The following is a 144179-nucleotide window of genomic DNA, read 5'->3' on the forward strand; positions in this document are numbered from 1 at the left end:
CAAATTGTTTGGGTACAGACCTGGATAGTAGGATAGAACTCTACAGGCTATCTCTGCAGTATATGCATTGTTGAATACTGACCATCTACATTCCCAACATGTGAGAAGACACTTACCAAAAAAAAGTAATTGAGAGTGTTCTGTGGACAGGAGCTTCTGCAGTAGTACATCCACCACACTGATATTCACCCAGTACTATAGGCGAGGAGAGAAAACCAACACAAGCCATCATGATCTGCATAATGGATGCCATTTATTGTCAACAACATACTCTTATTGGTCCATTATACAAACCAGTAATCAGGTACTCACAACCGTTGAGCAATAATACACTAGATCACAGCTCATAGGCTGCGTTTACACAGGCAGCCCAATCCTGATATTTTTTCCCCCACCAATTGGTCTGACCAATCACATCAGATCTTTTCTCATCAGATATTTTTCAGAGCTGATCTGATTGGTCAATATACCAATTAGAGAAAAGAATATCAGAATTTGGCTGCCTGTGTAAATGCAGCCTTACAGTCCGAAATTGGTTAAATAAATTCTCCATGAAAATAAAATGCATTTACACAATGTTCACATCCCTGAAACTCAAAGATCAGTTCATAAAAACCACAGGACTTGATTTTGAAATGCATGAAATGGACACTTGAGTTATTTCAATTAAATAGTAGCTTTGCTTGACCTAGCCATAACAAAAAAATTACAGTAACAGGGTAGAACGCCAACCGTTACTCTAGAAAAATAAAAAAAGAGCAGGGGGGGTTATCACTTCCCACAGGTCATTTTCACTCTACTGTATGTTTAAACTACTACTCACAAAATGTGCTCATTAACTTTTAACTTGGATAAATTAACAAAATGGAATTACCTGAACATAACTAGCTTGATAGAAATGTATTACAGTCAGTGGCCTGTAATCTGCTGATCAGGCCAGTATCACTATTCACCAGCCACGTCTGATGAAGCGGTATTTGCCGAACACCGATAGGTCGACCACTGTTGACCCCAACCGACTCGTCTCCCATTGGTCTGCCATCCACCACCACTGCTAACTGAGGCCACAGATCCTGGAACTCCTGTAGAGAAAAATCCTTGTATAACTACTATTTTGCCAGTCCTTTTAAGTATCAGTGAAAAATGATGCACTGATAAACCTTGGTTAGTTGTAGATGATGTAGTCCCACCTCCCCTCCAGTTCATGGAATAAAAACAGTTCTCACACACACACACGGTGGGTTGTCTCAACATACATGTACAGCCACAGTGCTTGAGTGTGAGCTGATGTTGGCAAGAGGTTTCCCGACACATCTGGCAGAGGCGTCTCATGAAGGCATGGTCCGGGATGCGCACTCCTACTAACTGGAAGTAAAAAGGTAAACACATCATCACCAACAGCCCAATACATGCAATAAATAACGTACTAAATGCCAGTCCAAAATCTAGCATGCAGAAAAGCAACACACATTTTCAAATTGAGTGGTTTATGAATTATAGTATAATTTGTCATCTTTTAGGGGCAGTGAATAGTCCGTGTCTATGGAAGTCTAACCGGAGTGAAGGGATTGAGGTCAGTGTTGAGTACTTGCTCGTTCCAGAACCAGAGTGACAGGGCCAGGCAACAGGTCCCCTATCAGCTCTTTCTTGACTGACACCTTACAGTACTTGCCACATGGGTAAAAAACAACATTTAGGTTAGGCTGCAATATTGCCTGAGTCACATTATAGGGCCGATGCAAACCATACTGTGCTGACACCGAAATTTTCATTTTAATTTTGTCCTTTCCAGCAAGGTAGATTTTTGCAACTACGTTAGATGCGTAACAAGGCCAGGCCAGTCCAGCTCAGCTTGGCCCTTTAGTGTGAGTTAGGCATGTTGCAAGACATTGAGCCACAAGAACAATTATACGAACACCATCAATGCACACTTACTTGTAAATGTCTTTGATTTCTCCAACACAAATAGCCAGTGGTTTCTGACCATTACGTCCTTTGATGTCATACACCTTTTTGATGGCATTGGAATTCGGAGCCAAGCAAGCCAGCCCACTGTTGAATTCAGGACTTTAGCACCATCTACACAACGTGGCTAATGCAAAGCACTTGACAAAAGGCCTTATTTAGTTTGAGACATGTTATTGCAGAATTTTTTTTTTTTTTTTAATGTTACCTTTATTTAACGAGACAAGTAAGTTAAGAACAAATTCTTATTTTAAATGACGGCCTACCACGGCCAAACCCAGACGACACTGGGCCAATTGTGCGCCGCCCTATGGGTCTCCCAATCACGGCCGGGTGTGATTCAGGCTGGATTCGAACCAGAGACTGTAGTGACGCCTCTTGCACTGAGATGTAGTGCCTTAGACTGCTGCGCCACTCGGGGGCCCTAACACGTGCACTTGAAACCATGAGAATGATATATCTAACTAACAACTATTAGCTTCTCATATGGACAATCTGGACCTCTATTCAACTAAGAATTTATTTTAATTATAGAACCTTGCCGTTTGAATGGTGACATATTGGACCTACCTTGCAGTCTTTCATCACACCGGGCAGATGGTCCATTTATGACGGACTGCGGTGACAAGCGCAGCATTTTAGTGTTCAGTTCTTTACACCTAGCTCTTCCGTCTCGGGTCGTTAGAATTATAAACGCGTCTTAATATCATGAAGTAAGAAATAAACTTAAAAAAGGTATTCATAGAAAGTGTTGGTGCTACATGCTGTTTCGGCTCACTGTCTTCCGGGTAACGCCCTCAATACAATTACACATATTTCCTTAAAATGAAAGCACACAGCTTCGCAAAACGTTTATAAAATTCCAGTTAAATTAGTATAAACAAGGTCAAAATGTGCTTTCAATTTGCATAACAAGTGGCTGATATTGATCCAAACTAATAACAAAATAGTACATGCCCATTACATCAAATGAACAAGGATACCTTCAGTTATTCAACTTGTACCATGCCTCCAATCAATTACCAATTAGTAAAACTATATCACATGTGTAACCCACAAGCATACAGACCAGGTGGTTTTCCAGGGAAACAAAAATGGCGTCGGTTCCAGGTAACATTATACTACACAAATGCCCATATAGCTGTTCATTAGTGGTTGTTTAATTGTAATGCCATTTCCATTGGGCACGATATCTAAGGAAGTCTCAAGGTTTTGTTTGCCTGAGATAGTGTGGTCTACAGCTTATCATGAGATACTCTATCTACCTAGAGTTTTCATCTGTATTTTTCGTAGCTGTCTACATAAGTGGCTAATGCAAAGCACTTGACAAAAAGCCTTATTTAGTTTGAGACATGTTATTGCAGAATACATTTTTTTTTTTTGTTACCTTTATTTAACTAGACAAGTAAGTTAAGAACAAATTCTTATTTTAAATGATGGCCTACCACGGCCAAACCCGGACGATGCTGGGTCAATTGTGCGCCGCCCTATGGGACTCCCAATCACAGCCAGGTGTGATTCAGGCTGGATTCGAACCAGAGACTGTAGTGATGCCTCTTGCACTGAGATGTAGTGCCTTAGAGTGCTGCGCCACTCGGGGGCCCTAAGACCGCACTCAATGAGCTGTACACTGCCATAAGCAAACAAGAAAATGCTCATCCAGAGGCGGTGTTCCTAGTGGTGGGGGACTTTAATGTAGGGCAACTTAAATCAGTTTTACCTCATTTCTATCAGCATGTTAAATGTGCAACCAGAGGGAAAAATCTCTAGACCACCTTTACTCCACACACAGAGACGTGTACAAAGCTCTCCCTCGCCCTCCATTTGGCAAATCTGACCATAATTCTATCCTGATTCCTGCTTACAAGCTAAAATTTAAAGCAGGAAGCACCAGTGATCAGATGAAGCAGATGCTAAACTACAGGACTGTTTTGCTAGCACAGACTTGAATATGTTCTGGGATTCTTCCGACGGCATTGAGGAGTACACCACATCAGTCCCTGGCTTCATCAATAAGTGCATCGACGACGTTGTCCCCACAGTGACCGTACATACTAGAGGTCGACCGATTAATCGGAATGGCCGATTAATTAGGGCCGATTTCAAGTTTTCATAACAATGGGAAATCGTTTTTTATTATAAAAAAATATAAAAAAGAAATGTTCACATTTAATTTTTTAGACCTTTTATTTAACTAGGCAAGTCAGTTAAGTACACATTCTTATTTTCAATGATGGCCTAGGAACGGTGGGTTAACTGCCTTGTTCAGGGGCAGAACGACAGATTTTTACCTTGTCAGCTCAGGGATTCAATCTTGCAATCTTACGGTTAACTAGTCCAACGTTCTAACCACCTGCTTTACATTGCACTCCACAAGGTTACGCGAATGCAGCAAGAAGCCAAGGTAAGTTGCTAGCTAGCATTAAACTTATCTTATAAAAAACAATCAACCATAATCACTAGTTAACTACACATGGTTGATGATATTACTAGTTTATCTAGCCTGTCCTGCGTTGCATATAATCGCTTATGTACACGTTGCTCCAACCATAAACATTAATGCCTTTCTTAAAATCAATACACAAGTATATATTTTTAAACCTGCATATTTAGTTAATATATTGCCTGCTAACATGAATTTCTTAACTAGGAAAATTGTCACTTCTCTTGCAACAGAGTCAGGGTATATGCAGCAGTTTGGGCCGCCTAGCTCGTTGCGAACTGTGTGAAGACTATTTCTTCCTAACAAAGACAGCCAACTTCGCCAAACGGGAGATGACTTAACAAAAGCGCATTTGCGAAAAAAGCACAATCGTTGCACGACTGTACCTAACCATAAACATCAATGCCTTTCTTAAAATCAATACACAGAAGTATATATTTTTAAATCTGCATATTTAGCTAAAAGAAATCCAGGTTAGCAGGCAATATTAACCAGGTGAAATTGTCATTTTGCGTTCATTGCACGCAGTCAGGGTATATGCAACAGTTTGGCCCGCCTGGCTCGTTGCGAACTAATTTGCCAGAATTTTACGTAATTATGACATAACACTGAAGGTTGTGCAATGTAACATGAATAACGTTTTGTTTTCGAGATGATAGTTTCCGGATTCGACCATATTAATGACCTAAGGCTTGTGTTTCTGTATGTTATAATTAAGTCTATGATTTGATAGAGCAGTCTGATTGAGCAGTGATAGGCAGCAGCAGGCTCGTAAACCTTCATTCAAAATAGCACTTTCGTGCATTTTGCCAGCAGCCCTTCGCAATGCATTGCGCTGTTTATGACTTCAAGCCTATCAACTCCCAAGATGAGGCTGGTGTAACCGATGTGAAATGGCTAGCTAGTTAGCCGGGTGCGCGCTAATAGCGTTTCAAACGTCACTCGCTCTGAGACTTGGAGTAGTTGTTTCCCCTTGCTCTACATGGGTAACCGCTTCGAGGGTGGCTTTTGTAGATGTGTTCCTGGTTCAAGCCCAGGTAGGAGCGAGGAGAGGGACGGAAGCTATACTGTTACACTGGCAATACTAAAGTGCCTATAAGAACATCCAATAGTCAAAGGTATATGAAATACAAATCGTATAGAGAGAAATGGTTATTATAGGACTAACTTCAAACATCTTACCTGGGAATATTGAAGACTCATGTTAAAAGGAACCACCAGCTTTCATATGTTCTGAGCAAGGAACTTAAACGTTAGCTTTCTTACATGGCACATATTGCACTTTTACTTTCTGCTCCAACACTTTGTTTTTGCATTATTTAAACCAAATTTAACATGTTCCATTATTTATTTGAGGCTAAATTGATTTTATTGATGTATTAAGTTAAAATAAGTGTTCATTCAGTATTGTTGTCATTATTACAAATAAATAAAAAAATTGGGCGCGTAATCAGTATCTGCTTTTTTGGGGTCCTCCAATAATCGGTATCGGTGCTGAAAAATCATAATCGGTCGACCTCTAGTACGTACATACCCCAACCAGAAGCCATGGATTACAGGCAACATCCGCACTGAGCTAAAGGGAAGAGCTGTCGCTTTCAAGGAGCAAGACTCTAACCCGGAAGCTTATAAGAAATCCCGCTATGCCCTCCGACGAACCTTCAATACAGGCAAAGCTTCAATACAGGACTAAGATTGAATTGTACTACACCGGCTCTGACATTTGTCGGATGTGGCAAGGCTTGCAAACTACTACAGACTACAAAAGGAAGCACAGCCGAGAGCTGCCCAATGACACGAGCCAGACGAGCTAAATAACTTCTATGCTCGCTTCGAGGCAAGTAACACTGAAACATGCATAAGCTGTTTCCGGATGACTGTGGGATCACGCTCTCTGCAGGTGATGTAAGACCTTTAACCAGGTCAACATTTACCAGGACATATACTCTGAGCATGCGCTGACCAACTGGCAAGTGTCTTCACTGACATTTTTCAATCTCTCCCTGAGTATGTAATACCAACATATTTCAAGCAGACCACATAGTGTTTTTGGACACGGGGACTAAGGTAACCTGCCTAAATGACTACTGACCCGCAGCACTCACTTCTGTAGCCATGAAGTGCTTTGAAAGGCTGGTCATGGCTCGCATCAATACCATTATCCTAGAAACCCTAGACTCACTCCAATTTGCATACTGCCCCAACAGATCCACAGATGATGCAATCTCTATTGCACTCCACACGGCCCTTTCCCACCTGGACAAAAGGAACACCTATTTGAGAAGGCTATTCATTGACTACAGCTCAGCGTTCAACACCATACTGCCCTCAAAGCTCATCGCTAAGGACACTGGGACTAAACACCTCCCTCTGCAACTGGATCCTGGACTTTCTGATGGGCCGCCCCCAGCTGCTAAGAGTAGGTAACAACACATCCGTCACGCTGATCCTCAACACGGGGGCCCCTCAGGGGTGCGCGCTCAGTCCCCCCTGTACTCCCTGTTCACTCATGCCTGGCCATGCAGTCATAACTCCAACACCATCAAGTTTGCCGGTGACACAGCAGTGGTAGGCCTGATCAATGACGAGACCGCTTGTAGGGAGGAGGTCCAAGACCTGACCGTGTGGTGCAAAGACAACAACCTCTCCCTCAATGTGATCAAGACAAAGGAGATGATTGTGGACTACAGGAAAAGGAGGACCGAGCACGCCCTCATTCTCATCGACAGGGCTGTAGTGGAGCAGGTTGAGAGCTTCAAGTTCCTTGGCGTCCACATCACCAACAAACTAACATGGTCCAAGCACACCAAGACAGTCGTGAAGAGGGTACCAGAGAACCTATTTCCCCCTCAGGAGACTGAAAATATTTGTCATGGGTCCTAAGATCCTCAAGGTTCTACAGTTGCACCATCGAGAGCATCCTGACTGGTTGCATCACTGCCTGGTATGGCAACTACTCGGCCTCCAACCACAAGGCACTACAGAGGTTAGTGTGTACGGCCCAGTACATCACCGGGGCCAAGCTTCCTGCCGTCCAGGAACTCTATACCAGGTGGTGTCAGAGGAAGGCCCTAAAAATTGTCAGACTCCAGCTACCCTAGTCAGACTGTTTTCTCTGCTACCACACGGCAAGCGGTACCGGAGTGCCAAGTCTAGGTCCAAGAGGCTTCTAAACAGCTTCTACCCCCCCAAGCCATAACACTCCTGAACACCTAATCAAATGGCTGCCCGGACTATTTGCACCCCCCCACCTCTTACACTGCTGCTACTCTTATCTATGCATAGTCACTTTTTAATAACTCTACCTACATGTACATATTACCTCGACACTGGTACCCCCTGTATATAGCCTCGTTACTGTTTTACTGCTGCTCTTTCATTTTATTGTATTAGGTATTTTCTTAACTGCATTGTAGGTTAAGGGCTTTTAAGTAAGCATTTCACACCTGTTGTATTTGGCACGTGACATAACATTTGATTTGATTGTAGATATGAAGGCTCCAGCTACCCAAAATGATGGGACAGACTCTTCAAACACACAGGTCAGCAATGGGACTTTAATTTATTCTTCAAAAAGTACCTCTAATTGGAGGTAGTAAACTGAAGGTATCCAAACACTTCATCCAAATAGAATTCATAAATGTCGTTAACCTTATTTATGGTCATATGCTTTACTGAATGAAGAGATTTTAACTTCCATTTGTCTCTGGTTAGTAGGGTGACTTAACTTTTACCAAAAAGTCAACTCATCCTTGTTTTGGTCAGCACAGCTACTTGAAGACCTCCAAGACCAGTTGTTCTCCCTGAAGGAACAGATGGATCTCTGCAACACTGTTCTGAAGGACTTGGTGGACCTGCGGGGTATTTTAAGGGTATGTTTCTCCATGCTTCAAGCTCTGAAAAATGTGAACCACTAAACTGAAGTATCTTCTCTGAACTCCACAGGAGAAGAACCTTGGCGATGGATCATTCCCTGCTCCGACGTGACTGATTTTACTCATGGTGGAAATGTGAATAATTTTGTATGTCAAATAAACTATCATGGATCACGTAACTTCTTCGCTTGGGCAAAAATTGGGAGACCTGTCATAAGATTTATTTAGTATTATATTGCTCTCAATTCAAAAAGTAATTACTTTATTATACAATACTACTTTATACAAAACAAGCATAAGCAAACCAATTTCACATGATACATTCTTTTAAAAATAGAAATCCTTTACAACTTCATTCTTTGGGTGTTGAAGACATTCCTTTGGAAGCATTACGTTTCCCCCTCGTTTTACCCATTGAGTGTTCAAATGAACAGAATTCCAAAATACAAACTGTGCTTTCTTCAAAGTGGCACTTTTTCAAAAACTCCAAAACAACTCCCAGTGTTTTGCACCTATGAACTCACCATTCCAAGCATCTGACCATTGGCTAGAAAAAAGGACAAAAATCCCCATTTGAGCCGTTATTCGCCAGACAATTTAACCTAAAGGTAAGCGGTTAAGTGTATAATAAATTCCATAAAGGCTGAACTTGCCAGAAGACTCAACCCTTGTTTACACAGATCTACTGGGGTCAGAACCATGGTTACATTTAAGTCATTGAGCAGACACTCATATCCAGAGTGACTTACAATAGCAAATAGGGTTAAGTGCCTTGCTCAAGGGCACAGACAGATTTTTCACCTGGCAGGCTTGGGGATTTGATTCAGCGACCTTTCGGTTACTGGCCCGACACCCTTAACCGCTAGGCTACCTGCTGTCCTGGACACCGTGGAGCCGGCGTGAGATATGGGTCAGAAAAGTACCTCTGGGATATTCCACTGTACTCAATTTTACCTTAACACAGATCCATCCCTGAAAACTATAATTTTTGTGCTCTTGCTAGCTAGCAGTATTCACCACAGCCATTTTGGAATGGCAGTGTCAGCCAATCAGCTTCTTTGTTCAATGTGACGTGCCCTTGATCACTAGCTGCCAGACAGAGACCCTGCCATTTCCCTTCTCAAAATGTGATTTTAAACCTAATCACACTGCCTACCTTAAATTTAGAAAAGCTAATTTTTGTTTTCATGAATTCAGTCATAAACCCCACCTATTTCTCTCATGTGATTTTAAACCTAATCTTATGCCTAACCCTTAAATTAAGAACGCTTGTTTTCATGACGTTTTACAATATAGCCAATTTTGACTTTGTGGTTATGGTAACTAGTGGATATCTGTGCCATTCCATAATGGCTGCTGCTAGCTAACATGAGGACGAAAAGGGCAGCTTTTTGGAGTACAGTGGCATATCCCATCCCTGCATTGAAATAACTTCTCCCACCCTTCTCGCTCCAGTGTCTTAATGTAACCATGATTGCGTTTTGAGCTCAGTGTAAACAAGCGTAACAGTAGGGTCAGTATCTTCTAGCAAAGTTAGAACCAGCACTTTCAATTCTAACAATTGGTCTAAGAAATCGGGTCCAAATTTGTATCACCCTTACAGATTAACGTAAAGTTAATTGAGATGACTTGAGTAAAAATAGCACATACAGTATGAGAACACAAGAAAGATGATTGTTTTTCACCCAAAACTTAAAAAAGATGCAACGTACATTTGACCCAAATAATTCTTACAACAGAATCATATTCAAATTTTCCCCCCAAGCAAATCCAGTTAGTGTTTAACCAGGTAACTCACATGAGGGAAAACAGGTAAATGTAAAAAAAAAAACTAATGATTCAATATTCACTGGAAAGCAATGGAAAAAAGACAAACATTTCAATGCCCAGGCTCACAGCCCCACCTCAAACATGATACATCATGTAATAAGTTGGACCTTCACATAAAATGGATGATTATGGTGATGAAAATAGGATGTCAAGTTGGTCATACCGCTAAGTTCAATACTGAAAGATCTTTGAGCAAAAATGGTTACGTATATGGAGTTTCACACATGAGAAAGTTGAGCCTTCAAAGTTTACATTAGCAAACCTGAATATTGATTTAACATAATTACTTGGACCAAGACATTGATGTAGAAGGTTGGTCATGATTTTTTGTTGCATTTTGTACTTTAAGGAATACTGCAGTCAAATCATTGCATAGATATTTTCTTTAAAAAGGTATGCATCGAATTGGTGGTGAACATGTTCAGGGCAGTAAGAGGGTAGTCAGGGTTCATATTTATAATAATTCAAGTTATTGACCAGCATTGTGAGGGGGAATACCTATACTGAACAAAAATATAAACGCAACATATAAAGTGTTGTTCCCATGTTTCATGAAAATAAAAAAGATCCCAGAAATGTTCCATATGTACAAAATGCTTCTCTCAAATTTTGTGCACAAATTTGTTAACATCCTTGTTAGTGAGCATTTCTCCTTTGCCAATATAATCCATACACCGGACAGGTGAGGCATATCAAGAAGCTGACTAAACAGCATGATCATTACACAGGTGCACCTTATGCTGGGCACAATGCCACAGATGTCAAGTTGAGGGAGCGTGCTATTGGCATGCTGACTGCAGAAATGTCCACCAGAGCTGTTGCTATGGTGGACAACAATGTCGTTTTAGAGAATTTGGCGGTATGTCCAAACAGGACCTCAACATCCAACTTCTTCACCTGCGGGATTGTCGGAGACCAGCCACCCAGACAGCTGATGATTATTTCTGTCTGTAATAAAGCCCTTTTGTTGTGGAAAAACTAATTCTGATTGTCTGGGCCTGGCTCCCCAGTGGGTGGGCCTATGCCCTCCCAGTCACACCCATGGCTGCGCCCCTGCCCAGTCATGTGAAATCCATAGATTAGGGCCTAATGAATTTATTTCAATTTTCCAATTTCCTTTTGTGAACTGTAACTCAGTAAAATCTTTCAAATTGTTGCGTTAATATTTTTCTTTAGTATAAATAGCAATAAGAAACAAATTATTTAACATTTGATATTCTAGTGGACCCAATTTTAAGTGCCAACTACATTAATTAATATTGCAGGTTATCGCCAAGTTTTGGTATTGGTTAAATCTCAAAACAGGAAAAGGGCAAAGCCCATGTTAGTTTAAACATTTCCCCTATTCAGGTCTGTCAGACAAATATTTCCTGCATACTATGTTATCCTATGATACATGATGACACCTAGGTTGGATCTCAGTCCCTCTTCCCATGCTAAATAATAAAACATGATAGCTGCTGTCAATCAATGCCTGTGAAGTACCAATTCAAAATGTTGATGTAATTACAATTTCCGACAACAACATTATGTAAAATAAAGTATTAAGTTGTCTACAATACAGTACTACAAAAAAAAAAAGAGAAACAATTTCTGTCTACAGTATATTTCTGCAGTAACATCTTCACATAAAAAAAATGACAATAGAAAAATAATAATTGGGGGATCATTTGATTTGTTGGCACAATATCTGTTAAATCTTCAAAACAAAAAAATGATGTATTTCTTTTTAATGTAATTTTGTCCACTTGTAGACAGCTGCTAAAAGGCATTGAACAAGACAGGCAGCGTGTCCAAATCAAGCCATAGGCAAAGATCGACAAGGCAAGGAGCCAGCTCAGTAAGCCACAGCAAGTGAGATCCTGTAGTAAGGCTAGGTTGCTCTACACATGATATTAGGGCATAACGCCTTCTCTCCAATTTTGTATTTTTTTTGTAATCATTGCATTATGTCCCATGTGAAACAATAACGTCATATACTCTAAGAAAGTTACTTATGCTTGCATTTGAAAATAAATACTATGTTGACTGCACAGAAGCCAATGGCCCTAAAACTAACCATTATAAAGGCTTAATTTTAAACTCTTCTGCATAAGATGTGTGATCATCTGCATGGGCGCAGAATGCAAAGACAAAGGGCAGCGCAGGGGGTATTGTCTTTAGTCTCCAAGGTTCAAGTCTACATATTGAAAATGATATACAAAACAAATACATTCTAAAACAATCTGAAGGAATAAGTGTTCATATTTAAATGTACCGTATTTACACCATCATCAAAACCCTTCAGAAACAAACCACTTCTGACCGCAGTGGTATTCAAATAGTGTCATAGTAATAACGCAGATAACTGGTCATATTAGACAGTGCACAAAGAGGGGAGAGTGCAGCCGAAAAAGGGGGCTACTACAATCGATGGGCATCCGGGCAGTTGACTGCTAAAATGTCTAAATGGGCAATCTCTTATTAAACAAAGGAAATTCGCAAGTTGTATCAATTAGATATGCCATGATGCATCCCTGAGTGGGTTGTAATTCATAGAGAAACACTTGTGAGATAATTTTTTTTCATCCTTGATTCATGATTCCATTGTGAAGAGGTTTTGCAGACCAAAAATACCATTGAGGACCTTTTTTTGACAACCTCGGTGTACAATTAATTGCAATAAGGTGCAGTGTTGAAACGGTTTTCTGAAACTTAGATTGAGCGGGGCTCAATAAAACAAAAATCAGTAACAGGAGGGGGTCTAAAAAAGAAACCTTAGGCGAAAAGTGGAATAAATTAACAATGATGATCAATAAGCTGCGACTTGATGACAGTCTAAGGTCAGAGATTTAGATTTTTTTTCTCCAACAATTAAAAAAAAAAAAAAAAAAGTACAAAATATTAATATTAAGTTAGTAATAAGCCTAATGTATTGACTTCTAAATTATATTTAAAAGTCAAGCAAAATTGTGTCACAGGCTATTTCTTTTTCAATTGGTAAATATACCTGTAAAGAAAGACAAAAACTAACAAACAAAGCAAGACGAAAGACAAAACTAAAATCTGGACTACACTAGCTAATTTATGTAAAACACTGGAAATTACTCTTCACATTATGGCATTAGCAATACATTGCTTTTAAGGGAATGGCAAAACTGCCACAAATTCCTTGTAGGAAATATAGTTGATGAAATTCCAATTCACTTCACATGCAGTGCATTCTGGTCAATCACTTACCAACTAATCGTATTAGTTACAGTTAGGAACTATTGTACAGTACATGGATATAGACAACAATGTTTTGTTTTGCTTCTCTCAGGAATCAGCTTCACGCCATATTAGAAGCAGACAATAGTTCTTAGGGCCTTTCAAGACCTTGTCTTGTTTGATGGAGAGCCAGCCAATTAAGAACACTTTTCTAGACTGGCATGCATTTTGCTGCTTTTCCAAAACAAGCCCCCTCATTAAGTTTCACTTACAATACTTGAAAAGCGGACGTGTAGTGGGTAAATCGGAAAGTGCGGCTGCGTCCTGATTCTACATCCTTCTCCTAAAGTGTGCATTTGCACACTCCCTTTAACTTAACAATGGTAGAAACTCTCTTTGCTCAACGCTTACACCAACTCAATGCTTTTAAATCCATGACTGGGAGTATGCAAGAGAAGGGTGGAGAATAGGGACGAAGCCTGAGTGTCCACTAGGGGTTGATGGTGGTGCTAGCGCCAGCCATAGTGAAGTCGTCACTGCTGGTCACCAGTAGCAGAGCCTCGATGTTGGCCGTGCTCTCGGGGCTCTGCAGGGACAGGAAGTCCGACACGTCCATGGTGGCCAAACCATCCGTGATAGGAGGGGGGTTGGTGGTCGCCGTGGCCACCCCTGTGGAGAACGTCTGTACAGAGGTCGAGGGGCTATCCGGTCCTAGTACTGCACCTGTTTGGGGAAGAGGCGGGGACTCGTTCACTTCCGAGGTGAGCGGTGGGAGGCAGCACAAGGGGAAAGAGGGCACCGGGGGGAGTACGGGGGGAAAGGGCAGTGCCACGGGAGCGGGGGGAGGTGGAGGAGTGGGGGGTACTGCGGGCTGTTGTTGTGGTGCTGCCGAGGCGTTGCTGCTCTTGTTGGAGCTCTTGTCTTTAGCAGAGTCCCTGCAGGCACACTGGCACTGGCAGGACTCCTCCTGTTTGATGATGATGACGGGAAGGCTGAGGCCGATCTGCTGGACAGAGTTGCCTGTAACACATTACAAAACAAGGGTTGTATTTCATTAGGCACGAAACGGAAGAAAATCCAAAACAGAGTGAACTCTCTTTTGCACAACACTTTGAAACACAATGTACCCTAATGAACACAAACCGGAGCTACAGTATGACTACAGACCAAGCCAGCTGTCCAAAAATTACATCCGATCCTTTGTAACTCAAATTCCATTAAAATGCTACTAGGGAACATCAAATTAATTTGTGCCATGTAAATACATTCAACATGGATGAGTTTTCTACATGACTGACTGAGTTTGTGCTTTTTAAATATCCTGATTCATTCAACATTGGTAGGCTACCCCACATGGAAAAAATATTACAGTACTTACTATAGAATGCTGTAGTATACTGTAGAATAATATCCAACACACTCTGCAAATATTAGTCGTGGTATATTGGCCATATATCGCAAACCGTCGAGGTGCCTTATTGCTATTATAAACTGGTTACCAATGTAATTAGAGCAATAAAAATACATGTTTTGTCATACCCATGTCAGCCAATCAGAATTCAGCTCGAACCACCCAGTTTATAATGTAGAATAATATACTACACACTGTAGTATCCCTTGATCATGTACAGTACTTACTATATCATTTTGTAGTATATGGTAAAACACTATAGTAAACACTAAAGTAATGTCCGCAAAAACACTACAGTTTGCAAAAACACGTCTTTAACTATAGCAATACTACTGTATTTCATTTGCATATACTCTGTCCGTTCCCCTTCCCCATATCCAAATTTGTGCCACCCATAAGTGAGAAACCTACAAATATTGTGTTTCCTTCAGATTTTAGAAAAGAGCAGAAGCTCCCCAGTCCTACCTACAGGTTATGGAAAATGTGCTATTTTAGTATTTGTTCAGTAGGTTTCCTCAAGGAAAAAGCTCCCACTTTATGTAAATACTACAATATACTAGTCCACAAAAAAAAATATATACTACAGTGAATACTACAATAAATTCAGCAAAACATTACAGTAAATACTATAGTATGTATACCATATTATAAACTGGGTGGTTCGAGCCCTGAATGCTGATTGTCTGAAAGCCATGTTATATCAGACCGTATACCATGGATATGACAAAACATTTATTTTAGCTGCTCTAATTATGTTGGTAACCAGTTTATAATAGCAATAAGGCACCTTGTGGGTTTCTGATATATGGCCAATATACTACGACTAAGGGCTGTGTCCTAGCACTCCGCGTTGCGTCCTGCTTAAGAACAGCCCTTAGCCGTGGTATATTGGCCATATACCACAACCCCTCGGGCCTTATTGCTTCAGTATACTATATTATTTTTTTCATGTGGGTCAGTGCAGCATTATTGCTGTTAATAATCACACTGGTAAAAGTAGGGGACAAATCTCACCTGAATTTCCTCCCACTGGTATGGCTGTGGTAAAGAAGACCTTCTCCACTTTTGGACCTCCGTGTGGCTGGAAACAAACAACATTGACAGCATTGATGTCCACACAAATTCATCACCACTCAACCAAACTATCAATTCAATGTTAACCGGCATGTCAAACTGGCACTCTTACCGCTTGCTCTGGGTTCTGCTGGTTGTTGGCTGCGGTGTTAAGGATCCACTGCAGGTTCTGGTCGGACATGACGATGCTGGGCTGCAGCAGGCTCTGGGTGTGGCTGTGGCTTGGGGTGAAGGTGGGGACAGAGGCTGGGGGCACCAGGGCAGGGTTGGTGTTGCTGGCCAAAGGCACAGTGTGAGTGTGAGCCACGGCCGGCAGCGGCACAGTCTCTGTGGCGGTGACAACGGCGCCCAGAGCCGCGTTGGCGAGGGCTGGGCCTGACACCATTACTGGCGCAGTAGAGGGCACTATTGGAGCAGTCTGGGCGGGCAGTGCCACGTAGGGGGCAGGCACATCTGGCGTCTGCAGGGCAGTGGGTAAGGGTACAAAGGTGGCGGGGGGCTGGGTGGAGCTGACTGCGGTAATATTACTAATGGGGGCAGGAGGTGCTGGAGTCTGGGAAGAGGGGGTTTGGCTTAGAGGGAGCTGGGAGGAAGCCTCCAGGACAGTGGTGGTGGTGGTGTGGGAGTGAGGGTGAGAGTGGGAGTGGGAACAGGAGGATGAGGAGGAAGGGACGAGGGAGAACGAGAAGGAGATGGGGGTGGATCCATCGCCCATGGTGGACTGGCCAGTCTCCTGGCCAAAGGCTTCAACAAGGCTCTCTGAAAAATATGAAAAACAAAATACAAAGAGCAAAAGTTAGAATGAAAATGCACGGAAATCAACCCAAGTTACAGTTTATAGATTGTGATGGGTACTTGCCGTGAGGATGTGCATCGTCTTGACTAACACTGTTCTCCGGACTCTGGAACATGAGCTCGAAGATCCTCACGGGGGTAACACTGCTCAAGTCCAAGTTCTGAGACTAACACAGATGTGACCAAGCATTAACACAATAGTACATGTCTGTCTTACAATACATCTTGATTCTTTATTGATCCTTTATACAGAAACAAAACAAATATGGTTGTTATTGCTGTCATAGTACCCCACCACAAAATAAATTGTTCATACATGGACAAAAGCAGAAGGACCTATATAGTCAAATAAGGGCTGATGAAATAAAGCGCAAACACACTCACATTGTGGATGTTTTCTCTGAGCTCCGAGTCAGTCGAGATGAGGCTCAAGTCACTGAGGCACAGTGAATGATTTGCATCCTGTAATTAGAGATGAATAGGCCCAAATGACATTTTCCACTGCCTAGAAACATTAACAGAACGAGACACGGGAGAAGCCAAGAAGCCTTCCTTTCTAGAGCAAAAGCCGTCTGAAGTCATAAAGATGCATAAGGATAGAATGTAATACGTTAGATCATAAAAACAATCAAAACAGACTATACTGATAGCGGGAACGATGTTGTAGGTACAAATAAATTAGTTTACCCTTGGGGAAAAAAAAACCCTGACCACCTTAAAATGACTTCACAGGCTAATTAATCCATGTTATTAACATTAACAATACACTCTATTCAGCAACTTCTATCCAACACTGAGTGCATTCTTTTTTAAATTGGTGGCCACAAGGGAATCGAACCCACGTCTATGACGTTGTTAGCGCCACGCTCTTAGCAAAATGAGACACTGTCTGAAATAGTTACTTTGATTTATGTATGGCTCACCTCGGACAAGGGGTGGGTGAGGGTGACACTGAAGGGCTGGCCCCTGGCCCCATGGCCCCTGACGTGACTCTTCAAACTGTACTGGCTGCTGAATGCTTTCTCACAGCCGTCGCTGGGACAGTTGAAAGGCTTCTCCCCTGAGGGAAGGATGGATGGAGGGGGAAGGGGGGGCGAGACAAGGGAGAATGGGAGGAAGGGAGAGGGTCACCTTCACTGTATGCAAAGGGAAATTAGTATTTGGTCTGCATGACAAACATTGTCCAATCGAAAGGTTGTGTCAAATCAAACACGATCATTTCCTAATATAAAATATCAGAAAACGTTAAAATACATTTTTATTAGTCACATACACGTGTTTATCAGATGTTATTGCGCGTGTAGTGAAACACTTGTGTTTCTAGTTCCGACAGTGCAGTAATATCTAACAATTTTACAACATACACCCAATACACACAAATCTAAGTAAAGGAAGTAAGAATATATAAATATGTGGACAAGCAATGTCAGAGCGGCATAGACTAAGATACACACCAGCCAGCTGGTCTGCGCATGCTCCGAGGACGCGGCTAGGGATGCCGTCTGGGCCGGCAGCCTTGCGAGGGTTAACACGCTTAAATGTCTTACTCAGGTCGGCCACGGAGAAAGAAAGCCCACAGTCCTTGGTAGCGGGCCGCGGCAGTGGCACTGTGTCATCCTAAAAGTGGGCGAAGAAGACATTGAGCTTGTCCGGAAGCAAGACATTGGTGTCCACGACGTGGCTGGTTTTCCGTTTGTAGTCCGTGATTGTCTGTAGACCATGACACATAGTCTTGTGTTTGAGCCGTTGAATTGCGACTCCACTTTGTCTCTATATGGATGTTTTGCCGGTTTGATTTCCTTGCGGAGGGAATAACTACACTGTTTGTATTCTGCCATATTCCCAGTCACCTTGCCATGGTTAAATGCGATGGTTCGAGCTTTCAGTTTTGCGCGAATGCTGCCATCTATTCTGATTAGTGTAGGTTTTAATAGTCACAGTGGGTACAACATCTCCTATACACTTCCTGAAACTCATTCACCGTATCAGTGTATTCATCGACATTATTCTCTGAAGCTACCTGGAACATATCCCAGTCCACATGATCAAAACAATCTTGAAGCGTGATTGGTCAGACCAGCGTTGAATAGTCCTTAGCACAGGTACTTCCTGTTTGAGTTTCTGCCTATAGGAGAGGGAGGAGCAAAATGGAGTCATGGTCAGATTTGCAGAAAGGAGGGCGGGGGAGGGCCTTGTAGGCATCGGAGATGTTGGAGTAACAGTGGTCGAGTGTTTTAGCAGCGCGAGTACTACAGTCGATAGAACTTCGGCAGCCTTTTCCTCAAATTGTCTTTGTTCAAATCCCCAGCTACAATAAATGCAGCCTCAGGATATGTGGTTTCCAGTTTGCATAAAGTCCAGTGAAGTTCTTTGAGGGCCGTCGTGGTATTGGCTTGAGGGGGGGGGGATATACACGACCGTGACTATAACCAAAGAAAATTCTCTTGGGAGATAATACGGTCGGCATTTGATTGTGAGGTATTCTAGGTCGAGTGAACAAAAGGACTTGAGTTCCAGTATGTTATCACAATTACACCATGAGTCGTTAATCATGAAACATACACCCCGCCCTTCTTCCCGGAGAGATATTTATTCCTGTCTGCGCGATGAACTGAGAACCCAACTGGCTGTAAATCCCGAGAGAGCCATATTTCCGTGAAACAGAGTATGTTACAATCCTTGAAGTCTCTCTGGAAAGAAGCCCTCGCCCTGAGTTCGTCAACTTTATTATCCAGAGACTGAACATTTGCGAGTAATATACTCGGAAGCGGTGAGTGGTGTGCGCGCGCCTCCTAAGTCGGACTAGAAGACCACTCCGAATACCTCTCCTCCGCAGGCTTTGTTTTGGTTCGGCTTCTGGAATCAGTTCAATTACCATGGGGGGGTGCGAACAAAGGATCCGCTTCGGGAAAGTCGTATTCCTGGTCGTAATGCTGGTAGTGCTGGTGAGTTACCGCCACTCTGATATCCAATAGTTCTTTCCGGCTGTATGTAATAACACAAACAATGTTCTGGGCTAACAATGTAAGAAATAAAACACTATTTAAAAAAAAAAAAAAAAATTTAAACACTGCATAGTTTACCAAGAGCTAGAAGCGAGGTAGCCCTCTCGGTGGCGCCATTATAACAATAAAATTGTCTCTGAGGTGTGGAATATGGATGAATGATTGGTTGACAGTCATTCTGAAATGTATTTTCCAAACAGAAGTAGCCTAAGTAAAGCGTACCTGTGTGTGTCCGTACATGCGTCTTTAGGTGATGGCTGGCAGCAAACGCCTTGCCACAACCATCATGGTCACACCTAGAGGGAAGATCACACAAATGATCTGTCAATGTAAGCCAAACAGCAATAGAGAAAAACATGTGGAGCTTAAGCTGCTGAAGAATAATTTAAAAAAATGAAGATTAGAAAAGCTGGTGCATAGAAATTAGGAAAAATTGGTGCACCACAAAGCAGTGTCATGCCCCTCACTGTTCCCCCTCAATGTGCATTTCTCCCACTCCTTTAGGCTACATTTGTTATATGCATAGAAAAACTCAAACCAAGAAAATGGCATCCAAACATTAGCAGATAATGTCCTATATCCAAGGCAGTGGTCTTCCTCCCCTTGTGAAACATAAACCACAGTGGTGCGTGGCGTCGGAGAACTCACCGGAATGGTTTCTCCCCAGTATGAGTGCGAATGTGCTTCCTCAGGTCACTGAGTGTGGTAAAGTACTTTGTGCATCCCTCCGATTCACAGTTGAACGTCTTCCCCGTGTGCAGTCTCTGGTGTGCTTTCAGTCTGCCGAGAGGAGATAATTACAAGTAATCAACCACGGGGAAGATTTAAAGGAGCTATGTGTAATGTTTGGAGGATAAATTCAATTTCCTTGTTGTTTTTGAAGAATATGGCTTAGAGATAGCTTATTACTACTTTCTAACCATGTCATAATCCCACCAAAAGTTGTATGGATGTGAAGTTCTGTACTATTCTTTGTTTTCAAACTCAGCGAACGAGAGCCAGCCGTGAAGTAGGAAGCAGTGGGCTAGATCGGATAGTTACAGTAGAAGTGTTTGATTTGAAGGGTTAAGCAGTGTTTGAAAAATGATGCACGCCTGTCGGGGAATTTTATTCCTTTACTAGAAATATATATAAAGACATCATTGACATTTAAATGGTAGGCCTAATTCCAAGTGGAAATGTAGCTCTTTTATCAAGAGCAAAAATATTTAGCGTCTGAAAATGTTCTCACCATCTTGAATGAAATAAACATGAGTACACATTAGAACACAGCAGACTGTAATGTGCAAACACTTGGGCCTAGAAGATTAGGTGGCACTCCAAGAGAAAGACACCAAATTGGGAAAGAACCTAATCTTGCTGTAAACTTTAAGGACACAATCCAGGGTCATTTTGATTAGGGCAAGCAATGGAAAACCAACTTTTGCTATTGTTATTGGACAAGTCTATGTAATCCTTCCCCGTTTCAGTCCGTTTTCTTCTGTTTGGTGCCTAATGAACAGGACCCTTGGCCGAGTAGAGATGTAGTGCCACCGTTTCCCTTATAGGAGGGGACAGGGCAGCATGGTTCTGAGAGCAAAGTAATGTGATTAGGGGGAAACAACACATTGGCTTGGCCGTAGTGATAAATGGACCTTGACAGGGGAGTCGATGGTGGCACGCTTCCACCACCACCCGTCTCTGTGGTCTTCGGTTCAATGTCACAACACTGGAGCCACTGGCTGACTAGCCTACCACTGGCCTGGCTGAGGGTCTCCTTTCATAATGCCTTTATTGAGTGCTAAACCAAATAAGCTAAATGCAGCAGATACTACAAAAGCAAGAACAAATTAGAAAACAAATTAGAAAACTAAAATTGGGAGATAAAACAAAGTCCTTACCAATTAGGCTAGAACACCCAACAATGCATAAAAGCACTTCAGTACTTGGGAGAAAAAACAACTAAATACTAATGATATTAGATCACAATGAAATGACAAAACGATTGGGCCTACAGACAGACTGTGCTGTAGATAAGAAAAGCAAGCACATCCTCTTTTTTGATACATCCTTTTTTTATGCAAAGTCAGACTGAATGAAAAAACTAGGCCTAAGGCTGGCACAATTACCATATAACTGCATAATTGATGGTTATGGATGAAGACAGTCCAAAATAAATTAACTGTCATATCTGGGTGGGGGGGGGGTTGTGGAATGAACAGCTGCCTGAAGATGGGAACAGTTTTGCTTTTAGAACTGTTATAAACGTGACCTCAATAAATTTGCTGACCAATAACAGGCTGACCACACCGCTCGCGTAGCAAAACAAATTTAGGAATCTATGTTATTCAATTTTTGCACCCACACTGCTCACGAGCGTCTGCGTTGCCAAGGGCTAAAATAGAAGTCCTTTCAATTTCTGACGCAGATCGCGTTGCAAGTCCTGCCTCTGCCATCTCCTCATTGGTTTATAGAAGCAGGTACCCACGTGCCATCTCCTCATTGGTTATACCCACGTGGGTGATTGAAAGACGAACTGTGCTGCCGGTCGGTGTAGTAATACTATGAAAGTTTAGATGCCAATCACCATGTCAGTTCAAAGATGAAAAAGCCTGGAAGGAGGAGAGATGACTAGAAACGATTCGGTTGACCGTTTTGTGTGTGGATTAACTGTCGGAGTAGAGGACCTTGTGCATTTCAGGTAAAATAACAACTCAATGTTTATATCCCAGGACAAATTAGCTAGCAACAGCAAGCTAGCTAAATAGGACAAATTAGCTAGCAAGTGCAAGCTAACTAGCTAAATTGCAATAAATGTTGAATGCTTTTCAAACTGTCCCCAAATGAATGTCATTGGTTCAGAGTTTGTTTTGATATTTTAACCTGCATGTCGTGATTGCGTTTGGTGTGGGGGGACAAAATAAATGTATCCACGATGGCGCACACGCGCAGCCGGTTTGGGTTCCGTGTAACAGTCAACCAAAAGTCCATGACTGTCACAGCCCTAGGCCTACACATTGTTTGCTAATCTACTATGGAAGAATACCTCTGAATGGATGTAGGGAGGTAGATTTCGGTATTGGCGGGTAAGAATGTCTATTTCACCAACAACATTGGTGGCTGGTCAATTTGCACGGCTCTAGATGGAGTATTACATTCGCGAATAAAAAGTCAAAAAGTCAAGTATGAGCACGTGCTGGTTAGAAAGATGCTGCAGTAGCGTCTTCAAATGATTTGTGCCGTTTTGTTTCATAACTACTAATCGCACAAAGAATTACAAATCCTATATCCCACCTCACGTAGCAACACTGCCTGGCAGGGGAGCTGTGCGCATTTTTGGAGGCGCTGCGCACACACGGTCAGCCTGCTCATTAGGCAGGATTAGGTGTCCGCTTATGACGGCAGATTGATGAGGGCGGCATTTTCTGAGCCAAACTAGCCAAAATGTACCTCCAACAACAACAACAACAACACATAAAACCTAACTTAATTCTGACCAAAAATAATGACAATTTCTCTCAACCAGTGGCATATTGGCTTTTTAGGTGAGAGCTGATGCCGCCCATTGATAAGCAGTGCCCACTTTTTGGAGGCAGAGCGCAAAAAAAAGAAGCGCCGTCTATGCTTGGCTCAGATTTTGTACGGTATAGTCCAGCCTTGATTTGGCCCAAACATAGACGTCGATAAATTACTTATTTTCAACTTTCAATCACAGCCAAAAATTTGCTTGACTTCAACATCCGGAAAATACATTTTCAACATCTAAAATATGTATTTTAAACATACAGAAAATACCTTTTCACCTTTCATTCAGAACCTAATTTGAATGTAACTTCAACGTCTGGAAAATACGCCATTTTGCTTACTGGGACTGGGGGGTAAAAATGTGTCTAATTTAATCTAAAGTCTACAAAGTGAGACTTTGTCCTCGTGTTTATTGGCCATTTACATTGTTTTGTTCACAAGCTCGGTTGTTTTTCAACGTTAGTTGAGTCTGCTGCCTCAACTGATCCCAAATCACAGACACACTTGACACTACTCAAGTAGCCCCATTACCACGGTAACCTCCCGGCCTTAAAGGGGCAGCTATTATGGATAAAGGAATGAAATTGAGCAATATACCACATTACTTCTAATACATTTCTTATTTAAGAAACAAGCATGGTCATCTGCTGTTTTGTGTTCTTTTTTTTAATGGTAAATAACTGAGTGGCTGTGGATGGTGGACCAAAAAGTACATTTTAGGCCCTACGTGTAGGCTAGATGTCACTTGACATTTTTTATATTGTATCTATTTTATATGTAATTTATTACCTGTTATGTTTCATCTATTATCGATCCATCTTCAGTATAGGCCTACATATACAGATAACTGCCAAAATAAAAGGAAACACTTGAGTAAATGAGGGATACAATGTATATTGAAAGCAAGTGCTTCCACACAGGTGTGGTTCCTGAGTTAATTAAGCAATTAACATCCCCATCATGCATGAAAATGCCCAGTTGCCCATTATTTTGGCTACCATGACTACAATACGAGATCTCAGTAACTTTGAAAGAGGGGTCTCAAAAGAGCTTAAAGGGTGTGTGTGTCTCAGTCACACTTATGGGAGATTCTGGAGCGGCGCCTAAGTCAGCGTTTTCCACCACCATTCAACAAAACATCAAATGGTGGAATTTCTTGTGGAAGAATGGTGTTGCATCCCTCCAATAGAGTTCCAAACACTTGTAGAAACTATGCCAAGGTACATTGAAGCTGTTCTGGCTCGTGATGGCCCAACACCCTATTAACCTGTCTGGGCTAGGGGCAGTATTTTCACGGTCGGATGAAAAACATACCCAATTTAACCAGGTTACTACTCTGGCCCAGAAACTAGAATATGCATATTATTAGTAGATTTGGATAGAAAACACTCTGAAGTTTCTAAAACTGTTTGAATGGTGTCTGTGAGTATAACAGAACTCATATGGCAGGCAAAAACCTGAGAAAAAGTCAACCAGCAAGTGGAGGATCTGAGAATAGTAGTTCTTCTTTCTAGTCCCTTTCGAAACTACAGTATCTGTGGGGTTACGTTGCACTTCCTAAAGCTTCCATTGGCTGTCAAAAGCCTTCAGAAAGTGGTTTGAGCATTCTCCTGTCACTGGGCAGAGTATAGGAGCTCAGTTACTGAGTGGTCTGCCTGCCAACAAAGGGATTGGATATGCGCGGTCACACGAGGGCGCCGTTCCTTCTTTTTCTTCTTGACTGAATATGCTATTTTCCGGTTGGAATATTATCTCCATTTTACATTAAAAATACCATAAAGATTGATTTTAAACAGCGTTTGACATGCTTCTAAGTACGGTAATGGAACATTTTGACTTTTCGTCTCTGGTTCCGCGCTCGCGCGTTATGCCTTTGGATAAGTGATCTGTACGCACGAACAAAACAGAGGTATTTGTACATAAATATGGATTATTTCGAACAAAAACAACATTTCTTGTGGAAGTAGCAGTCCTGGGAGTGCATTCTGACGAAGATCAGCAAAGGTAAGAGAATATTTCTAATACTAATTCTGAGTTTAGGTTGCCCCGAACATGGCGGGTGTCTGTATAGCTCTCTGTGATGGCTGAACTATGTACTCAGAATATTGAAAAATGTGCTTTCTCCGTAAAGCTATTTTAAAATCTGACAAAGCGGTTGCATCCAGGAGTAGTCCATCTATAAATCTTTAAATAATTGTTATATATTTTGTCAACGTTTATGATGAGTATTTTTGTAAATTGATGTGCACATTCACCTGAGGTTTTGGTGGGAATACATTTTCTGAACATCACACGTCAATGTAAAATGCTGTTTTTGGATATAAATATGAACTTTATCGAACAAAACATACATGTATTGTGTAACATAACGTCCTAGGAGTGTCATCTGATGAAGATCGTCAAAGGTTAGTGCTTCATTTAGCTGTGTTTTGGGTTTTATTGACACATGTCCTTGCTTGGAAAATGTCTGTGTGATTATTTTTGTCAATGTACTCTCCTAACAATCTAATGTTTTGCTTTCGCTGTAAAGCCTTTTTGAAATCGGACAATGTGGTTACATCAAGGAGAAGTGTATCTTTAAAATGGTGTAAAATAGTTGTATGTTTGAGAAATTGAATTATGACATTTTGTTGTTTTTGAATTTGCCGCCCTGATATTTCACTGGCTGTGTCCCGCAGGTGGGACGCTAGCGTCCACGTAGCCCATAGAAGTTAATACACTTTATGTTTGGTGTTTCCTTTATTTGGCAGTTACCTGTAGATATACAGTCATCTGATTAGTCAGCATGTCTGGGAATATTTCGACATGCAGCTAGTAAGTTTTGTGTTAGTCGAGCCTCACCTGTACAGGGTGTTGAAGGCCTTCTCGCAGCCCTGCACGTCGCACTCAAAGGGCTTCTCCTTGGTGTGAACGCGCACGTGGATCTTCAGGCTGTAGGAGGTGAGGAAGGCCTTGCCGCAGCCTAACTGGTTGCACACAAACGTGTACTCGCCCCGGTGGGTCTTCTGGTGCGTGCGCAGGTTGCCCGCCGTGCTGTAGGTCCGTGTGCAGCCCTCAAACATGCACTGGTACCGCTTCACCTGAGTGACAGACAAGAAGATAATTACTTTTTCTTAATTAATCTTTCCTTGATTCTTTGCGACATCTCTCCTCGCCTATCGAAAGACTTTGGATAATAAGGTCAGAGGGGAGGGACCTCGGACCTTCTCCAATATGGTTGAGAAGGAGGTGAGGCGATAGGATGAGAGCCAGAGTGAGAAACAAATGAGGTATGTTTGCACCGGTAACAATGACACGGCGCATGAGCGTGTAAGTGCACATGACATCAGTAACTCAACCCCCCCCCATCCATTTCCATCTGACTGATTCTGCTGTGCATCGTGTTTCATCTCAGCAGTCTCCGCATTCAGCGGCCGTGGCAGTCAGTCTGTCTTATGGCTCTGTTCTGTTCTCACACAAAAGGCCCCGGGGAGAGAATAAAGCCAGCTCTTTTCCCCTCCTCCGTATTCCCATAGAACACACTAGCCTACATTGTCATAACACAAAGCCTTCCCATCCAAGCTTTATCTCCCACCCCCCTATTTACAGAGCTTGCGTTATACCCCATAACTTAATGCCTTGATCCTCTTGTAGACTGGGGGTAAAAGAAATAACGCTTTGTTAGGCAAATTTCAAGAGAAAGTCAACCAGCCCTGACCTCGTTAAAATGACACTCTTTTCCCTTAATAAATAGTGAACAACAGCTCACATCCCCTTATGTAACTCCTGGATAGCCACATTGCACACAGAGAGGCCCTACTAGACACAATAGTGAGGCAGCCTGTCCAATCCCACATTTTTTTTTTTGTTGAGCTAGCGGTCCTCTATTATTTCTCCAAAAGCATGGATTCCAGCCATGACAACTGGTCCACTAGCAGTCTCCGCATGACACTACAAATTACTGGAACCTAACAGAGACGGCTTAGGCCAACAGTTGTCTATGTTAAAAGAGGAGATAGGAGAACCCCCCCCAGCCGGAGGTCTTATTCATCAGGGACCAAACGGAAGAAATCTGACCGATATACAGAGGGACTACCTGAACTTGTCCGTTGCAAAACGTTTTGCTACAATGTGCACTAATGAATACGACCCAGCATAACCTGTCCCTTGGTGATACTAGGCCTAAATGACTGACTGGTTGTGCTATTCATTCAAGTTTCAATGTCATGTGCACAAGTAACAGCCTTTCTTGCAAGCTCTAAACCCAACAATGCAGAAATCAATATCAATGTAGTACAAATAACACAAGGTAGAGCAAAAACACACGAGAAATAGAAATAAGAACATGAGAATGTAAGAAGCTATAAAACAGGATCCGTTCCAATACCATATTTACAATGTGCAGGGAGTGTAATGGAGTGATAGAGGTAGATATGTATAGGGGTAAGGTGACTAGGCATAAGACAAACAAAGTAGTAGCAGCGTATATGATGAATGTGTACGTGCGTGTAGAGTCAGTATAAATGTGTGTGCATGTTATGTGCGTGTGAGCAAATGAACTGAGTGGGGGGGGGGTGTGTTGGAGTGTCAGTGAGCGTGAGTAGGGTTCTGTGAATGCGCATAAAGATAGAAATGATTTGTATTTTTTGCACTAACACAAGAGAGGAGGAAGGGAAGTAAGTATGAACCCCACACAGTGAGGAGCCTGGCTGCCGGTGCTGCTACAGCGTATCAGCTGTACTGTATTGTTATTCAACCCCCACAACTTCACGACTGACTCTCCCACTTCTGCAGCATCACTTCAAATCAAACAGGTTCACTAGATTGGCATGCCATCACCTCCCACATGCACAGTGGGGAAAGAGCACTCCAGTAGTAGGCTACACAGAGAGTGTCTAATGCAACTAGATGCTGCTAAGTGTACTGAAATGGTATGTAAGAATGCTGCAAAGCCTACTGAAAAGGTATGTAAGAATGCTGCAAGGCCTACTGAAAAGGTATGTAAGAATGCTACAAGGCCTACTGAAAATTTATGTAAGAATGTTGCAAGGCCTACTGAAAAGGTATGTAAGAATGCTGCAGAGCCTACTGAACTGCTATGCTAAGGACTGCTTTGTGTTGCATTGAGACATTTAGAACACCTAGACTAGAGAAACATTGAAATTAACATCTGCAATGTTAGGAATCCACATCTGCAATTATGACAAAACGTCAAAAGGAAATAAGGAGGACACACATTTTGGAAAAGCAACATGAACAGATGCCAAATGAATTTGGAGAGGAACAGTCATTTGGGGTGATTGTATCTTTGGCTCTGAGTCTGTAGATGAGATTTCATAAATCCAATTGTAAGCAAGCAAAATGCATTTTCACTCCCTCAATGACATCATGCAAGTAGCTAGGCTAGGAGGGGGCAGAGTGGACTGGATGGGCTCCAGCAGAGCACTTCAACACAAAGACAGCACAAGTACCCTAGTGGCACTGGCCAAGTCGCCAACATGGTGACAGAGGGGGACCCTGGTAACAAACAGAAACTTGTTGCATTGAGGGTGCAATATTTGGCCGGGAGTCATCATGATTGGTCAGGAGTAGTGTTGAACTGGTGTGACCCTGAGGTAGCCTGTTGTTACGGTGCTGCTTTGCATTCTAGGAAGAAATAGCCTGGAGGTGCAACCCTCCAACAAGCTCCAGTGCTCTTTTGCAGACCAGCGTGCCTTACACAATGATTAAGAGATAGATGTAAAGTCTGCAGCCACTAGACCTGCCATCATAAAGTACAACACAAATAATGACACTGCACAAACTTCAGATGAGTCATTTACTATGTGTGCTGTTCTGTACACAGGGGAGGAGGGGTTGAACATTTATCATATAAAACAATGCAGTGGTGGAAAAAGTACCAATTGTCATACTCAAGTAAAAGTCACCCAGTAAAACCCTACTTGAGTAAAAGTAAGTTTGGTTTTAAATATACTTAAGTATCAAAAGTAAATGTAATTGCTATATTTACTTAAGTATCACACTAAAAAATAAAATAATAATCATAATAATAATAATAATAATAATCACATTCCTTATATTACGCAAACCAGATGGCATGATTTTCTTGTTTTTTTAAATTTACGGATAGCCAGAGGCACACTCCAACACTCAGACATAATTTACAAACAAAGCATGTGTTTAGTGAGTCCGCCAGATCAGATGCAGTAGGGATGACCAGGGATTTTCTCTTTAAGTGCGTGAATTAGACCGTTTTCCTGTCCTGCTAAGGATTCAAAATGTAACGAGTACTTTTGGGTGTCAGGGAAAATATGGAGTAAAAAGTACATTATTTTCTTCAGAAATGTAATGAAGTGAAATTCATCAAAAATATAAATAGTCAAGTAATGTACAGATACCCCCCAAAAACCTACTTAAGTAGTACTTTGAAGTATTTTTACAACACTGAAACCATGTGGAAGCAGAAAGGTCTTGAGGAGAACCTAGCTCGCTAGGCAAATCAAAGCATTTCATTCATCCAGTGAATTTACTCTCCCTGCTCATGCCTCACGTTGCTCCCTTTCAACCTGGGGTCTCTATTATTTTGACTTAACACAACACACTAGGCTAACTGTGTGTTGAGATCAAGTACATCTAAATCAGGGAGCGCAAAATCCACCTTGCATTCCAAATGACTACTCATTATGTGATCAAGATTAGTGATTCTACGCCTTGCCTTGCCCAAACGGATCCCCTCAAATACGCTGTATGACCTCCACACAGCATCACATAATGCATTTCAGTGGTGAGGGGGCACGTAAGCCAACATACCTCCCTTTGCTTGGTTTCTGGACACTCGGAGTGCAGAGTGAGGGTGGCCCCCTCGATGTTGCGTGGCATGGCCATGGACCCCGGGTTGATGATGAACTGGATCTGGTCGGGCGAGATGGTGTGATGCACGTATCCCTGTGACATACCGTCCTGGTCGCCCATGAAGGTCATAGAGCCCTCCTCCTCCTCCTCCTCGTCCAGGTCCCCGTCGACTAGGAAAGTGCCCCCATCGTCGTCCCCCACGCAGTGTCCATGGTCCTCCTCTCCCTCCTCGTCCAGCCGGATGGGGTCCTGCTCGATGAGCACCGTAGTGCGGTCGTAGACGCGGGAGCCCGAGGGTGCCGACATCAGGTCGGCGTCGTCTTTGTCGTCGTCGTAGTGCGCCATCTTGTCTTCATCGTTGTCATCGCACTCGAGGCGGTCCACCTCCAAAAACATGGAGGCCTCCGTGCGAGGGCCACGCTCGCTCATGGTCCCGGCTGGGCTGGCCGCCTCTGGTGGGTGAGTGTGCACAGAGGACGGCGTGCTCACTTGTTCCTGCACAGAGGAGGATAGACAGGAAAGTGTGAGGGTGGTGGCTTTGATGAGTCGTGCTGTGCCACTTCAAAGTCAATGTGTTCATTTAAAATGCAGGGAGGGAAGTGAGTGCTGACCTACCCTTCTCTGAATTTCAAAACCATTCTGTTTTCAGAAACAATCTCTGTGCTTGCTACATCTTGACCCATTGAAGTAAAGAATATAACAAATTATGATTCCTTGCAATTAAGGTAGCTAAAGCCTAGCTTCAGTCAGTGACCTGGGCTAACCCTGTAGCTATTTGGCTAAATGGGGAAGGCCTACGTGGCTCCCAAGCAAATACTGTAAACAGGAAATTTGAGGGAAAAACAAAAATGCTTTTTGACACTTGAGGCTAATATTTCCACCTTCCAAGAGCAGAATATAGATACTTGGAAATATATTTGGTGGAGTATTGCAAAGATAGGTAAGTGGGACAATGCAGAGCAGTTATTTTTAATCCAAAGACAAGCGTGAAACACTTGCTATTGAAGACAACACCTTGCTATATTGAGAATGCAGCTAGAGAAGATAACTGAACAGTTCTCTGGTAGTGCCAGTTAAAAGCCACCAAATCTATAGTCTAAAGTTTGGTTACAAAAGTGGTATAGTGTAGGCTACTCATCATCTTCAAACATGCCATGCATAGCACCATAACCATTTTTTTTTTTTTTTACATTTTAGTCATTTAGCAGACACTCTTATCCAGAGCGACTTACAGTAGTGAATGCAAACATTTCATACATTTTTTTCCCCCCGTATTGGTCCCCCGTGGGAATTGAACCCAAAACCCTGGCGTTGCAAACACCATGCTCTACCAACTGAGCCACATGGGACCATTTGTCTAAGGTGGACAGTTATACCTATTCCCTAACGCTGGAGTGAAATTATAAAACTCATCTATTCTCTACGATGCATTGGAGTAAGGTCTAGATGTAGCTATATATGGATTTAGGCTAATTCATGCAACAAATTCCATGAGTATGACAGTTACATGGGAAGATTTGAGCCATTTCCTTTAAATGGCCAGCTCAACTGCAAAGGCTACTCACATTTTATGGAGAACAATGTGTCAGAGTGGCTTACAAATAGCAAATTAATCCAATAACACCCGAATGGACCTCTATACCAGGAACTCAATACCAGGCAGTGTAAGGAAGGCACTAAAAATTGTCAGACTCCAGCCACCCAAGTCAGACTGTTCTCTCTGCTACCGCATGAGAAGCTGGACCGATGCACAACGCATGTAAGCAACAAGATCCTGAACAGCTTCTACCCCCAATCCATAAGACAGCTAAATACTGTAGTTAGTTAAATAGTTAACCAAATAGCTACCAAGAGTATCTGCATTGACCCTTTTTGCACTAATTTTTTAGACTCATCACATACGCTGCTGATACAGTTTATGATCTAGCCTGTTGCTTAGTCACTTTATCCCTACCTATATGTACATATATATCTACCTTCTATTACCTCGCACATGGACTCGGTACTGGTACCCTGTGTATATAGCCAAGTTATCGTTACTCATTGTTTAGTTATTCCTTGTTATTATTATTTTATTATTTCTGCTCTGCATTGTTGGGAAGGGTCATAAGTAAGTATTTTACCATTAGTCTACCTGTTGTTTACCAAGCATGTGACAAAAAACACATTTGATTTGGTTTCATTTGAATGGTGTAGAATGGTCTATGTTCCTAGGCAGTAACCATCTTGACACCCATGGAGTTCTAGAACTTTCTGATTTCGTTTGACAGCACAGTGGTTTATCGTGGAAAATAAGTATGTTTGAGATCAATTGACACCCTTTACCATGAAGCATTGAGATTTATTTTAAACTGCAAAACCCTTACGCACCACTGCACTTTTATATACCAGGGTTGGCTGGCCTTCTCTAGTCAATCGTAGGCTCAGTCACTGGTATACTTTTATTTACAAAGCCATTTTGGGTTTACTACCATTTTATTCACAGGACTTTATCATACTTACTGTTCCAAATGTCCGAACTGAATTTGGTAAAAATGGCTTTTATGAACTCTGCGCCATCTGCTTGGAACGCCGTACCAAATACTTTTGAACTGGTAGAACTTGTCCCGATTGGTGTTTTTAAATCATTTATATAGTATTTTGAGGCCGATTCCCTGACCTGTCAATGTTTTCAAATTTGTTGTATGAATTCTGTGTTTTATTTTTTTTTACTAGATTACCTGTCGTTTTTCATTCTTTCTGCCTGTAATTGTGTAATGACTTGGTGCTGCCCATCTTGGCCAGGACGCTCTTGAAAAAGAGATTCCAAATCTCAATGAGCCCTTCCAGGTTAAATACATATTTTTTTAAACCTTAGCTAGGATTACACCAAAGCTATATACAAACACTTTCAGGAGACAAGTTAAAGATGTCATGTCACACTCATCTGTGATTTCGCCTTTTGACTAAAGGCTCCATACAGCGCGACCACATAACTAATAGCTAGCTCGTGCATTTGTGAATAGTTGTAATTATTTGGCTAGGTAGCCAACGTTGGGTGGGCAGCTAACTTTAGAGTTGCAAGGACAACCAACTTCCATCCTGGTAATAACTAGGTAACGTTAGTTAAATAAAAAACAGCCAGCTGTCAATAGTTAACTTCGATCGACATGACAGTTCAATTAACTAGCTAGTTAGCTAACATTAATATGCAAACGTAAATGTCTCGCTAGTTGAACACTTTTACATAGCATGTTAACTAAAAGGAAAACATGACAGCTAGTTTTTTTTGACAATGCAACGGTATTTCGAAAGCGTTAGCTTTAACGATAGTGTGGGTTGAAAATAATGTCAAGCTAGCTAACGTTAATCAACAACGTTTCAGACTAACGTTAGCTATAATACTAATGATCAAGTTCATGATAAGCAGCTACCAAGCATGCAGCGTAAAACAACAAGCAGGGTATTTTATGCTTAGATATCTAACGTTACTAGCTAACTAGTTAGGCAACGTTAGTAGTTAACGCTAGCTACAAATCTGTGAACTAACGTAGTGCTAGCTAGCCAGCTAACGTTAGCTTGACTGGCTGTCTGTCGATAAATCTCCCGTCGAAACAGATAAACTGACGAAGTAAAAGTTACAGGGCTCCACTAGAAATATATATACAAGACAGAAAACATTTACCCGTGCAGCGCAAATGCCGACTTGGTTTATGTTTCGGGTCGCTTAACACTTTCTTCCCATCCCCTCCCTAGTGATACCATGATTAAATAGAATCGTCATATTCAGCCTCCCCCTCGTGTTGTATTCTGGGAAATATACCCCTCCCATGTACACTAGTACCCCTATAATGAAATCGAAAGTACTATAATTAAATATACAATTTAGAATAATGCAAAGCTACAAAAGCAATCATTTGATTTGTAATTCCCAATCAGTACCAACAGCCAAAGGACCACATTGGATAAGCCAAAGACAAATGTGACAGTGGGTTTATTATATTCCAAACAAACTTTTTCCATTTGCTTGCTAAATGGTAAAGAAACATGAAATCGCCAAACCACAACTGTTTGAAATACTTTCATATATAAAACGATCCACTGTTTTGCCTTCACAAAACAGCACAATTTTATTTTCTTTAAATAAATTGGTAAATATACATACATTAAAAATGGTCAGTTTACTACAGCTACTCAGTGACAGAATAAAAGCTGTGCATCAACAGCTTACAGGTTAAACATTGCTTGTCAAAACATAGTTGATTTCAAATCAAAAGGAGAGTAGGCCTAAACAATTTGACTGACTGGACATATACAAAAAGCCATCTATATGAATAGGAACTTATTACAATTATTATTACAAATACTGAGCTGTACATTAAACTAAAATAGTGTCTAAAAGACACAGCAGGAGCACCCTCTTCTATTCAGGAGAGGTCCTGGACTAGGAAATGCTGAAAGAACTCTTGGGTCTTCCTCTTCTCTGCAAGGTCCTGCTTTGTGGGTGACCTCAGTAGCAAGGCAGCAAAAATGCTGGCTGTGAAGGATGACACAGGGCACAATGTCAATAACATAATAATTACTAACTGGTACTTGATGTAAGGTTAAACAGGTTCGCTTTTTTATTATGCATCATAAAACCTTTTAATTAAAAGGAGAACACTGAAAAAGGAACCAAATCCAGAATCTGACCCAGCATTATTACAGCCAATATCGTAGCTATAGCTAGTATTGTATTACTAGGCTATATTTTCAACTAAGTAAATAAATGATAACTGATTGCACTAAGGTGAAAAAAGAAAAAACAACATATGCACAGTATCACACCACGGAAAGACTACTATGGCCTTTGGAATATAAAACCCCAACAAGCTTCCATAACCATTTGCATGCAGTGGAATAATCAGGCATTTTATCGCAACAGTCCCTGGTGCTATTGTTTTACTGCTTCATTGCATATTGTGACACATATGGAAACCAACAAATAGGAAAGCTTGTTACGGCTTCCGATCTTAAACTTGCACTGCTCGACTTTGTAAACATTGAACCTCTTGGGTACTGGTCAAGAAGACCATCAAGTTTAATTTGAACCCTTTTAAAAACACATTCAGTCAATTGTTTGTGTGTTTGATAAGAATGCAAAAAGTGTTACACATTTTACCTTACCTAAAATATTGACATCCAGGCTATTGTGTGTAGAATGCTTCAACAACTCGCGGAGAAAAGCCGCTATATAGTTAAACACGTTTTTATGGCACTGAGGTAACAAGGATACAACCTGAGGATGAAGAAAAACATCACTCAATACCATAGACAAGTTAAAACACCCCAACATGAGAACAAGTCACAGCCAATTTCCCACAACTGGGTTGGGTTCACAACAGCACACAACAGAAAACGTAAAAAAAAAAAGAGAAAAAAAAGTACTAAATAATTGTTAGTCCCTCCCTATTTCAGAACATTTCAAGCCTAATGAACAAGACTTAGTACAGTAGACAATCATTACATACAGAATATCCTACTATAGGGGCACTGAGAAAAGTAATGTCTACTTTAATGAGTGAGTTGAATTGGTACTGACCTTTTTACACTGACTGGTGTTGGAGCAGCACTCCAGGCACTGCTGGTACAAGGAGAAGGGGACCACAGGCTCAGGGAGGGCATCAAGGAAGAGGAGCAGTGCTTCTGCCACAGAGTGGTTACTGCCAGCTAGGGGTCAGCACGGGTCAAGGGGCATCAACCACTTAAAAAATACAGAGTAGACACTAAGACTCAATTTATCCAAGGTTGTGTCCATTAAGGCTCAAAATGGAAAACTTGAGCGTCTCTTATTGGACATGCCCTGTTTCAGGCCATTTTCTTCCGTTTAATGCCTAATGAACACAACCCAGGTGTATATCAGTTGTTAAGGATACGGAGCGAGTCTGGCATGCCAGTGTCAAGACAATCCCTTATCTCCACAAATTCACTGCGGAGCCCAGGTTGTTGAAATAGTTCCCCCTAAAAATAGAGGCAAAAGGTTATAGAGTTGTACTGTAAACGCATAACTTCAAAGCACACAGAAAGGTAGCCGGCAAAAGGAGCAGCATTTCAACTGATCAGGGATTAGTAGAACTGTATTCATGTCAATATTGTAGAGTATTATGCATTTCACTTTTTTAATTAAATCAACTAATAAATATATTTATTTAGCCCTTAACATTCAGACAGAGCAAGCTTTTACAAAAAAGCGAACCGGGCATCACAGAGACAAAACCGTTCTGTTGAGTCATTCCAACCTGTTGGTGGTTGCCAGAGACAAATAGAATGTTTCCAAACGTTCCTATTTTCACTCCGCTGGGTTGCTGTGGTGAAAGAGACTAATATGTCTCAGCTGGGAGGACGCCAAAAGCTGCCCAACTCACTTTGAATTCTTTGAGGCTGTGCAACTAACTGCGAAAGGGGAGGTAAGTAGGCAAAAGGTACTAGCCAACATCCTTGAAAACTAGTGTATTGTCAAGAAACTATTGCCTGATTCCGACCCGAGCTGTACTGCAACAACTATTGTGGAGGCATAGTACAGCTCAGGGCCCATTTTCCCAATATTTTATATTTATTTACTTAACTATGCAAGTCAGTTAAGAACAAATTCTTATTTACAATGACGGCCTACATGTAAATCTTCAATCTTACCTTAACATTAGAATTATTCCACAATACTGACAACAGATCAGCTCCTAGAGAGATATCACTTTATGGCTGCAAATATTGAGGCAGCATATTCTAATCCTTACCCTATAATCACAGATTAATTTGGCACATCATTGCGCACCTTACAAATCATGAAATATATTGAGGCAAAATTTACAGAGTGTAGCCTATCAATAGAACAATTGACTTAACATGAAATTGATTTCAATATGTTTGAAATATAAAGGGCTATATAGCCTATAAGTCTACTGTAGGCCTATTTATTATTTAATGCAATCATCTCAGTTTTCATTTGAAGCATCTTTTTAAATTGTAAAGACATTGGCAACTTTGTATTTGTAGTCAACTTCGTTCTGAAGTTATCGGCGGTCACAGAGAGACAGATAAACAGCTTGATTCTATGTTTAGCGGAGATCTTCTGTGTATAAAGTGAGGGGGGGAAAAGAGCATCCAATGACGCACCTAGCTGTTCTAGGTTTGGCTCAGTAGTGCGAAAATGGTAAAAGATTTCGGTGAGTCCTGACCTGTTTAGGAGCATTACGGTATAGGTGGTCCACCATCTGCCATATCTCTTTAGGGATATCCAGGGGCTTATCGATGATTAAGGTTCTGGTCTCATCACCTGACAACGTCTTTAGAAAGAAGACAAAAAAGAAATACGACATTTTAGTGAAATGGGTTTAAATCCTGGACCTAACCTTTCTTGAACAACATGTCCTGAGAGGACAATGTGTTGTAGCTATTTATGCTGCCTGTATTAATAACTAGCAAGCCATAGATCATAAAATAAAAATATAATAAAGGGCGAGACATCTTTGGGCTTCTTTATTCTCAGAATCTATCATCTTTTCAGTTTTAGAATAACACCGATTGAAGATCAAACAAAAAAAGCAGAGGAGAGGGTTGCTCTAGCGTACACGACAGCATGCTGTTTTGCAACACTAATGACCCTGTGGATATTCCCCCTGGCAACAGTGTGTTCTGGGCCAATGGGTGATTTGATTCCCTGTTCGGTAACCCACTTCAGACAAAATCTCCTATTTGGTTCACACAGTGCAAAAACAGTTTCTGTTTTTACAAAAGAAGTAGGCTTCGTAAGACAAAAAAAGAAATGGTGGGTGCTATAGCGAAAAGCTTACGAACAGAATTTCACTTTAGCTTCTGTCTTTAGTGCAAATGTGTCTAGTCTCTTGTCACAATGAATTGGGGGAAGTTTGACTGCAGCTAGTTCAAGATTCACACTTCCGGGTCATTTTTAGATAACTGTGCATTTACATAGAAAACAAAATCATACAAAAACAAATCAGCAGGGCAGAATCCCCACACAGCACTTTCACTTTTAATTGTTTTTATTCTGGGCAAGGCTTTTCATATAAAACAGCCTTGAAGAGGGGGACATTTCCAGGCCACGGTCAGCTGATTCTTCCCCCAACGTGTGCACTTGCACACTCCATATTTCACAATGGTGGAAACTCCCTTCAGCCAATGCTTAGGTTATACCAATATAATACTTTTAAATCCAAGATGGGGAATGTACCAGACCACTGCACACCTTTGGAGAAGTGTGAAGAATGGGAAAGCAGCCTGAGTCAGACTGCACCTGGGTCGTATTCACTCAGAACCATGAATTTGTCCAATAAGAAACACACATTTTTGCTTTCCATTGCAAAATATATATATATATATATATATATACAATAATGAACAGACTCCTTTGCTGGCTATACTGAACTCACCAGCTCCCGGATGGTCTCCAGGGGCATTTCCTGGATGGGGTCCCTCAGTTGGCAAAGGATCTGGATGGACGAGCCGAAGCAGCTGGGCAGATAGTTGCCCGTCACAGAGAGAAAGTAGTCCTTTCCCCGCTCCAGGTGGAGCACCAGGATGTCCTCGATTTGCTGGCGGCCTGCGTTGAGCTCCGTGGCGGTGGAGCGGTTCACAAACACCTCCAGGTCGATGTCCACGTTGCCGCCTTGGTGAACAGTGCATGGACGGGATCAGGTATATAATGATTTATCAATGGAGGAACATTTCAGAAAAGCACCAATTCCTGATGATCAATTCCCTTAGACACAGATGAACAGGGTTGTGTTCATTTGGAATCAAAGAAAACTCCACTGACAAACTGAAGGAGAGACTACTTGGACATGTCCAATAAGAAACAGAAAGTATTCAGTTTCAAAACATTTGAAAATGTTTTCTGTTGCGTGACCTAATGAACATGATCCTGCTCTATGTAAATGTGCTGTGTGGAAACTTGTTGACGAACCACAAGCAAAGATTGTACTGTACACAAAGCATTACTAACTGCACGCGAATGTGTGAAGGGAACCCTATTCATTTATAGCTGCATCACTACATTGACAATTTCAGAACTAAATGAGACAAACTGTAATACACAAACTATCAGCGAGACCCAGAGGCAAAGAACACTGAGGCACATCCACCACTCCTTCCATCCTAAGCCTTGAGATCTCGCCCTTATTTACAAGTCTCTCGTGCTAGACAGATCTGAAATTGCTTCCCTGCCATCAAACACTGAGTTGAGAAAATGCCTCTATCAATTGCAGTCACAGGGGAAAACTCAAATCTATCATTCACTCAGAACAGAGCTATTGTGTGGTCTCTCGCTTCATATGTCATTGAGCTCATGACATTGTGTAACATAGCGGGGAGGCCAGGTGCTTATATAAATTGATATCCATTCCTGAATGTAAGTCTTAGGCCCTGTTCTAATACTTCAGAAATGCCTTCCGACCTTCCTTGAAGTACTCACTGATCTGAATTAGTTAGGTTGAAGAACGTAATGGGGGGTGGCAACCTTGCTTTCACCCAGCCAAACTCTAGATCTGGGGCTGTATGTATCAGATGTTTTGGAGTAGGAGTGTTAATGTAGGATCAGTTTTACATTTGAGATCACAATGAATTGGATTACATGGACGGGGGGGGGGGGGGGGGACGGGGGTAGCGGATCCTAGATGAGCACTTCTACTCTGACACACACCTTGATACATGTGCTTACCTCAAGAAAACACGGAAGAAAGAATAGGGCCATAAAGTCCTGCTATACTCACCCTGAGCGATGAAGCCCTTGGCCGGGTTGGCTGTGAGCCAGGCCTTGCAGTAGGTGGGCTCATCCAGCTTCTGGATGAACTCAAACTGGCACGGGACCTGCCCGTCATTGAAGAGGGTCAGAGTCTCTGCCTGGTGCTGCATGAACTTCACATCTTTGAAGTGGAACTGGGGAGGGAGAGTGATTTGGATGAGATTTCACAGGTAGGGAGTAGGGGTGTGAAAATCACAGCGTTGATTACAGAAATGATTACAGTTGATATGCAGCCATTGTCAATGGTACGGGATGTCGGCTTCAATATCCTAAACGGCATATCTAGAACCAGACTACAAGATGTCATGTCGAAAGACCGTGACGGCCCTGATGGAGAAATTGCACAATAATTGCTCTGCAAGTGCAAGTACAAGTACAAAGCGCAAGCTCTCAAACACCATACGTGGCATTAACAACAGATTGTTGGACGTCTATGAACACGCTGTCATACATCACTGCAACGAGCAGTGGGACATGATCTACGTACTGACAACATGGAGAGGCACACAACATAGAACCTAAAATTACATTAATACCACTGTGAGAGGGGGAAAGCAGTAAGGCAAGTGTCGTCTGGTAGGGTTTCCTCTAGTTAACACAGTCACAATTGGCTATAGCGTAAAAAGTCATGAAAACATAACGTAAGCTTAGGATTAGACTAAGGTTAGCAGTGTGGTTAGGGTTAGGTTTAAAATCACATTTTAAGAAGATCAACTGTAGAAATAGGCGGGCTTTATGACTTTGTGGCTGTGGTAACTAGTGACGACCAGTATGTAGGAATTCTAGGACTGCAGTAGATTGAACTGCATTGACCCCTAGCAGTTATACACAGAACCACATCTGAATTGTGAAATCACGTCATTTGAATTTATTTTTAAAAACGTTTAAAACAATTTTAAAAAGTGCAGTTTAAATGTTAAGAAAAAAAATGTACATTTGTACATGTAGCACAGACGTTTTCCCTGAATTTTACTCCTGTTCGTAAAGAGCAAAGCTCCATTGATAAGCGTTGTTCACAATGTTCTGCTGCTGTCAATGTTCACTGATAAATGTTGTATTGTGCATTATGAGAGACCATAGAAATGTTAAAATTCTTAATCTATAACAATTCACAGTAGAATCACTTAACTCTTGACCACTCACCTCTCGCTTGGACAGCGTTACGGACGGAATGCACTCGTTCTCCATCTTGTCCAGCGAGCGCACAATTTCCTCAAATGTCTTTTTGTAAGACTCTTCGTTCACCAGCTTGATCTGAAGAAACAGCAGAGAAGGGAGGTTAAAACACAGATGAATAGGGGAAACTAGAGGCATATCATTATTTTAACATTTAAAAAAATGCCATGCAACAGAATATCTAGAATTAGAATCCAAATACTTGTCATGAATGGATAAATGAAATGCCAAAAAGCACAATTCTAAAAGTTGTCTGAACTCTAAATATATGGCTCTGGGGGAAACTCAGACCGGTCACAAGGATACATTTTAAACACTTCCACTAGGGAATCCCATATTTGGTCAAGATGAAATTCTTCCCACCACATTGCTTGCTCTGCCCCATAGCGTGGCTAAGATTGTAAAAGGCCCATCTGAACAATCTTGGGTTATGTATAAGAATCTTTGGTTATGACCCCCAGGCTAAACCAACCAAAATCTCATGGTCTCTAAGAGGTCAAAGGACAGATGGCGGAAACTAATTCTCACCCCCATCTCCAGCAGGGAGCTGACTGGCTTGTGGTCGCTGGTCTTCAGGTCCATGTGACTCTGGTAGTGCAGCTGCCGCACATTCTTGCCTCGCCACAGGATCCGATCGCACCACGCCGGCACGCGACACTTTTCACTGAGGGTGTGAAACATGAAACCTTAAGACATTTCGGAGACAGATTCCATGCAATAAGACATTTAAGAGTTTTGGAACACTTTATTCTGCAGCTATAAGGCTTTAAAATGTATTATAAGAACGTATGAGCCTTTGTAATGCATTATAAATCAGGCTTATAATATATTCTGTCTCCCTATGTATAAAATATTCCAACTCAAAACGCCTTATGTCTTATGGTTGTCGCATAATGAGCTTAAGGGGTTCATACATGTTCTTACGATGCATTATAAATGGTATTTTAATGCAATATATCTGCAGGCTTTTAGTAAAGTGTTACTGTTTTATCCATGCCTTTATAGATAATACTAGACATTTAGAGAGGAGAAGTTACCTTGTGTCCCATTGGTCAGAGCCAGTGTCGTATTTGTAAGTGGGCAGGAAGCCGATTTCTCCCTCCACAAAGCCCACAAAAACAGCCTTCTCATCGATCTGCCTCTTCAGCTGAGGACCACAGAGCCACAACAAGACATCGTGACAATTACCACACTCATCAGGGTGTAATGTGACTGGCACTGAACACAGAGATTAGCAGAGTCTTATTCATTAGGGCATAATGTAACAAAACGTTTTGCAATGGAAAATTTGTGTTTCTGATTGGACAATTTCAGGTAGTACCTCCCTGTTTCAGATCAGTTTTCTTCAGTTTGGAGCCTAATAAACATGACCCTGGGAACAATGTTGTGGAACTTTCAGATATTACATAGAACAAACCTGCCTGTCTGACAAGTAGAGTAAGGAATCATGTCAGCTCTATTCATGACATTTCTATCTGTAATGGTTTACAACATTTGCCTACTGAACGCATCCTAGAAGTAGACATTTAAATGCCTTGAAGTTAAGTGGCTTGAGATTACCTACCTGGTCATAACTGTGCAGCGTTTCAAAATCCTTCTTGGCGATTAAGTCCTTCACATTGTCAACGTCAAGGTCACTTAGCCTGTAGTTGAGATCTCCCAGCCATAGGACCACACTGTAAGCAAGGAAAAGATGATGCATTGAGAACATGGAAAATCACAGAAATATAACTACTCTTCTATAATTCTATTTCAATACGGAACACAGTGGCTGTTGCTTTGCATGTGGTTCTAGAACTCATCCCATTCTACAACTGCATCAAAACACTGCATTCATTTCAGATGTTCACCTAAGCCATTATAAAGTTATGTGAAATTGGCAAGGTGCACTGGTCTTGTGATCAAAGGTTTACATAATACATTCGCTATTTTGTGTCCTGTTCATTAGGCACAAAATAACAAACAAAAACAGACTGAAAAGCCAGGGATTATCTGGACTCATCCAATAAGAAACTCATTTTTGTTTTCCTTTGCAAAATATTATCAATGAGCGCCCTAATGAATACGACCCAAAACATATCCAATAAGAAACGCTAATTTAAAATGTTTTGGCCCTAATGAACACAACCCTGAAAAGTAGAAATACTGCTTTGTACTAAAGACTTGTTCATACTTGTGCTTCATGATGGTGAGTGGAGCCAGCGCGGGGTCGTGCTGGCGGAAAAGCAGCCTACTGCAGATGTCCTTGTAGTCCTGGTTGCGCCTTTCGTACTCCTCGACGTGGGCGGCCAGGTGGGAGTTGACCACACAGATGTCAGAGTTGTGGAAGCGGAAGCGGATGGCCACAGCACCTTTGTTTCCCTGAGGAGAGAGGTTTGTAAAACATTTGATATTTTGTGCTCTTAAAGAACAAACCATTTCCCTGCTGCGTCATGAAAAGTAGCACGCGCAATACGGTTTCAGAAAAAGCTTTGTTTATCTAGCAGTGGATACGATCACATGCAACTTCAAATACAACTAGTGCAAGTTATTAACAAACACGGAATCAGACGGTTATTGTCAACAACATTGCAGATGTCAGAGGATTGGTTAGCTAGCAAGCCTGTGAGGCAAGGTAAAATATCACAAATAGAGCTAGATAAAGCCAGAAGAATAATCAACTTGTTGAACATAGCTGTAGCCATCAGTCTTGTGTGTTTTCACTGTCATCACTCACTCACTGTTGAGTTTGACAAGGTCCCGACTTTAGCGTTAGCTATCCTGCTACAGAGCTTGTTGGTACCGGGATGCGCTCGCATCACCCGAACTTGACATCTGTATACAAAAAATAGCTCTATGAACAATAGGAAATCCAATGTGTTTTCCAAACATACCTGGGTTCCAAGTCTGGTGTATTTGAGGCTATAAATGTGAGAAAAACTGGTTTTCTAAATCCTGGTAAAAGCAGAGTTTGTAGGTAGAAGGGGTTGTAGTGCAATATATCTCCTTATCCAACTGTAAAATGGAAGCTAAATGAAAGTGGACGCCAGCCAACCTCCTGCTCTAAACTGCCAAGACTGCTAAGCAATTGATTACAGCCCGCTTAGCGGCCAAGGATATGTACTCCTACTATCCCCTCACACCACCTACCATTCTACCCATGATGCCGGTGCCCACGGTCTCTGCCTCCATCTCAGAGATGTGCTTGGCGTGCTCATTCCTCACGTAAAACAGCAGCATGATGCCCACCAGACGAACCAGTTTCACCTGTAGGGATACACAGGGGTCATAGGTCACAGACAGAACAATACACTGGTCAAGCATTTGCTATTAGCCTGATCCTGGATGTGTTTGTGCTGTTTACGAAACACCTAAGGTTGTTCAGGTAGTTTTAGCGGAAGGGGTAAACAATAGAGATCTGGTCAGGAGGACCGCAGTGAAGTGGCATACAGGACAATGCAATATTGTTCATGCCAATACTGCAGGAGCAAAAATGCTAAATTGCTAACAGTCAGATTGTTCCACATTCAATCCTGTCAAGGATATAAACCGAAGTAGGCTATAACCCAACATTACCATATTAATATTAATGTGAAACCACCCATTTCACAGATTCTTGCCCTATGCTATGTCAATTACGAAGCGACCAAGTGTGCTAAATTCACACCAGTGACAGAGGACTGACAAATGACACGTCATCATACTGGGTGGTTGAGGGACAAAATCTTTACAAGCCTTTTAAAGAGGAAGAAGCAGTTTGGCTTGAGTCGGCAATTTATAAAAAGGGGAAATAGGTCTAGATAAAAAGAAGATCGAAAAAGAGAAGCTCATGTACAAGCTTTCACCAGGTTAACAAAACCACACATAGTATAAAGGGAAGCAAATAAGTCATTACAACATTGTACCACTTTGCTTTGGAAGAATCTGTAGTACAGCGATACTCAATTGTACCAGCTGCTCCTTCCTCACTGACTTGAGGTAATCACTGACATGCATGTGCTCAGATAAGTGAAAGGAAGTTTAGCACCCCACTTCTTTAACCAATCCAACCCTCACAGGACGCGTTTTTGGCGTATTCAAACAGGGCCTTAGTTATAAAAAAGAAACATGCATGTCACCTTCCCCACAGTCACAGTGTGATTTCTCCCCTTCTCTGCTGTCTATCACAGCCTCCTGGTTTCAGCCAATCAGTGTGCCCGAATGGACAAAGCAAAGTGGTATGATGTTGTAATGACTTATTCAAAACTGTAATATCTTATGCTTCACGGAGAAGTGGCTGAACGATGACACTATCAACATACAGCTGGCTGGTTATACGCTGCACCGGCAGGATAGAACAGCGGCGTCTGGTAAAACAAGGGGCGGCGGACTATGTATAATTTGTAAATAACAGCTGGTGCACGATATCTAAGTCTCGAGCTGAGGTAGAGTATCTCATGATAGACCACACTACCTACCTAGAGTGTTTTCATCTGTATTTTTTGTAGCTGTTTACATACCACCACAGTCAGAGGCTGGCACTAAGACAGCATTGAATAAGCTGTATTCCGCCATAAGCAAGAAAACACTCACCCAGAAGTGGCGCTCCTAGTAGCCGGGGACTTTAATGCAAGGAAACTTAAATCTGTTTTACCAAATTTCTACTAGCATGTTAAATGTGCAACCAAAGGGGAAAAAAACAACAACTCTAGACTATCTTTACTCCACACAGAGACACATACAAAGTAGAGGTCGGCCGATTATGATTTTTCAAAGCCGATACCGATTATTGGAGGACCAAAAACGCCGATATCTAAATAAATCGGCCGATTTTAATCGATATATTTGTAATGATGACAATTACAACAATACTGAATGAAAACAATATAATACATAAATAAAAACTATTTAGTCTCAAATAAATAATGAAACACATTCAATTTGGTTTAAATAATGCAAAAACACAGTGCTGGAGAAGAAAGTAAAAGTGCAATATGTGCCATGTAAAAAAGCTAACGTTTAAGTTCCTTGCTCAGAACATGAGAACATATGAAAGCTGGTGGTTCAACATTCCCAGTTCTTCAATATTCCCAGTTAATAAGTTTTAGGTTGTAGTTATTATAGGAATTATGACGCGCCGACTACTTCTCTCTATACCATTTGTATTTCATATACCTTTGACTATTAGATGTTCTTATAGGCACTTTAGGATTGCCAGCCTAATCTCGGGAGTTGACAGGCTTGAAGTCATCAACAGTGCTGTGCCTCAAGCATTGCTAAGAGCCGCTGGCATACGCAGTAAAGCGCTGTTTGAATGAATGCTTATGAGCCTGCTGCTGCCAACCACCGCTCAGTCAGACTGCTCTATCCTATAATCAAATCATAGACTTAATTATAATAAACATATGGTCAAATCCGGAAACTATCATTTGGAAAACAAAACTTTTATTCTTTCAGTGAAATACGGAACTGTTCCGTATTTTATCGAACGGGTGGCAACCCTAAGTCTGAAGGTTGTGCAATGTAACAGCAATATTTCATGTCATAATTATATAAAATTCTGGCAAAATAGTTAACAGTTCGCAACGAGCCAGGTGGCCCAAACTGTTGCATATACCCTGACTCTGCTTGCACTTAACGCAAGAGAAGTGACACAATTTCCCTAGTTAATATTGCCTGCTAACATGAATTTCTTTTAACTAAATATGCAGGTTTAAAAAAATATACTTCTGTGTATTGATTTTAAGAAAGGCATTGATGTTTATTGTGAAATGATTGTGCTTTTTTCGCAAATGCGCCTTTGTTAAATCATCACCCGTTTGGCGAAGTTGAAGTAGGCTGTGAATCGATGATAAATTAACAGGCATTAACATCGATTAAATGCAACACATGACAAGCTAGTTAACTACACATGGTTGATGATATTACTAGGTTAACTAGTGATTACGTGAAGATATCTTATAAAAAAACTAAGTTTAATGCTAGCTAGCAACTTACCTTGGCTCCTTGCAGCCACAAGGTCCTTTTGACACTGCACTCATGTAACTGGTGGTCAGCCTGCCACAGTTTCCTCGTGGATTGCAATGTAATCGTGAGATTACCGATTGTTTTGAAAACGTTTTATATATTAAAATCGGCCCTAATTAATCGGTCGACCTCTAATACAAAGCTCTCCCTCCATTTGGCAAATCTGACCATAATTCTATCCTCCTGATTCCTGCTTACAAGCAAAAATTAAAACAGGAAGCACCAGTGACTAGATCAATAAAAAAGTCGTCAGATGAAGAAGATGCTAAGATCCAAGACTGTTTTGCTAGCACAGACTAGAATTATGTTCCGGAATCGTACTACACCGGCTCCGACGTTCGTCGGATGTGGCAGGGCTTGCAAACATTACAGACTACAAAAGGGAAGAACAGCCGAGAGCTGCCCAGTGACACAAGCCTACCAGATGAGCTAAACTACTTCTATGCTCACTTCGAGGTAAATAACACTGAAACATGCATGAGAGTACCAGCTGTTCTGGAAGACTGTGTGATCCCGCTCTCCGCAGCCGATGTGAGTAAGACCTTTAAACAGGTCAACATTCACAAAGCCGCAGGACCAGACGGATTACCAGGACGTGTACTGCAAGCATGCACTGACCAACTCTCCCTGTCCAAGTCTGTAATACCAACATGTTTTAAGCAGACCACCATAGTGCCTGTGCCCAAGAACACTAAGGTAACCTGCCTAAATGACTACCGACCCGTAGCACTCACGTCTGTAGCCATGAAGTGACTAGAAAGACTGGTCATGGCTCACATCAACACCATTATCCCAAAAACCACAGACCCACGACAATATGCATACCGCCCAAACAGATCCACAGATGATGCAATCTCTATTGCGCTCCACACTGCCCTTTCCCACCTGGACAAAAGGAACACCTATGTGAGAATGATATTCATTGACTACAGCTCAGCGTTCAACACCATAGTGCCCTCAAAGCTCATCAATAAGCTGAGGAACCTGGGACTAAACACCTCCCTCTGCAACTGGATTCTGGACGTCCTGACGGGTCGCCCCCAGGTGGTAAGGGTAGGTAACAACACATCCGCCACGCTGATCCTCAACACAGGGGCCCCTCATGGGTGCGTGCTCAGTCCCCTCCTGTACTCCCTGTTCACTCACGACTGCACGGCCAAGCACGACTCCAACACCATCATTAAGTTTGCCGATGACACAACAGTGGTAGGCCTGATCACCGACAATGACGAGTTCCTTGGTGTCCACACCAACAAACTAACATGGTCCAAGCACACCAAGACAGTCGTGAAGAGGGTATAACAAAACCTATTCCCCCTCAGGAGACTGAAAAGATTTGGCATGGGTCCTCAGATCCTCAAAAAATATTCTACAGCTGCACCACCGAGAGCATCCTGATTAGTTACATCACTGCCTGGTATGGCAACTGCTCGGCCTCCGGCCGCAAGGCACTACGGAGGGTAGTGCGAACGGCCCAGTACATCACTGGGGCCAAGCTTCCTCGCATCCAGGACCTCTATACCAGGCGGTGTCAGAGGAAGGCCCTAACAATTGTCAAAGACTCCAGTCACCCTAGTCATAGACTGTTCTCTCTGCTACCGCACGGCAAGCGGTACCGGATCACCGAGTCTAGGTCCAAGAGGCTTCTACCCCCAAGCCATAAGACTCCTGAACACCTAATCAAATGGCTACCCAGACTATTTGCATTTGCCCCCCACTTACACCGCTGCTACTTTCTGTTATCATCTATGCATAGTCACTTTAATAACTCTACCTTCATGTACATATTACCTCAACTAACCAGTGCCCCCGCACATTGACTCTGTACGGGTAACACCCTGTATAGTCTCGCTATTGTTATTTTACTGCTGCTCTTTAATTACTTTTATTTCTTATACTTATCCGTATTTTTTTTTAAACTGCATTGTAGGTTAGGGGCTCATAAGTAAGCATTTCACTCTAAGGTCTACACCGGTTGTAGTCGGCGCATGTGACTAATAAAATTTGATTTGATTTGACATTTGGACTCTGGCCCCTCCCACTCTAGCTCAGAGTGGTTATCATCTTCAGCCGATGAGGACGCAAAGTTTGGCTGGGGACCAAGTTTTCAGTGTGTTTTCTAGAAGTGTTTGTGCGTGTGCGTGCATCCTCAATGAAAGTTGGAGATGTTTAATGCATGTTACTGAAATCTTGCTAGTGTTGGTTATCTTGTTACATATGTACATTTGTTCTGTAGCCAGCTGGTAGCATTGTTACCTCCTGCATGTTGTCTAATTACAGAACTGCCAGCCACTGTAACTATTGCATGTTTGTAGCTATTAAGTATTAAGTGCATGTTTCAACTACTGCAAGAGAGTATGTTATATTCAAGCTAAAGTTGTGGAAGAGTCTAGAAAGCCTGGTGCACTCGAGCATGTTCACTTGATTTACAGCCTTGGCCTAGTAATTAAGCAAAGGTGCCTCCTAAAATCAGAGAAGAGCTCTAGCTGGTTGGAGACACATGGCCATAAATCCTGACTGTCAGCTAGCCTCATCAGTGATTAGCTCCTCTCTCCACTGATATGTATCCTGTAGTAGGCCTACTGTGTTAGCATTACACACACTATGTACAGACCTGACAATATTACCAGTTGTTAATTTCCTTTCTTTCATAGAACCACAAGATCATTTGTGTGTGGTAGTGAACTAAAGAATACAACTGACCCACTACCGCCTGTAGTGGGTCAGACTAAAGTAGAGTCAGCATTAAGCCACTAGCGGATGAAGGCATCTACATCAAGACGTTTTTACATTAGCATTAGGACACACAACCTTGTGGCAGTAGCAAGACTGGGCATGACAAGTGGCCAGTGGTTAACTGAAGGAGAGGGAGGTTCTTACTAAGGCATACTTGGCGTCTGGATGCAGCCCCTCAGACACAGCCTTCAGCCACTCGGTCTCCTTGGGCGTGTCGTTGAAGAAGAAGGCCTCCTTGCTCAGGTCCAGCTCCTGGAACCTGCAACACAGGGTCATGTTCAGTAGGCACGGAACGGAAGAAAACGGGGAGGTACTATCCGAAGGTAACCAATTGATAATCATTTTGGTTTTCGTTGCTAAACGTTTTGCGACAGTGTGCCCTGATTAACATGATCAAGGAGAGCATAAGTCCTCTTTATTTAACCAGGAAAAGCCCATTGAGACCCAGAGTCTCTTTTTCAAGGGAGACCTGGCCAAGAAGGCAGCAACAATCAATACATTACAGAATTAAAACATACAACATAATCCAGCCTAAAAAAAAGCATTTACATTCCTCCATAACAGTCTCCCATCAATATTTTAAATTCAAATTCACTCTTCCACAGTTGAAAACCTTGTGTTAAAGATCCTAATTCGCAGATTAGATAAATGTTATTTAAATCTGAAACACCAAAAGACTAGTCGTGCACACTGGAAAGGAGACACGATTCATAGAGGTTTGGCTGAATTGGCTCAGTTGCAACTACGACAGTCTTCCCACACCCACTTCGGCGATGTCATCTATAAAATAGCCTCCAACACTCTACTCAACAAATTGGATGCAGTCTATCACAGTGCCATCCGTTTTGTCACCAAAGCCCCATACACTACCCACCACTGCGACCTGTACGCTCTCGTTGGTTGGCCCTCGCTTCATACTCGTCGCCAAACCCAGTGGCTACAGGTTATCTACAAGTCTCTGCTAGGTAAAGCCCCGCCTTATCTCAGCTCACTGGTCACCATAGCAGCACCCACTCGTAGCACGCGCTCCAGCAGGTACAGTGAGGGAAAAAAAGTATTTGATCCCCTGCTGATTTTGTGCATTTGCCCACTGACAAAGAAATGATCAGTCTATAATTTTAATGGTAGGTTTATTTGAACAGTGAGAGACAGAATAAGAAAAAAATCCAGAAAAACACATGTCAAAAATGTTATAAACTGATTTGCATTTTAAATGAGGGAAATAAGTATTTGACCCCCTCTCAACCAGAAAGATTTCTGGCTCCCAGGTGTCTTTTATACAGGTAACGAGCTGAGATTAGGAGCACACTCTTAAAGGGAGTGCTCCTAATCTCAGCTTGTTACATGTATAAAAGACACCTGTCCACAGAAGCAATCAATCAGATTCCAAACTCTCCACCATGGCCAAGACCAAAGAGCTCTCCAAGGATGTCAGGGACAAGATTGTAGACCTACACAAGGCTGGAATGGGCTACAAGACCATTACCAAGCAGCTTGGTGAGATGGTGACAACAGTTGGTGTGATTATTCGCAAATGGAAGAAACACAAAAGAACTGTCAATATCCCTCGGCCTGGGGCTCCATGCAAGATCTCACTTCGTGGAGTTGCAATGATCATGAGAACGGTGAGGAATCAGCCCAGAACTACACGGGAGGATCTTGTTAATGATCGCAAGGAAGCAGGGACCATAGTCACCAAGAAAACAATTGGTAACACACTACGCCGTGAAGGACTGAAATCCTGCAGCACCCGCAAGGTCCCCCTGCTCAAGAAAGCACATATACATGCCCGTCTGAAGTTTGCCAATGAACATCTGAATGATTCAGAGGACAACTGGGTGAAAGTGTTGTGGTCAGATGAGACCAAAATGGAGCTCTTTGGCATCAACTCAACTCGCTGTGTTTGGAGAAGGAGGAATGCTGCCTATGAACCCAAGAACACCATCCCCACTGTCAAACATGGAGGTGGAAACATTATGCTTTGGGGGTGTTTTTCTGCTAAGGGGACAGGACAACTTCACCGCATCAAAGGGACGATGGACGGGGCCATGTACTATCAAATCTTGGGTGAGAACCTCCTTCCCTCAGCCAGGGCATTGAAAATGGGTCGTGGATGGGTATTCCAGCATGACAATGACCCAAAACACACGGCCAAGAAGCAGCACACTAAGGTCCTGGAGTGGCCTAGCCAGTCTTCAGACCTTAATCCCATAGAAAATCTGTGGAGGGAGCTGAAGGTTCGAGTTGCCAAAAGTCAGCCTCGAAACCTTAATTACTTGGAGAAGATCTGCAAAGAGGAGTGGGACAAAATCCTTCCTGAGATGTGTGCAAACCTGGTGGCCAACTACAAGAAACGTCTGACCTCTGTGATTGCCAACAAGGGTTTTGCCAACAAGGGTTTTTCCAACAAGTACTAAGTCATGTTTTGCAGAAGGGTCAAATACTTATTTCCCTCATTAACATTTTACATTTTAGTCATTTAGCAGACGCTCTTATCCAGAGCGACTTACAGTAGTGAGTGCATAAATTTCATGCATTCTTTTTTTTGTACTTGGCCCCCCGTGGGAATCGAACCCACAACCCTGGCGTTGCACACACCATGCTGGCGTTGCAAACATCATGCTCTACCAACTGAGCCACAGGGAAGCCAGGGAAAATGCAAATCATTTTATTACATTTTTGACATGCGTTTTTCTGGATTTTTTTGTTGTTATTCTGTCTCTCACTGTTTAAATAAACCTACCATTAAAATTATAGACTGATCATTTCTTTGTCAGTGGGCAAACGTACAAAATCAGCAGGGTATCAAATATTCTTCCCCCTCACTGTATATCTCACTGGTCACCCCCCAAAGCCAATTCCTCCTTCGGTCGCCTTTCCTTCCAGTTCTCTGCTGCCAATGACTGGAACGAACTGCAAAAATCTCTGAAGCTGGAGACTCATATCTCCCTCACTAGCTTTAAGCACCAGCTGTCAGAGCAGCTCACAGATCACTGCACCTGTAAACAGCCCATCTATCTACCTCATTCCCATACTGTATTTATTTATTTATCTTGCTTCTTTGCACCCCAGTATCTATACTTGCACATTCATCTTCTGCACATCCACCATTCCAGTGTTTAATTACTATATTGTAATTACTTCACCACCATGGCCTATTTATTACATTAACTCCCTTATCTTTCCTCATTTGCACTCACTGTATATATACTTTTTTTCCTACTTTATTATTGACTGTATGTTTTGTTTATTCCATGTGTAACTGTGTTGTATGTGTCAAATTGCTATGCTTTATCTTGGCCAGGTCGCAGTTGCAAATGAGAACTTCTCAACTAGCTTACCTGGTTAAATAAAGGCGAAAAAAACAAAAACAATCTATGACTTAATTCATCCTCTTGTTGTGGGGTCTCAGACACTGACTGTACCGTCTATGTGGGCTATGGATTTAGAGGGGAATTGATTTGTAATGCCTGGGTGGATGGGACTTACCCCACACAGTACATGTCGGGGGGGAGCGGATGTGGAGCCCAGCCAGGGACGGAGGCTTTCTTTGGGGGTTTGGCCGTTCACATTGTATGTGCCTATGAAGAAACTGAGAGATGGGGGGAGTGGGGGGGGGAGTGAGAGAGAGAGGGGAGTGGTAAGTACAAAGTCAGAGAGTGGGAGCAAAGCCTAACACTGCCTAATATAGGCGTAACTTGTGAACTGTGTGGGTGTATGGCAGACATGACCTTAGCAAGCCCCTTCAGATGGTGCAATGGGCAGCAAGAACCTAAACACTTCACAGAGCTGTGTGTTCGTCCACCACCAGAGGGCATTGTAGTATAAATCATTTGTCATCATGACACTGTCCATGTTCTGTACAAACCTCCTGCGTCCTAATAATCTTTTCTTCCTCCTGAAATATGTACTTTTTCACTACCATATACCAATCATTTACTTTCAAGTTCGTAAAGGGAATTGTACAAGTGGGTGGAGAGATTGGGACAGAACCAAAGCTTGTTATCACCAAGACATTTGTAAAACCCTTTTGCTTAAAACCTGCATTAGAATTGAATTACAATGAGTTTGAATAGTAGTAATTCAAGAGCAACAATTTCCTTCACCATTACATGGAAATGGACAATTCGTCAGTTATAGCTATGACATGCTTTTTCACAACTCAACACTGACATCCTGTTTAATGCAAAATGTGTCAACCCTGTAGCTTGCGGTATTGACTGTTGTTCTTGATATTTGTGATGAGTCATCGATGTTAGTTTGCATAGTACAAGTTGGATAGCTACAAATACAAAAACTGGGTGGTTCGAGCCCTGAATGCTGATTGGCTGACAGTCTTGATATCAGACCGTATACCACGGGTATGACAACAAAATATATACATTTACTGCTCTAATTACATTGGTAACTAGTTTTTAATAGCAATAAGGCACCTCAGGGGTTTGTGATATATGGCCAATATACCACAGCGTTGCGTAGTGCTTAAGAACAGCCATTAGCCGTGGTATATTGGACATTTACCACACCCCCTCTGGCCTTATTGCTGAAATATACCCTTTTCACACTATTGTGCCAACCCGGAGCAAATTGTGGTAGCTGGGACATTCATTTTAACATTGTCCTTTCCAGCAACTGGATGTGTAACCAGAACAGCGCAGTACAAGTCGGCTTGGCTTATGAATCAAGCAATATAGTAGTGGGCTAGTCACTGGTCCAGCAATGGTGGATGCCTAACCAGCCCAGCACAGTACAGCTCAGCAACATGAAAAGGATATAAGAATACATGTTCAGTGACGTTGATAGGGACAGAAGCAGGGGGGGTTACCTGAAATTCTCCAGGTAGGTGTAGATGTCCTCGTTCTTGAGCAGCTCACAGCGGATGAGGTTGTCGCGCAGGCCAAACTGCGGCATGGCTAGCATTGTGGCTTTGTTGGACGCTGTGTGGCTGGACTGGCGTACCAGGTCATGCCTGCCCTCGCGCTTCAGCTCATCCCAGCCCTCACGCTTCACTTTCCCTTGGCTGCAGGGCCCACAAGATGGAAGTTTTTACTTGCAATGATTGTGCTATGTGGAGGTTTCAGCTACCTTAATTGAATGCACTGATGGTAGGTCGCTCTAGATAAGAACGTCTTCTAAATGATGATGTGTGTTGTGGGTGTTTTTCTTCTTAACCTGTTGGGGCTAGGGGGCAGCATTTGCACGTCTGGATAAAAAAAATGTACCCGATTTAATCTGGTTACTAATCCTACCCAGTAACTAGAATATGCATATACTTATTATATATGGATAGAAAACACTCTAAAGTTTCTAAAACTGTTTGAATGGTGTCTGTGAGTATAACAGAACTCATTTGGCAGGGAAAACCCTGAGACATTTTCTGACAGGAAGTGGATACCTGATGTGTTGTATTGACTTTAAACCTATCCCATTGAAAAACACAGGGGTTTAGGAATATTTTGGCACTTCCTATTGCTTCCACTAGATGTCACCAGCCTTTACAAAGTGTTTTGAGTCTTCTGGAGGGAGATCTGACCGAACAAGAGCCATGGAACGATGATGTCCCATTAGACACCTGGCGCGCGAGTTCATGTTGGGTACCCTCGTTCCAATACGTTATAAAAGAGTATGCATTCGTCCACCTTGAATATTATTCATGTTCTGGTTAAAAAAGGCCCTAATGATTTATGCTATACAACGTTTGACATGTTTGAACGAACTGAAATATATTTTTTCCCCTCGTTCATGACGAGAAGTCCGGCTGGCTTACATCATGTGCTAACGAGACGGAGATTTTTGGACATAAATGATGAGCTTTTTTGAACAAAACTACATTCGTTATGGACCTGTGATACCTGGTAGTGACATCTGATGAAGAGAATCAAAGGTAATGGATTATTTACATGACGTCTAGTCTGTATCGCAACGCGTATTTTTCTGGGCGCAGTGCTCAGATTATTGCAAAGTGTGATTTCCCAGTAAGGTTATTTTTAAATCTGGCAAGTTGATTGCGTTCAAGAGATGTAAATCTATAATTCTTTAAATGACAATATAATATTTTACCAATGTTTTCTAATTTTAATTATTTAATTTGTGACGCTGACTTGACTGCCGGTTATTGGAGGGAAACGATTTCCTCAACATCAATGCCATAGTAAAACGCTGTTTTTGGATATAAATATGAACTTGATAGAACTAAAAATGCATGCATTGTCTAACATAATGTCCTAGGAGTGTAATCTGATGGAGATTGTAAAAGGTTAGTGCATCATTTTAGCTGGTTTTATGGTTTTGGTGACCCTGTCTTTGACTTGACAAAACATTACACACAACTCTTGTAAATGTACTGTCCTAACATACTCTAAATTTATGCTTTCGCCGTAAAACCTTTTTGAAATCGTAAAACGTGGTTAGATTAAGGAGATGTTTATCTTTCAAATGGTGTAAAATAGTTGTATTTTTGAAAAATTTGAATTTTGACATTTATTTGGATTCAAATTTGCCGCTCTTGAAATGCACCTGCTGTTGATGGAGTGCACCACGGGTGGCACGCTAGCGTCCCACCTAGCCCCAAGAGGGTAAGTCATGATGTTCATTAGCCTGGCTGGAAGCTAATGTCGTGAGAGACATTATATAGTGATTTCATAATAGGGTCAAGGGGGGCCTAATGTACCCACAACACAAACATCTCAATGTCGTCATCAATACAGGACAGGGGTTAGAGGGTGAGATGAGAAATCCAATATGGCACACTGGTCCTTTTATCCTTCTTCAAGCACCAAGCCATTTGCCTACCACTGTCAGAGGAGAGTGGTGTTCAGTACTTACCTATCTGGGCCGGACTCCACTCTGGGGTGATCCGCTCCACTGTTCACCCTCTTGTTCCCTTCTACTGGGGATCTGCTTACTGCGTTCAATGAGTTCCCTGTTGAGTGAGTGACAAAGCAAGAAAGAGAGAGTGGGAGGGAGGGAGTTGAAAGAGAAAAAGACAACAAAAGAGAGTGAGCCAAAAGGAGTTGTAAACCAAGTCATTCTAATCAGGTAAATACATTGCCATGTGCCAGCACTAATCCTATAAGGCCCCTGGAGCTAGCAATGCAAATGCTTCGCCTGTGAAGAATCAATCAGCTCATGCCTGAAATAGACAAGTCGATAGTGAAGTCGATTTGGTCCTTGCCTACTCGGAAGTACGGAAAATGGACTGAGGCGGTTTTCAAAAGCATTGCATTAGATATAGTATTTTATTATATTCTATAGTGAACAAAAATAAACACAACATGTAAAGTGTTTGTCCCATGTTTCATGAGCTGAAATAAAAGATCCCTGAAACGTTCCAAATGCACAAAAAGCTTATTTTCTCACAAATGTGTACAAACTTGTTTACATCCCTGTTAGTGAGGACTTCTTCTTTGCAAGGATAATCCAACCACCTGACAGTTTGACACATCAAGAAGCTGATTAAACAGCATGATCATTACACAGGTGCACCTCATGCTGGGGACAATATAAGGCCACTAAAATGTGCAGGTGTCACAACACCATGCCACAGATGTCTCAAGTTGAGGGAACATGCAATTGGCATGCTGACTGCAGGAATGTCCACCAGAGCATTGAATGTTCATTTCTCTACCATAAGCCACCTCCAAACATTGTTTTAGAGAATTTGGCAGTACGTCCAACCGGCCTTACAAGCGCAGACCACGTGTAACCTCGCCAGCCCAGGACCTCCACATCTGGCTTCTTCACCTGCGGGATCTTCTGAGACCAGCCACTCGGACAGATGATGAAACTGTAGGTTTGCACAAGCAAAGAATTTCTGCACAAACTGTCAGAAACCGTCTCAGGGAAGCTCATCTGCATGCTCGTCATCCTCACCAGGGTCTTGACCGGACTACAGTTCGGCGTCGTAACCGACTTCAGCGGGCGAATGCTTACCTTTGATGGCCACTGGTACACTGGAGAAGTGTGCACTTTACGGATAAATGCCGGTTTCAATTGTACCAGACAGATGGCAGACAGCGTGTATGGTGTTGTGTGGGCGAGCGGTTTGCTGATGTCAACGTGTGAACAGAGTGCCCAATGGTGGCGGTGGGGTTATGGTATGGGCAGGCATAAGCTACAGAAAACAAACAATGGCATTTTGTCAATGGCAACTTAAACGCACAGAGCTACCACTACAAGGCTCTGAGGCCCATTGTCGAGCCATTCATCCGCCGCCATCACCTCATGTTTCAGCATGATAATGCATGGCCCCATGTCGCAAGGATCTGTACACAATTCCTGGAAGCTGAAAATGTCCCAGTTCTTCCATGGCCTGCATACTCAAACATGTCACCCACTGAGCATGTGGAACACGCTGTAGGACAGTTTGTTCCAGTTCCCGCCAATATCCACCAACTTCGCACAGCCATTCAAGAGGGGTGGGACAACATTCCACAGGCCACAATCAACAGCCTGATCAACTCTATGCGAAGGAGATGTAGCGCTGCATGAGGCAAATGGTTGTCACACCAGATACTGTTTTTATTTTTTTAAGGTATATGTGGCCAACAGATGCATATCTGTATTACTAGTCATGTGAAATCCATAGATTAGGGCCTAATGAATACATTTCAATTGACTGATTTCCTTATATGAACTGTAACTCAGTAAAATCTTTGAAATTGTTGCATGTATATTGTTGTTCAGGCATAACCTTTATTTATCCAGGTTAATCTCATTGACGTCAACTCTCTATTGCAAGATACCCTAGACAATACATTGCATTTTAAGTTGGTCAAAATCAATGGAAGAGTCAAAGCCTGAGTCTAAGACAATATGGCCACTGTCTCCTACTACTTGGCAGAACAAACTTTACGAACATGGCAAGTGTAATAATGAGGAAATTGCTTTAGAGGGTGTATTGTTTTTTTGTTTTTTTTAACCACCATACTGTAGCAGTATCTGATTGCGAGTTCATTGTATTCTGTTTTAGAGAATCAACTCAATAAAAGCAGTTGTGCAAGAAATTAGCCAACAGGTTTTCATGCAATAGGCCTAGGCCTACAAGCTTTTGAGATTTGTTGTCCAGTATGAGGACAAGACAGCAAAAACCGATCTGGGACCAGGGGTGTATTCACTAGGAATGAAACTGAAGCAAACGGAATGAAAACGGGGAGACATAACTGAATTTATCCAATAGAAACTCTTGTTGTTGATAAATGTTTTCCATTTGCAACTGTTTGCTACGGTTTGGACTAATGATTACACCCCAGGCTCAGCACAAGATGTATTGAGTTGCTTCGTGAACTAGGCATGGATAACTTCAGGAACCAATAGCTTACTGCAATTGGACAGGACTTGGGAGAAAAACAGTTGGACGTTAACATAGGCTAATACAACGTAAACATAGGCTCATCCTTTAGCAAAGCCTACCACGGAACCCAAACCGCCTGCGCACCATTGTGCAAACATTTATTTTGTCCCCCCACACCAAATGCAGGTTAAAATATCAAAACAAACTCTGAATCAATTACATTAATTTGGGGACAGGTCGAAAAGCATTAAACATGTATGGCAATTTAGCTAGCTAGCTAGCTAGCTAGCACATACTAGCTAATTTGTCCTATTTAGCTAGCTTGCTGTTGCTAGCTAATTTGTCCTGGGATGTAAACATTGAGTTGTTATTTTACCTGAAATGCACAAGGTCCTCTACTCTGACAATTAATCCACACATAAAACAGTCAACCGAATCGTTTCTAGTCATCTCTCCTCCTTCTAGGCTTTTTCATCTTTGAACTTATATGGTGATTGGCATCTAAACTTTCATAGTATTACCACGACGACCGGCAACACAGTTCGTCTTTCAATCACCCACGTGGGTATAACCAATGAGGAGATGGCACGTGGGTACCTGCTTCTATAAACCAATGAGGAGATGGCAGAGGCAGGACTTGCAGCGTGATCTGCGTCAGAAATAGGAATGACTTCTATTTTAGCCCTTGGCAACGCAGACGCTCGTTGAAACGCACGAGCAGTGTGGGTGCAAAAATTGAATAACATGGATTTCTGAATTTATTTTGCAACGCTCGCACACGCGACGTGTCCGGTCAGCAAGTACTTCTAATCACATCACACACAAGTTCTTACCATCTCGGGGTAATTCCTTGCATACTATACACTCTCACAAGACAGTCAAGGAAAATGTTAGCTTTATCTATTGTTTATGGAAAGTGATTGCAAAACAATACCAGAGGAAGAACTCAAATTTCTGTAGTACAATGGAATCGCTTATAATCAGAGGCTACAGCTACCCAAAATAAATAGTCTAATAGTTCACCACAGATACGATTCCTGATAAAGACTGCATTAAGAAGAAGAATGAAATATACTGTTTTAAAGGCTAACCACGAGGGAGAAGGTAAAGTCTAGGCTATTGAATGCTGTCTTTAGGCATACTGGTGTACAAAACAGGGGCATTGGAGAACCAGAGTGCTATTTTGAGTAAACAAAAATCACAGTATCAATTACAGTGTAGTGAGGCTGTGGTGCAAATGTCCATTTGTACTGTGTGTCTGTGTGTATGTGCGCACGTGCTATTGGAACACAGGAAATGGAAACAAACTGCGCCCTGTGAGATCAGATGGAAACTCCCAGAGAGCTGTGAGAGGCCAATAGGAGGAGGAGTAAGCCCCAACACACAAGATCCCTTGTTCCAAACGCCCTAGAGAGCTTCCCAGTCCCCAAGCCAGGCTCATGTTGAAAGTCAACATCTAGACCTAGGACTACATTGGATCTCAGCTATTTCCGAAGGATGACTTACTGCATTTCACCTAAGTCCTAAATAACACACCACAAGACCTCAACGGCGCTTCCCAGTCCCTGACCTAACCTAATATTGAAAGTAAACATCTAAAATAGAAACATGAAAGGCTGCCCTGTCTTGGTTCAATAAAGAAAAGTGTGAGTCAACCACTTAGCTGTAGCATACTAGTGTGGGTGCACAAAAGTCAGTGCTCATCACAAAGTTCAGCATTGCATAAAATAACCATTTGTATCTAGGAGTAATAAAATGGGCAGAGACATATGTTCTTATCTGCAGTCTACTAATATGGACACTTTCCAAGATACAATAATAAAGAGAACCCAAGACAATCAAACTAGTGTCCATCCATTTCCAATGGAAATGAGTGGCTACGAATTGCCTGTCTGGCTTTACATTTACATGACATTTTAGTCATTTAGCAAACGCTCTTATCCAGAGCGACTTACAGTACTACTTTACACCTTCAGTAGACAGATACTGAGTCTGAGATAGCTAAAACAGTGAAAATCCCAAAGCTGCTGAACGTCAGGTTTGCATGGTGCATTACCAAACCCAAATCAGGACATAATGACTGATTAAATGTCGCAAACCTACACAATATGGCCTAGCTTAGTTATCTCACAAATATATATGGCGAACCTTTACAAACCATAATATTGACATGATATATGTGGAGAGCTAGCTAATTAACGTTACCTAACTAGCGCGCTCATTCCAAACCATAACTCTGCTTAAAACATCCAATAAAGAAAGACACATAGTTAACTAGAGTATATAGTTACTTCAACTAATAAGCTGGCTAGCTACATATCATTTTGTCAACGTTTTTAGCTTGAATCAAGGAAGGACAAATAACGTTAATCGGTGCATATTTAGCTAGCAAGCAGAAAGTAGAGCTAGCAAAAAAAGCTAGCAGAAGTTATACTCTTAGCAAAGCTAGCTAATGTGAACAAGCACTGCTGCATAGAAAAAAGTTATTTACGTTTCAGACTACGCTAGCAAATAGACAATTTAAATACAACAGAAAATCATAAACATTTCCCCATACCAGTGTCTTTAATCACTCTAGACATATCCAAGTAGTGCTTCCACGCATGATGTGCAGTGCAATGTCCAAGGACCTGTTCGTGCAAGGAATGTTGGGAATACATTTTTTTTCACGCGCACTTGCGCAAGTGACGACGGTGTCACAGACCAAACTAATCAACCAAGAAAACACTGGGCGGTCTCTGGAAAGTGGCAAATTAAAAAAAAACTTCAGTACAAAAGTTTACACAACTTTGAAGCGTTTATGTCGGCCAAATGCAGTCTTACACTTATTTCCATGTCAACCAATTTTTTAACTAATGTGAAATTATATGCATTGTACATGCATAAAGAAATTGTATGAAATAATGAAGAAAAAAAAAGTTCAGTGGAGGGAGAAAATCTAAGATACAACAACAACAACAACAACAACAACAACAAATCAACATTGCAAATAGCATCTAGATGTACAGGTTTGGGCACTTTGCTTATCAAAGGGAGTACCAGAGCAAATAGCTTCCTTTGACAGTGGCTGACACTGACAGGCACACATGTGTGATAGTTTGCTCACAGTGTGAAGATAGTTTTTCTAGAGTTAAATCCCATATGGAAGATAATGTTGTCACTCTCCCCAAAGTTTAACAAGACCAACTAACATCAACAAGAGACATGTCACAAAAGCATAAGGAATGACATAGCTTTGTGAAGTCACTTTGGAGGGCACCTCCTAGGCTTTGGATCAGATACAGTTATCATGATCCAAGAATCATGGTTAATTATCAGTCGTGTGCTTTCTTAGTGTAGGCCTGTAATTTACTTCAGCTGTCAGCTACACATACTTTCTAGATATTACCACACAATGGGCTCTGTGTGATAAGGGTAGAAGTTCAGGGAGGGTACTGACTGAGAGGGACATGAAGAGGGTTGTTGGCTTACCTGTTTTCTTATGCTGGCTGATCTTGGTGTGTGTCGTTCCCAAAGGTGCAAGGGTCTGTTTGACGCCACCTTGGCCTTTGGAGGCTTTGTGGTACTTGTGGAGCCACTCAAACTTTGGTGCTTCCTTGGGAGACTTGCAAACATCTGAAGGAGGAACAAGAGAAGCATAAAAAAGGTACTTACACAAATCCCAAAATATGCCATTTCGATTGTAGGCTATAAACACACAATTGTAGGCTATAAACACAATTGTAGGCTATGTGTTATTCAAATGGTTTATATTTGTTGCTCCAATGCTCCACGGAAGTGGAAAAGCTGGAGGAGCATCAATGACAAGGAAACAATTCCAAGAGATCCTCAGCAGTGATTCATAGAACACACAATGAGGATAATCATCAGTAATACAGTGAACTGAAAATGACCCACAGCATTTGCTTCATTCAAATAGGTACTCAAAGTAGAAAGTGATTCAGGGGCAGGTTACTTCACATTCTCACAAGCTAGTTGCCTCGCACGTTGAATCAAAATCTTTTGTTACTGTGTGGCTGAAAAAGGTATTCAGTTATGTTCCCTCTTTCACGTGGTTCACACACACAAACACACACAAACACACACTTCCTATTACACGTACATTTGCGCTACCTTGAGAATATTACCACACCAAAATCACTCATGCTGCTATTTTACTTTCAATAAGACCACAAGCTCGTTCAAAGATGTCACTTTTCTGCTTACCTTGTGAGTTTCTCACATTCTTCCTGTTCACAACAAAACCTGCCAGGTTACCAAACCTTTCCATCACTGTTTCCTCTCACAGAGTAAAAGTGATTGTGGCCCTTTTTAAAAAATAACTTTAGTCCTCCATCTTAAATTTAAGAGCTCCATTGTGTAAAGTAGTGAGCTAATGCCAATAATGACACAATGAAACAAAGTAAACTCTGTGTCTCAACGAATCCAGTGGCTCATCCGATTGAGATAAACAGGAAAAAAAACACGTAAAAGCCAAATTCAAATATATCATTCAGATGGAAGGAAATATTATATTTATCCTACACTTACATAGTTGCAAATGCTTAATTGAGCAACAGACATAAACTACTCAGGAAGAGCACACAGCACTAAAACTCTGCGCCTCCCCAGTCTCTTTTCCTTCTCTCACTCTCTCTCTTTCTCTGATGCCATCTCTCTCTCTTTCTCTCTCTATCGCTATCTCTCAAGTGTGTATCATATTTGGATGTTGTCTTATAAGTGACAACTGGTTCCCCTCTTTTTAGAGTTTTGTGTAACTTGTGGTGAGTAGCTACTGTGTCTTTGCTCATCTATTACATCACTTGTACTTTTACCAACTTGAATTAAGCCTATTGTTGTCAACTGAACATTTTCTGAACCATCTGCCATTTTTCTGAGTAGCAACAAGTACATACAGAACACAATAGACTTATGGTTCAAAAATATGTGAATGTCAGGGTTGGGTAGGTTACTTTCTAAATTTAATCCGTTACAGTTAGTTACCTGTCCAAAATTGTAATCAGTAACGTAATCTGATTACATTCCGTTACTTTTAGATTAGTTTCTCCTTAAGAGGCATTAGAAGACAAAAATGTATGTTACCAATTGAACGACATCTATCGCAGGATAAATCAATGTAAAGTTTACATAGCTGTCAAGGGCTCTCTATGGTCAGGGCGTGACTCCTCGCTACCACCTCTTTCCGGTATCTTTCCTTGAATTCCTTCACCGACTCCCAAACGGGCTCTGGCACTCCCCGCTGCTCAGTCGACCACCCCATGTGCCCCCCCCCCAAAAAAAAAAAAATCTTGGGGTTTCTGTGGCCGCAGTCCCCGGCGTCGTCGTTGTCCTTCCTGATCTTGCTGCGATTCTCTCCAAGGTAGGGTCTCGCATCCTCCCCGGATTTCCTCCCAAGTCCAACTCACTTTATCCTCCCGAGCACGCTGCTTGGTCCTTGAATGGTGGGATAATCTGTCACGGTCGTGATAATGGACGGACCAAGGCGCAGCATATTTTGAGTTCCACATCTTATTTAAAAGTGAAACTTCTCAACAAAAACAATAAACAAGCAACGAAACGTGAAGTAACGTAGTGCAACAAGCATATAGACAAACAATATCCCACAAAAGCAGGTGGGAACAGGGACACCTTAAGTATGATCCCCAATTAGAGACAACAATAATCAGCTGCCTCTAATTGGGAACCATACTCAATCCCAATCATAGAAATAAATCAACTAGAACACCCCCTAGTCACGCCCTGACCAACAACACCATAGAAAATCAAGGGCTCTCTATGTTCAGGGCGTGACACGTGTTCATCAGGCCCCCACCGGAAGAAAACACTTAAACCGGGAGGAACTACCTGGGCTTGTCCAATAAGCATATTTTTGTTTTTTTCAATTCAAATTATTTTGTAATGGTGTGCATGACCCTATACTTGGTTATGTCCCAATTTTTTATCCTTCCTTCTAAAGTGTCCACTTGTTCACTTCCCCTCACTGATTTGAAAGGAAATTACTGGTTTAAGAAATATGGTGGACACCCCCTCTTGCCCATGCCTCCACCGATCCAATGCTTATAGATTTGTGGTAAGTAGCGACCAGGTGTACACTTCAGGAGAAATTATTTGGATGCAACACTTGTGATCATTTTATGGAAAAGTAGGCCATGTCTTACCGCTCCAGGCTTTGTTGACCTCACTGAGGAAAAGGCGAGAGTGGGAGCCAAAGGGGAGCCTCACCTCCAGATCCCCATCCTGGAAGTTCAGCCTCACTCTAGTGTCTGCACCTATAGAAATATCATGTAATAGACATTTAATAACTTGGCCCTATGAACATACCCGGGGGAAATTGACCCAGGGAAAAAAGAAAACTCACCCACAAAAGAAAGTTCATCTGCCGAGGACACTGAGGAAAGAATAACATGTTATTACAATGCATTATAAGGCCCATGCCTCAACCTCCATTGTGCAAATTATAATAATCAAGTTAAAACCAATACATTAACTATTGCATACCTTCCACAACTGCAAAGTCATTAGAGATGGGAAAAATGTCATACAATGTGACATCTTCACCAGTTATCGCCATTCTTCTATGGGTAAAAACAAACAGCCTATAGGAAACAAAGGTAGAACATTACTATGGGCAGGTGTAATGCATTTTTTCAGAGCATTTATATTTCATAAGTCTGGTGGAATAGCACCAATTTCAACTCACGCATGTTCCTTGGTGCGCTCCACCAAACCCAATAGCCTGCTTTCAGTGACATTGTCCACCAAGACAAGACATTGAACAGCATGTTTACAACAATCTAGTTAAGGGAATTGCAAAGATGTTTGCACAATGTTACATTTGAAAATAGGCCTACACAATTGTTGATATAAAAATGAAATGCTTTTTTTATATTGGGAAAAACATTATGCATCAAGTATCTTCAAAGAGCAGAGGCCTAGTCATTGCTATAAAAACATCAAATGTCCTTGAAATGTTTAGACCTACAGTAGGCTATTGTTAGGGGCTTGTATTCACGGTAAGGTCTACTACACCTGTTGTATTGGCCGCATGTGACAAATACAATTTGATTTGAGTAGCTTGTATAAGATTGCCACCCAGTGGAGGACCTATCATATTGCAAAAATTGGACAGTAGCCTCTACATGTCACACCTATATCCATACAGGATTTACACCAGTGTTTTACCCAAAATTTCCATCTACGCAGCCCCGGCACCCGTGTCTCGTTGGCCATGGCTTCAGCGGACCTGCTCTCACTTGGGGCCAAAGCCAGGCCACTGGTACTTTTCAGTTCACATTTACATAACACTGGCGAACTGTGAACTTTCACACCTTCTTATGCAGAGGTTGTTGATTCTGCTCTCCACACATCTTCACTGTTAGCCTTAGCTATTTAAACACAATGTCCATAGTATATATAACATAAGGTCGTATACTAGTGTAACACTGGTGTTACGGTCGAAAAGCAGAACCAATGTCCTCATTGAGCAACTTGCATTCTGCTTCTTTACACTCAAAGCCTATTAAATCCAAATAATTGTACTATTGAATGAAATATATAAAATATCAATACATTCAGATACACACACGTATAGCCTATTAGGCCTTGACAAACAAACTACAAACTCGCTTTAGGTGAACTGCCCGTAGGCTACGTCGGAATGAAACATTGTGTTCTTCTTCCAAAGGAAGTCAAACATCAGCCTTTAGATTACGCACTCGTAACATCCGAGTGATACAAAAAACATTTAGTGCATGCTATAAAGGATACTATGACGCAATTTTCGTCTTCTGCCAAAATCTCTTGAATTGCGAAGGATTGATCCATTACTTAAAACCGTTACTTCGTGCGAACTCTTGGGGCCCTCAAAATACAGATTGAAGCGAGAGTAGACACAGGCCAATCGTTTCTCTCTTACGAAGTTGGGCTAGACTACCTACTTATCGAGAAGACAAAACAACAAAACCGACTACATTTTTGCTTTCACAATGCGTAAAAGTGTATTGCCATGTTCCCGACATGATTCCGTATTCTTCTAGATGTCCTTATTCCTTTTCCCTTAGATACTTGTGGACCTGCCACGCAGAGATTTCAGCGACTAAGAGTGACGTCATGTTTTGGCTGTCGTTCGAGGAAATATTAATCGGATTACTCACTGTTTCAATCAATCAAATGTACTTATAAAGCCCTTTTTACAACAGCCGATGTCACAAAGTGCTATACAGAAACCCAGCCTAAAACACCAAACAGCAAGCAATACAGATGTAGAAGCACCGTGGCTAGGAAAACTCCCTAGAAAGGCAGGAATCTAGGAAGAAAACTAGAGAGGAACCAGCCTCTGGGGATTGGCCAATCCTTTTCTGGTTTTGCCCGTGGAGATTATAACAGGACATGGCCAAGATGTTCAAACGTTCATAGAGGACCAGCAGGGTCAAATAATAATAATCGCAGTGGTTGTAGAGGGTGCAACAGGTCAGCACCTCAGGAGTAAATGTCAATTGGCTTTTCATAGCTGAGCATTCAGAGTTAGAGACTTCAGGTGCGGTAGAGAGAGAAAGTCCTGAGGCATGGTCCCAGGGCTCAGGTCCTCCGGGAGGAGAGGGAGAGAGAGATAATTAGAGGGAGCATACTTAAATTCACACAGGACACCGGATAATACAGGAGAAATACTCCAAATATAACAGACTGACCCTAGCCCCTGACACATAAACTATTGCAGCATAAATAAATACTGTTTAATCGGACAGATGCAGGTGTAATACTAAATTGTAGATGTGCTATCTACTTCATACACACCAGGATTGGATAGGTTACTTTCTAACTACTAGTTACCTGTCCAAAATTGCAATTAGTAATGTCATTTTAGGATTACCCAAATTCACTAATGTCATGTCATTACTTTTAGTTCTGTTGGATTACTTTCATTTAAGAGGCATTAGAAGAAGACAAAAAGGATGATCGAACGCATTTGCTGTGTCATCGTAGTAGTGGTCTCTGACTTGATGTCAGATTGGCTAAGGTGGAACAAACTCAAACTTGCACCTTTCTTCAACCCTAAATTGAATGTCATTGAGAAAACACAAAGGTGTTATAATGTATTTGTTCGCAAACATCCTTTCTGAATTTAAAAGTACTAATCATCTAGTTTTTCAAAAGTGTCTCTAATATGATTGCAATACTATTTGCTGTTAACGTAATTGATTACAGGTTTAAAAAAAAAATGTAATTAGATTAAATGTAACTGGATTACATGAAATTAGTTACTCCCCAATCCTGATACACACACATATCAAACCGTTATTCATCAGGCAAAAGAAAGTTACATTATTATATTATTTGGACAGTATTGTGTAGCCATGTCTAGCCATCAATACTTTTTGTAGTTTAATAGGAAAAAGCATAGGCCCTGGACCTTTTTATTAAGATAATACTGCATTGGATTGAAGTGTTGTAGTTATTGTATTGGATGGCATTTCTCAGGAAGAAATCTAAGGAACAAAATGTCACAATATTTTATTATGAATGTCTTGTTGTACTGTGACACAGCTCTATTCTGGCGCCTATTTTGTGTTCTATTAATGTGCCTCATGGCCCCATGAGAGCCAATTGGAGATTAATTCCTGGCTCTCTTGCTGGCAGGGCAGTCCTCTGCGACGCACCCAAGGCAGTGGCACCTCTTCCTATTGTTGGACTGAGACTCAACCCTCAGTCTCTTGTAGGAATACAAGATCTCAACTGGATCTCAACTGGAGAGGCAAAGCCCACCTGAAGTCCTGGGATGAGGATCAAGAGGGACAAAGTGTTAGATGATGAAAACAAAGAAAATGAAGCAGTATACAAATAAGGATCTGTAAACAATAATACCCTTTAAACCCATTTGGTTTGGACTCACATAGGGGAATCATTATCACTTAAATTGCCTAAATTTCTCAAAAGCACATATGAGCTTTTGAGAATGGACAGTATGCGGCCTATTGTGTGCATATATGATTTGATTTTCTACTGCAGAGTCTTATAAGCATATGTGGGCTGGGCATCCTGAAGATGCAAGACACTATAATAATAAACTAAATCATTCTACACTACACCCTAAGACCCCTTACGTGTATCTGAGATCCACATATTCCATAGTTCCTCCTTAGTAATAGTAGAGCATGCGTTTGAGGTGGCTGTCTCAGAGTGCTTGCTGTGGGTGGAGCCAGAGTATGGGGAAATATCCTGGGCGTCTAGGACGGATCTGGTGGTTGTTGTAATGTACATCACCTCTTCATCGTCAACATGAGTTGCAGAGCGGCAGGGAATGTCCCGGGACTCCAGGAAGGACCTGGTGGTTGTTCACATGTACACCACATCATCCTCAGGAGTTAAAAAGCAACGTAGACTGCCTGGGGAGTCCAAACCCTCTGGTTAAGAGATAAGAGACTCCCATGGGCTGTTTGGCTGATTCAGGGCTCCTTGCTCCGCTGGAGTCAGGAGTCCAGACACAGGATGGCTTTGTGGATCAACACGGACAATGTGGCAGATGGTAAAGAGAGTGGAACAATACTCAAACAAACCAATCCAATGCAAAATCAAGCAAATTAGACAAATTAGGCAAACTAGCACACGAGCGCCTACCGGAAGATGTTTCAACCTTTATAATTGGAATGATATTTCAACAATATTGCTTTAACCATAGACAATATACCATTAGTGTTCTATATCTATGGTTTTAGCCACAGCTACAAAAAATGTATTATTTGTATGTGGTTTTAACAGCCATCTCCACGGTAATCAAATTCTAATGCATGGTGCATAGAGGCACGGAATACATAGTAATGTTTTGTCATAATTTAAATGTTTTAATCAGTACTTTTAATCTATGTATGAATTCTGAATGGCCAATACTTTATAAGGTACAATTACTAAATATGAACAAGTCTACAAGGACCTGGCCTGTCCTCTTCTAGATAATCCTTTGTGTTTTTGTTGATGCAGTATTTGTTATATAAGTCTAGTTGATTCAAATAGTTAAATTCCTCTCATCACAGGTGAGGTCTGCAGACAATTTCAAAGAAAATATTCACATTTTGCTTTGGTCAAACATTTATTTCATTTATATTTATATGACTTTAAAAGCAGTTGTTACAGTTTGTACAATATACACAATGTAGAAAGTATTCAACATGACACATTTCTTTTAGTAACTTTTCTCCAAGTATTAGATATGACATATCAGGTCTTGTATGTCAACTTTCCATGAAACTACTGCAAAAATAAACACTTTGACATTTTTATAATCCAATTTTTATAAATCAATTTCCATATTGTTATGATGGTGAATTATAAATGAGAATACAGCTACATAATAAAAGGAGTAAAACACACATTACAGTTATACAGTGTATGACTACATTCACAGATATGAATTACACCTCAATGTGTCAGCACAAATATTTCAAACACCATCTATAGCCCAATATATATGTTTTTTAAAAATGTTTATAAGTGCATAAATTGTCAATCTGTCCTTCACAATATGCTATCTAGGACTAGGTAATAACTGAGTTATTATGCAATATCTGTAAAGAACAGATGTTTGCTTTTGTATTGGAGAAAGTCTTTAGCCTGAGTGCCAGTCTGTTTGTGCTATCATGCCAACTCCTTGTCCTGGGCATGTTTGGTTTGTCAATGAGCAATTGAGTGAGCAAGAGCACAACCAGATCTGAGACCAGGCTGGAAGGTCTTTGCAAGTGCAAAATCAAAGAAAACATGCAAGTCATCATGCAAACCACTGGCGAAAGAAAATAACAGTGTGCCTAAAAAAAGAGGACATTTATGAAAATGTCATAATTGTAAACTTCAACTTACACAAATCTCAATAAGTATCAAAAAGCAGATAATGAATTATCATACCATACATTAAGTCAGTCATCTATGATCATAAATAGCTATCATCTTCAGTGGATTATGTTTTACGCATTACTGATTTATAAAATGGGTATGATGGTATGGTCGAATAGCTTTCTGTAGCCATATTAATCGTCATATTCTTCAATAATACCCTTTAAACCCATTTGGTTTGGACTCACATAGGGGAATCATTATCACTTAAATTGCCTAAATTTCTCAAAAGCACATATGAGCCTTCATATACAGTATCTCAATACATCTCATATACAAGCAAACAAACAAACAAACAAAAAAAGAGTAGGCTAGACCTACAACCAGTATAGTATTCATGTGGAATGGAACCAGGTTTTGCTGTGCTAACTACTACCGCTCGCTGTATATTATTCAAGCAATGGCTCAGTAGGTCGACACATCAGGGTTGTGTTCATTAAGTCACACGACAGGCAACGTTTTAAACCATTTTGCAACGGACAAGTCAAGGTATTTCCTCCCTCTTTCAATAATTTTTTCCCCCGCTTGGTACCTACTGAACACGACCCAGTTTAAGCCAGAGAACCAATGCTGAGCAGACAAACCAGCAGAGCAGCAGTGAACATTGCTAAAGGGAAGTGCAGACCCCTAGTGGCAGAAGAAGGAACGTTCAGAGTACCATCCAGCTTGAGGCAGGAGGTCATGGAGGTGTTGCAGCACTCTTGGTGGCATGTATCTGTTGTGGTCGTACACCAGGTGTTTATTGTGCAGTTGGCATTGCAGCCTCCCATCCAGGTTGTTGATGAACCAGTTGTTATCTTTTTCAGCTGAAAAGAGAAACGTGGATTGAGAATGCATGGAGTTTGATGAGTTTAAGTATGTACGAGATTGGCAAAAGGAAATTCTCTCTTGTCTTAGTGATGTTATTGAGATCATAACAGATAATCATTCTTGTCGTGGCCAAATGTATTTTCCTTCTTTCGTTAGAAAATAGTTAAAGTGTACATTTGTATCCTACAGCATTTACAGTTCAATGAAGGATGTCTAGTTTGTCTACTATGGGTATAGAATGATGAATAGGGTAGAGTGGGGGTGCACTTTTAAGCCTACCTCACAGTAGGGCTGGTTGAGGGGACAAGGCATTGGGTCTTTGGTTATCCAAGTCTTGTAACAGTCCTGCTCTGTGCACTGAAACATCTGGCACTTCTTAAGTTTCTGCAAATAGATGGATGATGTAAAATAAAGACTGTTAAATTCACAGACATTGAGTCATTTGCACACACACACACACACACACACACACTAGGGATGGACAATTACCGTATAATCGAGTAACTGATGATTATGGATGAAGACAGTCATGAAAATAAAATATCCTTTATAACCGTTTTAAAAAACAAAGTATCACACCCCTTGACCTTTTCCACATTTTGTTGCATTACAAAGTGGGATAAAAATGTATGTAATTGTCATTTTTTTGTCAACGATCAACACAAAATACTCTGTAATGTCAGAGTGAAAGAAAAATTTGAACAAGACCAAAGAATTTACAAAAAATAAAACACTAATGTACAGTATCTTGATAAGATAAGTATTCAACCCCCATAACATGATGCAGCCACCACTATGCTTGAAAATATGGAGAGTGGTACTCAGTAATGTGTTGTATTGAATTTGCCCCAAACATAACACTTTGTATTCAGGACACTAAAGTATTACTTTAGATGCTGTGTTGCAAACAAGATGCATGTTTTGGAATATTTTTACAGGCTTCCTTCTTTTCACTCTGTCAATTAAGTAAATATTGTGGAGTAACTACAATTAAACTCATGGTGAAATCCCTGAATGGTTTCATTCCTCTCCGGCAACTGAGTTCAGAAGGATGCCTATATCTTTGTAGTGATTGATTGTATTGATACACCATAATTAATAACTTCACCATGCTCATAGGGATATTCAATGCCAGATACATTTTTTTTACCTATCTACAAACAGATGATCTTCTTTGCGAAACATTGTAAAACCTCTCTGGTCTTTGTGGTTGAATCTGTGTTTGAAAATCACTGATTGATTAAGGAACCTATGTGTGGGGTACAGAGATGAGGTAGTTATTCAAAAATCATGTTAAACACTGTTATTGCACACATAGTCCATGAAACTTATGTGACTTGTTAAGCACATTTTTACTCCTGAACTTAGTCAGGCTTGCCAAAACAAAGGGGTTGAATACTTATTGATTCTTGACAATTTTTTTATGAATTTGTAAAAATGACAAAAAAAGGCCAGTGACAAAAAAATCAGGCTGTAACACAACAATATGTGGAAAAAGTCAAGGGTTGTGAATAATTTCTGATATACATGTATATACAGTACCAGTCAAAAGTTCGGACACACCTACTCATTCAAGGGTTTTTCTTTATTTGAACTATTTTCTACCTTGTAGAATCATAGTGAAGACATCAAAATATTGAAATAACACATATATAATCATGTAGTAACCAAAAAAGTGTTAAATAAAAAAATATTTTAGACTTTAGTTTCTTCAAAGTAGCCACCCTTTGCCTTGACAACAGCTTTGCACACTCTTGGCATTCTCTCAACCAGCTTCACCTGGAATGCTTTTCCAACAATCTTGAAGGAGTTCCCAAATATTCTGAGCACTTGTTGGTTGCTTTTCCTTCACTCTGCGGTCCAACTCATCCCAAACCATCTCAATTGGGTTGAGGTCGGGTGATTGTTGAGGCCAGGTCATCTGATGCAGCACTTCATCACTCTCCTTCTTGGTCAAATAGCCCTTACACAGCCTGGAGGAGGTAAAGGCTGAGGCTGGTAAAGGCTGGTAAATCTAATGAACTTATCCTCGGCATTAGAGGTAACTCTGGGTCTTCCTTTCCTGTGGCGGTCCTCATGAGAGACAGTTTCATCATGGCACTTGATGTTTTTTGCGGCTGCACTTGAAGAAACGTTCAAAGTTCTTGAAATGTTCCGCATTGACTGACATTCATGTCTTAAAACTTGTTATGGATAGGGGGCAGTATTTTCACGGCCGGATAAAAAACGTACCCGATTTAATCTGGTTATTACTCCTGCCCAGAAACTAGAATATGCATATAATTAGTAGCTTTGGATAGAAAACACTCCAACGTTTCTAAAACTGTTTGAATGGTGTCTGTGAGTATAACAGAACTCAAATGGCAGGCCAAAACCTGAGAAGATTCTGTACAGGAAGTACCCTGTCTGACCATTTCTTGGCCTTCTTTGTCATCTCTATCCAAAACAGAGGATCTCTGCTGTAACGTGACACTTTCTAAGGCTCCCATAGGCTCTCAGAAGGCGCCAGAATGTTGAATGATGACTCTGCAGTTACTGTCTGAAAAACAGTAGCGCATTTGGTAAGTGGTCGATCTGAGAACAATGAGACGGGCGCACGCGTGCACGTGAAGAGTCCATTTTACTTTTTCAGTCTTTGAACGAAAACAACGACTCCCGGTCGGAATATTATCGCTATTTTACGAGAAAAATCGCATAAAAATTGATTTTAAACAGCGTTTGACATGCTTCGAAGTACGGCAATGGAATATTTTGAAATTTTTTGTCACGATATGCGCCGGCGCGTCACCCTTCGTTACCCTTCGGATAGTGTCTTGAACGCACGAACAAAACGCTGCTATTTGGATATAACTATGGATTATTTGGAACCAAACCAACATTTGTTGTTGAAGTAGAAGTCCTGGGAGTGCCTTCTGACGAAGAACAGCAAAGGTAATCCAATTTTTCTTATAGTAAATCTGAGTTTTGTGAGTACCAAACTTGGTGGGTGTCAAAATAGCTAGCCTGTGATGGCCGGGCTATCTACTCAGAATATTGCAAAATGTGCTTTCACCGAAAAGCTATTTTAAAATCGGACACCGCGATTGCATAAAGGAGTTCTGTATCTATAATTCTTAAAATTATTGTTATGTTTTTTGTGAACGTTTATCGTGAGTAATTTAGTAAATTCACCGGAAGTGTTCGGTGGGAATGCTAGTTCTGAACGTCACATGTTAATGTAAAACGCTGGTTTTTGATATAAATATGAACTTGATTGAACAAAACATGCATGTATTGTATAACATAATGTCCTAGGGTTGTCATCTGATGAAGATCATCAAAGGTTAGTGCTGCATTTAGCTGTGGTTTGGGTTTTTGTGACATTATATGCTAGCTTGAAAAATGGGTGTCTGATTATTTCTGGCTGGGTACTCTCCTGACATAATCTAATGTTTTGCTTTCGTTGTAAAGTATTTTTGAAATCGGACAGTGTGGTTAGATAAAGGAGAGTCTTGTCTTTAAAATGGTGTAAAATAGTCATATGTTTGAAAAATGGAAGTTTTCGGATTTTCGAGGAGTTTGTATTTCGCACCACGCGTATCATTGGATATTGGAGCAGGTGTTCCGCTAGCGGAACGTCTAGATGTAAGAGGTTAGTAATGATGGACTTATTTATTTACCATTAATTTATATTGGGCATATAATGATCTGAAACACAACCAAAACGAACAGCAAATGCATCCAACAAGTTCGTAGAGTCACAAGCTTTATGTAATCACTGCGTACTAGGAATATGGGACCAAATACTAAACTTTTGACTACTTTATTTATAAAAATCTTTGGTAACACTTTACCACCCAATGTCATAACATGTTATGATACGGTCATAACCATGCCATAATATGTCATAACAGCTGACATAACTTGTCATAACCTGTTGTAATACTGTCATGACACATATATTTAGACCTGCTGTGACATATATTACGTTATTTTAAGGCTGGTTACGACACCTACATAAGAGTGTAAAAACCCACAAAACCTACTTATTTTATGACGGGTAATGACATTTACTTAATAGTGTAAAAACCCACAAAACCTACCACACAAGGCAAAACATTCCATTACAGCATAGCCTACATGTCAACAGTATGTTTATGTTGTAAATTGACCATATTGAATTACCATTATCAGTGCTCATACATTGATGTCAGACAAGCACCTACCCCAATGCTCTGTTGCTGATGACTGGGATGAATGTAGTAGCAGATTTCAGGAACAGGACAAGACACTCTTTTTTACTGATGACTGATATAAGGGCATGTACGTGATAGGCCTATCTGGCTTATATTATTATGATGGTCATAATGCTTCTTGACAGTGTCATAAGGTGTATTTTCTACAAGTTATTTAAAATATGATGAAAAAAACATGACTGTAAAGAATTAATCACAACAACAACAACGGATTTAAGAAACAAACTTTCAAATGAAGGGAAACTTCTTGGCAGCGAATAAAACAATTTGAATAAATGTGGGTTTTGACACTTTTATGTAGGTGTCATATCCAGCCATAAAATAACACAATATATGTCACAACAGGTGTAAATGTATGGGTCATGATGATGGTATGACCATATTATGACAGGATATGACAAGTTATGTCAGCTGTTAGGACATGTTATGACATGATTATGTGGTATGACACTGGGTGTGAAGGAAAGTGTTATCGAATCGGTAAAGGTGTCAATAATTTTGACCCAGACAGTTTTTGGAAAAATAATATTACCTGGTAAAACAAATCTCTTTCTCTGAGCAATTTCATTTTTTTAAGCATACACTATAGCTCAGTATTTGAATTATTTATTTTATACAATCATTATTGCTCATCTTTATCAAGTGTGTGAATAATTTCGTACCCCACTGTATACAGTGTCTTCAGAAAGTATTCATATCCCTTGACTTTTTCCACATTTTGCAACGTTACAGACCTATAAAATGGATTGCAATTTTTAAATTCCTCAGCAATCTACACACAACACCCTATAATGACAAAGCAAAAATATAAGTATTCAGACTCTTTGCTATGAGCCTCGAAATTTAGCTCAGGTGCATACCATTTCCATTGATCATCCTTGTGATGTTTCTACAACTTGATTGGAATCCACCTGTGGTAAGTTCAATTGATTGGACATTATTTGGAAAGGCACACTCCTGTCTCTATAAGGTCCCACAGTTGACAGTGCATAAGAGTAAAAGAGTAAAAACCAAGCCATGCGGACGAAGGAACCGCCGTAGAGCTCTAAGACAGGATTGTGTCAAGGCACAGATCTGGGGAAGGGTACCCAACAATTTCTGCAGCATTGAAAGATCCCCAAGAACATAGTGGCCTCCATCATTCTTAAATGGAAGAAGTTTGGAACCACCAAGACTCTTCCTAGAGCTGGCCGCCCGGCCAAACATGGAATCGGGGGAGAAGGGCCTTGGTCAGGGAGGTGACCAAGAAAGCAATGATCACTCTGACAGAGCTTCAGAGTAGTAATGGGAATTCCGGCTCTTTTCAGTGAGCCGGCTCAGCTCACCAAACGGCTCTTTAAAAAATATATGTTTTGTATTTTTTCAAGTCAAACAGTTTCTGATAGTTTGACTATGATTGGTGTATGTCACGGTTGTCATAAGGAGAAGCGGACCAAAGTGCAGCGTGTGTCGTTCCACATTTTATTTACACTGTGGAACTACGCAATACATATACAATAAACTAAACGAACAAAAACAACAAACCGTGACGCAGAGTTGAAACATACACTACTCAAAAACAATCTCCCACAAACCCAGGTGGAAAAAAACCCTACTTAAGTATGATCTCCAATTAGAGACAACGAGGACCAGCTGCCTCTAATTGGAGATCATCCCAAACAAAACCCCAACATAGAAATACAAAACTAGACCCTGACAACATAGAAATAGAAAACATAGAGAAAAAAACCCTGTCACGCCCTGACCTACTCTACCATAGAAAATAACATCTTTCTATGGTCAGGACATGACAGTATTTGCGTTCGGAGTCTCCAAAGGTGCGGACACCGAACGCACCGAAAAAAAGGGAGAGTTAGGGAGGGTGCAAATGTCTATGGCGGCTCTGGTGCAGTAAGCAGAACCTTCTCATCCTGGGGATCCTCCAACAGAGGAGGCGGCTCCGGTTCAGGGCGTTACCCCCACTCTGCCCGCTGATCCCTCCGTTTTTGTGTCACCGGACTGTGGATCATCACCGGAGGTTCTGGACTGCGGGCCGCCGCTGGAGACTCTGGACTGCGGGCCATCGCTGAAGACCTTCGCTGGAGGGTCCGGACTGCGGGTCGTCGCTGGAGACTCTGGACTGTGGGCCATCGCTGAAGACCTTCGCTGGAGGGTCCGGACTGCGGGCCGTCGCTGGAGGGTCCGGAATGCGGGCCGTCGCTGGAGGTTCCGGACTGGGGGCCGTCTCAGGAGGTTCCGGACTGGGGGCCGTCTCAGGAGGTTCCAGACTGGGGGCCGTCTCAGGAGGTTCCGGACTGGGGGCCGTCTCAGGAGGTTCTGGACTGGGGGCCGTCTCAGGAGGTTCTGGACTGTGGGCCGTCTCAGGAGGTTCCGGACTGTGGGCCGTCTCAGGAGGTTCCGGACTGTGGGCCGTCTCAGGAGGTTCCGGACTGTGGGCCGTCTCAGGAGGTTCAGGACTGTGGGCCGTCTCAGGAGGTTCCGGACTGTGGGCCGTCTCAGGAGGTTCCGGACTGTGGGCCGTCTCAGGAGGTTCCGGACTGTGGGCCGTCTCAGGAGGTTTCCGAACTGTGGGCCGTCTCAGGAGGTTCCGGACTGTAAAGCGTCGCCGGAAGCTCTGGACTGGGAACTGTCGCCGGAAGCTCTGGACTGGGAACTGTCGCCGGAAGCTCTGGACTGGGAATGCACACTGGAGGCCTGATGCGTGGGGCTGGCACAGGTGGCGCCAGACTAGTAACACGCACCTCAGGGCGAGTGCGAGGAGCAGGGACAGGACACCCCGGACTGGGCAGGTGCACTGGAGGCCTGATGCGTGGGGCTGGCACAGGTGGCACCAGACTGGTAACACACACCTCAGGGCAAGTGCGAGGAGCAGGCACAGGGCGTACCAGGCTGAATAGACTCACTGGAGGCCGGGTACGTGGGGCAGGCACAGGATATACTGGGCCGTGGAGGCGCACTGGAGATCTCGAGCGTAGAGCTGGCACAACCCGCCCTGGCTGGATGCTTGACAAATGCGGGGTGCGGGAACAGATCGCACCGGCCTGTGAATGCACCCTGTCGACACAAGTTATATATATCACACCGCATAACACGGTGCTTGCTTCATCACTCGCTCCCCACGGTAAGCACGGGGAGTTGGCTCAGGTCTCCAACCTGACTCTGCCAATCTCCCCCCCAAAATTTGGGGCTGCCTCTTGTACTTGCCTCGTGGCTGGTATAGTGCCTCGTAATATCGCCGCTCCGCTTTAGCTGCCTCAATTTCCTCTTTCGGACGGCGATACTCCCCAGCCTGACTCCAGGGTCCTTTCCCGTCCAGAATTTCCTCCCAAGTCCATTCTTGTTTCTCCTGGGCACGCTGCTTGGTCCTTTGGTGGTGGGAGATTCTGTCACGGTTGTTGTAAGGAGAAGCCGACCAAAGTGCAGCGTGTGTGTCATTCCACATTTTATTTACACTGTGAAACTATGCAATACATATACAATAAACTAAACGAACAAAAACAACAAACCGTGACGCAGAGTTGAAACATACACTACTCAAAAACAATCTCCCACAAACCCAGGTGGAAAAAAAACCCTACTTAAGTATGATCTACAATTAGAGACAACGAGGACCAGCTGCCTCTAATTGGAGATCATCCCAAACAAAACCCCAACATAGAAATACAAAACTAGACCCTGACAACATAGAAATACAAAACATAGAAGAAGAAAAAACCTGTCACGCCCTGACCTACTCTCCCATAGAAAATAACATCTTTCTATGGTCAGGACGTGACAGTGTAAAACAATTCTAATTCAATTATGAAATGAAATCATACTATTAACCAGAATGTATTTAAAAATGCATTGGAATACCTAGGATAGGATAAAGTAATCCTTCTAACCCCCCCCTAAAGATTTAGATGCACTATTGTAAAGTGGTTGTTCCACTGGATATCATAAGGTGAATCCACCAATTTGTAAGTCGCTCTGGATAAGAGCATCTGCTAAATGACTTAAATGTAAATGTAATGTGATGAAAAATAATGCTATTAAAAATGTGCATTTAAAGTATAACTTTTTAATGTATATAAACAAAGTGCATATAAATCTAACCATTCAAAACGAATACAATCTGAACAGCATAATAGATCATTGCACCATATCAAAGAAAAATAAATAACAATTTGCAAAACTGCAGCATCCCACAAATTGAAATAAATGTAAAAAAGAAAGATGCTATTACACATGTGCATTTAAAGTATAACTTGTTTAATGTATATAAACAAAGTGCATATAAATGTAACAATTCAAAACGAATACAATCTGAACAACATAATAATAGAATATTGCACCATATCAAAGAAAAATAAATAATGTGCAAAACTGCAGCATCCCACTTAAAACGTTAAACTGGTCCCTCTTTTCTCATTCTCCTTTATTGCCATGCTATAACCAGCAGCACACAGCAATGCTGACCATATTTAGCTTTTATGAGAGATTTGCATTCAGAAATGCAAGCTGCCTCACTTTCGAGGGGCTGATGTGGTTTCTTCTCTCGGAAACTATTTGCCTCGTTTTCGAGAAGACCCTGTCAGAGGGAACGGATGTGGCCACTATGCAGAGTCTCTCTGTCATGACTTTAGTAAGCCTTGGGTAGACAGAGGCCTTGTTCTTCCAGCAGCACATAGGATCTGCAGATCTTTCAAGGAGGGGCTCCTCCAAATAGGATCAGACCTCCTTTATGGCATCTGCTGAGGGATTCCTTCGTGCTGCATCCCCAGTTGCTCTCTCGTCAAACAACATCCAAACAGCAGACGTTTGTGGCACTACTGCTGGTGCTTCTGCTCCATCTGATCCCTCTTCTTCCTGTTGCCCTGGTGCCTGAGCCAGCTGACTGCTGGGGCTGTCCCTCCCTGCTGCTGAGGTTATTCTTTAAAGAGCCTCATCAATCGCTCAGTGAAGGCTAACTTCTTAAACCTGGGGTCAAGTGCAGCGGTTTCTGATTGCACATGATTATATTCCATTCTGTGGAACTTTCTGTTCATTGATGAACATTGGGTGTCAATCAACTATGTCACATGTCCTGTGGTTACATTTGCTTCTCTCTGGCGGCTGGTTGTGATTCGCTGCAGACCCTTACACAGGACTAAGCTGAAAAGAGAGAACAGTAACTTATTAGTTCAGGTTCATGTTTTGTCTACTGATACTACATTCTCATCTACTGCCCACATGCATATATAATACTGGATTAAATAATGATGTAGTAATAACTGCTTACTGTACCTCTCTCCACTGATCTCCACAGTGACCTGCTCAAAGGGTTCCAGGACTCTGCACACCTCCCTCCACCACCTCCCATTCCTCTTGGGTCAGAGCATCAACAGGTGCATTGACAATGGCCAGGGTAGAGATTATGGTATCCTTTGACTCAAGAAACCGCTTCAACATATAAAATGTTGAATTCTACCTTGTAGTGCAGTCTTGTTTAGGCCTCAGCTCAGGCTATGGGTCGCGGAGTAGGCCTACTTAACTGAGTGGATACATCTCCACGTATGGAGGTGCTGGCTCCACCACTATCACTGGCAGGCCCGCTAGTTTCTTGAAGCTCCGCTACAGCTAGCTTCACAGTTCGCATATGCCGGTGTAGGTTGTGCGTAGAACCGGCTTAATATGAGATTTTGTTTTGGCAAATTCTACACTGTGCTCTAACATTGTCTACATTATTAAAATGCATCCAAATGCTACTGTGCTTCCGACTCATTTTCCAGCTGTTGTTTTCACAGCTGTCCTTCCTCTCTCTCCTCGGCTTTGGTTCATTGGTTGACACTGCGTGTCTGATTGACAGGAACAACAGGTGAGGCTGTTAGTCTGAGCAGACAGTCAGAACGAATGTGTGTGCGCTTGAGCATTTAGACCTATATTATTTTTTTTATTTTTTTGTTCTTTGAATTAGTTAATTCTATTCATTTAAATCTTTTGATTATTCATATCTTAATTTTTGTTATATTTTTATAAATAGATTCGGCTCTTCTGATATGCGAGCCGGCTCCCAGCGTTCTCCTACAAGAGCCGGTTCTTAGAGCCGACGACAAACAGCTAGCTCAATGAAGACGGGACTACCGGGCATTCATGCAGTTGAGCCCGTTTACGTGCTAACATGGACTCAGTGATTAAACACTGTTGCTCTTTTCTGAAACAAGCAAGGTGTCTTTGGTTGTCTAGACAACTCCCCCTCCCTGCAACAGCAGCACGGAAGCGGAGGAGAGGAGAAAATGTGTCTTTAAAACTATTATAATGGTGACTGCGGTCACTTGCCTGAAAAAATAACTGTCATCCAAAATTCCATGACCATCACAGCTCTAACACACACACGCACACACACACTCCCAGATTGCCCCTTTACTGTGTATATAAATGTACCCTAACATATTGGGAAATGTACTGTTGTGGGCCTACATCAACCTGAGAACGTCAAGTTGCTGCCCAAAAGCTAGTTCTTACATTGGTTGGTTCAGCAGTTGTAGTGGTGGCTGCTGCTGTTGTTGTGGTGGTGGTGGTCATCATCACTGTAGTCACTGGAGGAACAAAGAAAATAAGTATCTTTGAGATGACTCATGTCTCAATTCTGCACTGTACATAGTGCATTGTACTTTCATGCTCATATAATGCAATTCAGATTTAATCAAAATAAATTACATGTTTTACAGATGTGTTGAAATGAAAGGAATAGTGATAAGATACTATGCATTGTCAGAAAACTAATAGTTCAACAGACCAACAGACATAGCTCAGCCCCATACAGTAACAGTCTCCCAATTGATGTGGTGGTGATACATGTAAACATGAATCCCTCACAGTAAAAGACAGGGTTTTTACAGGCTCACCAATTCTAACACTTAGGACACCATAGTACGGTTTGATTTTGACTTTATTGAGTCTTGCACACAATTTACAAGGAAACTGAAGAATTGCAGAATAGCATAGAAAACAATCATAATACAGGGCACTTAGATATCCAATTTCTTTTTATGGAGTGGGCTAGTCCCTTAGGTATTTTTTGTGTTTATTAGACAGGATGGCTAGAGAAGAAAGTAAGGAGGAGAGAGGGTGCTTGAGCAGTGGGACAGATTTGAACCCATGCTCTCAGAGGTACACAGTGCATGTGATACAGAGGCAGTGGTTTAAACCAGTGGACCATCGTAGGCCACAGGACATTGGTCTTCTTATTATTCTTATTGTACATTTTTTGGGGGGGAAAACTAAAAACGGTTTACCTGTTGTAGTGTTTGTGCCAAAAATGGAGGCCAGGGTAGAGCTAAGACAGCCAGTGGAGTTGCAGCATCCCATGGTACAGTTGGTCTGAGTGTCGTTGACACAGGCATTACTGCAGGAGGAACTGCAGCCACCGGTGTAAGTCATGTCTTCCTGTCTCTTCAGCTGAGAAAGTATCACACACATTTTGTTAGCACACTCTTAAAAACAAATACATGTAAATGTTTTGTTATTGTTAAACAAGGGAATAAAAGATGAAGTTAGAACCACATTCCGGTATAGTTGTTGCAAATGCAACTGACTTAAAAAAATGGTGTGAAACTTTTAGTAGTAGGGCCAGGAAGATCGTATCTAAAATAGGTGTGGCATGAATTAATGACAGCAGATGCAATATGAACTATAGCATGCAAAAGTTGTGTAAGAAATGTAAGTAAATTTGTATTATTCAAATTCTAAAATTCTGCAATCCACGCATCGCGTATACTGTACCTCACAGAAGGTGATATTAGCGTTGCATGAAACAGAAGTCATATTCATGTACACATTGTAGCAGTCTGAGTAGTTACAGGAGAACTGTCGACAGGATATCTTTGAGAGAGAGAGAGCGAGAGAGAGAGAAGGAGAGAGAGAGAGAGACGATCGGATACTGAGCACCGCATCTATCTATGCTTTCTCTAAACAATCAAACAACAGTAATATAGGTCCGACTTTGAATGAAGTACAACTTAGAAAGTCTATACAGCATACATAAAGTCTGCACTACACAGATCAACTGTACTTTTATGTCATACTCCATAATAAAGGGTGCATAAAGGATGACATAACCAACGTAGAGGGCATTACTAAAGGTGACATAACTGGCTAATTCCCTGAAAAACGGTGCTTTATAAAGGGTGACATCGTGCATGCTAATTGATGTGAAATTGCTTGTCTTGAGGAAAGCTCCCAGATAAGGCATTAAAAGGGATGGTAAAGCGGACTACATGTATCATGAAATAATCTCTCCCACCAAGTTACTTCATTCCTCGGTGCCAACATGCACAGACACAAACATGGGCCCAGTCACCATCCCCTCAACCCCCTCACTCACACTCACACTCACACCCACACCCACCAACACACACGCACTGTGGTTATGTACACAGTGGTAGAACTGAAAAAAACTGTCTGTATTCACTTACAGTTTTTTTCAATCACTTTGGCACATTTTCAGATGTAAGGGGGTGTATTTTCAAAACACTGAGTAATACCCATTATCTTATGTTCAGAACCTTTCATTGTGCATTCATTGGAGTTGAATACATATTTAACCTCTGAGTCATACATGCAAAAGTTTTTCATGAAATACCATAAGAACATTTCCTTTAGTCACCTATACATCAGATAATGACAGACTCACCGTTAAGTCATTTTAACTAACATTTAATCCAACAGCAAAAAATACTAGATACAATTTTCAAAGCTGTTCTTTTTAGTAGATGGTAGACGGTAAATAATGGTAAGTACCATTTTCCATAGAGTGTTTAGCTATAACTTGACGGCAAAGTTTATGGGAAACCAATTTTTTTATCAGTTGCAGTATCCTTATACTGTACATAAGTAAAATAAATAATCAGATATCAGGGTAGAACGTATTGTAAAACAGCAGCCTACAGTAAAAAGGTATTTGTGTAGCACTGTGTGTGAATGCCCATTTCTGCCCCATGCAACATTGTACAAGATCACCTTTTCTATGTGACTTGTCAACTGATACAGTATGACCTGTTTCTCTGCTGGAGAAAATGAATCAGGTTACAGTGTATCAATGAAATTTAGATAATGAGTGGGATACATTGTTAGACAGTATATGAAGGCTATATTGTTTCATTGGTTCATTTAATCTTGCAGGCTATACATTTGCAGCTAAAAGCTGAATTGCAGAATAGGTCAACAGATAAAAAGGAAAAATGTAAATTGACATAACAATTAGGTAGATTAATAAAACAAAGAAATTGATGTTGATGGTGATGAAGCCAGCTCTGAGAGTTCCGTCACAACAGAGTGTACCCGCTTATGACAGAGACTGGGGCTTCTGACAAACCACTGGAGTTAGGCTAGATGATTTGATGATGGTGATGCCAGATGATCAATGCCAGATGATGCAGTTGGCTTGCTGGCCCTGATGTCGTCCTCAGCTCAACATCTCTGTAGCCTGGACTTAGTCCTCCTCCACAACTAACGAGTAGCACCCACTTGGGTGATGCCTCTGAAGCTGCTACAGCGCAAAGAAAATTCACCACACATCAGTCCACATCAGTCATCCCCATTTCCAAAATGCAGTCCGGTCTCGTTCGTCAAGAAACGGGTGCTTAGTGAGATCTTCTAATTGCAAACATTAGCTAGCTAGGTATAGCCAAACCACACAAGTAGACTTGCCATCAGTCCTTCAACTCCATGGGTGAAAACAACCAAATATACCCAATAAACACTAAATGACTTAGCCAAAACAAAAAACACTTAAAATCATCAAAAATATGTACAAAATATAAAGAGCTCTTTGTTTAAGCTGCCTTACGGTGCAAAAGAGGCGCATATCAGCAAATTCAACTGAATTATTTTCTTAGACAATTTGCAATAATTCCAAGGAATTTTTACTTAGTGGCCTCATGAATGATGTTGAGTAAAAAATCTGTAATAAAGGTTGCTATGAATGATACTGCAATATTCACAAAGGTGTCATGATTGGTTTCATAAAGGTGATATAGATGCATTATGTATACCCCTTCAAATAAAGTGTTAACATAATATATCATATATTAAATCTACTAGACTACTAAACTACTAGACTCACCATGGTCATGCCACTGGTGCCCCATGAAGTGGTATTGTCCGTGCTTGTGGTTCCACTACCTGTGTTAGCAAGGACAACATGTAGTGTGAGACCAAAGTGGCAAAATAATATATCTACCAAATATCCTGAATGTAAACTCATAAAACAATCAGCATTTTGTATTACCCGCCATTGTATTCCCTAAATTGTCAATGGTTACACTTCTTGAAGTGGAGGTCATGGCTGTTGTCATTGAACAAATACAGTGGCTTACAAAAGTATTCACCCCCTTGGCATTTTCCCTATTTTGTTGCCTTACAACCTGGAATTAAAATAGATTTTTGGGGGGTTTGTATCATTTGATTTACACAATGTAAAATATTGTTTATTGTGAAACAAACAAGAAATAAGACAAAGAAATGAAAACTTGAGCGTGCATAACTATTCACCCCCCCAAAGTCAATACTTTTTAGAGACACCTTTTGCAGCAAATACAGCTGCAAGTCTCTTGGGGTATGTCTCTATAAGCTTGGCACATCTAGCCACTGGGAGTTTTGCCCATTCTTCAAGGCAAAACTGCTCCAGCTCCTTCACGTTGGATAGGTTCCGTTGGTGTACAGCAATCTTTAAGTCATACCACAGATTCTCAAATGGATTGAGGTCTGTGCTTTGACTAGGCCATTCCAAGACATTTAAATGTTTCCCTTTAATCCACTCGAGTGTTGCTTTAGCAGTATGCTTAGGGTCATTGTCCTGCTGGAAGGTGAACCTCCGTCCCAGTCTCAAATCTCTGGAAGACTGAAACAGGTTTCCCTCAAGAATTTCCCTGTATTTAGCGCCATCCATCGTTCCTTCTATTCTGACCAGTTTCCCAGTCCCTGCCGATGAAAAACATCCCCACAGCATGATGCTGCCACCACCATGCTTCACTGTGGGGATGGTGTTCTCGGGTTGATGGGAGGTGTTGGGTTTGCTCCAGACACAGCGTTTTCCTTGATGGGCAAAAAGCAACATTTTAGTCTCATCTGACCAGAGTACCTTCTTCTGTATGTTTGGGGAGTCTCCCACATGCCTATTGGCGAACACCAAACGTGTTTGCCTATTATTTTCTTTAAGCAATGGCTTTATTCTGGCCACTCTTTTGTAAAGCCCAACTCTGTGGAGTGTACGGCTTAAAGTGGTTCCATATTCTTTCTTTAATAATGGATTTAATGGTGCTCTGTGGGATGTTCAAAGTTTCAGATATTTTTTTATAACCCAACCCTGATCTGTACTTCTCCACAACTTTGTCCCTGACCTGTTTGGAGAGCTCCTTGGTCTTCATGGTGCCACTTGCTTGGCGGTGCCCCTTGCTTAGTGGTGTTGCAGACTCTGGGGCCTTTCAGAACAGGTGTATATATACTGAGATCACGTGACAGATCATGTGACACTTAGATTGCACACAGGTGGATTTTATTTAACAAATTATGTGACTTCTGAAGGTAATTGGTTACACCAGATCTTCTTTACGGGCTTCATAGCAAAGGGGGTGAATATATATGCACACACAACTTTTCAGTTGTATTTATAAAAAAAAAAATTGAAACAAGTACATTTATTTAATTTAATTTCACCAATTTTAGATGAAATCCAAATAAAAATCCATTTAAATTACAGGTTGTAATGCAAAAAAATCTGAAAAACGGAAAGGGGGATGAATAATTTTGCAAGGCACTGTATTGGATGAATTAGAGGTAGATGCCCTATTAGTAGCATGTTGCACCGTGGTAGCTGCCATCATAGTTGCTGAGTCCGATGCCATTGTAGTACTCATAGAAGAAATGCCAGACAACCAGGGATGGGGAGTAACGGATTACATGTAATCCGTTATATGTAAGGGATTACAAAAAAAAAATAATTGGTAACTGTAATCCGTTACGTTACCAACAAAAATATTGGACACATGCTCAAACTCGTACACTTTTGATAGACTTAAAGGGGCAATATGTAGTTGCTACATACATTTTCGGACTTATAAATTATAATTATAATAGTTGAAGTCGGAAGTTTACATACACTTAGGTTGGAGTCATTAAAATTTGTTTTTCAACCACTCCACAAATGTCTTGTTAACAAACTATAGTTTTGCCAAGTCGGTTAGGACATCTACTTTGTGCATGACACAAGTAATTTTTCTAACAATTGTTTACAGACAGATTATTTCACTTATAATTCACTGTATCACAATTCCAGTGGGTCAGAAGTTTACATACACTAAGTTGACTGTGCCTTTAAACAGCTTGGAAAATTCCAGAAAATTATGTCATGGCTTTAGAAGCTTCTGATAGGCTAATTGACATCATTTGAGTCAATTGGAGGTGTACCTGTGGATGTATTTCAAGGCCTACCTTCAAACTCAGTGCCTCTTTGCTTGACATCATGGGAAAATCAAAAGAAATCAGCCAAGACCAATTTCCAAACACCTGAAAGTACCACGTTCATCTGTACAAGCAATAGTACGCAAGTATAAACACCACGGGACCATGCAGCCATCGTACCGCTCAGGAAGGAGACGCGTTCTGTCTCCTAGAGATTAACGTACTTTGGTGCGAAAAGTGCAAATCAATCCCAGAACAACAGCAAAAGGACCTTGTGAAGATGCTAGAGGAAACAGGTACAAAAGTATCTATATCCACAGTAAAACGAGTCCTATATCGACATAACCTGAAAGGCCACTCAGCAAGGAAGAAGCCACTGCTCCAAAACTGCCATAAAAAAGACAGACTACGGTTTGCAACTGCACATGGGGACAAAGATCATACTTTTAGAGAAATGTCCTCTGGTCTGATAAAACAAAAATAGAACTGTTTGGCAATATTGACCATCATTATGTTTGGAGGAAAAAGGGGGAGGCTTGCAAGCCGAAGAACCCCATCCCAAATGTGAATCACGGGGGTGGCAGCATTATGTTGTGGGGGTGCTTTGCTGCAGGAGGGACTGGTGCACTTCACAAAACAGATGACATCATGAGGATGGAAATGATGTGGATATATTGAAGCAGCATCTCAAAACATTAGTCAGGAAGTTAAAGCTTGGTCGCAAATGGGTCTTCCAAATGGACAATGACCCCAAGCATACTTCCAAAGTTGTGGCAAAATGGCTCAAGGACAACAAAGTCAAGGTATTGGAGTGGCCATTACAAAGCCCTGACCTCAATCCTGTAGAAAATTTGTGGGCAGAACTGAAAAGGCGTGTGCGAGCAAGGAGGCCTACAAACCTGACTCAGTTACACCAGCTCTGTCAGGAGGAATGGGCCAAAATTCACCCAACTTATTGTGGGAAGCTTGTGGAAGGCTACCCGAAACTTTTGACCCAAGTTAAACAATTTAAAGCCAATGCTACCAAATACTAATTGAGTGTATGAAAACTTCTGACCCACTGGGAATGTGATGAAAGAAATAAAAGCTGAAATAAATCATTCTCACTACTATTATTCTGACATTTCACATTCTTAAAATAAAGTGGTGATCCTAACTGACCTACGACAAGGAATTTTTACTAGGATTAAAGGTCAGGAATTGTGAAAAACTGAGTTTAAATGTTTTTGGCTAAGGTGTATGTAAACTTCCGACTTCAACTATATATATACAGTACCAGTCAAAAGTTTGGACACACCTACTCATTCCAGAGTTTCTTTATTTTCACAATTTTCTACATTGTAAAAGAATATTGAATACATCAGAACTGTGAAATAACACATATATAATCATGTAGTAACCAAAAAAGTGTTAAACAAATCAAAATAGATTTTATATTTGACATTCTTCAAAGTAGCCACCCTTATCCTTGATGACATCTTCATGTGGTAGTCACCTGGAATGCTTTTCAATTAACAGGTGTGCCTTCTTAAAAGTTCATTTGTGGAATTTCTTTCCTTTTGAGCCAATCAGTTGTGTTGTGACTAGGTAGGGGTGTTATACAGAAGATAGCCCTATTTGGTAAATGTCCATATTATGGCAAGAACAGCTCAAATAAGCAAAAAGAAATAACAGTCCATCATCACTTTAAGACACGAAGGTCAGTCAATGCGGAACATTTAAAGAACTGAAAGTTTCTTCAAGTGCGGTCGCAAAAACCATTAAGCGCGATGTTGAGACTGGCTCTCATGAGGACCACCACAGGAAAGGAAGACCCAGAGGTACCTCTGCTGCAGAGGATATAAGGCACATTTAAGGCACTGGTGTAGAGAGGAGTAGGCAGTAGGTTTAAAACTACTGAATTTATTTAGTTCAAAGCGGGACGAAACCCAAACGCTGTTGTGCTCAATATATATCTTCATAAACAAAAAGGCACAGGGCGAACTCAAAGTGCAAAATATAAAGTACTCAGGAAATAGTAGGAGAGATTCCTCTCAGGAAAACAAGCAACATTTACAATGACCGACAAATGGCAGAGGGAGTATATACACAGTGATAGAGTGAGGATTGTACCCAGGTGTGTGTAATGATGACGTGTAACGTGTGCCCTGGGAGTCGGGAAGCAAGTTCAGGGAGTGCATCATTTAATAAACAAAACAAGAAACACGAACATCGCACAGACAGGAAACTGAAACAGAAACAATGACGCCTGGGGAAGGAACCAAAGAGAGTGACATATATAGGGCAGGTAATCAAGGAGGTGATGGAGTCCAGGTGATTCTGATGACGCGAAGGTGCGCGTAATGATGGTGACAGGTGTGCGCCATAATGAGCAGCCTGGTGACCTAGAGGCCAGAGAGGGAGCACACGTGACATAACAAGTCAAGTCCGGTATTGATGACGGGAAGAGCGTTTGCCAGCAGTAGGTTCGGCAGCAGCTAGAAGGCCGGCGACGCCAAATTCCTGAGCTGGACAGAAGGGGGAGCCAAAGCGAAGGCTGGTGTGACAGCATGGCTACCACAGCATTCTGCAGCGATACGCCATCCCATCTGGTTTGCTCTTAGTGGGACTATCATTTGTTTTTCAACAGGACAATGACCCAACACACCTCCAGGCTGTGTAAGGGCTATTTGACCAAGAAGGAGAATGATGGAGTGCTACATCAGATGAGCTGGCCTCCACAATCACCTGACCTCAACCCAAATGAGATGGTTTGGGATAAGTTGGACCGCAGAGTGAAGGAAAAGCAGCCAAGAAGTGCTCAGCATATGTGGGAACTCCTTCAAGACTGTTGGAAAAGCATTCCAGGTGAAGCTGGTTGAGAGAATGCCAAGAGTGTGCAAGGCTGTCATCAAGGCAAAGGGTGGCTACTTTGAAGAATCTGTTTAACACTTTTTTGCTTACTACATGATTCCATATGTGTTGTTTCATAGTTTTGTTGTCTTCACTATTATTCTACAATGTAGAAAATAGTAAAAATAAAGAAAAACCCTTAAATGAGTAGGTGTGTCCAAACTTTGGGGTCACTTAGAAATGTCCTTGTTTTTTAAAGAAAAGCACAAACACAAGTCCTCAACTGGCAGCTTCATTAAAATAGTACCCGCAAAACACAGTCTCAACGTCAACAATGAAGAAGCGACTCCGGGACGCTGACCTTCTAGGCAGAGTTGAAAAGAAAAAGCCATATCTCTGTCCAGTGTCTGTGTTATTTTGCCCATCTTAATCTTTTCTTTTTATTGGCCAGTCTGAGATATGGCTTTTTCTTTGTAACTCTGCCTAGAGTCACCTCTTCACTGTTGACGTTGAGACTGGTGTTTTGACTGGAATTCTGGTAGACCTTGATTTTCAATGTAAAGATATAATTTAATCATATTATTATATGCAGTAGAAAGCAATGGGTTAGAAGAAGCCTTCATATCCAACCCATAAAGTAAAATGTAACATCCATATATGGCCAGCTATGTGAACTTTAACATTGATTTATCCGGCAACATATTTCGTTCAATTGGTAACGTACGTTTTTGTCTTCTTCTAATGGCTCTTAAGGGGAAAGTAATCTAAAAGTAACTGAAGGTAATCAGATTACATTCCTGAATTTGGGTAACCCAAAAGTTATTTACTGATTACAATTTTGGATAGGTAACTAGTAACTGTAATGGATTACATTCAGAAAGGAACCTACCCAACCCTGCAGAAGACATTGTAGTATTCGTAGAAGAAATGGCAGACGACATTGTAGTTTGAGCTGTGGTAGCTGTCACGATAGTTGCTGCAGAGTCAGTACTCATGCCAGTTGACATCACAGTTGATGAAGCATTGGTCGTTGAATTGGAACTTGAGTTTGTGTTTTGTCCTGAAACAAATGACGATGGCTGCAGTCCCAGTAGTAAGAAGAGCAGGAGGCCTGTTCATAGAGGAGAGGCATACAGCTATCATCATTTAGCAGGTCCTGTCTATTAAACATAACAAGCTTTTAACCATGCGTTGTCATATGTGGGCAGTAAGCATCTGTTTTGTTCGGTTATATGAGTCATTCCCTTACAAAAAAAGATTGCATTCAGAGTGCAATATAACTGCAGTATGCTGGAAATACTGCGTCCAACATAACACTTTTTTTTTTTTTTACGTCAGTCATTTTGCAGTTTAACTGCAGTTGCAGGTACAGTCTAGAATCTTAAAGATACAATCTGGGATTTGAAAATCTGTCCATTTCAATTATTGATATTTACCCATAGTTTCTTCAATAGTATAACTTATATAACTTTGATTAATGTTATATAAGTTATATTCTTCAAGAATCAATGGGTAACTTATATAATTTTGATTAAAGTTATATAAGTTATGTTATTCAAGAATTGGTTATATTATTCAAGAATGTGTCTATGCACATTTTTTTTAGGCAATGGGCATTTTTAGAAAGTAAACATACCTGTGTCTTTAAAAAAAGCAGTTGAGGCCATAGTCTTCTGGAGGGAGTAGGAGCCCTTAGTCCAGTCTAGAAAGGGAAAGAGAAGTCATGAAGACTTAATTTTGACCCAGTATAAGTTTTAACATGATATTAATTCTCTCCAGCTCCACACCAGTATCTACAGTACATACAGTATGTGACTATGGTGTTTTTGTACAAACGATAAGAAGAAAAGTTCCTAAGAAAATGACCCCCTATAATCTTAAAACAATATAAATAACGATTGTGTCCCTTTAACGATTAACACTGCTACAGTAGGACTTAGGCACAGAAGATCTTACATTTAGAAATAAACTGAGAAACAGTGAAATGTGACACCCTGAATATTGTGATATAAAGGTTCCTTATTGTCCTGTAGCATCGTGGTTACCTGACTATTGATTAATGCTACCTGGAGCATGAAGAGGACAAAAGTAATACCACAAACCACATAAGTAAAGACCCAAATCCATAGGTCTATTATGCCTTTTTCCGTTGACACACAACCTACGTTAGATTCAGTAGAGCAATCAGACTGTTTACACATGTCCATTCATTATGTCCCACCTGGACTTATCCTTTGATCTTATGCCATCATCTATCCGAGGGCTCATTTGCAAACAATTCCCTAATTGTTCTATGGGGAAACTGATCTGATGATGGTTTGCAGTGGCCGCAGCGCCTGATTTGTAAGTTACATTTTGTTAAGGGTAGGAAAGAGAGGTAGAAAAGAGAGTTAGGAATAGAAAATAGATGTTGAACTGTAAAACAACCATCCACTCACAACCACATTGTGGCTGGTAAATTACAATATTGAGAAAATAATAATTGCTAAAACAATCAGACACATGCGTGTGTCATCAAAGGATATGATTTTGTTAGGTAGTGTCGGTTGGCAGCCGTTCAGCCATGAGCACAATTAAAATGTGTTTGTTCCTCGTGATGTCCCCGGGGCAATATATCTAAGCACGGCATGTTTTCATCCCTCCCTAGGAACCAACCACACAGTCTCCTTTGGGCTCACCACCCTGGATACTGAGGGTCAAACAGTGGCTAATAGTGTCACGTTGTATAAATGATTAGAGACAGGCGCAGGAATACGTAATAGGGGTTTTTAATACTCCACCCAAAAATACAACATGCCATGAAAAGCACGGGGAAGAAGCCCAAAACAAACACGTTTGCAAAAACACAGGGATGTAACCCAAACAAAAGAGCGAGGTAAAACCTGTAATAAATACACAGGACGAGACCGGCAATACACTACACGGGTTGAGACCTGTAATAACAAATGCACAACAATACACGAGACCCGTAATAACAAGTGCACAATACACGCAGCAAGAAAGCCGAAATAACAAATCACAGGTATCACAGACCAACGGACATGGGAACAATAACTGACAAGACATTGACGAACAGGGGGCACATATATACAATTACTAATCAACGGGAATTGGAATCATGTGTGCGTAATGAGATAGTTCAGTGATGCCTAGAGGCCGGTGACGTAGACCTCCGGAACTGGTGCACGGAATGAGCAGCAGTAACGGGGAATCCGTGACAAATAGCCCACTTTAAAAAAAGTAGGTCTAGTTATAGGTGTTTGTGTAAAGGAAAACTGTTATATTGCTTAAAGTATATGAAATATAATATATTAAAATATAATATATAAATATACAGTGCATTCGGAAAGTATTCAGACGTCTTAACTTTTTCCACATTTTGTTACGTTACAGCCTTAATCGAAAATGTATGAAATAAAAAATACCTCATATTGACAAAGTGCAAACAGGATTTATTAACAATTAAATACAGAAATACCTTATCTACATATGTATTCAGACTCTTTTCTATGAGACTCGAAATTGAGCTCAGGTGCATCCTGTTTCCATTGATCATCCTTGAGATGTTTCTACAACTTGATTGGAGTCCACCTGTGGTAAATTCAATTGTTTGGACATGATTTGGAAAGGCACACACTTGTCTGTAAAAGGCACATGACAGCCCGTTTGGAGTTTGCCAAAAGGCACCTAAAGACCCTCAGACTATGAGAAACAAGATTCTCTAGTCTGATGAAACCAAGATTGAACTCTTAGCTTGAATGCCAAGTGTCACGTCTGGAGGAAACCTGGCACCATCCCTACGGTGAAGCATGGAAGTGGCAGAATCATGCTGTGGGGATGTTTTTCAGTGGCAGGGACTGGGAGACTAGTCAGGCTCGAGGGAAAGATGAATGGAGAAAAGTACAGAGAGATCCTTGATGAAAACCTGCTCCAGAGCTTTCATGACCTCAGACTGGGGTGAAGGTTCACCTTCCAACAGGACAACAACCCTAAGCACACAGCCAAGACAACGCAGGAGTGGCTTTGGGACAAGTCTCTGAATTTCCTTGAGTGGCCCAGCCAGAGCCCGGACTAACCCTAACCCTAACCCTAACCCCATCCAACCTGACAGAGCTTGAGAGGATCTACAGAAAATAATGGGATAAACTCCCCAAAGACAGGTTTGCCAAGCTTGTAGCTGCCAAAGGTGCTTCAACAAATACTAAGTAAAGGATGAATACCTATGGAAATGTATATTTCAGTTTAAAAAAATATATATATTAGCATTTTTAGCATTTTAAATAAACAGTTTTTGCTTTGTCATTATGGGGTATTGTGTGTAGATTGATGAGGGAAAAAAACTATTTAATCCGTTATAGAATAAGGCTGTAACCTAACAAAATGTGGAAAAAGTCAAGGGGTCTGAATACTTTCCAAAGGCATTGAATTGTGTATTCAAGGTTGTGTAGTCAGGTGCCACATCCTTGTGCAGTAACTCACACGGCTAACTATCAGATTGAGTCAGCATTACCTGCTGACTTGGAGGATGCCATGTAAGTCACTACACTATACTGTAAGTGTAGGAAACTGTCAAGAAGTATATTAAATCACTGCATATTTGAATGCCACTGGTTTCTAGATATTGTATGTCTGTACAAAAGCATATATTTAGAAAAAATATGATTTTAACCTACACACAGTCCAATTAAAATAACAAATCATGTAGTGAGGGTTTTAGATAAAACCACGGTCAAATGTTATATTAATTGTGACACAAGCATACTATAGATACACAGTGCCTTCAGAAAGTATTCACACTGCTTCACCTTTTAAAAAACATTTTGTTGTTTTACAAAGTGGGAATAAAATGGATTTAATTGTAATTCTTTGTCAATGATCTATACTCTGGAATGTCAAAGTGAAAGAAAAATTCTAAAATTGTTTAAATACAAAAAACAAAAAAAACACACTAATATACAGTATCTTAATTAGATAAGTATTCAACCCCATGAGTCAAAACATGTTAGAATCACCTTTGGCACCTTTACAAGCTCTGTCAAGTTGGTTGTTGTTCATTGTTATACAGCCATGTTCATCTCTTGCCATAGATTTTCAATCCAATTGAAGACAAAACTGTAACTAGGCCACTCAGGAACTTTCTGCTGAAAGGTGAATTTGTTTCCCAGTATCTGTTGCAAAGCAGGCTGAACTAGGTTTTCCTCTAGGATTTTGCCTGTGCTTAGCTCTATTCCGTTTCTTTTTATCCTAAAAAACTCCCTTTTCCTTGCCGATGACAAACATACCCATAACATGATGGGGCCACCACCATGCTTGAAAATATGAAGAGTGGTACTCAGCAGAGGTGGGACCAAGTCACTATTATTTGAGTCACAAGCAAGTCTCAAGTCACAAGGTCCGAGTCGCAAGTGGAGTCCCACGTAGAATGGCTCGAGTCTCGAGTCAAGTCCAACTTGTGCATTCTAAGAGCAAGTCAAGTCGAGTAGTCACAAGTTTTTTCAAGTCAAGTCTCAAGTCAAGTTAAACAAATCTATACATGCAATGACTTGTTCAACTACAAATATTTGCCTATTTATTGAGTCTACCAGGCACCCTTTTTCATTATTTTGTCTACAACACATTTGAATTTTGTAATTGTAAAATAGGGACCGTGTAGCAGTCTTAAGGGTATGAAATCAGCAGAAGGCAAGGCAGGTTGACGTGCTCAAAGTGTAGATTTATTTACAGGTCCTAGTGATCCAATAGGGAAAGTGCCTTATCATACAAAATATACAATCAGATTGACCAAACATACACAGGCAATAGCCCAAAAGACCATAGGACCATACAATTAACCAATTGGCAATTACAACCCATAAACTGGGTTCTACGATGTAAAAGGCAATTTCCACATCCATTGTTACATAGGTACATTCGTGTTAATGAGACTTAATGATTATTGATTATATATTCATCTAAATGTGTGAAAGCAACAGCAAACATTTCAACAAGAGAACAAAGTGCTTTCCACTGGTGGGAGTTTGTAGAGCACAAGTGGAAAGATGCGCCTATGGTGCAATACAAGCTTCATAAGTAAATGATCAATTTCAAGCAATTTTGACTTCCCGAAAGACCAGTAGGAGAAAACTGAGGATGGATAAACAATATTGTAGTTACTCCACCATACTAACCTAATTGACAGAGTGAAAAGAAGGAAACTTGTACAGAATAAAAATATTCTAAAACATGAATACTGTTTGCAATAAGGCACTAAAGTAAAACTTAATGCTCAATTACTGGTGAGCTTGCAAAGTAAACTGTTAATATTCTTGATCACCAAACATTTTTTGCACCTGCATATTTATTTATTTTGGCAATCCTTTCTCCCTACAATTTGATGTTTGCGCTGCACCTGATCATATGGCTGTACAGCAAATCAGCAATCTGTTCGCTAGCTCACCCGACCTGTGTCAATTGACAGTTCGCTGGTCCAATCAGAAGACAGAGTGTGCATTTCACTAGCCAATCTGTTGCATGTTTTTTTGCAAGGGAGATGCTGCGGCTACTGTCTCTGGCTGTGTGGACATTACAAAACCTGGCCAGATCATTTCAAGTCATCAGTCTCAAGTCAAAGTCGAATATTGAGTCTTAAAGCTCCAAGTCCAAGTCAAGCCTCAAGTTATTTAATTTTCTGTCAAGTCAAGTCTCAAGTGATCAAATGTGTGATTCAAGTCAGACTTCTGTCCAAGTCATGTGACTCGAGTCCACAACTCTGCTACTCGGTGATGTGTTGGACTTTCCCCAATCACAAGGCTTTGTATTCAATACATAAAGTTAATTTCTTTGCCACATTTGTTGCAGTTTTACTTTAGTGCCTTATTGCAAACAGGATGCATGTTTTGGAATATTTGTATCTGTACAAGCATCCTTCTTTTCACTCTGTCAATTAGGTTAGTATTGTGGAGCAACTACAATGTTGTTGATCCATCCTCGGTTTTCTCCTATCATAGCCATTAAACTCTGTAACTTTTAAAGTCACCATGTTGAAATCCCTGAACGGTTTCCTTCCTCTCCGGCAACTGAGTTAGGAAGGACGCCTATATCTTTGGAGTGACTGGTTGTATTGATTCACCATCCAAAGTGTAATTAAAACCATGCTCAAAGGGATATTCACCATGCTCAAAGGGATATTCCAAGTCTGCTTTTTTTACCCATCTTCCTATAGGTGCCCTTCTTTGTGAGGCATTGGAAATCCTTCCTGGTCTTTGTGGTTGAATCTGTGTTCGAAATTCACTGTTCGACAGAGTCCATCCAATTTACTTTGTGACTTGTTAAGCACATTTTTACTCCTGAACTTATTTAGGCTTGCCATAACAAAAGAGTTGAATACTTATTGATTAAAGACATTTTTGCTTTTCATTTTATATTAACTTGTAAAATTGTCAAAAAACATAATTCCACTTTGACATCATGGGGTATTGCGTGTAGGCCAGGGACAAAAACATCTCAGTTTAATACTTTCAGAAGGCACTGTACTATGTGAAAATATGGAAGCATTCAATGCCAGTAACATAACCTGATATTTATTGTTGTGAAGTAAACCTAAGCAACATTATTCTCTACACTATCATCTTTAAGCAACCATGGCAACCCTCCTTGTTGAACTTAATCAGCCTGAGATAAGCAGGTAATGGAAACAAAATAACGCAAACAAATGTTTAACTAAATGTTTTCAGAAAAAACAACCACAAGCGCTTACCCGTGTGTAGCGTTGAGCAAAAGTCTGAGGATGAAACTGTCTGTATCAGCTGCGGATGATGTGTAGAGCCTCTCTCTCTCTCCGTCTCTCCGCTCTCCTTTTCTCCCAGTGTCACTACCCTCTGTTCTTCCTAGTGACAGCACAGGAGAGGCAACCTATTAAGTGGAAACTCTCACCTGCACACCCACTCAATTACTAGTCACAACTAGCAGAGAGGAGGAGACTACAGGCAGAGAGCTGGGTGGGTGGGTTAAAACTACCATACAAGGTAGTTCAAATTAGGGGAAACTTCTGGCCCGCTAACTTAATCCACACCTATAATCTCAGGAACCAGGACTAAATCTTGAGTGCGCTGGCCAGTTGACAGATGGTCATGTGAGACTAATTAATACAATTATGTAATCAGACACATTTATGAAAAAATGTCACTGGAGCAAAGTGAGACAACAGGTAATAGTCATATCATTAACATCTGCAACCTCCTCTCTTTATTTACCTATCACCTCATTTTCCTTTTCTTTTCCAAACAAAATGGTCCTACAGTCTTCTACAACTTAACAGAAACCTCCAATTACATAACACAGTGTTAACTTCAAATCACCAGCTCATATTACAGTACCTACCCAAGGAGTGTTAAGGCCTTTCAAAAGTCCTTCAAAGCACTCATCTACTGTATACAGTGGAACTACATTTAAAGATGTTTGTCGGAGAAGAAAAGCAACAGGATTGTAGTGAAGCCATTGCTGCCTCATGGGTTTCTTGTGAGATAATTCCCATACTGGTGAGGTGATTTTGGGGAACATTCTGGTTTCTGTTCAACACAATGTGAAATCACCCCATCTAATAAACCTGAACGTTTTATGAGAAGAACCCCTAAAAGAAAAGACACACATAGGCTGGTATAGCTTTTAGTTCTCTTGTGGAATTGTACACACAACAACCAAATATAATTCTTTGCACAAATCCATTCCATGTTAGTTTTCATGGTCAAAGCTATAGTTGGCACAAAGACATTACTCATGAAAGTGTCTATCGTAGAGAAATTGTAAGAATTTAAAATATTAAGTTACCTACTGTATTTGTATTTCAAATACATTATTTCATATTAGTTTAAACTTATTTTGTAATTGAAAAACAGTACGAAAAATCCCACCACCAACCTACCGAAACTACAAGATATGTGATATAAACATACTTTCCCATCGATTTCATCATACCCGATGGGTTGTTTCCTTTACATTTGTTATATGTATGTTATATATGTTTCCTTTACATTTGTTATATGTATGTTTTATATGTTTCCTTTACATTTGTTATATGTATGTTATATATGTTTCCTTTACATTTGTTATAAGTTTGTTTTATATGTTTCCTTTACATTTGTTATATGCTTGTTTTATATGTTTCCTTTACATTTGTTATATGCTTGTTTTATATGTTTCCTTTACATTTGTTATACGTTTGTTATATATGTTTACTTTACATTTGTTATATGTTTGTTTTATATGTTTCCTTTACATTTGTTATATGTTCGTTATATATGTTTCCTTTACATTTGTTATATGTATGTTATATATGTTTCCTTTACATTTGTTATAAGTTTGTTTTATATGTTTCCTTTACATTTGTTATATGTTCGTTATATATGTTTCCTTTACATTTGTTATATCTTTGTTTTATATGTTTCCTGTACATTTTGTCCCAGCCGGCATTTTCATCTGTTATCACCAAGTATCATCATGCAAAATGTTGCCTCGGTGTAAAAAACAACAAAAATAAGAGCTTTACCAACAAGCCAATAGCCAGATGTGGTAGGCATACACTGTGTTGTGCTTCAGCACATCCTCCCATTTGTCCAGCTATTGACAGAAAAGGACATGCCTTGGAAAATAGTAGTTGAGTGTTCTTTTTAATTTGTCATTTTATTTCACCTTTATTTAACCAGGTAGGCCAGGTGAGGACAACTGGCCTAACTTCCTTGCAGTTACTGTATATGACCTGCATACATTATATCTTAGTGGTGAGTGTGTGAGGGTTACAAACAAAACAGTCACCCTGCCAGATAATACCTACAGGCTCACATTTAATTTGAATGCTGTGTTCTACTTTGAAACCAGACAATTCTTCTCCACAATGGAGAGAAGAACAGGAAACCAGGAGAAAATAATGCAGTCACGCCCGATGCCCCAAAAGTATGACGAGTGATGAAAGTTGATATGGGCTGAATTACAGGCCATTTGTAAATAAATCTCTTGTTCCAAGTAATGAAAGCATGATTTACTTATTTCAGTGGGGATTTGTTGTAAGTAATGTACAGGTAATGAATGCGTATGAAACAGGTAGAACCAGTCACCACTCGGAAAGCAGTGTTATCCGTCACTAAATAATATTTCTCCACAACAACAACCCAGCAATAATTTGGCTACACCATTAGTAACGGTAATGACCTGTGACCTATCTCTTTTTCCAGGCGAGACCTGTTCAATGCAAAACCAGTTTGAGCTATTCAAGGGAGACAAGTTTACATGTTTGTGTTTACTGGCTTTCCTTGCAGTCATTGATAACGGAAGCAAAGTGAAACAATAAAGTATGATGGTCAGTGTCAATATGTTTGTCGGACAAAATGTGCATCATTTCTAATGCAGATGGGTGAAATTAGTATACAGTATATTTTATTATCTAATGCTTTTCTAATGTTACACAGTAGCCATTCAAATCAGGAGTGTATACAGTATCCGGTGACTATCAAATGTACTGTATTGTAAATATGTGTAAGTGGTGTTGTACATACAGAGAAAGTGTAAAAACTTTCAAAAGATCACACATGTAGATAGCAGGGTTGAAGAACATTACATCAGAATTCCTATCACTTTAATTTCTCCTTGACGGATAGAAAATGTGACCGTCGAACTGAGATTGAATCATATTGCAATGTCAAGTGAAAATGGGAATGTTGCCGAAACTATAAAGTGTGTATTGTAATATTTTTGATTATGATTGGGTATTATCGCTCATGTAAAAGTGCCACAGTATGACATTCACTCTTCAGATGTAAACAAATTAGGATGGAAAACAGATATATCCTGCACAAGGTAAGCAAAATGCCAAGATTTTGAATCAAAGAAAACAACTCGTTTTGCATGGCCATTCAGAGCCATGACCATTCATTTATTTATTGCATAAACAAAGACCATCAATGCAAAATGATATGCAAACAAAAGGCTGTGTTTGAGAGTGACAGGATGTCTGTGCTTAGAGCAGACACATGCCGTTGACCTTTGGCTCATTATTTTGTACGGTGTCCATATCAGGACAACCTAAGCATGTCTTGGCTGTCTGAATATTGATAACATAAATATGATATAACCCTATATAATACAGTGCGTTGTGCCTGACTATCAAATATTACAGAAAATATCAGCCAGTAGATACAATTCAGGACTGTCTACTCGAATATGCCATTGAAAGGAAGACACTTCATTTTCGTCCGGCTCATCAAGATAGGCCTACAGTAGAGGCTTGGGAGGCAGAATTAAGCTGCTGTCTGGAAGAACATGGCCCCGGACACAGCATGACTAAGAAGATTAGATAAGATTTACTCGTGAGCAACACTGCTCTCACAGCACTGGACATAGCAACAGGTCAGTGAGTACTGTATGGTGTTCTAGCATTCACCATGGAGTGTGACGGCGTTGACCTGAAAAGAGCAGAGCTATTTTCATTTTGACATTCTGACTTTCATTCTCTTCACCTTCTGGCTGAATGGAACGGTCTGTATTTAGCCGCATATCTGTCTGTATAAAATGTAGTGCTATTACATGTTTGCTAGTGCTATTACATGTTTGTTAGTGCTATTACATGTTTGCTAGTGCTATTATATGTTTGTTAGTGCTATTACATGTTTGTTAGTGCTATTACATGTTTGTTAGTGCTATTACATGTTTGTTAGTGCTATTACGTGTTTGTTAGTGCTATTACGTGTTTGTTAGTGCTATTACATGTTTGTTAGTGCTATTACATGTTTGCTAGTGCTATTACATGTTTGTTAGTGCTATTACATGTTTGTTAGTGCTATTACATGTTTGCTAGTGCTATTACATGTTTGTTAGTGCTATTACATGTTTGCTAGTGCTATTACATGTTTGTTAGTGCTATTACATGATTGTTAGTGCTATTACGTGTTTGTTAGTGCTATTACATGTTTGTTAGTGCTATTACATGTTTGCTAGTGCTATTACATGTTTGTTAGTGCTATTACATGTTTGTTAGTGCTATTACATGTTTGCTAGTGCTATTACATGTTTGTTAGTGCTATTACATGTTTGCTAGTGCTATTACATGTTTGTTAGTGCTATTACATGATTGTTAGTGCTATTACACGTTTGTTTGCAATGGTTTGTTGAAGCTCTCAGTGAATGAATCTCCAGAACTAGCTGTATTACAGAGACATAATCCGAATGGAGGTGGTAAAATTGTGGATGCAGTGTCGATATCATATAGCCTGGTCCCAGATCTGTTTGTGCTGTCTCGTCAATTTATATTGTCATTACACCAAAAAAATGACAGTAGGAGTTGGTAAGACAGCACAAACAGATCAGGGACCAGGCTTGATTTTACATTTCATGGAATTATGAACACACCTTACACATGTCACCAACAACTTAATAGAGAACTTATATTATTGAATAGCACTGCTGTATTATAAGTCTCAGAGCCTCACATTCTAAACGCTGGTGTTGAAATCTCAAACATGAACCTTTAAATAATCAAACTGGTGTCAATGGGGACAACACTGTCCACTCTATAGCACCAGTCAGTATATTAACATTTATGTACTTACGGAACACACAATAGAGATAGAGATACACAAAAATGTTTGAGTTACACAGTATAAGAATGTCCTATGGGCACACCTCAACAACAGCTTTCTTTTCTCAGGTAGGATAGGACAATGAGAGGTGATACTACAACAGCATGGTGACGCATATCCTGTGGTGTGTGTTTGCATGGACATTCAAGGGTCTGTTATGTACCTGCAGATTCTTCTGGGTGAGTGTGTGTCCTATAGCCTGGTCGCAGATCTGTTTGTGCAACTCTTTGCCAAGAATGACAATGACCATAGGAGTTAACTACACAGCACAAACTGATCTAGGACCATGGGCTATGTGTCCTATCTGACAATTATAGCTTAGACAACCCTCTTGCTCTGGAAATACTGTTTGACTGTCATTGATTTTTGATGCAGGTGAGCCCATACTACTCAATCAAATACAAGCCCAATGAACCTCACAGAACAGGAAAGGATCACAACCATCAAGTGAAACAAAAAACAGGTAACGATGAGGGTTGTCCTCATGGTAGCAGTGCCATGCAGAGGAGACTGTTCACAGCTGAGAGGGAGATCCAGGCCCTCAAGACCCAGATCACCTTTGAGAGGGCAACATGGGACAGGAAGTTTGTGGAAATGCAGAGGAAACAGCAGGACCTCCGTCATCAGGTGTGTGTGTGTGTGTGTGTGTGTGTGTGTGTGTGTGTGTGTGTGTGTGTGTGTGTGTGTGTGTGTGTGTGTGTGTGTGTGTGTGTGTGTGTGTGTGTGTGTGTGTGTGTACCCAGCTTGAGAAAGATGCAGAAAGGGACGAGTTCTGAGGCTCTATCGCTGAAAGACTGAGGGAGACTGAGCCTCTTCTGAGCGCAGAGGACCCAGGGACCAGAAGTGGCCATCTATTAGTTCAGTGCTCTATCAGGCAGCGGCCCACTCCATTGGCTACAGAGGTAGGAAACATCAGGACTGGTTCGGTGCGAACTCTGAGACCACAACCTTACTGGACATTATGCACAAAGCGCACAGGGCTACTCTCACCAGCCCCACATCTGCTACCCTCCGCCAGCAATGGCGTGCATCACTCAAGGAAGTGCAAACAACCTTGCATGCTCTGCAGAATGAATGGTAGATGAATAAGGCACAGGAAATCCAAATTTATGCCGACAAAAACGACATGCACAATTTCTCAGCTAAAGCTATCTATGTCCCTAGAAGTCGCTCCATCACCCCCCTGAAAACAACTGATGGTCTGACTCTCTTCAAGGACCAAAACCAGATCCTGATGATCTCCTACAGACCACTCCATCCTGGAAGATCTGCCTGTCCGTCCACCCATTCAAGACATCAACCATTCACCAACCATCCAAGAGGTGTTATCAGCTCTCCGTTCCCTCAAGAACTAAAGGCTCCTGTCACTGACAGCATCCCGGCAGAGCTACTTAAGAAGGGAGGTTACTTATGCTCCACCAGTACATCACCGAGGTTGGGACCGGGAGATTGTCCCCCAACAGTGGTGGGATGCAAACATTGTCACCATCTATAAGAACAAGGGTGACAAGTTCATCTGCGGCAACAGCCGAGGGATATCCCTTCTGGCTGTTGCCGGCAAGGTCCTGGCCAAGGTGATGCTGCACAGACTGATGAACAACATCACAGAGGAACTGTTGCCAGAATCACAATGCGGCTTCAGAAAGAACAGGAGTACGGTCGACATGATATTCACGGCACGGCAACTCCAGAAGTAGTGCCGTGAATAACATCAGGACCTTTTCATGGTCTTTGTCGACCTCTCCAAGGCCTTCGACACTGTGAGCAGGGAACTACTATGGGGCAATCTACTCAAAGTCCAGACAAATTTGTCAACATCCTTTGCCGGTTCCATGATAGGATGATGGCTCGGGTGGCCATAGGAGTGCAGGAGTCAGTGCCCTTTGGAGTAAGCATCGGTGTGAGGCAGGGGTGTGTGCTGGCACTTGTACTCTTTAACATCTTCCTGATATGTGTCACCCAGCTTCTCCACAAGGAGCTTGAGGATAGCAGCGGGGTTGCGGTGGACTTCAGGCTGGATGGAAACCTATTGAACATCAGGAGGCTCCAAGCAACCACCAAGGTTTTGACGGAGCGGGTTCTTAAGCTGCAGTATGCTAATGATGTGCTCTTGTGGCCCACACTCCAGAAGACCTTCAGTCCGTCCTTGTAGCGGCTGTGAGGGTATATAGCAGGATGGGACTGTCTATCAACACCACCAAGACAGAGGTGGTCTTCCATTGAACACAAATCACTGGGAATAGTCGCGTCCTTCAAATACCTGGGCAGCATCCTCTCAGAGGACTGCATCATCAACCTCGAAATTCAAAATAGGATCAAGCAAGCATCATCTGGCTTCGGGAAACTCAGACGCAGGGTCTTCCAAAACAGGTATCTCCACCTCCACATCAAAGTCTTTACAGCTGTGAATCCTTGGTTACTTACAGTTGCCACAACAAGCAGCTCGAGCGATGCAGCGCATCCTGAGAATCACCTGGTGTGACCGTGTGCCCCATACAGAAATACTTGCTAAGACCAACTGCAAGAGTATGGAGGCCATGGTCACCCAACTCCAACTGCGCTGGCTTGGGCATGTTATTAGAATGTCTCAGGATCGCTTGCAGCAGAAGATCCTGTATGGCCAGCTACATCTTGGCCGGCGGTCTGCGGTGGGGGGGCAGATGAAGCCCTACAAGGACCAGCTGAAAATGTTGCAGAACAAGTGCAACATCAAACCCACAGACCAGGAAGATGCTGCTGCTGACGGTTCCACCTGGCGGCAGCTCTGCCAAAGCGGTGTACAGAGGTGGGAAGAGAAGAGCACAGAGAGACAGCAAAAACAGTTCAGGAGACATACAATAATTCCTGCATATGCCAAACATAGGCCAAACATATGCCAAAGAGACTGCATATGCCCCACCTGCAATAACGTTTGTGGATCTCAGATTGGACTCTACAGTCACCAAAGAATTCACCGTTAACTCAGAAGTGGAAGTCATCATCGGATACGATGGACTAACGTAACGTAACGTGTGTCTGAGTGTGTGTGTGTTTGTATGATTATGTGTGTGTGTGTGTGTGTTTCATCATTTAGTCATAATAATAATTTGATGCCAACTTTTTTTTATTTTGATCAGCTGATCTCTGAGACTGTAGCCAGGCCTGGAAGTTTACTTCAGGTGGGCAGCTTCGAGGACCTTGGCGATTCAGAGGTGAAGAACAGACATCCTTACGATGAAAAGGACCAGGACAGCTCAAGTAAATCACATGATCAACAGTACTTGATTTGCTATAATCATCATATGGGATTTAAAGGGACATTGCACTCCAACATAAAAGTTGGTCAGATGTTTCCATACCTCAAAAGTAGACTAATGTTCAGATAGGTCCACGTCACAGGCCATTTTTTGCGTAGATCAAGCTATATGCTTTAATCCCAAATGAATGGAAAAGATAAACGTTTTCCTCTTTCCAGATTTTATTTGGTGCTTATCTTTTCCATTAATTTGTGGTTAAGGCATATACCTAGATCTACACACTCAAAGTCTTGGAACATGTATTCATCTTACCATTGGACTAGTTTTGAGGTCTGAAAACATTGGACAAATGTTTATTCTGAAGTGTAATCTCCCTTTAATATCTGTGTTTTGAATAGGAAATAATAATCTTATCCATGACTTAAAATAACAGGCAGCTTGAGCCATTCCAACCAAAGCAGAGGGTCTGAGACGATGTCATCAACAGGCGACACATGCCAAAGCAGCTTGTCTGGTAGCCAGGTCTCATTGAACTCAGCATTTAGCTCCAGACCCATTTCTGCTCTGTCTACAGCCACCAGGTAGAGCCATTTCTCTTCACCTGCTCCCAGCTGTGTCAAAAGGCCATTACACTTAAAAATGTTTGCCACTTGTTTTCAGATCTTAAAATTGGTCCATGGAATGCAGCATGTACTTTCCAGATTTGCAGTGCTTATCTTTTCCATTAATTTGGAGTTGAGGCATATAGCTGTATCCACACAAACAATGACTACTTTTGAGGTCTGTAAGGCTGTGTCTACACAGGCAGCCCAATTCTGATATTTTTTCCACTAATTGGTATTTTGACCAATCACATGAGATCTTTTTCAGAACTGATCTGATTGGTAAAAAGACCAATTAGTGAAACAAAGATCAGAATTGGGCTGCCTGTGTAAACATAGCCAAACAGACCTCGGTTAAAATACATGCGTAGTTAAGTATTTGTAATTTAAATATTTATTTTATTTATTTGAGTATTTTAAAAGAATGTGTCTAAAATCAACCACTTTGAAGTATTTGAAAGTATTATTTTTGAAATAATCCTATAAATAGCCTACGATTTGAAACTATTTTCTAATATTTGTTTCCAAATACATCATTTCAAACACCCCTAGGACCAAACAGACTTGGGTTCAAATGCATGGAGTATTTAAATATTTGTATTTGAAAATACACTGCCTGTATATAATTCAAAAGAAAAATATCAAATCCTTACTTCAAAATGTCTTTGAAAGTAATTGAAAAAAACATAAATAGTATTTGAAACCAGGTCTGATCTGAAAACTTTGATTTTAGAGTGTAATGTCCCTTGAAATCCTATTCGTTTTAAGTCATCTAAAAAGAGCAAACCTTCAGTCCCCCCAGTGGGAGCTCCTGGAGGACCTCCATCGGTCCACACCGGGTCTTTGTGCCTCACTCCCCCCTAGACCTGCAGATGGGACACCGGGTTCGAGTCCTGCTGCCCTCGGGACGGATTAGCACAGGCACAGTTCGTTACCTGGGCCACCTGGACGGGGAGCCAGACTTCCATATGGGAGTAGAGCTGGAATCAATTGAACACGGGCAGCAAGATGGCACACACAGAGGACAGTGCTACTTTGAATGGTAACGGCTCTCTTTATTTACCAATAATTTGTAGTCTTAAATCAGTTATTCTGTGAATAAGGGATGTTTCATCCTTGCATTTTTACGTTGGTAGAATTGCTAGAGATCTACTGTGGAGTATAAATAGATCTCTATTTTTAGAGGTGACAGGAAAAGGTTCAACAGTGCTTTTAGTTATAACTGAAGGGTTTATTTACTTTAAATACATTTTCCACTGAATCCTGTTGTTTACAGTAGTAGGGCCTCCAGGCCCCTCACACATACAAGTAACAATTATAAACTTGAAACAATTGTTTATTGAAAAATATGTTTATTTTCAAAATGACATTGTGGACGTGGAAAGATGGAAAGTTATTTGATTTTAGAACAGTGTTTAGAGCCTATGTGGATGTTTGTACAAATCATATGTATGTTCAATTGCTGTCTGCTATATCCCCCACATGTAAAGCTAAGATGAAGAAAGTAAAGCATAATTTAACTGTATGTCATCTTACTATAAAAAACAAAAAATGGACACAAAAATCTAAAATCAACTCACTTTGAATTTCCATCACCTATCTGCAATTCCATACAAATTTCAAAGGTATTGGGAAGATGTCTTTGACAACCCAATACCATGGAAGCAAGTCCTCAATGTCACATACAAAACACCAATAGATACTCAAGAGCCTTTCAGTTAGGGATTCTCTGGTACTTTTGGATTATTTTTTGCCAGTAGTTCTGAAAGTAGTGCCCACAAGCAAAAAGTGGTCCCCAAAAATTGTGTACAACATCACATATGTGCAGATATTCTCTCTCTCGCTCTGGTGTGTGTGATTCTTTTTAGCTGTCAACAAAGAAAATGCTGTCCATTTGGTGTATTGAGCAAGACTCTAAATGAAGGTTCTGTAATGAAGAGGAGGAGGACATAATGCATCTGTTTTAGTACTGTCAGACAGTGAGCTTGTTTTGGCTACAGGTTCAAGGCTGGCTTTCCCATCACTCCATCAAACTACATATTAACCCCCAACTCATCATCTTGGGTGACCTCAATGTCCATATCCCCTCAATTAATGACACAATACTTCTGCTAGGTAAAATATTAATATTCAAAACACAAAGTTCTACATCTCTAACACCCAACCTGTTTAAACAATGAATTAGCAATTCCCGGGGCCACCCACACATAAAATGAATGCACACATGTCTGTAAGTTGCTTTAGATAAAAGTGTCTGCAATATTATATTATCTGGGTACCCAGGCATATTCATTTGAGAAAGTCCACAACATTGTTAATGAACAATATAAATTTAAATTAACATATGCTACCATAAGGGTAAAATGATCCATAGGCAATAGAGTGTAAGCAAACAACATTTTTCCTTGTTTATTTTTGTATTAGGCTACTACACTATGGCATTGCTGATCTGTCTTGTCCAAATGTGTTGTATGATGTGTGTTTGTCGGTTTGGGTATCGTCATGTATTGTACATCGTCCTCCGTTTTTATGGTTGTCTTGTCACTGTCATTATCGATTTGTTTGTATTTTGTTATAAAAAAAGAATATAGCAAATATGGTTCCATGCTCAAGACACACTTCAACTTGTGCTGCTGACATTGTCATTGGTTGACTTAACATGCAAATATCAACCTGAAAGCAAACGTGAGTAGCCCGTGTTTGTCAAAAGAGGAGAACAAAATGATATGAAATGTTATTTACAGTAGTATATACTGTACATGTATACAATGGTATATGTGGGATGAGCACTAACACTGTTTTCTTTGTGTTCTGAAATACAATAACAGTCTTGTAGCATCAAATAGTAATGGCTTATTATGCATTTCGATAAAAGTACACTATATATACAAACGTATGTGGACAGCCCTTCACAATAGTAGATTCAGCAATTTTAGCCACTGAGAGGAAAATAAAATCGAGCACACAGCAATGCAATCTCCATAGACAAACATTGGCAGTGGAATGGCCTTACTGAAGAGCTTAGTGACTTTCAACGTGGTAATGTCACAGGATGCCACTTTTCCAGCAAGACAGTTGCTAAAGCTTCCCTGGTGGAAACGTCTAGGAGCAACAACGGCACAGCCGCCAAGTGGTAGCCCACACAAGCTCACAGAACGGGACCGCCGAGTGCTGAAGCACGTAGCGTCTAAAAATCGTCTGTCCTCGGATGCAATACTCACTACCGAGTTCCAAACTGCCATTGGAAGCAACTGTTCATCGGGAACTGCGCAATGCCAAGCGTCGGCTGGAGTGGTGTAAAGCTCGCTGCCATTGGACTCTGGAGCAGTGGAAATGCATTCTCTGGAGTGATTGATCACACTGGATTTGGTGGATTCCAGGAGAACGCTACCTGCCGCAATGCATAGTGCCAAATGTAAAGTTTGGTGGAGGAGGAATAATAGTCTGGGGCTGTTTTTCATGGTTCGGGCTAGGCCCTTTAGTTCCAGTGAAGGGAAAACGTAACGCTACATCATTCAATGACATTCTAAACGATTCTGTAGTTTGTGGCAACAGTTTGGGGAAGGCCCTTTCCTGTTTCAGCATGACAATGTCCCTGTGCAAAAATCGAGATCCATACATAAATGGTTTGTTGAGATCTGTGTGGAAGAACTTGACTGGCCTGCACAGAGCCCTGACCTCAACCCCATCGAACACCTTTGAGATGAATTGGAATGCCGACTGCGAGCCAGGCCTAATCACCCAACATCAGTGCCCAACCTCACTAATGCTCTTGTGACTGAATGGAAGCAAGTCCCCGCAGCAATGTTCCAACATGAAAAGTGAAAAGCCTTCCCAGAAGAGTGGAGGCTGTTATATCAGCACATGGGGGACCAACTCCATATTAATGCCCATGATTTAGGAATGAGATGTTCAACGAGCAGGTGTCCACATACTTTTGGTCATGTAGTGGATGTCTTTTCTTTATCCGGAAAGTGATATTTTGTAGGGATATTTTTATAACACTGTGTTGTATTACCCAATGGTCTGCCTAGTTTTTACTCTAAGGTACTGAAATCTAACTGCTATGTGGTGACTGTCTGTTTCCCTTCCCTTGCAGCAAGGCTGGCCATGGTGCCTTTGTGCCATTCACCAAGCTGTTGATGGCCTGGGAGTGATGACATCACAGTCTCTATGGTGGAGGGTCACATATGGATGAATCATTTGGACTCTTTGGCATCAATCACGAATGGTCTCTGAAAGCAAACTTACACTACCGATTAAAAGTTTTAGGACACCTACTCATTCAAGGGTTTTTATTTATTTGTACTATTTTCTACATTGTAGAATGATAGTGAAGACATCAAACTATGAAATAACATAATGAACTTGACTCTAATGAACTTATCCTCTGCAGCAGAGGTAACTCTGGGTCTTCCATTCCTGTGGCAGTCCTCCTGAGAGCCAGTTTCATCATAGCGCTTGATGGTTTTTGCGACTGCAGTTGAAGAAACTTTCAAAGTTCTTGAAATTTTACTGTATTGACTAACCTTCATGTCTTAAAGTAATGATGGACTGTCATTTCTCTTTGCTTAATTTAGCTGTTCTTGCCATAATATGGACTGGGTCTTTTACCAAATAGGGCTTTCTTCTGTCTACCCCTCCTACCTTGTCACAACACAACTGATTGGCTCAAACGCATTAAGAAGGAAAGAAATTCCACAAATTAACTTTTAACAAGGCACACCGTTAATTGAAATGCATTCCAGGTGACTACCTCATGAAACTGTCTGAGATAATGCCTAGAGTGCGCAAAGCTGTCATATATTTTGAGTTGTTTAACACTTTTTTGGTTACTACATGATATGTGTAATTTCATAGTTTTGATGCCTTCACTATCATTCTACAATGTAGATAATAGTAAAAATAAAGAAAAACCCTTGAATGAGTAGGTGTTCTAAAACTTTTGACCGGTAGTGTATATGCAGAAGTTTACTGGGCATATGGCACCCGTGACGTAGCTACTGTACAACCAACATGTTTCAATGATCATAGAATTGTCAATATCGGCCCTGTATTAAAGACCAACATTGGCTAAAGAAAAAGAGAACAAAATTATAAGAAATACTATATACAGTAGTATATACTGTGCATGTATACAGTGGTATATGTGAGATCAGCACTAACACTGTTTTCTTTGTGTTCAGAAATAAAATAACAGTCTTGTAGCCTCGAATAGAAATAGCTTATTATGCATTTTGATTAAAGTACACTATACAGTACAGTATATCTTGTTCATCAAATCAAATCAAATGTATTTATATAGCCCTTCTTACATCAGCTGATATATCAAAGTGCTGTACAGAAACCCAGCCTAAAATCCCAAACAGCAAGCAATGCAGGTGTAGAAGCACGGTGGCTAGGAAAAACTCCCTAGAAGGCCAAAACTTAGGAAGAAACCTAGAGAGGAACCAGGCTATGAGGGGTGGCCAGTCCTCTTCTGGCTGTGCCGGGTGGAGATTATAACAGAACATGGCCAAGATGTTCAAATGTTCATAAATGACCAGCATGGTCAAATAATAATAATCATAGTAGTTGTCAAGGGTGCAACAAGTTATCACCTCAAGAGTAAATGTCAGTTGGCTTTTCATAGCCGATCATTGAGAGTATCTCTACCGCTCCTGCTGTCTCTAGAGAGTTGAAAACAGTAGGTCTGGGACAGGTAGCACGTCCGGTGAACAGGTCAGGGTTCCATAGCCGCAGGCAGAACAGTTAAAACTGGAGCAGCATCACGGCCAGGTGGACTGGGGACAGCAAGGAGTCATCATGCCAGGTAGTCCTGAGACATGGTCCCAGGGCTCAGGTCCTCCGAGAGAGTGAAAGAAAGAAAGAAAGAAAGAAAGAAAGAAAGAAAGAAAGAAAGAAAGAAAGAAAGAAAGAAAGAAAGAAAGAAAGAAAGAAAGAAAGAAAGAAAGAAAGAAAGAAAGAAAGAAAGAAAGAGAAAAAAGAGAGAATTAGAGAGAGCATACTTAAATTCACACAGGACACCGGATAAGACAGGAGAAATACTCCAGATATAACAGACAGAGTATAGCCCACAAAGATCTCCGCCAGGGCACAACCCAAGGGGGGGCGCCAACCCAGACAGGAAGACCACGTCAGTGACTCAACCCACTCAAGTGAGGTCCCGTGTGGCTCAGTTGGTAGAGCATGGTGGTTGCAACGCCAGGGTTGTGGGTTCGATTCCCACGGGGGACCAGTACAGAAAAAAATAAATAAATCAAATGTATGAAATGTATACATTCACTACTGTAAGTTGCTCTGGATAAGAGTGTCTGCTAAATGACTCAAATGTAAAGTAATGTAAATGATGCACCCCTCCTAGGGACGGCATGGAAGAGCGCCAGTGACTCAGCCCCTGTAATAGGATTAGAGGCAGAGAATGCCAGCGGAGAGAGGGGAACTGGCCAGGCAGAGACAGATGAGTCTTCAGTAAAGACTTCAAGGTTCATGACATGGCCGATAGAAACATTTGGTATTATGGATGTGCAATGCACATTTAGAGTCTCTCAATGACTTCTAGAACATACAGTGGTGTGAAAAAGTCTTTGCCCCCTTTCTGATTTGATCTGTTTTTGCATATTTTTGATACTGAATATTATCAGATCTTCAACCAAACGCTAAGATAGATAAAGGGAACCTGAGTTTACAAATAACAGAACAAATGTATACTTATTTTATTAATTTAATTAACAAATTTATGGAACACCCAATTCCCCTGTGTGAAAAAGTAATTTCACTCAATAACTGGTTGTGCCACCTCTAACTTCAATGACTGCAACCAAATGCTTCCTGTAGTTGTTGATCAGTCTCGCATATCACTGTGGAGGAATTTTGGCCCACTCTTGCAATCAGAACTGTCTCTAACTCTGCAACATTTGTGAGTTTTCAAGCATGAACTGCTCATGTCAAGTCCTGTCACATCTCAATTGGGATTAGGTCTGGACTTTGACTAGACCAAAACTTCAAATGTGTTGCTTTTTAGCCATTTTCATGTTGACTTGATTGTGTGTTTTGGATCATTGTCTTGCTGCATGACCCAGCTGCGCTTCAGCTTCAGCTCACAGACGGATGGCCTGAATTTTACCTGTAGAATTCTTTGATACAGAGCAGCATTCATGGTTCCTTCTATTAAGGCAAGTCGTCCAGGTCCTGAGGCAGCAAAGCATCCCCAAACCATCACACTACCACCACCATGCTTGACCGTTGGTATAAGGTTCTTACTGTGGAATGCAGTGTTCGGTTTTTGCTAGACATAATGGGACCCATGTCATCATAGAAGTTATACTTTTGACTCATCTGTCCATATATCCTTCTTCCAAGAGACTTGATGATCATCCAGGTGCATCCAGGCAAACTTGAGTCAACTTTTTGTATAAGATGGGTCCCATTATATCTGGCGAAAACCAAACACTGCATTCCACAGTAAGAACCTCATACCAACAGTCAAGGATGGTGGTGGTAGTTTGATGGTTTGGGGTTGCTTTGCTGCCTCAGGACCTGTACGAGTTGCCTTAATAGAAAGAGCCAGTTCTGCATGCAAGAGTGGGCCAAAATTCCTCCACAGCGATGTGAGAGACTGATCAACAACTACAGGAAGCATTTGGTTGCAGTCATTGCAGCTAAAAGTGGCACAACCAGTTTATGAGTGTAAGGGGGCAGTTACTTATTCACACAGGGGAATTAGGTGTTGCATAACTTTGTTAATAAAATAAATAAAACAAGTATACATTTTTGTTATTTGTAAACTCAGGTTCCCGTTATCTAATATTATGCTGTTAGTTGATATCAGTTGACCGGTGAATGCTGTACACTGAGAGATTTATACTCATATATTAAAAATCATGATTTATGATCATGTCAAAACTGCAGTATCATGTGATTCGCATTTCTAATTCAGGATTCCAAAATAAAAGCTCACACTCATGAGGTGTCATAACATACATCAATTCTGGAGAAATCCAAGCACTCTCCTTAAAGGGATAATTAACTTTTTTGTTGAAGTTTTCGTTTATTTTTGTGAACTATCCCTTTATCTATCACTTTAATGCTTATGTCAATGTGAGGACTTATTGAATGACCAAGATGAGTTTCATCAAGCTGTTGTTATTACTGGATTACTGGTTATTGTACTGTGCATTGTGCAAATGTTTGATAATAGGGATCGCCAAACAGAGTTCATGTGAAGTGTTTACACATGGAACTACAGGTGCAGTACTATAAAGAATGGTCTCAGAACTAAGTTATGTGGTATGCTATGCATCATGCTCCATCTAGTCATACCCAGCTTCCAATTAACTCATTCAACCCTTCTTCCCTGCAACTCTTCCCCAGGTTGTTGCTGTAAACGAGAATCTGGTCAAATAAGGGTAGAAAATATATATTTTTTTTAAATGTGCATAATGTGTACAAATGACTTTGTATTTGGATGAATGATCGATCACTGCGAAATAAATCCTACCCATTTCCTCAATCCTACCCATTTCCTCATTTCCTTATGAAAAATAGTTATCCTCATTTCCTGTAAGGTTGTGCAACTATTTATGAACTCGCTTTATGAGTCACACCGTACCTTATCAGTACTTATCTGGGCCCGGTTTCCCAAAAGCATCTTATGGCCAAGTTCATCTTTAGAACCTTCGTTGGAGCATCGTTAAATCTACGAGCTGTTTCCCAAAACCATCATTTCTAAACCTGCTCTTAAAAACAATTGTTATTTAATGATTGCCTCAGACAGCACTTAGCTGTTCTTAGTGCATCTTCAAGGGCTTTTTTGCCCTTCTGCGTCACTGTATTCACAGATCTATGCTAAACACAAAATCCAGATGTTTATCCGTCTTTCTGTGACCGCCGATAACTTCAAAACGAATGTGATTCCTACAATTAAGAGTTTCTAATTTCTTTGCAATCGTTACAAACAAGCGAAGAATATAACGATGCTTCAAATGAGATGACTGTATTAAAAGATAAATACAGTAAAGGCTTTCAAGTTATTTAATGTTCATTTAATCAAGTTTTATTTCGCTATTTGTATGCTACTGCCTGTTATTTTTTGCCACAATTTATTTCTTGATATGTAACCCTAACCCAAGATCCCAACTCTAACCATAACACTAATTCTAACCTTAACCCTTAACCTCCTACAAATAGCATTTGACCTTGAGGGGACCAACAAAATGTCCCCAGTTGGTCACATTTTTGATTGTTTACTATTCTTGTGGGGACTTCTGCTCCCCACAAGTAAAGTTAAACACGTCCCCCCCCACACACACACGTCCACACACACACACACACACACACACACACACACACACACACACACACACACACACACACACACACACACACACACACACACGTCCCACACACACACACACACACACACACACACACACACACACACACACACACACACACACACACACACACACACACACACACACACACACACACACACACAAAATAGCTGTCCAGGGCTCCGATAGTTCCCCAGCTGATCTGAAGGCTCAGTAACGTAGGCTGACATTGATCCCAGACAAGTGAACACGTTCAGTGGAGAGCTGTTCAGGTGGATAACATTAATCCTCACATAAATGACGAGTCATAATGATTGTATTAATAATGCAGGAGTGAGACAGTAGAAGGACAATAGCACACATAACATCGAGATAATATGAAATATGCCATTTAACAGACACTTTTATCCAAAGGGACTTACAGCTGTGCTTGCATACATTTTCACATGGATGGCCCCAGCGGGAATCGAACCCACAATCCTGGCATGTTGCCTGCAAGGAAGTGAGCCACATAGGAACCCCATTTTTATATTTCACATTCTATTCATTGTGGCAAAGAAGGGGGTCGAGTGATAAATGGCAGATATGTGGGGGCAGAACTAATAAACGGCTCTGCCCGATCACTAAAATGGCCACCCCGATCAGAACTACAGATCACAAAATGGCCGACTGCCAAAACTACAATTCCCAGAAGCAAGGGGAACCCTCAGAAGGTGGAGCCGACCCACAGATAAAAGGTCAAGAAAAACCAGGAAGAGAGAGAGAGGGCGGGAAGGATCTATGAACCATAGAGAAAGAGACAATCTACATTGGCTGGATTTACCGTGTACGAGCTGGACTGTTTTGGACTTATCTGTTGGCGTTTAGATCTGGACCTACCGAGAACCAGATTTGTGTACCGAACCCTGCTATCCTTGACCTTACCTGCGGCCTGGGTGGACCAGGACAGCGAAACAAACACACAGGTACTGTCATGTTCGAAATAACTTTCATTCTGGGCTGACTTTGGTGACAGTTTCCCACTTAATTTCTGACAAACGCTCCTAACTTTGAAGAGGTTTGCCACATCATGTACAGTTGATGTCGGAGGTTTACATACAACTTAGCCAAAGACATTTAAACTCAGTTAGGATCACCACTTTATTTTAAAAATGTGAAATGTCAGAATAATCAGTCAGGAAGAGAAGAGTTGAGAGAATGATTTATTTCAGCTTTTATTTCTTTCATCACATCCCCAGTGGGTCAGAAGTTTACATACACTCAATTAGTATTTGGTAGCATTGCCTTTAAAATGTTTAACTTGGGTCAAATGTTTTGGGTAGCCTTCCACACGCTTCACACAATAAGTTGGGTGAATTTTGGCCCATTCCTCCTGACAGAGCTGGTGTAACTGAGTCAGGTTTGTAGGCCTCCTTGCTCGCAAAACTTTTTCAGTTCTGCCCACAAATGTTCTATAGGTTTGAGGTCAGGGCTTTGTGATGGCCACTCCAACACATTGACTTTGTTGTCCTTAAGCCATTTTGTCACAAATTTGGAAGTATGCTTGGGGTCATTGTCCATTTGGAAGACCCATTTGCGACCAAGCTTTAACTTCCTGACTGATGTCTTGAGATGTTGCTTCATTATATCCACATAATTTTTATACCTCATGACGACATCTATTTTGTGAAGTGCACCAGTCTCTCCTACAGCAAAGCACCCCCACAACATGATGCTGCCACCCCCGTGCTTCACGGTTGGGATGCTGTTCTTCGGCTTGCAAGCCTCCCCCTTTTCCTCCAAACATAACGATGGTCATTATGGCCAAACAATTATATTTTTGTTTCATCAAACCAGAGGACATTTCTCCAAAAAGTACAATCTTTGTCCCCATGTGTAGTTGCAAACCGTAGTCTGTCTTTTTCATGCTGGTTTTGGAGCAGTGGCTTCTTCCTTGCTGAGCAGCCTTTCATGTTATGTCGATATAGGACTCGTTTTACTGCGGCTATAGATACTTTTGTACCTGTTTCCTCCAGCATCTTCACAAGGTCCTTTGCTGTTGTTCTGGGATTGATTTGCACTTTTCGCACCAAATTACGTTCATCTCTAGAAGACAGGACGCGTCTCCTTCCTGAGCGGTATGACGGCTGCGTGGTCCCATGGTGTTTATACTTGCGTACTATTGTTTGTTCAGATGAACGTGGTACCTTCAGGCATTTGGAAATTGCTCCCAAGGATGAACCAGACTTGTGGAGGTACTGAGTTTGAAGGTAGGCCTTGAAATACATCCACAGGTACACCTCCAATTGACTCAAATGATGTCAATTAGCCTATAAGAAGCTTCTAAAGCCATGATATTATTTTCTGGAATTTTTCAATCTGTTTAAAGGCACAGTCAACTTAGTGTATGTAAACTTCTGACCCACTGGAATTGTGATACAATTCAGAGTCAGACTATAAGTGAAATAATCTGTCTGTAAACAATTGTTGTGTCATGCACAAAGTAGATGTCCTAACCGACTTGCCAAAACTATAGTTTGTTAACAAGACATTTGTGGAGTGGTTGATAAACAAGTTTTAATGACTCTGTATGTAAACTTCTGACTTCAACTGTACAGTCAGAAATATGACATCTGTTTGTTTCAACAAAGCCTTCACAGTCTGACAATAAAGCAGCCCATTGCCCTGAGACATGGCTGCTTGCCCCAACACATGGCTGACTTCAGTAAGGTGTCAGTCATGTCTCAGGGCAAGTAGCCTTGTGTCACTTAGGGCAGCCCCCATCTTGGTATCTCTAACTCAGTGAACTCAGAATATGACATGAAAATGCACTACAGGCACATACCTGTACAGATCTGACAGGGGAATATTAGTGGGAGGTTTTCAAGTACCTGCAATAACATTCCTTAAAATACAGGGCAAAGGGAAACTCATAGGTCTTGGGAGTTGGGTCTGCACACACAAGATCTGAGGCTGTATGTCACCAGCTTAAAACATCAGAGAAAACTGTCTGGAATTCAGCTTGTGTGTTTTGATAAAGCTTGCAATGTGAGTCATAGTCGCACAAAGGTCAGATTTGAAAACCTATGCTAGATTTTCAAAGAATATAGGGGGTGTGTATGAGAGAGTGAGGAGGCTGATGTGCGGAAGAGCATGAGCATGATACATGTTAACTTGGCATATTCAATAACTAGCTTCATCAAATCTGGCTTGAGTCTAAGCCTTAAAGGCCCAATCTTGCTACATCCATTTTTGGATTTATAAGTTAATGATATATATACACCTATTGATTCTTGAATAATATAATTTATTAATGCCTCATGAGTTCAACTGTAGTACCCCATCAGAACCCAAAATAAAATATTATTTTACTCTAATGTTTGTAAACAAAGTCAATGTAAAGAAACACTATATACCCTCAAAACATGGTTGAAGCTATCATTTTGAAATCATGGATGGTCAGTCCTTGCATCCATAGCTCTTTCTCTGAAATTGAGTGGGGTTAAATTTCTCCAGCCCCATCCCTCAGCTTTTTATCGAAACAGGGGCTGGGAGCACGCTTTGTTATTGTTTCAACTGCTGATTGCCCCTTCAAAAAGACACTTAAGGCTCTATTCAATCAGATCTGCATAGCGGTTGTTTTGGCGGTGTCAAAGGTGGAACTGTGTTAGAGCTGTAAAATCCACAAGCGGCTCCTTGCATTATACCTAAAGCGGACATTGCCATTGGTTGCACTGAGTCGCATTAAGAGAAATCCCATGCAGCCTTGTTTACAAGTTCGAACACTGGAATGTGATATGTAATCGACACCTCGATTAGGCTGATAGATTATCATTAAACTAAATAATGAGGATTTCTATTTGAGTGTCATTATTTCTATTTAGCCTACACTTTCTCATTCTGAACTTCTAACACAAGTGGAACATGTGGCTTCCTGACAATGATCAAGAGCAGCTGCTCACTGATTTGACAGCTCCAATGCAGTTACACCTCCGACACCGCCAAAATATCAGCTATGCGGATGTCGGCTATTGTCGGTTAATGCTTGATCTGATTGAATCTAGGTCTCACACCACATTTTAACCTCCTGTTCAGCACCATAATGAACATGAGGTTAATAAAAAAAATAGTGGAATTACACTTTAAGTTAACTGTATGACATTAAATATAAGATTCTTTGTTACACTGTGGGCCCATTTACAGAATGACAGGGACAGAATGTTCTTCTAATATGCCATCACAACAATGTCGAAAATATCTACATGGCATATTTACATTTTATTTAGCTAACCTATCGTAGCAGGCGTAAAATACACGTCTGAGCGGGACACCCCACATTTGGGTCATGACGAGAAAAAAAAAACTGCTGGGAGAGGTTCTATTCTGCACTGTTCAACCAATCCAGTAAATGTGGAGGAGGAGTTAAGATAGTCTCGCCTTGTTAATATTTTGGATGGAAACAACTTCAAAGAGCAAGCTAGCTAGCAAACATGCCGTAGCTAGCTGCTAGACAGATATTAGCTAGTGTTGTCTAGCGATAATGGAATATCTGGGAAAGTTGACACTAACAAAATTGGTATGTGGTTTCTGTCGACTTTGTGGCAAGAATTTCATCTCGCTGAAACCTACATGAGGGTGGCTCTCCAGGAACAGGGTTGGAAAGCCCTGAGCTATGGTCATCATGGAGCATATGACTGTCTACGCTCTGAGGCACTAAAACAATGAAAGTGCCATATCATAGTACAGTAGCTTGAGACAAAATACAGAGACATGACATTAGAAATTACAGACACAGGTATATTTCAAACCTTTCATTTTAGTGTAATATGATTTCCCAACATTCAAAAGGCAGTGTTTAAGTGCTATATAAATTAATATAAAATGAGTGAGTAACCCTTTATTACAGTCGGGTAAGTACTAGGTACTGGTAAATACTTGGCAACAAATTGTACTATTTGGTATAGTAGCTATTTGTAGTCCGAAGAAACAAAGTAGCCTACTCTGAAAATACATAAAAATGGCTGAGAAATAAAATGCCTAATGTTCCCTGCTAATTATTTCAAGTACCATGAGGTCATGACTGCATTAACCTGATATGAAGCTGGTAATACTATATGATAGCATAATAACAACATTCTAACTTTAAATACCTAGCTAGTACTTACCGTGCTGTTAAATAAAGTTACCAAAATGGGTTTAAAATAAAAAAAGTTAAACAATTTGTTTAGACCTAGAACTCTACTCCAAATGTCCATGATAATTGAACTATACATTTTACATGTTTAGGCACTTAACTACAAAGTGTTGTCTTTCTTTTTTATCAGCATACAGACAACTATCATAGAAACATTGTTGAAGTAATTGTCCAGTGAAAATCTCACTTTTAAAAAGTTAATATTCTGTTAACTCATACCCAAATAAATGCTGTTGACTCATATTATACTCATATGTGGTCAAAGCATAAAATTGGAGAAAACACTTAAAAAAAATAAACAACCCTTAAACTCAAACAGACATATAGAGCTTGAGCTGGCCAATCAGCAGTCTATTCACATGAATATTTTTTTTTATACCGGTATACACTCACACCATTCTGTTGTTGGGGTACACCCACACCATTCCAGCACAGAAAAGCTGCTTTTTAACATACTTAAAAACATTTTGGGAGGAAATCTAAAATCACTCATACTGTATTGTAATTAATTATAGGTCATATTTCATAGAAATCGGGAAACACAGTTACTTTAAAATATCTATTGGATTTACCCAGTCTTTGGTGATACAAGAGACCCTCACAGGACATACTGTACATATTACATTATACATTTGTATACATTATCTTGCTGGGAACATCACATTCTGGTCTATGGGGGAATTACAATATTTGGGTCAATGACAAGGAGCATTTCCAACATTAATTCAGTTTCTTTGGCAGCTTCTTCCACAGATACTCTTGCTTAGAAGGATACTGTATAGTGTTTGGGGCTCTTTGGGCGTAGCTTTATACACGGAAAAAAGGTATACCATTGTATTCCACACTGCAGAAAGAGATGGAATACCGAATATATTGGTCTATGAGACAGGAAATACATTATGGCCATCAGAACCACAATATATATAAAAAAAAAAAACATAATAGTAAAATGTGCAATTTGAGACAATTATTTCTTATTGCATGAGAGCTGAATTTCAGACAAACGAGAGATCACATACTGTATATCCCAAATGATGATACAATATGCATCAACAGTCAAACACTCTAGATTCACTTTTGCCGTGGTACTGAGTCAAGAGGCAAGATTTGACAACACTGTTATAAATGTATACAACTTTCAATAAATCAAAATCTCAAATAATCCAGTTAAACACGACAGGGGATTCATCCCAATTCTCCACACTTCTCCCAAACTGTGCACACACACAACCTGTCATGGATTTAACATAAGCTATGCAAGCACATGACTGCTAAGGAAGGACAACATCAACAATAAAACGTTGCCCTTTCAATCAGTTACAGTAAAATACAAAGGGAAAGAACAAGAGAATAATTACCCAAGGCACATTTTCACACAAGTATCCCATTGAAATCAATTAATGATTTATGTGGAAGTTAAAGTTGTGCAAGCTTCTCAAACCTGAATTAACCCCTTAGACAAGATGCTTAGAGGCATCAGAAGGCCCCTCCTTCAGATTTGAAATTGAGGATCTCTGCAGCCAGCTTCTGGGCGTCCATCAGGTGAGGGAACATCCCCATGACCGTATCCACTTGGTGGGGGTTGAAGATGGCCTGCAGTTTCTTACGGAGCTCCTCTCTGTCTGTGTCAAAGGCAAAAGGTGGAGGTGACTGGGCCCAGGAGTTAAGTTCCTGCTGATTCCTGTAAGAGAAGCATGAGTGGGGGGCCCCGTGTGGGGTAGGGGGGTGATGGAGGTGGGGGCTCGGGGTGAGGCTACACGACGCCCTAGCCTGGGGGACCCCGCCATGGAAGGGGTCTGACCAGTACTTCTGGGGGTGCTGATGGGGTTGGAAATTATGTGCCCCCACCCCACCTTGCTGGAAGTTGCAGGGGAGGCTGTAGTGGTGCATGTTGGGTGGGAACAGAGGAGGCGAGTAGGTGTCATACCTTGGCTGGGATTGGGACTCGAGGTGTGGGTTGCTGTGGTGCTGCTGCTGGGGACCTGTGAAGGGAGCCAAATGGAAACAACACCTGCAGGGCTGGAAGCTGTCCTGGGCCAGCCTCTCTGGATGCATGCCTGGATGTCTGGAACCAGAGGGGAAGCCCTGCTGTTGTGGCTGCTGCCTGGGACTGAAGGCCTTGCTGTGGCCTTGGGACACATCTGAGTACTGGCTCTCATAGGTGCCAAAACCAGAGTCCAGGCGCTCATGGGAGATGCTGGCATAGGGGAGGTCAGTAGTAGCGGGGGGGGAGAGCATACTGGGCATATTGGGCCAGTCCATTTGTCCTTGGCCTACTCCTATGGGGCTGCGGGCCTGCTGGTTCATACTGGAGTGTGGCCCATCCCAGTACAGCAACATGTTCTCAGTTAACTGGCAATTGGGACCCTCACTCAGGGAACCGCGGTGCTCCAACGTCAGCCTGTGCTCCAGGTCATTCTCCAGAGAATAGGAGGGAAAGGGGCTCGGGTCGGACTGGGGGCCCCTCAGGTGTGACATCATGTGATTCCGGTCCTCTTTTACTGAGGAGAGCCTTGCCTTCTCCCTGAGCTCATCAGCCAATGAGCAGTGGGATTGGTGAGTGCGCTCAGGGTGGTAGAACTTACACTTTACGCCGTACGTGCACTTTTTACCTGAAATAGAAAACATAAATGAGAGTTACTAAACATGACAGTTACAGTATTTCTACCGAAATCTAAAATAATACAATTCTACAGAAGAAAGTATCTTGACTCTTCACAGAGTCTCAGATTAGAATTGCTGATATAAAATCAGTTATGCCTAATGGAGACCTGATCCTAGATTAGTACTTTGTGTTTCTCTTCTGCTTCAACAAGACAGGTTTTAAACTAAGCGTCAGTGTTCGGACAATATAATTAGGACCCTATGGTATCTCAAACATATATCTCTATGGTTGAGATCTTACCATAAGGACAGAGTTGGCGTTTGTGTTCTGGTAGTAGCGGCTTCTTCCTCAGGAAGTTCTCCAGACTGGGACCATGACGACCAAGCGGGTCATCTGGGGGCATGAATCTGGGCCGGAAATGGGTAATATTGATCAGAAAACCATACAGGCAGAGAAGTGATAGAGGATCGAATCTAATCGATTAGAACAATAAAACACGGTGCAGGCAGAAGGAATGTTTTCTTTTCATATCGGAAATAGTTACATTAATACAGGTCTCATGAATCATCCTCTTACCATAGAGGAGTGGTCACCAACCTTTGAGTCAAGATCACTTTGAGTCAAAATGCAAGCGGAGCTCTACCACAGATTTGTTTTAGAAGACTACATAAAAAAAATGTAGGCCTATGCAACATTAACCTATTAAAAACAGTACTGTAACAATTAGGTTTATGCAGTAGGCTATAGGCCCAATACCTAATCACCGCATATTGGCTTTGCTTGAAATTGTCCTGCAAATGTATTGTTGTTCGCACCATTTTTATACATTTTAGGTAGGCTATACGATCACACCGGTAATAGATCAGATGTTGTATTACTTGTGAGGCACAGCTGAGTGAGCTACATTTAAATAATCATTTATTTTACTGGGCTGATGGTGCCTGTATCTGATGGTCAGTCTCAGTGGAGGGAGCGAGCAGCAGACTGAAGGTTCGCCTCTTAACGTCCCTACGGCTTTCCATTTTCACCGCTGACCAAAAAGGGACACGTCTTCCAGCTGATGGCAAAACTCTAGTCGCACCACGTTATTTCTGCCTCTGGACAAATACATGTTGTTACTCCTTTTATGGTGATTTTTCAGTAGCATATTGTGAAATATTAATGTAATAAAATAGAATCTTTAAAAGCTTTAAAGGAACCTGTAACCACACCTGTATAGCATAAGAAAAGCCAATATACAAAATAAATAGACACACATTGTAATCTAGATGCATGTCTGGATAAGAAGTGTCAGAATCAATATAATGAATGTACTTATGACTAGCCTGGAGGGTGCTGATATAATCTACTTGTGACTGCAGCCTGGTAGGGGCCCCTATTACTTTTAAACCAAACTGTCACAGTTGCGCAACCAATATAAATCAGTTCAGTGATTTGTAGAGTGTTAAATGATTTGTAGAGGTGGGAAAAAGTCTGCCTCAAAGAAAGAACTTAGGGTGGGAAACAATTGTGGCGCAAAGCCAAAAAGACTTCATAATTTACAGTCACTCCTCTCTATGTATGTAATGTAAGGATGAAACTGTTTAAAAGGAGTGTGCTAAGGCTGGGAAAAACAGTTGATCCATGGACCAGCTCGGCTTTTTATTTGTAATAAAGTCTACATTGAATTCACAAGTTCTGGTATCTGAGAAATATTATTGGACCAATATTTCTACGACACTTTCAACGGAGAAAGTGAAATATTCCTCTATATTAAAAAAAAAGACCCAAGCCGCTAATAATAACCACGCAAGCCTATCGATACACCTTCATTACATTACAGCTGCAGTGCTGGTTGTAGCGCGAGTGGAAGTAGGATGAACGTGCATTTTATGGCTTATAAAAAAGTGTTGAATAAAAAAGTGTTGACAGTGCTGAGTAAGAACTTAAACATGAACACGCTCATAAAAACACCAGCTCTTTGCTGTATTTGTTGAGTCATGGTTTTAAAAGTTCTTAAATATCAACTTTGCTGTAGCTTTCTTTTATGCTTGCTACGTTACTACAGACATGATAATCTGAGCCATCCGATTGGTAGGCCTATAGTGCACTGGATTTACTCTCTGGGCCTGCCGGGAAGGTAGAATTTGTACCTTCAGACACATGAAATGGTTTTTAAAAAATGGAACACTTCACCTACCTGGCACGCAGGGCAGCTGAATCGGGTGCACCTGCCGCCAACAGCGCGAGACTAATAAAATAAAAATAGCCTTGCGTTCCTTTGTCGTTGAGTTTTTTACAGAAATGTTTGGCAATCGTCTAGGAATGCCTTGGAGATCAACCAGTTGGTGACTATGACATTACAGTATATTACACTACTACAGTATCTGCTCTAAAAGGTGAAATCTGCTTTTCAGAACCAAGTTGCTCGCTATTTCTGGGCTGAATCCTGACTAGAGAACTATACACTGCGTGCACAATTATTAGGCAAGTGAGTATTCTGATCTTATCATTATTTCTTTTCACATTTTCGAACTCCAAACCATATAAACTTGAATGCTTATTGGATTTAATCATTTTCAGGTGATATGTATTTGTGTAATGAGGGAGGGTGTGGCGAAAGTGAATAACACCTTATATCAAGGTGTGCATAATTATTAGGCAGCCTCATTACCTCAGGTAAAATGGGCCAAAAAAGAAATTTAACTGACACTGACAAGCCAAAAATGTAAAATGCCTTTCAGACGGATGCGACACTCTTTAAATAGCTAAACTATTGAGGTGTGACCACCGGATATTCAAACGTTTTGTTGCGAATAGTCAACTGGGGCGCAAAAAACACATGGGGAAGAAAAGGTGCAAATTAACTGCAAAAGACTGGTGAAGAATTAAACGTCAAACTACCAGGAACCCATTATCCTCCAGTGCCACCGTATTCCAGAACTGCAATCTACCTGGAGTGTTCAGAAGTACAAGGAGTCAAGTGCTCAGAGACATGGTCAAGAAGACTGAAACAAGACCACCACTGAATAAGATTCACAAGTTGAAGCGTCAAGATTGGGCAAAGAAATACCTGAAGACAGATTTTTATGGACAGATTAAATGAAAGTGACTCTTGATGGACCAAATGGATGGGCCCGTGGCTGGATCAGTAGTGGACACAGGACACCACTTTGAGTCAGGTGCCAGCAAGGTGAAGGAGGGGTACTGGTATGGGCTGCTATCATTGAGGATGAGGTAGTTGGACCTTTTCGGGTTGAAGATGGACTGAAACTCAACTCCCAAACCTACTGCCAGTTTCTGGAAGATTCTTTCGTCAAACAGTGGTACAGGAAGAAGTCCTCAGCATTCTAGAAGGCCATGATCTTTATGCAGGACAATGCTCCAACACATGCATCCAAGTACTCCACTGCTTGGCTAGTCAGCAAGGGCCTCAAAGATGCCTGAATAATGACCTGGCCCCCTTCCTCACCTAACTTAAATCCTATTGAGAACTTGTGGGCCCTTCTCAAACGTGAGACTTACAGTGATGGAAGACAATACACCTTTTTGAACAGCATTTGGGAGGCTGTGGTTGCTGCTTCAGCGAAAACTGATCGTGAACAGATCAAGAAACTGACAGACTCTATGGATGGAAGGCTCATGGCAGTTATTGAAAATAAGGGTGGCTATATTGGTCACTGAATATTTGTGAAAGGCCAAAAATGTTATATAAATTGTCATTTTGTGTTACTTATCTGTTACACTTACTCTAAAAATTGAGAATAAACAAGTGGGTTGAGAGAAATTATTTTTGTAATTTAGTTGCCTAATAATTGTGCACACCAATAGTTGCCTAATAATTGTGCACACTTAATTATTTCCCTGAGAAAGACAAAACTCACTTTTCCTTTGTTAAACATTCAGGTTTGAGGTTCAATAACATTTTGGATTGACTGAGAGCATTGTGTTTGTTCAACAATAAAATTAATCCTGAGGAATACAATTTGCCTGTCACGACATCGACGGGCCCGGGTGGCGCTCGGCGGTCGTCGTCGCCGGCCTACTAGCTGCCACCGATCCTCTGTTTCACTTTCTGTTGGTTAGGTCTAGGTTAGGCACGCATCTGTTTTGTATTAGTTGTTTAGTGGGGGGGGTATTTAGTCTTGCTATGTAGGCTTGTTGTTTGTGCGTGATTATTTTACGCCAGGACGATTTCCGTCAAAGGAAGAGGTGTTTCCCTCTGCCTGTGGTTTTGCAGAGTTTGAGGGCTGCGTCCCTACATTGTGTGTGTGGGCTGGTATTTTGGGCTTTTGTATTAGTCGCCCTGCCTTACCTAGTTTGGACAGAGTGGATACCTATTAAACGTGTGTTCACGGACTAGTGTCACCTGCGCTTGACTTCACCCCTCCTGCTTCATTGAGCCGCCTTAACATTGCCTAATAATTGTGCACGCAGCGTATATATGATTCAAATTGTTCTACATATCTACCCTTGACATCAATGCATGATTTATACCTATTTTTTTAAAGCGTTAAAACCTGTTTTTAATACATCTCTCATGTTTCTGTCCAAAATCAGTATTTATGAAAGATGTTACCTGCTGAAACCCCCCATACCACATGTATGGTTCCCCTGCGTGGGATTGATTTCCGGCCCCACTGGCCTCTTCACCATTGTATCTTCTCTATCAATCTCCCCTTAATGCATGCCTGCCACTGTCTCTCCCCCCCCCCCCCCCCCAATTTTAAAGATAAATCAATCCAGCACTCACTTGTCATTGACGAAAGAGTACATAAGCAGCCTCTCCTCGATACAGCGCTTCCACTCCGGACGCTCTCCCTGGAGGTCCCTATAGGTGTCGTTAGACACGATCACGCCGCCCGACTCATAGGCCAGCTTCACAATAAAACGGTCGTCGTAGCAGACCACCCGTTTACCACCGACACGTCTCGAGGGAGTGAAGACAACTATCTTCTTCTTCTCTAGCTCCATTAGAATGTGTTGGTCTGGAAATAAACGTGCAGATGTTTCACCAAGTGTTTTATTATGTCCCAGTCAAGGGCCTTTATTCATAAAGCTTCTCAGAGTAGGAGTGCTGATTTAGGATCAGTTTTGCCGTATAGATAATAATTAATAAGATTACATGGACAGCTGTTGCTGGCGATATAAGAAGTAGAGATGGTTCACTTTATGTTTGGTCTTTCATCATATTGGAATTCTGTTTTACACAAATTATTCCACTGCCTTACCTTGTCTTCTTAGTACACATTAACATGAGTAATATTTCAAAACAACATATTCTATACCTTTGCATGATGAACAAGCCAGGTGACACTATGATAAAGGGTTGCATAACATTGCTTCAATCAAATATGGTATAGTGTACCAAATCAAACAGGGGACGGGAAAAAAATCCCTGAGACGAAACACACAGAGCACAAAACCATCAATCATTTAAAACAAATATTACATGACTGTTTAATTATTACATAAGCTGTTCAAACTTCACAACCCACATCCCCAATATCATATAACATGGAAACCTCCCAGCAGACTAAATTAAAGCATTGACAAATACATCCAAAATGAATGTTGAATAAATGCACCTGTGTGCACAGTGTGAAAAAGGACAATGGAAATTGTTTAAATAAATAAAATGGACAAGCTAAAGGCAACAATGTTCAGAAAGGCAACTTTGGACAGATCTGGGGCCATATTCATATGTTGTCTCAAAGTAGGAGTAGTGATCGAGGATCTGGTCCCTCCTGTCCATGTAATCTTATTCAATATGACCTAAAAGTAATGTATTTTTTCCTAGACCAGCGCTTCTAATGATACACTTGAATATGGACCCTGACTTAAATAAGTGTGAGACAGAGCTCCATATTGAACAATTTTCTTGAGGTTTTTAGAGACTACTATTGACTAAAGCCTGAAATGCACTCACAAATGTCAAATGTCAGCGTCAAAAACACTTTGATTGTTCAGGTAACAACAATCACTTGACATGTAAACCTTAACCCTCTGCTTGATTAGAAACAGTTAAAGACACAGTTTCAGACAGTAACCTGAGTGTGTGAGAAAAACAGTTGCACTTCCTGGTGGGGATTTCCCAATTCCCAGGTAGGACTGACTGTTGCGGTTATATTTTTACTTCCTGGTTACTGGGACTGAAAATAAAGCTTTTGGCTTGCTTGCTCCACCTCAGACAAAGCCACTGAACCATGCAAGCAGTGGGCACCAGGTGATGATGCGTCAGCTTCAAATAGTGGTCCGCCCTACTGCACACTGGCTTTGTTAGTGGTTACGCTAGGTTAACACAAACACCTCCTAACAGATAGCCTTCAGGTACATACATGGACAAGAGTCACTGCTGTGTTCGACAACATGATGTGGGTTGAAGCAATCAAAATTGGGAACATTTATTTAGATTTTTTTTCAGAAAGCCTAGAGTATGACGTCAGGCAGTATTTCTTGATTTCAGCATTTCAACATTTATCCAATATACCCTCTGGTGGAGTTTCCCAATGCCTTTTGCCTCAGTCTCATATTACAGACACATCATATGACTGGAAACGTACTCTAGGTGCAGTGAGTGTACTTACCAAAACCCCTGCATATAAACAAGATAAGGGAATGTATTGCATTATTTAAAAGAAACAGTCACAATGAATACTGTATTGTACTTTATTCTATTGTGTTGATTTTCTGTGTGTAGTATTTTTTTTGTACGGCTGACCTCACAAAATTAATGTCCATAGACAAACCTAGTCCTGGACTAAAAAGAGAGATTAATCTCCGTCCCGGAAACTGTCCGTAAAAGCATTGTTTCATGTTGTATATGAACATAGTTTGTGTTTTTAAAATCCCCTGGTATTAAAGTATTAATATTTAGAAACAGAGACTAGTCTAATTCGAACTACAGTGCATTCGGAAAGTATTCAGGCCCCTTGACTTTTTCCACATGTTTTACATTACAGCCTTTCCTAAAGTGAAAAAAAATAAAAATAAAAATCTTCTCATTAATCTACACACAATACAACATAATGAAAAAGAAAAAACAAGTTGAGAAATTTTGGCAAATGTATACATTTTTAAATAAGTATTCAGACCCTTTACTCAGTACTTTATTGAAGTATCTTTGGCAGCGATTACAGTCTCGAGTCTTCTTGGGTATGACGCTACAAGCTTGGCACACCAGTATTTGGGGAGTTTCTCCTATTCTTCTCTGCAGATCCTCTCAAGCTCTGTCAAGTTGGATGGGGAGCGTTGCTGCACAGCTATTTTCAGCTCTCTCCAGAGATGCTTGATCAAGTTAAAGTCCTGGCTCTGGCTGGATAACTCAAGGACATTAGGGAGACGTGTCCCGAAGCCACTCCTGTGTTGTCTTGGCTGTGTGCTTAGGGTCGTTGTCCTGTTGGAAGGTGAACTGTCGCCCCAGTCGAAGGTCCTGAACACTCTGGAGCAGGTTTTCATCAAGGATCTCTCTGTACTAGTCTCCCAGTCCCTGCCGCTGAAAAACATCCTCACAGCATGATACTACCACCACGCCTCACCGTAGGGATGGTGCCAGGTTTCCTTCAGACGTGATGCTTGGCATTCAGGCCAAAGCGTTGAATCTTGGTTTCATCAGACCAGAGAATCTTGTTTGGGTTCCTTTTGGCAAACTCTAAGCGGGCTATCATGGGCCTTTAACTGAGGAGTGGCTTCAGTCTGGCCACTCTGGCATAAAGGCCTGATTGGTGGAGTGTTGCACAGATGATTGTCCTTCTGGAAGGTTCTCCCATCTTCACAGAGGAACTCTGAAGCTCTGTCAGAGTTATCATTGGGTTTTTGGTCACCTCCCTGACCAAGGCCCTTCACCTCCGATTGCTCAGTTTGGCCGGGTTGCCAGCTCTAGGAAGAGTCTTGGTGGTTCCAAACTTCTTCCACTAAGAATGATGGAGGCCCCGGTGTTCTTGGGGGACCTTCAATGCTGCAGAAATGTGTTGGTACCCTTCCCCAGGTCTGTGCCTCAACACAATCCTGTCTCGGAGCTCTACGGACAATTCCTTTGACCTCATGGCTTGCTTTTTGCTCTGACATGCACTGTCAACTGTGGGACCTTATATAGACAAGTGTGTGCCTTTCCAAATCATGTCCAATCAATTGAATTTACCACAACTTGACTCCAATCAAGTTGTAGAAACATCTCAAGGTTGATCAATGGAAACAGGATGCACCTGAGCTCAATTTCGTGTCTCATAGCAAAGGGCCTGAATACTTATGTAAATAAGGTATTTCTGTTTTTTATTTTTAATACATTTGCAAAAAAATGGGTTATTGTGTAAATTGATGAGGATTTTTATTTAATCCATTTTAGAATAAGGCTGTAATGTAACAAAATATGGAAAAGTCAAGGGGTCTTAATACTCTCTGAATGCACTGTATTTGTGAATCTCACCTGTGATGGGGACATCAGGCCTGGGCTGCTCCTTGCGCCAGGAGGGCACAAACACAATGACGGTTGAGTGACCTCTTTCCAGGAAAAAGATCACTGCCAACTCAATTCCCCTACAGGAGAACACTTCCTTGTTACCATGACTGGAAGGGATACAAGAGAGCAGGAAATGGGATAAATAAATATGTCATTACTTTCTATGAATCAACAAACACTTCTAGTGAAGAGGGCAGATTTAAAAGGAAGGAGAGAGGTGAAGGTGCAGTTATGTCGATCTCTGATTGTTTCATTGTTAAAAAGGTAGAGCAAAGTTAATCTGACCCAATAATTTATCCTCTGTCTACAATGCATTCGCTTCAGTGGCAATGCAAGTGAATGACAAGATTTTCATAGTTTAAAAAAATACAGGAACACAGGCATGCAGCTCAAACAGTACTCTTTCTGAGGAGTAAAGTAGCACAACATGATTAAAGTAAAGTAGCTGTTATAAGATAATAACATATGAAAGAATGACAACTATATACTATGCATCAAGGTCCTATTTTGCGTACATTACCGTTCAAAAGTTCGGGGTCACTGTCACGCCCTGGCCATAGAGGGTTTTATTCTCTATTTTGGTTAGGCCAGGGTGTGACTAGGGTGGGCATTCTATGTCCTTTTTTCTATGTTTTTGTATTTCTTTGTTTTGGCCTGGTATGGTTCTCAATCAGACAGCTGTACATCGTTGTCGCTGATTGGGAGCCATACTTAGGTAGCCTGTTTTCCTTTGGGTTTTGTGGGTGGTTATTTTCTGTTTCGTGAGTATTACCTGACAGAACTGTTTGGCTGTCGTTTTTTGCTATTTTGTTTAAGTGTTCACCAGAAATAAATACATGATGAGCACTATCCACGCTATCAGACGGCCATTACAGTCACATAGAAATGTCCTTGTTTTTGAAAGAAAATCAATTTTTTTGTCCATTAAAATAACATCAAATTGATCTGAAATACAGTGCTAATGTTGTAAATGACTATTGTAGCTGGACACAGCTGATTTTTAATGGAATATCTACATAGGCATATAGAGACCCATTATCAGCAACCGTCACTCCTGTGTTCCAATGGCACGTTGTGTTAGCTAATCCAAGTTTGTCATTTTAAAAGGCTAATTAATCATTAGAAAACAATTTGGGGATTATGTTAGCACAGCTGAAAACTGTTGTCCTGATTAAAGGAGCAATAAAACTGGCCTTCTTTAGACTAGTTGAGTATCTGGAGCATCAGCATTTGTGGGTTCGATTACAGGCTCAAAATGGCCAGAAACAAAGAGCTTTCTTCTGAAACTCGTCAGTCGGATCTTGTTCTGAGAAATGAAGGCTATTCCATGTGCGAATGCCAAGAAACTGAAGATCTCGTACAACGCTGTGTTCTACTCCCTTCACAGAACAGCGCAAACTGGGCCTAACCAGAATAGAAAGAGCAGTGGGAGGCCCCGGTGCACAACTGAGCAAGAGGACAAGTACATTAGTGTGTAGTTTGAGAAACAGACGCCTCACAAGTCCTCAACTGGCAGCTTCATTAAATAGTACCCACAAAACACCAGTTTCAAAGTCAACAGTGAAGAGGCGACTCCGGGATGCTGACGATCCATTGGAACGTGCCATTCGAACACAGGAGTGATGGTTTCTGATAATGGGCCTCTGTACGACTATGTAGGTAATCCATAAATAAATAAAAATTGCCGTTCCCAGCTACAATAGTCATTTACAACATTAACAATGTCTACACTGTATTTCTGATCAATTTGATGTTATTTTAAGGGCAGAAATGCGCTTTTCTTTCAAAAACAAGGACATTTCCATGTGACCCCGGTAGTGTATATCAGTGCTAAATAACACTTGCAAAGAGACCTTTGAACAATAAATATAAAATACAGATAAAACAATAAAACACTTCGGCAAAACATAAAAACGTTACATGGTAGGGTGAGTGGGTGAAAACGAGCTTTGGTGATAATTTCACTTCCTTATGTTATAAAATTATTTTTACCAAGACAAATATGATTCTTCATGTTCTAAACCATTCAGTTGGGTTTTTCTCTCACATATCATTAACATTATATCCAAAAGTATGATTTCGTATCCTAATATATCCAATAATAAGCACTGAGCTCTTTTGACAGAGCGTTGATGCTCCTTGCTGCAACTTTTTGGGATTTTACATGTAGTGTTCTTCTGCAAAGTTGTTTCTGTGAGTCGCAAAAAGCTAAATTAGCATGACACGAGTTGAATTAAAATGTAAAAGGCTTTGAAAATAAAAAAGCTTGCAGTAGGCCTAGTGCTGTTGACATTTCACAAAAAAAGCATTTTTTTGGTGAAATTTTCGAAAGGAACAGGAATTTCGCATTAATATGAAAAGTGTAAACTAAAATACAACATGTCATGTCTCAAAATTGATATCTATCTTACCTCTACAGTTTCATGTCCTCCGGATTCGAGAAGAAAGATGAGTTCAACGTTTTCGCACAGCAATTATCGCACAGCATCCAGCCTAGCTGATGCAATGCTATTTTCCAGATTTTTGAACCACCTTTTTAAAAGAATTATATAAAAAAAATATCTGGCTTCCATTAATTTAGTTACCCTAATCTTGGCCATCCTACAAGGGTAATAAACTGAACGGATTATTAGAGATAACCAATGGTCCAAACCCCATGTTTCTTGGAGTGTCTACACAATTAACATATTATTTTACCATTCGTAAAAAATATATTTTTGATTGGACACCCTAGATTTAGCAGACGCTCTTATCCAGATAAATTAGGGTCAAGTGCCTTGCTCAAGGGTACTACATCAACAGATTTTTCACCCAGTCGGCTTGGGGATTTGAACCAGCTATCTTTTGTTTACTGGCCCAATGGTTTTAACTGCTAGGCTACCTGCTGCCACTTGTGAATCTGACATACCTTTGAACATTCACGTGGATTGTGTTTCCTTAATGGTTTATGAATTGAATCGAGTCCAAACATACACTGTATACTCAAATAGTTAGGTAATCAAACTGTAATAATGGAAGTTCTAAAATGTTCGCTTGGCTCCATCCATGTAATAAGGAGACAACTGTTAAAAATGGTTGTAATTGCAAACACTTGAACTAAGAAGACGTAATAAGACTGAGTGACAATGTCATCTGGCCTGTTCAATATGAACTCTATCATGACAATATTAACACCGCCTTGACACAAAGCTATCACTGGGAGCCAGTGCGAGGCAGAGACATGCGTAGGAGATTTGCATATAGTGCAGCACTAACCTTAGCAAAGGCATGCACAGGCATGGATAACTACCTCTTCAAACCCAGCTGACAAAATTATTAAGGTGTATGAGAAGAGCTCGTGGTTCTTGTGTTGCAGGGTCATAGTTCAACAGCTGATAATGAGTAGTTGTACACCTGTAGTTTACAGGTATTTTTTGCACAGCTGGCTGTCATTATCATTGTGATGTACAACCAACCACATGAGGAGAACATAATACAGTACATCCGCTTCATCTCATTTCTCAACCACAATAACACCTTAACCCTTACAGGGCATGACTGTCATGAGCATGACATACAGGCGCGCATGCACACAGCTGAACTCATTGAAACACTTCAATTGAATGCTAGCTCTTACAAACATAACAAGAATAATCCCTTCCTCTCTTCTTGACTCGCTCACCTCATGGCCACATTGCTGCCGTCAATGACGATAGGTTTCAGTCCACTGTCTGTGTCCCTCCTGTCTTCCAGTAATGAGACTGGTCTGTCTCCTTGGGAGCCATGGGTCCTAAAGGAGGCCATGCTGGAGCCTATGTTGCTTTTGGGGCCAGTAGCATCTTCACCACTCTCAGGAATGGTGGAGTTAGAAGTACCAGTGCTGGCTCCGCTGCGAACCAGCTCCCCCAGTACAGAGTTGGTGTCTGTACTCAGGCCTAGCTTCAGCAGGGCAGCCCGAACCTCCAAGGGGGAGTAGCCCAACTTTCTGAAGAAGTCCACCCTGAGTTGAAGCTCAGTGGCTGGGGTCTGGAGACTGGGAAAGGCCTGGTCCATCCTCTACTACTGTCAGTCTGGGCTTTCCTGTACAGCTTGTGAGGGTTATGGCCTATTTTTCATGTTGATACAGTTGCCTGGATTGAACAGAGAGAGAGTTAAATTTAAGACAATGTTATGCAAATATACTGAACAAAAATAGTCCAAAGAACATTCTTTTTGATGCTCATCCAGGTGCTTTTCGGCAAACCTGAGGCAACTTTATAGATAGCAGTTCTCCCATTATGCCTGGCGAAAACCAAACACTGCATTCCACAGTAAGAACCTCATACCAACGGTCAAGCATGGTGGTGGTAGTGTGATGGTTTGGGGATGCTTTGCTGCCCAAGGACCTGGACGACTTGCCTTAATAGAAGGAAAAATGAATTCTGCTCGGCATCAGAGAATTCTACAAGAGAATGTCAGGTCATTCGTCTGTGAGCTGAAGTTGAAGCGCAGCAAGACAATGATCCAAAATACACAATCAGGTCTACATGAAAATAGTTAAAAAGCAACAAATTTAAAGTTTTGAAATGGCCTAGTCAAAGTCCAGACCTAATCCCAATTGCGATGTTGTGGCTGGAATTGAAATGAGCACTTCATGCTTGAAAACCCTCAAATGTCGCGGAGTTAAAACAGTTCTGCAGGCAAGAGTGGGCCAAAATTCCTCCACAGCGATGTGAGGGACTGATCAACAACTACAGGAAGCATTTGGTTGCAGTCATTGCAGCTAAAGGTGGCACAACCAGTTATTAAATGTTAGGGGGCAGTTACTTATTCACACAACGGAATTGGGTGTTGCTTAACTTTGTTATTTAAAAAAAAAAAAAAAGTATCCATATATTTTGTTATTTGTAAACTCAGGTTCCCTTTATCTAATATTAGGTTTTGCATCAAAAATAGAGAAAATCAGAAAGGGGGCAAATACTTTTTCACGGCACTGTATAAAATGCGACAATTTCTAATATCTTACCGAGTTAGTTCACATAAGGAAATCAGTCAATTGAAATAAATTAATTAGGCCCTAATCTATGGATTTCACAAGACTGGGAATACAGATATGCATCTGCTGGTCACAACCCCCCCCCTAAGAAATGTAGACATGTTAAGCCGAAAACCAGTCAGTATCTGGTGTGACCACCATTCGCCGCATGCTACGCGACAGATCTCCTTCGCATAGAGTTGATCGGGGAGTTGATTGTGGCCTGTGGAATGTTGTCCCACTCCTCTTCAATTGGCTGTGCGAAGTTGCTGGATATTGGCGGGAACTGGAGCACGCTGTTGTACACGTTGATCCAGAGCATTCCAAACATGTTCAATGGGCGACATGTCTGGTGAGTATGCAGGCCATTGAAGAACTGGGACAATTTCAGCTTCCGGGAATTGTGTACAGATCCTTGCAACATGGGGCAGTGCATTATCATGCTGAAACATGAGGTGATGGTGGCGTATGAATAACACGACGATGGGCATCAGGATCTCATCACTGTATATCAGTGCATTCAAATTGCCATCAATAAAATGCAATTGTATTTGTTGTCTGTAGCTTATGCCTGCCCATACCATAACCCCACCGGCACCATGGGGCACTATGTTCAAAACGTTGACATCAGCAAAGTGCTCGCCCACACGTCTGCCATCTACCCGGTACAGTTGAAACTGGGATCCATCCGTGAAGAGCACACTTCTCCAGCGTGCCAGCGGCAATCGAAGGTGAGAATTTGCCCACTGAAGTCGGTTACGATGCTGAACTGCAGTCAGGTCAAGACCCTGTTGAGGATGACGAGCATGCAGATGAGCTTCCCTGAGACGATTTCTGACAGTTTGTGCAGAAATTCTATGGTTGTGCAAACCCAGTTTCATCAGCTGGCTAGTCTCAGACGATCCTGCAGGTGAAGAAACCAGATGTGGAGGTCATTGGCTGGTGTGGTCACACGTGGTCTGCGGTTGTAAGGCCGGTTGGAAGTACTGCCATATTCTGTAAAACGACATTGTAGTAGGGAAATGAACATTCAATTCAGCTCTGATGGACATTCCTGCTGTCATGCCATATTGCACACTGCCTCAAAACTTGAGACATCTGTGGCATTGTGTTGCACATTTTAGTGTCCTTTTATTGTCCCCAGCACAAAGTGCACCTGTGTAATGTTCATGCTGCTTAATCAGCTTCTTGATATGCCACACTTGTCAGGTGGATGGATTATCTTGGCAAAGGAGAAATGCTCACTCACATTTTTACATACAATATTATGGTTAAGCGCCCTGCTCAAGGCACAACGACAAACTTTTCACCTAGTAGGCACAGGGATTTGAACCAGCAACTCTTAACCGCTAGGCTACCTGCAGCCCACTAACAGGGAAGTAAACAAATGTGTCCACAATATTTGAGAGAAATAAGCTTTTAGAGCATATGAAACATTTCTTGGATCTTAAATTTCAGCTCATGAAACCAAAACTTTATATTTTTGTTCAGTGTAGTTTGGCTGACATACTGTATTATGTTAGAGTAATATGCAAATAATTCAGTTGACAACTTGACATATTGACTGTACTGCATTACATTTGTATTACACTGCAGGCCTAATATCTTTGTATTCACAGTAGGCTAAAGTGTCATAGGTCTACAGCAATTGCAAACCGTTTTTAGTTTATTGCAATGTATCACAGAAACGACACAATTAAACTGGTAAACCTATTGTAAACTTTCCAAATGTTATTCAACATTACCATAGCCTGAAGCACCCTGGACGAATCATGAAAGAAAATAACAAGATTAATCCCAAACCAATATAAAAGTATTTACCCATGTAAATAATAAAATAGCATATACAAAAACTGCGTTACATTACAAAGGCCGACAATGCAGAGGCAGACAACGGATTAGTGTATTCGTTTGTACAGGAGAGCCTGGCGCCGTGTTTTTCTCACGACAGTGGAATACAAGTACAGGTGACACGTAAATCAGAGTCATATGACGTTTGAGTGAAACTAATATAGTAAATCATTAGCTTTGTACAAATACACAACGTTGACAATGGCGTTTAGAATTTACCTTAACTTTCAAGTAGTGGTGCTCCATTTTCACCTCGACCATACATTTTGCATTTCTGATGTACGCTATGGTTATGACATCGCAACCGCAGCACCTCCCTCTCTCGTGCTCAAAAGTGTCCTTCCTTTATTCCTGTGTGGCCACGGCCCCACCTTCATAAAGTCTTCCCAAATTGCAGCCTACGCTACTGTAGAGCTACATTTTCTCAGTCCTAGCCGAGAAGTCAAATTCAATTCTTGAATTTCTGAAACTGAAACTAACCCTGCCCTTATGCTTTTACTGTAAAGTCTGATTTCTAAATAAATTCACCAAAATTATGGACATGTTATACCTATAGGTATAGCAGTAGGGGTGCTGAGGGTGCAGAATAAAAAAATCAAATAATTGAAACAAATTGGGTCTTTACTTGTCCTGTGGACCAGCTACACCCCCCCCAATATCTTCCTGCAGCTATGCCTGTAGGCCTATTTCATTGTCTTACTGGAATTGCTCTCCATGAAAACTTTAGAAGCTTGTAGACATTAACAATAGGCTATAGTGACGATATAGGCTTAACCTACAGTGTAAATGTTTTTATACAGTGATAAGTATCTGCCCTCGTGAAATGTAGGCTCCAGTTCACTATAATTGATTTACTCTATGGTACAGAACAGTATTTCCCACTAGATGTCACCCTTTACATTGTCTCATGATGGGTTGATGCACTCGTATGTCTACCTTGCAAGGAAATATCAAGCCAAAGCTATCGTTTGTGTGTGTTTTGAGTATGTCAATAGGCTGCATGTGGGTTTCAAGTTTGGGGGAAGCTATTTTTTTTCACAAAAATATGCACCTTTTATGAAGAAGCATTGCATGGATCAGACTAATATAAAATAGGCAAAAAATATAACTCACTGTTCACAAAAAAGACCTGCTTTTCTTCTCCTTTCTTGGCTCACAACCAGAGCTCAGCCCCAGCTAGAGGAACATTCTTTAGCAGGACGCAAGAAAATGTAGAGTTTTATAAACACATTTCGTGCAATTCTACAACACTTTACTTGCCATGACTGGAGACGTTAGCATAATCTTTAATACCACAAAATGACAGGGTAGGCTGATTTGCTGAAAAATGACAAACTGAGATCAATTAAAAACTATCTTGTCTTGAATGCAACCATCTAATTGAGGCCTATGAAAAGGGGAGACATTGTAGGCTATGTAGTCTGTCTAGCCTGGATGAGGAAATTATTGTCCCAAAATAACTTGCCACGGACTCACCCAATGATAAAGACAGTGAATATGCGCACTCACCGGGGAATGTCAACAATCAGCTCTGATATTTGCTGCAAGCTTCCTAAATTACGAGCTTCCCGGGAGTATGTGCTGGTAATTTAAAACAATCCACCGCAATTCTTTTTTAAACAAGTTGATAATCCTCTGTGGCTAAATCATGCTCTCTGGTGTAGTGTTTTGAAGGTTTTTATTTTTTTGTTTTAGACAGGAGTATATCATTTTGGCAAGTTCCATTCAATTTACTTTAAGGGAAGCTTAGCTTCTTGCGCACGCCGCCTATGAATATGTGTAAGGCTAAGGGAGTAGCATTAAGGCTGGCTTGAGTCAAAAACAAATGTTTATTGTATGTGTGTGATTTGTTACTTCAAGGGTTAGGAGAGGTTAGGCAAGTGTGTGGATGTGGCCAGTTTGTCTGTGCATTTCAGGTTAATCAATTTGTTTGGTAGGTACCAGGGTGGTAGCACTTTAGTATAGAGTACTAAAACAACAGGGTAACATCCGGAAAGTAATATGAAACAACAGCGAAATAAGACTGCAACGACCAGGTAAAAACGAGGTAATAACCTGTTAATAGTTACTATTTAGTTGCTAAATACTGATGTAAAGTTACAGTTGAAGTTGGACGTTTACATACACTTAGGTTGGAGTCATTAAAACTAGTTTTTCCACCACTCCACAAATGTCTTGTTAACAAACTAGAGTTTTGCCAAGTCGGTCAGGATATCTACTTTGTGCATGACACAAGTACGTTTTCCAACAATTGTTTACAGACAGGTTATTTCACTTATAATTCACTGTATCACAATTCCAGTAGGTCAGAAGTTTACATAAACTAAGTTGCCTGTGCCTTTAAACAGCTTGGAAAATTCCAGAAAATTATGTCATGGCTTTAGAAGCTTCATATAGGCTAATTGACATAATTTGAGTCAATTGGAGGTGTACCTGTGGATGTATTTCAAGGCCTACCATAAACTCAGTGCCTCTTTGCTTGACATCATGGGAAAATCAAAAGAAATCAGCCAAGACCTCAGAAAAAAATTGTAGACCTCCACAAGTCTGGTTCATTCTTGGGAGCAATTTCCAAACGCCTGAAGGTACCACGTTCATCTGTACAAACTATAGTAGGCAAGTATAAACACCATGGGACCACGCAGCCGTCATACCGCTCAGGAAGGAGACGCGTTCTGTCTCCTAGAGATGAACGTACTTTGGTGCGAAAAGTGCAAATCAATCCCAGAACAACAGCAAAGGACCTTGTGAAAATGCTGGAGGAAACAGGTACTAAAGTATCTATATCCACAGTAAAACGAGTCCTATATCGACATAACCTGAAAGGCCACTCAGCAAGGAAGAAGCCACTGCTCCAAAACCACCATAAAAAAGCCAGACTACTGTTTGCAACTGCACATGGGGACAAAAATTGTAGTTTTTGGAGAAATGTCCTCTGGTCTGATGAAACAAAAATAGAACTGTTTGGCCATAATGACCATCGTTATGTTTGGAGGAAAAAAGGGGATGCTTGCAAGCCGAAGAACACCATCCCAACCGTGAAGCACGGGGGTGGCAGCATCATGTTGTGGGGGTGCTTTGCTGCATGAGGGACTGGTGCACTTCACAAAATAGATGGCATCGTTAGTGAGGAAAATTAAGTGGATATATTGAAGCAAAATATCAAGACATCAGTCAGGAAGTTAAAGCTTGGTCGCAAATGGGTCTTCCAAATGGGCAACTCCAAATGACCCCAAGCATAATGGCTTAAGGCCAACAAAGTCAAGGTATTGGAGTGGCCATCACAAAGCCCTGACCTCCATCCTACAGAAAATGTGTGGGCAGAACTAAAAAAGCGTGTGCGAGCAAGGAGGCCTACCAACCTGAGTCAGTTACACCAGCTCTGTCAGGAGGATTGGGCCAAAATTCACCCAACTTAATGTGGGAAGCTTGTGGAAAGCTACCCGAAACGTTTGAACCAAGTTAAACAATTTAAAGGCAATGCTACCAAATACTAATTGAGTGTATGTAAACTTCTGACCCACTGGGAATGTGATGAAAGAAATAAAAGCTGAAATAAATCCTTCTTTCTACTATTATTCTGACATTTCACATTCTTAAAATAAAGTGGAGATCCTAACTAACCTAAAACAGGGAATTTTTACTAGGATTTAAATGTCAAGAATTGTGAAAAACTGAGTTTAAATGTATTTGGCTAAGGTGTATGTAAACTTCTCACTTCAACTGTATATTCATTTCTCTGGTTGTTATGTAGAAACAATTATTCTTTACTGAAGAACTATCAATAATATAGGCAAATTATCAAAAGTTATATAGTAAGTATTTAAGGCCATTTTCCCTCTTCTCAGCAGCACTGTTTATTCTTATTAAGAATGTACTTGGAACTTTCGTAGAAAGACTGTTTATTTAACAGAATCATTTGAGAAACGACATCATACATGTACTACTGTATGTGGTCCAACCTCAAAACGTACCTTTTGTGTCTTTGGTTATAGCTGGGTAGTTACCTTGTTGTTGCCGTCTTGTTTCGCTGTTGTTTCTTATTACTTTCCGTGCATCACCAAGTTATTTCGGCACTGTACTTACGTAACTATTATGTAACTTACTGGTCATTTCTTTATAGTTTCACCATAGTTTCAGTATACAGTGGGTTCAAAAAGTATTCAGACGCCTTCCCTTTTTCCACATTCTGTTACATTACAGACTTATTCTAAAACTGATTAAATAACTTTTTTTCTTAATCAATCTACACACAATACCCCATATTTAAAAATACAAA

At 41.1% G+C, this 144179-nt stretch overlaps 5 protein-coding genes and 1 pseudogene across 8 annotated transcripts; 1 reads left to right on the forward strand and 5 right to left on the reverse strand.

The window, feature by feature from the left end:
• Positions 1–248: 248 nt before the first annotated feature.
• Positions 249–1896, reverse strand: LOC106605113 (yrdC domain-containing protein, mitochondrial-like; annotated as a pseudogene).
• A 6586-nt stretch (positions 1897–8482) lies between these two features.
• On the reverse strand, positions 8483–33711 carry mtf1 (metal-regulatory transcription factor 1). The gene is made up of 11 exons (XM_014200437.2): positions 33587–33711; positions 29881–30417; positions 25933–26171; positions 20236–20367; positions 19810–19883; positions 17506–17642; positions 16967–17044; positions 16647–16749; positions 15900–16546; positions 15728–15794; positions 8483–14322 (listed from the first exon to the last, which is right to left on the reverse strand). The coding sequence occupies exons 2-11, from the start codon at positions 30349–30351 to the stop codon at positions 13793–13795; spliced, it is 2478 nt and encodes an 825-aa protein (XP_014055912.1). The 5' UTR covers positions 30352–30417; positions 33587–33711; the 3' UTR covers positions 8483–13792.
• Positions 33712–33877: 166 nt separating this feature from the next.
• LOC106605115 (type II inositol 1,4,5-trisphosphate 5-phosphatase) lies at positions 33878–67065 on the reverse strand. Its single transcript, XM_014200439.2, is given in 24 exon segments — positions 33878–34438; positions 35068–35179; positions 35483–35610; positions 35817–35901; positions 37116–37223; positions 38328–38563; positions 39666–39831; positions 40841–40951; positions 41402–41537; positions 41911–42020; positions 42438–42549; positions 43047–43234; positions 44003–44119; positions 49739–49853; positions 53084–53106; positions 53108–53186; positions 54420–54614; positions 56420–56516; positions 62358–62501; positions 65045–65155; positions 65245–65274; positions 65385–65482; positions 65587–65666; positions 66654–67065. Coding segments are annotated over 24 exon segments (2748 nt in total). The 5' UTR covers positions 66711–67065; the 3' UTR covers positions 33878–34328.
• A 2902-nt stretch (positions 67066–69967) lies between these two features.
• Positions 69968–98916, reverse strand: LOC106605176 (uncharacterized protein YBL113C). The gene is made up of 9 exons (XM_014200558.2): positions 98799–98916; positions 92700–92765; positions 91953–92174; positions 85896–85954; positions 83555–83653; positions 83068–83230; positions 82295–82368; positions 71856–71960; positions 69968–71572 (listed from the first exon to the last, which is right to left on the reverse strand). Exons 2-9 carry the CDS (start codon positions 92728–92730, stop codon positions 71318–71320), a joined length of 1008 nt encoding a protein of 335 aa, XP_014056033.1. The 5' UTR covers positions 92731–92765; positions 98799–98916; the 3' UTR covers positions 69968–71317.
• Positions 98917–102395: 3479 nt separating this feature from the next.
• LOC106605116 (uncharacterized) lies at positions 102396–111786 on the forward strand. Its single transcript, XM_014200442.2, has 7 exons — positions 102396–102568; positions 103737–103847; positions 104044–104295; positions 106785–106905; positions 107338–107485; positions 108300–108548; positions 111606–111786. Exons 2-7 carry the CDS (start codon positions 103773–103775, stop codon positions 111661–111663), a joined length of 903 nt encoding a protein of 300 aa, XP_014055917.1. The 5' UTR covers positions 102396–102568; positions 103737–103772; the 3' UTR covers positions 111664–111786.
• Positions 111787–121618: 9832 nt separating this feature from the next.
• On the reverse strand, positions 121619–143967 carry LOC106605117 (endoribonuclease ZC3H12A). Of its 4 annotated transcripts, none has more exons than XM_045718369.1 (6): positions 143875–143967; positions 136718–137165; positions 133024–133163; positions 129352–129586; positions 124920–125026; positions 121619–124626 (listed from the first exon to the last, which is right to left on the reverse strand). In XM_045718369.1, the coding sequence occupies exons 2-6, from the start codon at positions 137086–137088 to the stop codon at positions 123491–123493; spliced, it is 1989 nt and encodes a 662-aa protein (XP_045574325.1). In that variant the 5' UTR covers positions 137089–137165; positions 143875–143967; the 3' UTR covers positions 121619–123490. The 4 variants fall into 4 exon arrangements, with proteins under 4 accessions (XP_045574325.1, XP_014055921.1, XP_045574323.1 ...); XM_014200446.2 differs by lacking the exon at positions 143875–143967 and adding an exon at positions 140120–140316; XM_045718367.1 differs by lacking the exon at positions 143875–143967 and adding an exon at positions 139795–140004.
• Positions 143968–144179: the final 212 nt, after the last annotated feature.

Source organism: Salmo salar, chromosome ssa05 (assembly GCF_905237065.1).
Source record: "Salmo salar chromosome ssa05, Ssal_v3.1, whole genome shotgun sequence".
Classification (NCBI taxonomy): Eukaryota; Metazoa; Chordata; class Actinopteri; order Salmoniformes; family Salmonidae; genus Salmo; species Salmo salar.

Excerpts from the sequence above, each read along its gene's own strand:
- LOC106605116 (XM_014200442.2), top strand. The coding sequence starts at position 103,773 with ATGGTGACGCATATCCTGTGGTGTGTGTTTGCATGGACATTCAAGGGT. Across the intron at positions 103,848-104,043 it reads GTACCTGCAGATTCTTCTGG|GTGAGCCCATACTACTCAAT; the intron begins GTGAGTGTGTGT and ends TTTTTGATGCAG. Across the intron at positions 107,486-108,299 it reads GCTCTGTCTACAGCCACCAG|TCCCCCCAGTGGGAGCTCCT; the intron begins GTAGAGCCATTT and ends GCAAACCTTCAG.
- LOC106605117 (XM_045718369.1), bottom strand. The coding sequence starts at position 137,088 with ATGGACCAGGCCTTTCCCAGTCTCCAGACCCCAGCCACTGAGCTTCAA. Across the intron at positions 129,587-133,023 it reads GCCTGATGTCCCCATCACAG|ACCAACACATTCTAATGGAG; the intron begins GTGAGATTCACA and ends GTTTATTTCCAG. Across the intron at positions 124,627-124,919 it reads ACGCCAACTCTGTCCTTATG|GTAAAAAGTGCACGTACGGC; the intron begins GTAAGATCTCAA and ends TTTCTATTTCAG.
- mtf1 (XM_014200437.2), bottom strand. The coding sequence starts at position 30,351 with ATGAGCGAGCGTGGCCCTCGCACGGAGGCCTCCATGTTTTTGGAGGTG. Across the intron at positions 20,368-25,932 it reads GCCTTCAACACCCTGTACAG|ACTGAAAGCACACCAGAGAC; the intron begins GTGAGGCTCGAC and ends TCCTCTCGGCAG. Across the intron at positions 15,795-15,899 it reads AGCAGAACCCAGAGCAAGCG|CCACACGGAGGTCCAAAAGT; the intron begins GTAAGAGTGCCA and ends GTTTGTTTCCAG.
- LOC106605176 (XM_014200558.2), bottom strand. The coding sequence starts at position 92,730 with ATGGCCTCAACTGCTTTTTTTAAAGACACAG. Across the intron at positions 83,231-83,554 it reads CTAATATCACCTTCTGTGAG|CTGAAGAGACAGGAAGACAT; the intron begins GTACAGTATACG and ends ATACTTTCTCAG. Across the intron at positions 71,573-71,855 it reads TCAACCAGCCCTACTGTGAG|CTGAAAAAGATAACAACTGG; the intron begins GTAGGCTTAAAA and ends TTCTCTTTTCAG.